Source organism: Zingiber officinale, chromosome 7A, assembly GCF_018446385.1.
Source record: "Zingiber officinale cultivar Zhangliang chromosome 7A, Zo_v1.1, whole genome shotgun sequence".
NCBI classification, from domain to species: Eukaryota; Viridiplantae; Streptophyta; class Magnoliopsida; order Zingiberales; family Zingiberaceae; genus Zingiber; species Zingiber officinale.
The window spans coordinates 58,032,402-58,176,580 of NC_055998.1; the positions used below are offsets into that span (position 1 = coordinate 58,032,402).

The 144,179-nt window shown below is 36.2% G+C and overlaps 4 protein-coding genes and 1 pseudogene across 4 annotated transcripts; 1 reads left to right on the top strand and 4 right to left on the bottom strand.

Annotated features, from left to right (window-relative positions):
* Window positions 1–29,534: 29,534 nt before the first annotated feature.
* On the bottom strand, window positions 29,535–32,907 carry LOC122000133 (annotated as a pseudogene).
* Window positions 32,908–43,715: 10,808 nt separating this feature from the next.
* LOC122001424 (indole-3-glycerol phosphate synthase, chloroplastic-like) lies at window positions 43,716–51,525 on the top strand. The gene is made up of 10 exons (XM_042556150.1): window positions 43,716–44,192; window positions 45,484–45,738; window positions 45,827–46,003; window positions 46,862–46,936; window positions 47,042–47,086; window positions 47,206–47,370; window positions 47,440–47,518; window positions 50,075–50,157; window positions 50,898–50,966; window positions 51,200–51,525. The coding sequence occupies exons 1-10, from the start codon at window positions 43,857–43,859 to the stop codon at window positions 51,284–51,286; spliced, it is 1,371 nt and encodes a 456-aa protein (XP_042412084.1). The 5' UTR covers window positions 43,716–43,856; the 3' UTR covers window positions 51,287–51,525.
* A 3,459-nt stretch (window positions 51,526–54,984) lies between these two features.
* Window positions 54,985–68,963, bottom strand: LOC122001425 (transcription factor GTE1-like). Its single transcript, XM_042556151.1, has 6 exons — window positions 68,656–68,963; window positions 68,245–68,469; window positions 67,971–68,069; window positions 67,719–67,777; window positions 55,657–55,807; window positions 54,985–55,337 (listed from the first exon to the last, which is right to left on the bottom strand). The coding sequence occupies exons 2-6, from the start codon at window positions 68,452–68,454 to the stop codon at window positions 55,179–55,181; spliced, it is 678 nt and encodes a 225-aa protein (XP_042412085.1). The 5' UTR covers window positions 68,455–68,469; window positions 68,656–68,963; the 3' UTR covers window positions 54,985–55,178.
* A 13,348-nt stretch (window positions 68,964–82,311) lies between these two features.
* LOC121999394 (probable serine incorporator) lies at window positions 82,312–82,984 on the bottom strand. The gene is made up of 2 exons (XM_042554081.1): window positions 82,732–82,984; window positions 82,312–82,595 (listed from the first exon to the last, which is right to left on the bottom strand). The coding sequence occupies exons 1-2, from the start codon at window positions 82,913–82,915 to the stop codon at window positions 82,312–82,314; spliced, it is 468 nt and encodes a 155-aa protein (XP_042410015.1). The 5' UTR covers window positions 82,916–82,984.
* A 14,442-nt stretch (window positions 82,985–97,426) lies between these two features.
* LOC121999395 (ubiquitin-conjugating enzyme E2 30-like) lies at window positions 97,427–99,038 on the bottom strand. Its single transcript, XM_042554082.1, has 4 exons — window positions 98,964–99,038; window positions 98,337–98,468; window positions 98,073–98,180; window positions 97,427–97,570 (listed from the first exon to the last, which is right to left on the bottom strand). The coding sequence occupies exons 1-4, from the start codon at window positions 99,036–99,038 to the stop codon at window positions 97,427–97,429; spliced, it is 459 nt and encodes a 152-aa protein (XP_042410016.1).
* Between the last annotated feature and the right edge of the window lie 45,141 nt (window positions 99,039–144,179).

The following is a 144,179-nucleotide window of genomic DNA, read 5'->3' on the forward strand; positions in this document are numbered from 1 at the left end:
CGCAACAAAAAGAAATAAAAATTTACATTTATCGATCCTATATTCCACAAAGGAATTTACATGTAATCTAGATCGAACATAATGTAAAAAAAATACAACAGCCGGTTGTATTTAATTATTACAATCATGCACAACACAAAACAACCTCAACATGCCCAAGGGTTCAAATCATACATAAATACAAAAAACCATAATAGTTGGACCTAGGATGCCTGTAACCACAAAGTTAATCTTTCTTGCACATCCTACTATTATCCTGCCTAAACTTATATATGAGCAGTGCATAATTTAATCGAAAACCAATCACACAGAGCCAGAAAACCTCGCTCTGATACCACTTGAAGGTGTTGGAATTTCGTTCTGTTTCAATTTCCCCTGTACAAAAATTGTACAAGTACAGAACTTTTCCTAGCAACCCGCATGTTCGATCAGACATGTGTTTGATCAATCAAGCAAGTTCTTGACGGATCAAAGCACACATTGATCGAAATACAAGATTGCAGGCCTCTTGTGTTGGTATTTAGGATCGATACAAAGAAAACTAAACTAATTATACAGCGGAATCAAAGAACTAGTTGTACCTTTCTTTTGTAGCCAAAGACCTCTTGATCTTCTGTTGTATTCCTCTCCTCTTCTTGGATGTCGTGTGGGCGACGATCTACCAAGATAACAAACGCCCTTCCCTTCTTTGTTTCCAAACCACCGACCACCAAGAGAAGCTCTAGGATGAGGCACCTTCTCCTCTTCTTCTTCTTCTCCAAGCCTCCATCCACAAAGGATGCTAAGCAAGGGGTGTCGGCCCTAGAAAGGAAGAGGCACCGACCCCTAGCAAGGAGAAGAGGCGTCAGCCCCTAGCAAGGAGAAGAAACGCCGGCCCTAGCAAGGAGAAGAGGCACCGGCCCTAGCAAGGAGAAGAGGCACTAGCCCTAGCTAGGAGAAGAGGTGTCAGCCCCTAGCAAGGAGAAGAGGCGCCGGCCCTATGAAGGAGGAGATTAACCAAAAATAAACGTGGATGGGTGGATGCGAGGCTTTATATAGAGGCTACAACAGGGACCTAGAGGAGGAATTGGTTTAGGCCTCCTGATGGGCTTGGTCTTTCTGTGTTCATCCCGAACACTCAACTCAAGTCCTTCAATAAAAGCCCATAACACTAAAGGGTTATTATTGAACTACCGCACTAATCCTATATTACAATATGAGCTCCTTCTTATTATGAGTGTGTTAATCTCTCTGTGTTTAAGATATCGTATGTCCGCTAATTAAATGAGTTATTAACAACTCAATTAATTAACATCTGATCCCAAGAGTAGTACCACTCAACTTTATTATCATGCTGGACTAGGTCCACCTGCAGGGTTTATATGATAATCCTTATGAGCTCCTCAAGGGGACATCATCAGCCTAAATAATTAGGACACAGAGTCCTTCTATAATCAACAACACACCATATAAATAGTACTATCTCCCAACTCATCAGGCCTATTGATTTAACGAATAAATCTCACCCATTGATAAGTTAAAGAAATAAATACTAAGTATACGTGCTTGTTATTATATAAGGATTAAGAGGACGCAAATCCATAATAATAGAAGTTCTATTCTTTTATGTAGTCAGTACAAATCAAACAACCTCAGATAGCCCTACTTAATACACACATAGTATACTAGTGTAATTTTATAGTTAAGACAGACTAATACCAAATTACACTACAACTGTTACAATGGTTTGTCCCAATCCATCTTGGTTGTGAGCTACTATTTATAATTTATAAGGAACCGATAACATGATCTTCTGTGTGGCACCACACACCAAATTATCTACAATATAAATTAAATAGACAACTGCATTAACATATATATATAAATATAAAATGCAAACATTTGACTAAAGTTATTCTCATTTCAAAATATTTCAAAACAGAAGTTCATACAAAAGCTAGGCTTATAGTATACATCCCAACACCCGATGCAACGGTCAAAGGCCACATCAAAAGTGATAAAACATGGGTTCTGGGCGCCTGGACTGCTCTGGGCACCCGGAATGGTTTCAGGTGCCCTGAAGGGGAAAGTCAACATTTTGTTGACTTTTCTATGAGCCTCCAGCTTTGGCTCTGCTTGCTTCAGTCCGAGTCTTTCGCTCCAGCTCCGCTCGCTTGAGTGATTTCGGTCATTCGGAATAGGGCTCACCCGAACCCAACTTCCAACCTTCTCCTCGAGCAAGCTTTTACTCCGACTTCTCGTCCCTCGAAAACACCACACGCCTCCTTCTCGTCCACACGCATACTCTTCCGCAGCACCTCGTTCCTCAAATGCACCGAGCCCGTCGACTCTCTCCTGTGTCATCCTTCTCACTAGCTGCGTCTTTTGCTCGACATCTTATGCTCCAATGTTCATGCACACCTAGACACAGGACTAAACACAACAGGACCTAACTTGGCTTGTTTGATCACATCAAAACTACCTTGGGGTACCAACATGGTGATTGTTAGGATGTATACTAAAAGCCTAGCTTTTTGTATAAGCATTTATTTTGAAATAAGTATTAGTTTATCTTGACTATAAAATTACACTAGTACACTATGAGTGTATTGAGCAGGACCATTTGAGGTTGTTCTTTTTATACTGACTGCATACAAGAACAGGACCTCGGTTATCATGTAAGTGTGTGCTCTTAATCCCGATATAATAACAAGCACATATACTTAGTATTTATTTCTTTAATCTATCAATGAGTGAGATTTATTCAGTTGGATCAATAGGCCCGATAAGTTGGGAAATAATATTATTTATATGGTATGTTGTTGATTATAGAAGGAAACTGTGTCCTAGTAATCTAGGTTGATGATGTCCCCTTGAGGAGCTCATAAGGATTGTCATGTAAACCCTGTAGGTGGACCTACTCTGGCATGACAATGAAGTTGAGTGATACTACTCTTGGAGCTAGATGTTAGTTAAGTGAGTGTCAGTAACTCATTTAATTAATGGGCATTCAATATCTTAAACACAGGGATATTAATGCACTCATGATAAGAAAAAACCCATAATGTAATTTGGAATTGGTGTGGTAGTTCAATAATAACTCTTTAGTGGTATGAGTTATTATTGATGAACTAGAGTTGGATGTTTGGGGCGAACACAGGAAGCTCAAGCTCATCGAGAGACAAAAATCAATTTCTCCTCTCGGTCCCTATTGTAGCCTCTATAAATCCTTGTATCCACCAAGTCCACTTCTTACCCAAGAATGGGATGGACACATCCTTACTTGAAGCAAGGGGGTCAGCCAAGCATTAGCTTGGAGCCCAATAGGTAGCCGGCCAAGCCATGCTTGGTGTCCAAGCATGGGGTCGGCCACACCACTAGAATAAATGGAGATTTTATTTTATTAAAATCTTTCCTTTTGTAAACATTCATGAAGGGATTTAAAAGAGAAATTTTAATTTTTAAAATTTCCTTTTATAGCCATCCACATAGTTTTAAAAGAGAGTTTTAAAATTTTAAAATCTTTCCTTTTATAGCTATCTACAAAGGACTAAAGAAAGATTTTAATTTTATTAAAATCTTTCCTTATTTGTAGTTATCTATAATGTTTAAAAGAGATATTTTAATTTTGATAAAACTTTCCTTTTTTGTAACCATGATTTAAAAGAGATGTTTCAATTTTTATCTTTCCTTTTTTGTAGATGTCTACATGATTTAAAAGATAGAGATTAATTTTAAAACTTTCTTTTTGTAGCCATGGACAATAGGAAAATTAAAAGAGAGATTTTAATTGTTGTTAAAATTTCCTCTTTTGATCAAGCTATGGCCGACCATATATAAATTAAAAGGAAGTTTTTAATTTTGTTTAAAATACTTTCCTTTTTTGCATTCACCAAGGATTATAAAAGAGAGGTAGAGGGTGCCTCATGAGATAACACAATTCTTAGTTTCTCCTCTCTTTTCCATGGTGTGGTCGGCCCTTGCTTCTTTTCTTTCTTCTTGTTTGCTTTCTCTCAAGGCCGGCGGCACATCAAAGAAGTTCCATCTCCTTGGTGGCCAGCTACTTGGAGGAGAAGAAGAAGAGAAGAAAGTTTCCTATTTTGGCATCCTTTAGTGGCTAGATTTTTCTTGGAGGAGTAGAAGTGGTTCGGGTGGATTTCATCTTCGTATATCATCTCCCACATGACGTCCAAGAGGAGGAGAGGAATACAACAGAAGATCAAGAGGTCTTTAGCTATATAGAAAGGTATAACTAATTAATTATTTCCTCTTTGAATTAATTAGTTAGTTTTCTTTGTATGAATCCTGAAATACCAACACAAGAGACTAATGATTTTATGTTTTGATCTCGTGCTATCGATTTAGTGTTTTAATTTTGAGTTTAGATCTTGTGCTTCTATTAAGGTCTCTGTAGTTAAACCTAGGGTTACTGTAAGAAGTTTAAATATCCAATTTCTTTGAAATGCTTTGTCTAGGAAGTGGTGGATGATCTCATACCCAAGAGGGCCTAGTGCCTCGCCATATTTAACCTGGAAGTCAATCCTTAAAATAGATATTTAATCAACTTCTGTAATATGGTTTAACTTATGAAAAACACATTGGTTAAACTTGGAGTAAAAACGTTAAGTTTCGTTTCCAATCCAAGTTTAACTTCTGAAAGACAACTTGGATTAATGATGTTAAGTTCCATTTGCAATCCAAGTTTAACTTCAGTAGAGCACATGGGTAGGTAGGTAAAGTTCTATGCTTGTATAAATTTTTGTACAGGGGAAACAGAACGGTGTTCCAATAGCAACCAACAATTGGTATCAGAGCTAGTTTTCTGCCTCTGTGTTTAGTTTTCAGTTAAATTGTGCACTGGTCATACATAAATTTAGGCAGGATAATAGTAGGATGTGCAAATAGATTAACTCTGTGGTTGCAGGCATCCTAGTTCCAACTATTATGACCTTATTGTGTTTGTGTGTGATTGGACCCTTGGACATGTCGAGGGCATTTTATGTGTGTGTAAGATTGTAATTATTAAATATAGCAGGAGCTGTTTTAGTTATTAGGATTGTACATTTTATTCGATCTAGATTACATGTGCATTCCTTCGTGGAATATAGGATCGATAAATGTAAAATTTTATTTTTGTCGCGGATTGTATCCTTACGAGGCGTGGTACTATTGGAGGACCAGAGGCGCAGCGGAAAAGGAAGCAAGATTGATCCGACGACGTAAACCCTTCGACGGCGGCAAGGGTTAGCGGCATACGGAGGACAGCTATGGATGAGGCCATAATAGTTGGAAAATTAGTTTTTCATATTTATTGTCTTTTATGTTGTGATGTGTGTGCTGTGTATGTGTGCTTGTGTGCATGTTAAACTTTCTCGTTTCTAAATAACTAAGTGGGAGAGGAATTATTTAAATTCCACGGTCTCCATTACTGGTTTGTAAGTGATGCATTCAAACTTGCGTGTTGGCTCTGAGCTCCTTCCTCCACAACGGATGAGTTTGTTTGCGGATCACTAGATCAAACTTCCTTTATGGATGATTATAGGAAACTATTTAGGTTCGTGTGATCTTCTCCAACTGAAGGGGCACTATCCTATTTAATGGACTTAGTATCAAGTAATAGTATACATTTAGGCGCATATAATAGTATCCTCCCCAACGGAGTCACTGTTATTATTTGTGTGACCGAAGAAAAACCAACTATTAATTTTATTTGTCATAAAGTTAGGTTGACAAGATAATAAAATTAATGGGTAAGAACCACCTCTTACAAATGTTTGATTTTGTATATGTCCACACTAACGTGGCATACAAAATTCACGATGTTTTGAGGTGTTGATGAATTTAAATGATATTATTTAAGGAATCAATATTATTTTAAATTCTAAAGTATTGACCAAATATTTTGTGATTCTTAGGATTTTAAATGCCTTTCGATCCTCTTGTTGTTATATTGAAAGAGAATAAACTTACTGGACCCAATTATATTGATTGGAAGCGAAACTTGGACATTGTCTTAACTACTGAAGGCTACAAATTCGAACTTTTTAAGATTTGTCCAAGCTTGCCTAATAGTGATTCTAGTGAAGAGGAGATAGAGAGAGACATAGGAAATGGGTTAAGGCAGATGAGATGGCGTGGTGTTACATTTTGGCTTCTATATCAAATGTGCTGCAACATCAGCATAAGGCCTTACCCACTGCCTATGACATGATACTCAATCTCAACGAACTCTTCGGATACCAGAATTGGGCTGCAAGGTAGAAGGCTATGAGAAAATTAATGACAACCACCATGACTGAGGGAACACCCTTAAGGGATCATATCCTCAAAATTATGGCTCTTTTGAATGAGATGGAAGTCCTTGGAGCAGAAATCGATGGGGAAACCCAGGTTGATATCATTCTCCAAACGATGCCTAAAAGTTTTGAGGAGTTCCGCCTGAACTATAAGTAGCAGAAGGGCTATTTCGTCAAAGTTCTCAAATTCATATTGCTGAAAATGTTTCTGCTTATAAACCAAAAGGGAGAAAGAAGAAAAAGAAACAAGTTGGTTTAGCAAATCGATCTCTAGGGACTGGGCTGCATGCAGGTGTGAAGAAGCTGAAGGGCAAGTGCTTCACATGCAAGCAGTCCTCCAATAGCACCACGCCTCGCAAAAATACGATCCGCGAAAAATATAGAATTTTACATATATCGATCCAATATTCCATGAAGGAATGAACATATATTCTAGATCGAACAAAAAAGTAAAATTCTAAAAATAATACAACTCCTGATGTATTTAATACATACAATCATGCACACACAAAATAATGCCCTTGACATGTCCAAGGGTCCAATCACACACAATATCTAAATGTCATAATAGTTAGAGTCTGCAACCACAAAGTTAGCACATCCTACTATTATTCTACCTAAATTATGTATGACATGTGCATAATTAATTTGAAAACCAAACACACAGAGGCAAACCCTAGCTCTGATACCAATTGTTGGTTAGTCCTAGGAAGATCGTCCCGATTACACTGTACAAAAATTTTTGTACAAGTGTCGAACCTTTCCTAAATAACCTATTGTGTTCTTTAGAAGTTAAATTAGGAATCACAAACGGAACTTAACATTATTGATTCCAAATTTAACTTATCTATTCTTAATGGTTTAGATTTGGATCGCAAGCAAAACTTAACACTGTTCATCCAAATCCACCTACGTTATAAATTCAATTAAATATTAATTTCCAAAATTGGCTTCCAGGTTAAACATGGCGAGGCACAAGGCCTTCTTGGATATGGGAGCAACCACCACTTCCTAGACAAAGCCTTTTAAGGAAAGCTAATATTTAATTTTCTTATATAACTCTAGGTTTAACCAAAAAGAACAATCGAATCACAAATTTGAAAAACAAAGAAAAACACAAACATGAATTACTAATTCAAAAAACTAGATCTAATGCCTCTTGTGTTTGGAATTCTTACAAAGAAAAATAACTAGTATGATGTGGAAGAAATGTTGGGTTTTTCGGGCCGCGAAAACCACTTTTCCGCGTCGCGGAAACCCCGAACCTCCCATGCCACCGGATCCGTGCAAAGTAAAACTTTCGAAAACATTACGAGTACGAGTTTTATGCTAGTTCTAAACTAGATTTACAAGGAGAAAACCTTTTACCCTTGATGTGTTCTCTTTACGAATCCCGCTCGTCCAAGGAAGTGTCGGATCTCAAGATCGTCAAGCGTACAATCCTCTAGAAGTATCCACACGAACAAATGGGTGGAGAAAAACTGAACAAATTAGTGTGCTAGCACCCTTGATCAGCCACGGCAAGAGGAGGAGAGGGAGAGCTTGAGGAAGAAGAAGATGGAATTGTCTTGAATGAAAATGAATCCCATTCATTCCCCTTAGTGGACGGCCACAACAAAGTGTAACTCCTCTCATTAATGTGGTCGGCCACATTAAAGCAAAGGGAATTTGTAACCTCCATTAGGTGGCACACACATGTGTTAACTATGATGATGTGGCACATCATCATTGGCCACTTAATGCCAAGTCACAAATGATGTGGCATAAAGTCAAGTCAAACTTGACTCTTCCTCTTCCTCTCAAGTCAAGTCAAACTTGACTTAATCTCTCTCATGGTTGATCTAATCCAACCATTTAATTCAAGCCAATTTAATATAATGAATCTAATTCATTTAATTAAATTGATTCAATGAGTCATAATCTAAATTAGACTCATTGAACACATGAATCAACTTGAGTCCAACTCAATTAGCCCAATTAGGATTACTCTTAATCCAATTTGATTCATCACATGAATCTAATCCTCTTGGTTCATCATATGAACCTAATCTCCATCTAATTGTCCTTAGTGTGTGACCCTATAGGTTCTTATAACGTTGGCAATTCCCCTAAACCCATTTAGGAGCATAAGTAATGAGCAGTATCTAGCAACACATCATTACTACACAAGTTACAAGAATGTCGAGATCCGACATCACCTTGTGACTACTAATTGTGACTCCTCACAAAATATGACAAGTGTCCTTCTATCCTAGACATCTAGATTGATCAATATGAGGCATAGACTGTGTCATCCTCTAATCAATCTAAATCTTGAACTCCAAGTAGACTCACTAAATCAAATGAGCTCAATATCCCATATTGACTCATTTGGGCATGGCCATGCACTTCGTGGTCTCACTCTATCAAGAATACCGATGTCTCTCCCGTCATATAGGAGGGATAGATCCCATCTACATCACTCACATCCCACTGCATAATTTGTTATATACCCAGTAATCGCCTTTATAGTCCACCCAGTTACGGGTGACGTTTGATGAAACCAAAGTACATAACTCCTTATGTAGGGATCTATGGTGATTTCAGGTCTAAGGACTAGTAGTCATACTAATAGCCACATGAGAAAGTATATGACACTCATATAACGATCCATGATACTTTCTCATGGCGGGTCATTCAGTATACATTCTCTAATGTATACCCATGTGTCAACTTGATATCTCTATATCCATGACTTGTGAGATCAAGTCATCGAGTTGACCTACATGCTAGTCTTATTGCATTAATATTGTCCCTGAATGTTAATACTCGACTAGGAATGATTAAGAGTAGTGTTCCCTATATCATCTCACTATCGATTCAACCAATCGATTAATATAGGTAAGAGCCTTCTACTCAAGGACGCTATTATACTTAGTTTATTTGGCACCAATTCAAGTAAGTATAATAACCAAAAACAAATGCCTTTATTTAAATAAGAATATGATACATCAAGTCCATAATACAATCATCAAATGATTGGCTCTAGGGCTCTAACTAACAATCTCCCACTAGCACTAGTGCCAATCAGTGTAGGCTCTAAGCCCTAATGACCTAGTGTGACCATCATGCTTCCTCTGTGCCAAAGCCTTGGTCAAGGGATCTGCGATGTTAGCCTCTGTAGGTACTCTGCAAATCTTAACATCTCCTCTCTCGATAATCTCTGGAATGAGATGGAAGCGGCGTAGTATGTGTTTGGTCCGTTGGTGTGAGCGAGGTTCCTTCGCCTGTGCTATAGCTCTATTGTTGTCACAATAGAGCTCAATAGGGTCAGCGATACTGGGAACCACCCCAAGTTCAATGATGAACTTGCGGATCTAAACTGCCTCCTTTGCTGCCTCTGATGTAGCAATGTACTCAGCCTCTGTCGTAGAATTAGCTACTGTGTCCTGCTTCGAACTCTTCCAGCTCACAGCACGCACCACCATTTATGCAAAATACGAACCCTGATCGGTCTGGAAGCTGGCATCACTGTAACCCTTTATAGCGAGCTCATCATTGCCTCCATATATCAAGAAATATTCTTTAGTCCTTCTTAAGTACTTAAGAATATTCTTGACCGCTATCTAGTGACTTTCACCTAGATTTGACTAGTTTCTGCTCATCATGCTCAAAGCATACGAGACATCAGGTTGAGTACATAGCATGGCATACATGATAGATCCTATAGCTGAGGCATAAGGGATCTGATCTATGCGGTCTCTCTCCTCTCTAGAAGAGGGACCTTGAGTCTTCGAAAGATTCACGCCATGTGACATCGGCAAAAATCCCTTCTTGGAGTTCTGCATGGAAAATCGTAGGAGTACCTTGTCAATATATGTACTCTAACTTAGGCCAAGCAATCTCTTAGATCTATCTCTATAGATATGTATCCCTAGAATGCGAGATGCCTCACTTGTTGGTTTTTCGGGTCGCGAAAACCGCTTTTTCGCGTCGCGGAAACCCCGAATCACCCTAGCCAACGGATCTCGTGCGAAGAAAAATTCGAAAATATACGAGTACGAGTTACAAAACTTCTAGATCTACATGATGAAGATCTTTACCCTTGTTGCGTGCCCTTTTGCGTATCCCGCTCGTCCTCGGTACGCCAGATCTCGAAGTTGTCAATGTAGACAACTCTCTACACGTATCCACACGAACACACTAGATGGAGGTGACCAAAAACCAAGGTGTGCTAGCACCTATGTGGTTCGGCCAAGGAAGGAGGAGAGGGAGAGCTTGAGAGGAAGAAGATGTAATAATACCACTTGAATGAAAAATGAATCCATTTCATTCAAAAATGTGGCCGGCCACTTCTCCATGTGTAACCCCAAATTAATTGCATTAATTGCAATTAATGTGAAGCCATTAAAGAGAATGGCTTTGTAACTTCCATGAGGTGGCACCCATGATGATGTGGAGTAACATCATTGGTCCACATCAATGCCAACTCACCAATGAGGTGGCATAAAGTCAAGTCAAACTTGACTTTTAATCTTCCTCTCAAGCCAAGTCAAACTTGACCAAATCTCTTCCATGGTTGATCGAATCCAACCATTTGATTCAAGCCAACTTAATATAATGAATCTAATTCACTTAATTAAATTGATTCAATGAGTCAAAATCTAAATTAGACTCATTGAACACATGAATCAACTTAAGTCGAACTCAAGTTAGCCCAATTAGGATTACTCTTAATCCAATTTGATTCATCAAATGAATCTAATCCTCTTGGTTCATCATATGAACCTAATCTCCATCTAATTGTCCTAAGTGTGTGACCCTATAGGTTCTTGTAACGTTGGCAATGCCCTAAACCCATTTAGGAGCATAAGTAATGAGCGGTATCTAGCAACACATCATTACTACCCAAGTTACAAGAATGTCGAGATCCGACATCACCTTGTGACTACTAATTGTGACTCCTCACAAAATATGACAAGTGTCCTTCTATCCTAGACATCTAGATTGATCAATATGAGGCATAGACCGTGTCATCCTCTAATCAATCTAAATCTTGAACTCCAAGTAGACTCACTAAATCAAATGAGCTCAATATCCCATATTGACTCATTTGGGCATGGCCATGCACTTCGTGGTCTCACTCTATCAAGAATACCGATGTCTCTCCCGTCATATAGGAGGGATAGATCCCATCTACATCACTCACATCCCTCTGCATAATTTGTTATATACCCAGTAATCGCCTTTATAGTCCACCCATTTACGGGTGACGTTTGACGAAACCAAAGTACATAACTTCTTATGTAGGGATCTATGGTGACTTCAGGTCTAAGGACTAGTAGTCATACTAATAGCCACATGAGAAAGTATATGACACTCATATAACGATCCATGATACTTTCTCATGGCGGGTCATTCAGTATACATTCTCTAATGTATACCCATGTGTCAATTTGATATCTCTATATCCATGACTTGTGAGATCAAGTCATCGAGTTGACCTACATGCTAGTCTTATTGCATTAACATTGTCCCTGAATGTTAATACTCGACTAGAAATGATTAAGAGTAGTGTTCCCTATATCATCTCACTATCGGTTCAACTAACCGATTGATATAGATGAGAATCATCTACTCAAGGACATTATTATACTTAGTTTATTTGGCATCAATACAAGTAAGTATAATAACCAAAATCCAAATGCCTTTATTTATATAGAATATGATACAATAAGTCCAAAAATACAATCATCAAATGATTGGCTCTAGGGCTCTAGCTAACATCACCTAAGTCCTTCATTGAGAAGCAACTCCCTAGCCAGGTCTTGACAGACTAAAGCAAAGGGATGTCCTTCCCAGTGAGTAGTATGTCATCCACATACAATATGAGGAAGACAACTATATCCCCTAGAACCTTCTTGTAGACACAAGGCTCATCTTCGTTCTTGATGAAAGCAAACTATTTGATTACATCATCGAATCGAAGATTCCAGTTCCGAGAAGCTTGCTTTAGTCCATAAATGGACTTATGCAGCTTGCATACTCTGCTAGTATGCTGTGGATCTACAAAACCCTCAAGTTGTGTCATGTACATATCCTCGAGCAGGTTTCCATTCAGAAACGCGGTTTTGACATCCATCTGCCATATCTCATAGTCATGGTATGCTGCAATAGCAAGCATGATCTGAATGGACTTAAACATCGCTACTGGAGAAAAGGTTTCATCATAGTCAATACCATGAATCTGCTTGAAACCTTTAGCTACCAATCGACCCTTATAGATAAGTCCATCCATGTCAGTCTTTCTCTTAAAGACCCACTTACACCCAATGGGTTTTACCCCTTCAGGTGGATCAACCAAAGTCCATACTTGGTTGGTGTACATGGATTCCGTCTCAGATCTCATGGCCTCTAGCTATTTCTCAGAATCTGGTCTCATCACAGCTTCCTGATAGGTGGTAGGCTCATCCTCTATGAGCACAACGTCATCATGGTCAGACAAGAGAAATGAGTATCTCTCAGGCTGACGACGTACCCTATCAAACCTGCGAAGAGGTATGTCTACTTGAACTGGTTGTTGTCCCTCAACTCCTTGTGGAACAACATCATCCACAACACTTTGTGGTTCCAGTTCTATTTCCATCGAGGCTTCAGTGCTATGGTCCGCATCTTGAACTTCTTCAAGATCGAACGTACTCCTACTAGTCTTTCTAGAAACAAAGTCCCTTTCTAGAAAGACCCCAGTCTTTGCCACAACTACCTTATGCTGACTGGGAATGTAGAAGTAATATCCCTTAGTTTCCTTGGGATATCCAATAAAGTAGCACTTGTTGGATTTGGGTCCTAATTTGTCTGAGACTTGACGTTGAACGTAAGCCTCACAACCCCAAATCCTCATAAAAGACACCTGGGCATCTCTCCCAGTCCATATCCTATATGGTGTCTTTATCACGGCCTTGGATGGAACTCGGTTGAGTATAAAAGCGGCCGTGTCTAGAGCATAGCCCCAAAGGAATGTCGGAAGATCTGTGTGACTCATCATAGATCGTACCATATCTAATAGGGTACGATTCCTACTTTTGGACACATCATTCCACTGTGGTGTTCCAGGAGGAGTGAGTTGGGATAGAATCCCACACTCAGCTAGATAGTCACGGAACTCATGGCTAAGGTATTCTCCACCTCGATCTGATTGAAGTATCTTAATACTCTTGCCAAGCTGGTTCTGTACTTCATTCTTGAATTCTTTGAACTTTTCAAAGGATTCAGACTTATGTGTCATCAAGTGCACATAACCATATCTACTGAAGTTATCAGTAAATGTGATGAAGTACATATAACCGCCTCTAGCAGTGACATTGAAAGGGCCACATACATCACTATGTATAAGTCCTAACAAATCAGTCGCTCTTTCGCTGTGCCCACTAAAGGGAGTCTTGGTCATCTTGCCTAGTAGGCATGACTCACATGTCTCATAAGATTCAAAATCAAATGAGTCCAGCAAACCATCCTTATGGAGCTGGGATAAGCGCTTGTCATTTATATGACCTAAGCGATAGTGCCAGAGATAGGTTTGATTCAAGTCATTTGACTTGAACCTCTTGGTATTTATATTATAGATAGGGTTTTTCAAAGTCTAGAATGTAGAGTCCGTTCATCAGAGGTGCACTATAATAGAACATATCTTTTAAATAAACAGAACAACATTTGTCCTTTATAATAAAAGAGAAACCTTTCTTGTCCATACAAGAAATTGAAATTATGTTCTTAGTTAAAGCAGGCACATAACAACATTCATCTAATTCTAATACAAGCCCAGAGGGCAGAGATAGATGATAAGTTCCTACAGCAACAACAGCAACCCGTGCTCCATTTCCTACGCGTAGGTCCACCTCGCCCTTCGCCAATGCCCTGCTATTTCTCAGCGCCTGCATATTAGTACAAATGTCAGAAGCACATCCGGTATCTAATACCCATGATGAAGAAATAGATAGATTGACTTCTATAACATATATACCTGAAGTGGAAGTCTCACTTTGCTTCTTCTTAAGATCTTCCAGGTACACCTTGCAGTTCCTCTTCCAGTGCCCGGTCTGACCGCAGTGGAAGCAGGTAGCATACTTGGCGACCCCTCCTTTAGGCTTCAGTGTCTTGCCTTTGCCCTTGGCTTGGGACTTTCCTTTGCCTTTGGGCTTGCCCTTACCCTTGTGTTTCTGAACCATCAGAACAGAGTTGGGCAGTGGCTTGTCAATTTCATTCATATTGTAGTTTAGAACGAATTGACTAAAGTTATCCGGCATGGATTGAAAGATCAGGTCAGTGGCCAGCTCTTGGCCAAGTGGGAATCCCAACCTCTGTAGGTTTTCTATGTACCCAATCATTTTGAGTACATATGGGCCTACGAGAGCCCCATCTGACATCTTGCACTGAAATAGTGCCCTTGAGATCTCAAATCTCTCATGTCGCGCTTGTCCTTGATACAGTTGATGAAGATGTTCAACCATATCGTAAGCACCCATCAACTCGTGTTACTTCTGAAGCTCAGAGTTCATGGTCGCGAGCATTAGACAGGACACATCTAATGCGTCATCTTGATGCTTCTTGTAAGCATCTCGGTCAGCTCGCGTGGCAGTGGCAGGAGGAGCCTCCGGAATGGGTTGCTGGGTGAGGAACTATTCTCAAGTTCCTGTTCCAGTCCAGGAAATTTGCTCCGTTGAGCTTGTCCTTCTCAAGGACAGAACGCAGGGAGAAAGAGTTCGTATTCGACGTCATGGTTATCTATAACAAAAAAATGTAGAAAATAAATATCATATTCTTTTAAATCATTTAATTAAGCCTTTAACTAAATGATGCTCCCACTGAATTCTATAATTCATGTGGGACAAGATCCACATCATACTAACTCTTGAGTTAGTTTTGGCTAATTCGCCCAAGATTTAGTATGATCGGTAGGTAACGATTTACCAATTACATCTCTATGCAACTCTTGTTTATAGGGTCATTATCCACAGTTATATTAAAACTTGAGTTAGCTTTGGCTAATACGCCTAAGAATTAATATAAATGTGATTTATGTCCTATCTTTCCAACCGTTGGAAAAATGCCTACAGTTAAACTCGATTTAACTAGTTGTACTCAATCAAATTGAGTCTCTACTCACCCATGCGTTGATAGGCGGGACCAAGATTGTCCCTCCGATATGTGTTGCTCTGCTTTGGCAGATTCAACAACACATGTGATCGAGGTAGTGATAGGTATCACGGCACAGTAGGCATTAGAGTTGATGCGATTGAGATCTAATCTAATCGAGAGGGTGCATCTTGTACACGATTTAGATCTAATCTAATCGTTAGGCACTAATTAATTACTAATCATGCATCGCATACACACAAGCAATTAATTAAATTTATTTGTGATTAGTCATGGCCCTACTACGATCTTCTCAAGCCAATGAGAAGATCGGATGTTCAACCTAAGGTCAACAGCTTCTCAAGCTCCTTCCTTTGACCACCTTGTGTTGCTCGTGCCCTCCTCGTAACTCCGTCTCTAGTGGACCTTCCACCGCTCCAATTTTGTACATTACAATTTTGAAACTCGAGTTACATTCGAGTCTAAACTAATTTACAACAAGAATAAATGGAGAAAGGCACAATGCGTAGGTCGCGTATCAAATATACAGCACACACAATACAAATGACGGCGCGCAGGCCGTAATATGAATTACAACGCAAATATACCAATCCAATTGGGTCTTTTTGAGCCATGACTATCACAAATTATACATAATTCTAAATTATGTAATTTCCATAATTTTCTATAATTTTAATACCAATTTTTACGAGTAAAAATTCCCGGTGGTCCCGTTTAGCGGTTTTCGGGCGCAATCGTGGAACGAATCCCCTTGTGGGGCCAGGGGCAGCGCCCCTACCCGCGATCTATCCATCGTGAGTGTCCCTAAGTGATCCTACAGCGCCTTAGCCCGCTGTCCCAAAAATTTTTGGGGCGAAACCTTGCCGTTTCGGAAAAATCTTCTCGGTAGTCGAAGCCTACAAGTGTCGAAACACTTGTGTTTCGCTTCTACGAGAAAAATACCCATAAAAACTCTAAAATCATAAAATTACAGAATGTTACCGAATCTATATTTTTCGTAAAAATACAAACTAAACTCGTACAAGTCTTCGCACGTGGCTCTGATACCACTGGAGTTTTTCGGGCCGCGAAAACCGCTTTTCCGCTTTGCGGAAACCCCGAAACTCTCATGCCACCGGATCCGTGCGAAGTAAAACTTTCGAAAACATTACGAGTACGAGTTTTATTCTAGTTCTAAACTAGATTTACAAGGAGAAAACCTTTTACCCTTGATGTGTGCCCTTTACGAATCCCGCTCGTCCAAGGAAGTGCCGGATCTCGAGATCGTCAAGCGTACGATCCTCTAGAAGTATCCACACGAAAAAATGGGTGGAGAAAAACTAAACAAAGGTCTGCTAGCACCCTTGATCAGCCACGACAAGAGGAGGAGAGGGAGAGCTTGAGGAAGAAGAAGATGGAATTGCCTTGAATGAAAATGAATCCCATTCATTCCCCTTAGTGGCCGGCCACAACAAAGTGTAACTCCTCTCATTAATGTGGCCGACCATATTAAAGCAAAGGGAATTTGTAACCTCCGTTAGGTGGCACACACATGTGTTAACTATGATGATGTGGCACTGTTGGGTTTTTCGGGCCGCGAAAATTGCTTTTTCGTGTCGCGGAAAACCCGAAACTCCCTAGCCAACGGATCCGTGCGAAGAAAACCATTCGAAATTACGAGTACGAGTTTCTACCTAGATCTACTCCTAGATCTACATGAAAAAGATTCATAACCCTCGTTGCGTGCCCTTTGCGTTCCCGCTCGTCTCGACGGTGCCGGATCTCGAGAGTGTCAAAGTAGACACTCCTCTAGAAGTATCCACACGAACACGTAGGTGGAGAAAACCACACAAAAGGGTGTGCTAGCACCTTGTGTGATTCGGCCAAGGAGGAGGAGAGGGAGAAAGGAGAAGAGCACTTGAGGAAGAAGATGGAATAATGCCACTTGAATAAAAATGAATCCAATTCATTCAAAATTGTGGCCGGCCACATTTCCAAAATATAACCCCCATTCTCATTAAATGTAGTCAATAAAGAGAATGGCTTTGTAACCCCCATGAGGTGAAACACTTTGATGATGTGGCACATCATCATTAGTCCTCCTAATGCCAAATCACTAATGATGTGGCAAATAGTCAAGTCAAACTTGACTCTTCCTCTTCCTCTCAAGTCAAGTCAAACTTGACCAAATCTCTCCCATGGTTGATCTAATCCAACCATTTGATTCAAGCCAACTTAATATAATGAATCTAATTCATTTAATTAAATTGATTGAATGAGTCATAATCTAAATTAGACTCATTGAACACATGAATCAACTTGAGTCTAACTCAATTAGCCCAATTAGGATTACTCTTAATCCAATTTGATTCATCAAATGAATCTAATCCTCTTGGTTCATCATATGAACCTAATCTCCATCTAATTGTCCTTAGTATGTAACCCTATAGGTTCTTGTAACGTTGGCAATGCCCCTAAACTCATTTAGGAGCATAAGTAATGAGCGGTATCTAGCAACACATCATTATTACCCAAGTTACAAGAATGTTGAGATCCAACATCACCTTGTGACTACTAATTGTGACTCCTCACAATATAAGAAAAGTGTCCTTCTATCCTAAACATCTAGATTGATCAATGTGAGGCATAGACCGTGTCATCCTCTGACCAATCTAAATCTTGAAACTCCAAGTAGACTCACTAAATCAAATGAGCTCAATATCTCATATTGACTCATTTGGGCATGGCCATGCACTTCGTGGTCTCACTCTATCAAGAATATCGATGTCGCTCCCGTCATATAGGAGGGATAGATCCCATCTACATCACTCACATCCCTCTGCATAATTCGTTACATACCCAGTAATCGCCTTTATAGTCCACCCAGTTACGGGTGACGTTTGACGAAACCAAAGTACATAACTCCTTATGTAGGGATCCATGGTGACTTCAGGTCCAAGGACTAGTAGTCATACTAATAGCCACATGAGAAAGTATATGACACTCATATAATGATCCATGATACTTTCTCATGGTGGGTCATTCAGTATACATTCTCCAATTCATACCCATGTGTCAACTTGATATCTCTATATCCATGACTTATGAGATCAAGTCATCGAGTTGACCTACATGCTAGTCTTATTACATTAACGTTGTCCCTGAATGTTAATACTCGACTAGGAGTGATTAAGAGTAGTGTTCCCTATATCATCTCACTATCGATTCTATCAATCGATTGATATAGGTAATAACCTTCTACTCAAGGACGTTATTATACTTAGTTTATTTGGCACCAATACAAGTAAGTATAATAACCAAAAACCAAATGCCTTTATTTATATAGAATATGATACAACAAGTCCAAAATACAATCATCAAATGATTGGCTCTAGGGCTCTAGCTAACAATCTCCCACTAGCACTAGTGCCAATCAGTGTTGGCTCTAAGCCCCAATGACCTATTGTGACCATCATGCTTCCTCTGTGCCAAAGCCTTGGTCAAGGGATCTGCGATGTTAGCCTCTGTAGGTACTCTACAAATCTTCACATCTCTTCTCTCGATGATCTCTCAAATGAGATGGAAGCTCCGTAGTATGTGTTTGGGTCGCTGGTGTGAGCGAGGTTCCTTCGCATGTGCTATAGCTCCATTATTGTCACAATAGAGCTCAATAGGGTCAGCAATGCTAGGAACCACCCCAAGTTCAGTGATGAACTTGCAAATCCAAACTGCCTCCTTTGCTACCTCTGATGCAGCAATATACTCGGCCTCTGTCGTAGAATCAGCTACTGTGTCCTGCTTCGAACTCTTCCAGCTCACAGCACCACCATTAATGCAAAATACAAACCCCGACTGCAACCTATAGTCATCCTGGTCGGTCTGGAAGCTAGCATCACTGTAACCCTTTACAACTAGCTCATCATTGCCTCCATATATCAAGAAATATTCTTTAGTGCTTTTTAAGTACTTAAGAATATTCTTGACCACTATCCAGTGACTTTCACCTGGATCTGACTAGTATCTGCTCGTCATGCTCAAAGCATACGAGACATCAGGTCGAGTATATAGCATGGCGTACATAATAGATCCTATGGCTGAGGCATAAGGGATCTGATCCATACGGTCTCTCTCCTCTCTAGAAGAGGGACCTTGAGTCTTCGAAAGACTCACGCCATGTGACATCGGCAGAAATCCCTTCTTGGAGTTCTGCATGGCAAACCGAAGGAGTACCTAGTCAATATATGTACTCTGACTTAGGCCAAGCAATCTCTTAAATCTATCTCTATAGATCTGTATCCCTAGAATGCGGGATGCCTCACCTAAGTTCTTCATTGAGAAACATGTCCCTAGCCAAGTCTTGACAGACTATAGCAAATGGATGTCTTTCCCAATGAGAAGTATGTCATCCACATATAATATGAGGAAGACAACTATATCCCCTACAACCTTCTTGTAGACACAAGGCTCATCTTCGTTCTTGATGAAACCAAACTATTTGATTGCATCATCGAATCGAAGATTCCAGCTCTGAGAAGCTTTCTTTAGTCCATAAATGGACCTATGCAGCTTGCATACTCTGCTAGTATGTTGTGGATCTACAAAACCATCAGGTTGTGTCATGTACACATCCTCGAGCAGGTTTCCATTCAGAAACGCGGTTTTAACATCCATCTGCCATATCTCATAGTCATGGTATGCTACAATAGCAAGCATGATCCCAATAGACTTAAACATCGCTATTGGAGAAAAGGTTTCATCATAGTCAATACCATGAATCTGCTTAAAACCTTTAGCTACCAAGCGACCCTTATAGATAAGTCCATCCATGTCAGTCTTTCTCTTAAAGACCCACTTACACCCAATGGGTTTTACCCCTTCAGGTGGATCAACCAAAGTCCATACTTGGTTGGTGTACATGGATTCCATTTCGGATATCATGGCCTCTAGCCATTTCTCGGAATCTAGTCTCGTCACAGCTTCCTGATAGGTGGTAGGCTCATCCTCTATGAGCACAACGTCATCATGGTCAAACAAGAGAAATGAGTATCTCTCAAGCTGATGACGTACCCTATCAGACCTGCGAAGAGGTATGTCTACTTGAACTGGTTGTTGTTCCTCAACTCCTTGTGGAACAACATCATCCACAACACTTTGTGGTTCTAGTTTAACTTCCATCGAGGCATCAGTGCTATTGTTCGCATCTTGAACTTCTTCAAGATCGAACGTGCTCCCACTAGTCTTTTTAGAAACAAAGTCCTTTTCTAGAAAGACCCCAGTCTTTGCCACAACTACCTTGTGCTGATTGGGAATGTAGAAGTAATATCCCTTAGTTTCCTTAGGATATCCAATAAAGTAGCACTTGTCGGATTTGGGTCCTAATTTGTCTGAGACTTGACGTCTAACGTAAGCCTCACAAGCCCAAATCCTCATGAAAGACACCTGGGCATCTCTCCCAGTCCATATCCTATATGGTGTCTTTATCACGGCCTTGGATGGAACTCGGTTTTGTTGACCGCACAGGTAATATCCGGACGTGTGCAGTTTGTGAGATACATCAAACTGCCTATTATCCGAGAATATTCCAACTGCGATAAGGTCTCACCATGGTTTTTCACTAAGTGTTGACTTAGATCCACAGGTATTTTTACTATAGAGAGATCGTACACATTGAATCTTTTCAATACTGACTCTACATAATGGGATTGTATCAGAACTATCCCTTCTGATGTCCTAAGAATTTTAATTCCCAATATAACATCTGCTTGACCCATATCTTTCATATCGAAATTTTTTGTCAACATTTTCTTTGTAGTCATGATTATATCATGATTACTGTCCATTATTAGCATGTCGTCTACGTATAGACAGACGATTACATAACCTTTAGGTGTGTCTTTGACATAAATACATTTGTCACATTCATTTATTCTGAATTTGTTTGACAGCATTACTTTGTCAAATTTTTCGTGCCATTGTTTAGGCGCTTGCTTAAGTCCGTATAATGACTTAACAAGTCGACACACCTTTTTCTCATTTCCTGGAGCCACGAACCCCTCGGGTTGCTCCATATAAATTTCTTCTTCCAACTCACCATTTAAGAACGCAGTCTTAACATCCATTTGATGTATTTCAAGGTCATACAGTGCTGCAATGGCTATTAGCACTCGTATGGACGTAATCCTTGTCACCGGTGAGTAGATATCGAAGTAATCAAGGTCTTCCTCTTGCTTGTACCCCTTGGCTACAAGTCTGGCCTTATACTTTTCAATTGATCCATCAGCTTTATACTTGTGTTTTAGTATCCACTTACAACCTAATGGTTTATTACCAGAAGGAAGGTCTACTAATTCCCAAGTATGATTATTCATGATGGATTCGATTTCACTGTTGACAGCTTCTTTCCACATTGGAGCATCAGGACTAGAGAGAGCTTCACTTAATGTTCTTGGGTCCATTTCCGACATGAAAATCATGAAATCTGGCCCGAACGATTTCTCAGCTCTAGCCCGTTTGCTACGACGTGGCCCTTCGCTTTGATCGTCAATAGTCCTTTTATAACAGCTAAGTTCGGTAACGTCATTTTCGTTTAAACTTCCGTTGTTATCATTTTGAACGTTTTCCTTCTTATTTTGGAATTCGTTTTCAAAGAATATCGCATTCCGAGATTCTATAGTTGTTCCCACATGAATATCAGGAATGTCTGATTTGTGAACTAGGAAACGATATGCACTACTATTATGGGCATATCCGACAAATACTGCATCGAACGTTTTAGGTCCGATCTTTACTTGCTTTGGTTTAGATACTTCGACCTTTGCCAAGCACCCCCACACTTTCAGGTATTTGTACGATGGCTTGCGGCCTTTTCATAGTTCGTATGGAGTTTTATCACTTTTCTTATGAGGGATTTTGTTGAGAATGTGATTTGCCGATAATATTGCTTCCCCCCACAAGTTTTGAGGTAAGCCTAAATTTATCAACAAGGCATTCATCATCTCTTTTAGTGTTCGATTTTTACATTCAGCAACACCATTCGATTGAGGTGAGGAAGGCGCCGTTGCGATAATGCTGAATAAAATTCATCAAACGGTGCACCATATTCTCCACCTCTATTACTACAAATTATTTTAATTCGTTTGTCAAGTTGATTTTCAACTTCTATTTTCTCTAAGGCTTCGTCTTTACTTCTTAAAAGAAAGACATAATAGAACATCGTGCAGTCATCGATAAAAGTAATGAAATACTTTTTACCTCCTCTAGTTTGCACAAATTTCAAGTTACATAGATCACTATGTATTAACTCTAGAGGAGTCGTTGACCTTTCCACTGAATGAAAAGGTAGTTTCGTCATTTTAGCATCCACACACACTTCACATTTGTGTGTTTCGTCAACATTGACGTTGGGTAATAAATTTAGTTTGACGAGACGTTTCAGAGTATTATTATGCACATGTCCGAGTCGATCATGCCACAAATTGAAACACTCAACCACATAGCTGGAAGTAATTATTTTATTACCATCAAATTTTCGGAGTACAGTCATTACAACCATTTTGAATTGTAGCGACCCACCTTTCTACACTACTACTACTCTCTAAAGGTGGACCACTACTTGACTACTATATTTTTTTTTTCCTCTTAACTGTAAAGGTCGATATCGCTCTGATACCAACTGTAACGACCCTTCTTACTACTACTACTACACTCTAAGGATGACCGTTACTTGACTACTAACTCTACTTAACCGGTACGCTACTTACCGAAAAATTTCGGCAGAGTCTCCCCTATACCGGTGACCCCAAACTGGGATACAAACACTATATACACAGCCACAGGCGGCTGGAACATATTTTTCACAACCACGCAGAAATAATAACACGACACTAAAAAGAAACTATTCTAGCAATAGAAAACTATATAGCTCCAACAATAGGAAATAACTCAACTAACAATGCGGAATAGACTCAATTAATCAACATAGACAAAGGAAACAACTAATACAATCTCTATCAACTTAATAACTGAAAGAAAACTCAAAAGGAGTCTTGACAGTTTCCTTAGCAAACTCATGATCTCTCCATAGTCCTGGCATCACACACCGTCACAGCATCTCCTTGTCGCCTTCCTTCTTATACTTTAGCTTTCCTTTTCCTTTATCTGCAGTAGGAGGAAAGTAGTATCTATAAGCAAAATGCTTAGTGAGCGCTATCTAACTCACAAAATCACGATATTTGTAACGACCCAATTTTCCCTATTTCAAGTTCTAAAAGTCCATAAAAATATTTGGAAATACCTTTAAAATATTCTAGAGATTTTTAGAAATTTTTAGAGTATTTTTACGTAATTTTTGGAGTTCGTTTGGTATTTTTTACCAAGAGAAAGAAATTTTTAAAAAAAAAAAAGAGAAGAAATATGTTGAAGCCAGGTTTTGAACCCACAACCTCGACCCGAGCCGAACCTCAGCCGAAACCAGCCCAACCAGCTGAGCTACACGATTTTTGTTAACCTTATATGGTGAGAATTAAGTTTATAGCATAGTTAATGATTAGTGAATTAATTGGAAAAAAATGCGCGGCTGAGGGATTGAAGCCGAGACCTCTTGTTTCGGTTAAAAACCGGTTAACCAACTGTGCCGGTGAGTTTTGTTAATTAAGGAAAGAACGGATTATATTTAAGGTATAGTTTTGATTAAACCCGAATATAAGAAAGGGGATTAGGTTTTGGATTTTCAGAAAATCAACAATTTCTCTCAAAATCCTTTCTCTTCCTCACGCTGCGCGGAGCCGACTCCTCTCGGGCGAAACCGAAGAAACCCTAGTTTCTTCCCCCGGCGGCCGGCTGAGGGTGGTCTCGGGTGGTCTCCGAGAGTCCTTCACAACCTTGTGATCTCCTCGACGTGGAGAGCACGTAGACGCAAAGAAGGTGCTGCAATTTTGAGTCTCGCCAGAAAAAAAAAAAACCCTAGAAGCTATTAAGCCTTCTCCTTCGGTTGTAAGTGCAAGAACAAGTGGTGAGTTGCTACTCACCTGCAGTAGGATAGTTCCGGATTTCGTTTTCTTCTTGTTTTTCCAAATTTTGCTGTGACGATTCTTGGTTTTTGCTTGCTGCTGTGAACCCTAAAGAAAGAAGAGAAGGATTAGTTCAGTTTAAGCATGAAGAACAGTAGCAAGATTTAAGGTTCTAAATTCCAGCAAGTTTAAAATTTGATTTCGAAGCATGTTTTGGAGGAAGTTTATAATTAGGTTGCTGCCATGAAACCTAATGAAGAATTGTTAGATTGATCCTTACCTTGGATGAACTATAGTTCAGTTCAAGCACGTGGAATTGTTAGATTCGGAAGTTAACAGATTTTTTTAGCTTTGATTAGCCATGTGTAGCACGTTGGGCTTCTTTTGCTTCCTTGCCGTGGCACCACAGATAGTTGCAACAAGTTTTAATTCCCGTTGCTTTGTGAAAGTATGAGTTTTCAACAAGTTTACATAGATTTTAAGCTTTAGCATGTTTAGTTTTGGTTGGCTATGGATTGGTTCTATTTTCTTATGTAAGGATAGCAAGATATTGATTTGGCTTGAGGTGTACATGTTTGCTTGTGAAGGCTTTGAATTCATTAGTAGCACAGATTTAGGTTTCCCTTATTACCTCAATGGGCACAGGAAATATGCTACGGGAATAAGTAAAGAGTGGATAGCTTATATTTGTAAAAGTTGTAAATTCTGGCAGAACATAGTATACTGATTTTTAGTACAGGATTAAGCTTGATTTCATTGCAGATAAAAGTGCAGAATAGGTTGAAAACATTATCAGATTTTATTGAGATTACAAGTGCAGAATTTTTATAAGTAAAGTATACAGATTTGAGTTTCTTTATTCTAGCATGAGGTTTAGCTATGCTTCCTTGCTACCATTCAGATAAGCATACAGATTTTGAATTATATAGCATTGCAGTTTTGATGGTTTAACATTGGAAGATCCAATTAGACCTCTAGTAGCTTAATTAGACTTACAGATTTTAACTAAGCCTATAGTGCAGATTTTAATTAAGCTTATGCAGATTTTTAATTAAGCCTATAGTGCAGAATTTATTAAGTTTATAAGAGCAGAATTTTATTAAGCTTATAAGTGCAGAAGTTAGTTAGTGTAGTGAGCAGATTTAATTAAGCTTGTATGCAGATTTTTATTAAGCTAGTATGCAGATTTCTGTTAAGCTATTATACAGATTTTTATTAAGCTAGTATGCAGATTTCTGTTAAGCATTAGTGCAAATTTTTGATAAGTATTATATGTGCAGATTTCTTTTATGCACGAATATGTGTTACATAGTTAGTTTCATTCATAAATACATATGAAAGATACCCTAATAGTATTTTTGGGTTTAAGAAAAGTATAAGAAAGATAAAGAAAAGTATAAGAAAGATAAAGAAAAGAAAGAAAAGGCCAAGACCTTAAATAGATCCCAAAGTCAAGACTTTAGGGATTTTTGGCACACAAGGTGCTTATTAAAATGTCAAGGCATTTAAAGAAGAAGTAATTAAGATATAACAAGTATTTTACTTTTAAATGGCATGTACCGGACACAAGGTCCAAGGGATGGGCTCCAAGTTGCCCCTAGGCACAAGGCCTAGAAGTATCTTAGTAGTTTCGGGAATAGCTACCTCGATCCTTACTAAGAATGCGCGCAAAGTGGTACAATGTCGGGCCCAAAAGAAGTTGATTATTATTTTCAAGTATTAAAAGTATAAGTTTATGAACAAGTAAAAATAAGTTTTACATAAGAATAAAAGTACTAAAGAATGAGTTTTAAGCAAGTGAAATAAAAGAATCAGCTTAGAACAAGTAAAACAAGTTTCACTTTGTTTTAAAGATCAGTAAGTTTAGCTTCCTTTTATGCTAGCAACTTTTACATGTTTAGTTTTCTTACATGTTATTGATTTGCTAGTTGATGAGCATGTTTAGCTATACATGTTAGCTTTTCAGTTAGTTGATTCCTTTGCTATTTATGAGCATGAGTATCTTTACATGTTAGCATTCAGTTTTAGCATGTTTTTATTTATATACATGCATATCGTGATTTTGTGAGTTAGATAGCTCTCACTAAGCATTTTGCTTATAGATACTACTTTCCTCCTACTGCAGATAAAGGAAAAGGAAAGCTAAAGTATAAGAAGGAAGGCGACGAGGAGATGCTGTGACGGTGTGTGATGCCAGGACTATGGAGAGATCATGAGTTTGCTAAGGAAACTGTCAAGACTCCTTTGAGTTTTCTTTCAGTTATTAAGTTGATAGAGATTGTATTAGTTGTTTCCTTTGTCTATGTTGATTAATTGAGTCTATTCCGCATTGTTAGTTGAGTTATTTCCTATTGTTGGAGCTATATAGTTTTCTATTGCTAGAATAGTTTCTTTTTAGTGTCGTGTTATTATTTCTGCGTGGTTGTGAAAAATATGTTCCAGCCGCCTGTGGCTGTGTATATAGTGTTTGTATCCCAGTTTGGGGTCACCGGTACAGGGGAGACTCTGTCGAAATTTTTCGGTAGGGATTTCTCGAAGTTAAGTAGCGTACCGGTTAAGTAGAGTTAGTAGTCAAGTAACGGTCATCCTTAGAGTGTAGTAGTAGTAGTAAGAAGGGTCGTTACAGTTGGTATCAGAGCGATATCGACCTTTACAGTTAAGAGGAAAAAAAATATATAGTAGTCAAGTAGTGGTCCACCTTTAGAGAGTAGTAGTAGTGTAGAAAGGTGGGTCGCTACATGAATAGACTTTGTTCTAAGTACCCCTTTCCTACGAAGACACCATTCTTCGTAAGAACAAAGTTGTTGGACTGGAACACTAGTCTAAACCCGGCCTTAACAAGTGCTAATCCAGAAACTAGGTTCTTTCTGATGTCGGGAATATGGAGCACATCAATCAGAGTTAGCTCCTTTCCAGACGTCATCTTCAGAACAACTTTTCTGAGTCCGACAATCGGAGATGTCGTGGAATTGCCCATATAGAGCTTCCTTCCATTTATCGGAGTATACTTGGAGAATATCGCCTTATCTGAACAGATATGACAAGTTGCTCCAGTATCGATCCACCACTGCTTCGGGTTATCCTCCACTGTATTGGATTCAAACACGACCGCAGTGAGATCCAAGTCCTCAAGAGAGGTTGCGACGTGGTTTGCAGCATCTTTTGGCCCCTTGGTTGGCTTCTTCGGGTGTCTGCAGTCCTTTGACATGTGTCCTGACTTTCCACAGTTGTAGCAAGAGCCCTTGAACCTCTTTGCTTGAGCCTTCTTCTTGAACTGCTTCGGCTTTTTGGCGTTTAGCTCGACCAGGTTGGACATTTCGTCAATAGTCCGCTTGGTTCCTCTAGAGTCGGATAATTTTCGATTATCCTCCTCTATTCGTAGCCTCAGTATTAGGTCTTCCAGTCCCATCTCCTTTTGCTTGTGCTTGAGGTAATTCTTGAAGTCCTTCCATGACGGAGGGAGCTTCTCAATTATCGCAGCTACTATGAATGACTCGTTCAGCTTCATGCCTTCGGCGTCCAGATCATGCAGTATTAATTGCATATCTTGGACTTGAGCTGAGACGCTCTTAGAGTCCACCATCTTGAAATCCAGAAATCGGCCGACGATGAATTTCTTCAATCCGGCATTTTCGGTCTTGTATTTCTTCTCAAGTGATTCCCACAAAGATTTCGCCGTCTCCAATGAACAATACACGTTATACAGCGTGTTGTCCAAGGCGTTGAGAATATAGTTGCAGCACAGGAAATCTCCGTATGACCACGCATCGCAAGCAGCCTTACTACCTTCCATAGCGGCTGGCAGGTCTTCCTACAAAAATCGTACAAGGTTTAGCGTCGTTAGATAAAACAACATTTTCTGCTGCCATCTTTTAAAGTCGGCTCCGCTGAATTTCTCTGATTTTTCTCCGTGAGGAATTGATGTTGGCGGAATGGCGGTCGGAACGTCGTTGGAAGTAGCCATATCAGTTTGCACAATATCGTTTACGACTGTTGCGTCCGGTATCTCCTAGAGTGCGTAAACTGATACTGATCGTCGAGGCTAGTGTTCAACACTATCTCCGTAAACGATATTGCTCTGCTACGGTGCTAACAGATAGCAGTAATTCGTTCCCAAGATACAACGACGAACGTCTCGGAATCGTAGCACTCCGAATTCCGAGACCAGCGAACCTTCTCGTAGGCTTTTTGGACTCTTAAATGCACAAGATGAGATGAATGCTCAAGAGAGAGTAGAATAGATGAATTCGATGATTCGATTGATATTTCCAGCATCTGGAGGGTTCTATTTATACCAAATGAAGAGGTTGAATGCCCTTTTTGGGTGAGAGGATGTGTTCTTTGGGATGGATGAGTTATAACCCTTCACATATCTCACTTTAATCTCATCCATCAGATCTGAAAAGTTGTGACCCTCAGATCTGGATCTACTGATCCATTCGATCTGACGCTTCAGATCAAGTCTCATCCCAAGCGGTCAGATCGTGACTCTTCGCGATCCAACGCTCTAGATCGCATCACAAGCGATCCATCACACCTCTTTGATCAACGGTTGTCATCCGTTTGCCCAATCAACAGTTCAGTCATCTCTGGAGCAAGTGCAACGTGCGCCTACAAAGCGCTCATTGCGCACGTGGCGGGCTCACAAGTGTGAGCACCTGCTCGCCCCTGAGAAGAGAGCACCTAGTCTTTTTCTGAGTTAACTCCATTAACACAGCATCATTAATAAGCAAAGAATGCACATCGAAAATTTCCGATGTGGGACTATTCTCCCATGCATTTCCTTATATATATCATTAATGAATAATTAATGTTTATTTGGGCTGACTTTAAACAATTAATTTCTCATTCACCTTTAATCGGTTTTGAGCAAATTAATAGTTTAAATTTATCTACTCGAAACGTAGATTTCAATTTTGAAATCAATTACGACTTTTATCTATTGATGGCATTCCAATTTTTTCACAAAACCATATTGGTCCATTAAGGCTCCAATATCCAACATAATATTTACTTATGTTTTTTTTTATTAATATGATGCATTCATACAAAAGATATATATATATATATATTCAATTTTCATAAAGCTGTAGCATCACACACATATCTTAATTTTTTATGTTTTTCATTAACTTAATTATGTCTAGCAACTTCAAAAGGAGAAGACAACTTACATTAGTACAATAGCAACTTAGAGGTGAACAGCCTTTTTACTATGATTATTGCTAATATAGGTCTTAGAAAATTAACTATTGAGAAATTGTTGAAACCAGGAGGTAGATCTCTTGGGGTATCTCTTTAATCCATTTCTGTAATCCACATATATGATACCAAATCGAACTGTGTAGCCATTCAACCATTCAAAGTTATCTAACAATGACCATGCAAAGTATCCTCTCACATTAGCTCCCTCCCTGCCAAAGTAACACATATATATTAGTAAAAAATAATCAAAAATGATAATCAGCTTTCCATATGTTTTTAAAGATATATCAAACTCTCTTACGAGTCAAAGTAGATAAACTCTAATAATGTTTTAATACCATACCTGATAGCTTCCCCAACAAAGTGTAAATGTTGTTTGTAGTAATCAATCCTCATATCATCTTGAAGGGCTTTGTCCAGTGGCCATGAAGCATTATTCACCTCATCAACTCCTAATGAACAGAATCAGTCACACAAAGAAATAAATTATATTTTTAAGGAACTATCAGATAGATCTCCTACCATTCTCTGTGATGCAGATGAGTGGATTGTTGTATTTGTTCTTGAGATACAAAATTATCTCTCTTATCCCTCTTGGGTAGATAAAGAGCCAACTAGAGGCGGCCTACATGGATCACATACCTTCATTTTATACATGTTTTATAACAAAAATAGTTTGTCTCCTAAAGTTTTTATTTATTCATATTTTCTCAAGCTAACAATACATACCTACGTACCAATTCTAACTCCTCTACGTATACCTGTAATATCGAATACAGTTAGATGAAACCACATGAGTTCAAGCATTAGTAGCTTATTCGATTTGAGTTTACTGAATCATTACCAGTTTGTAGGCTATGAGAGTCTGAATCATAGCTAACATTAACTCTTGACAAGAGTGAAATGGAATCGGCAAAGTATGTGGTATAGTAATTAAGTCCGATGAAATCAAATGATGATTTAACCAATTGAGATTGTTCCGTGCTAAATTTTGGAAGGCGATCCCCGACAATGGCTCTCATTGTGAAAGGATAGTCCCCTTGAGTCAAGGGGTCCATGAACCTACAATAAAATTATTTCACGCATGAATAATTATCATTAGAAAAGAAAAGAGAGATGAATGACAGAGCTCACCATCCAAACATGAAATTTAGAGAACGAGAGACTGCATCTTCATCCTCTTTGGTGTTGGAGTAAGGCACAAACCAGTGGCTTACTAGTGTTATGCCTATCAATCCCTTTTGAGATACCTAAGAATGGATTAAAATAATTCTTAATCCAGTCACTAATCTGAAAGAATTTTGATCGAAGGCTTCGGCCATCAATTATTAGAAACACAAAAGAGGATGGATGTACACTCTTTTATATCATATACTGAACAAAGACAGTCACTATATCAAGGTTATTCTTTCATATTCCTTTTTTTTTTCTGTTGAAGTTTTCTTGGCAAGGCATTAGTAATCCTCAAGGCTTTAGTTCAGCTTTCGCGGTCTAAATGAAGATGTACAAAAACATATGCTTTGGAGGAAAAAGGATACCTGATATTTGTCTCTGTAAATCTTGGCAGCAGCTGCATGAGCCAGTAATTGATGATGAGCACAGAGGTAGGGCTCTATGGATGAATTGCCTTTTCCACACTTAACGAATTCAAAGGGAGAGCATCGGTTAGGAGGGAACAAACCACTCGAGTACCCACTGCTGCAATATGACCATGGCTCATTGAATGTAATCCAGTGCTTCACTCGGTCTCCAAATTCCTTGAAGCACAGCTCGGCGTAATCTCTGAAGTCATCTCTGTCATCACCCAAAGTAGTGATTGTCTCTTCTTCCTTTTCCTTTTTTTTTCTTAATGAAGTTGAAAATTGAATTAATGAATTATCATCTGAACTCACACGACAAGGGGACTAAGGAAGCCCAAGTACTCTTATTCAAGACTCTGAGGAAGGTCCCAGTGGAAGAGGGTCACAAACGGCTGCAAATCTGCACAAACACAGTTCTTGTTTCAGTTTCAGCTTCTTGATTGTAATAGCTAGTGATTACCATTGTCGTAGAAATCTATGCCCTCCCTGTTAATTCCACCACTTAAGCTTCCATCTGAAAGTTTAGAATTCTTAATTTATTCATCTCAAAGTTCTATCCGCCATAGCTTAATTAATTATTTTAATGTAGGTTCCATACTTGGTAGGATTCTAGACCATGAGATAGAGAACCTGAAAGCATCCATCCCCATATATTTTAAGAACTTTATATCTTCCTGTAACAATCCATGCTCAAATAGAGTTAATTAATCAGTAATATAAATCTATAAATAGATAGATTATCTTTAATATGATTACGTAGTACCTTAAAACGATGATAAAAATCAACAGCCACATCACCATTGCTCTTATCTGCTATTTCTTCTGTCAAAACATTAATCTCGAGCGAGTCAGTCAAGTTTTGGATTAAATATTAGACTATTCTGTGGAAATTTTAAATGGCAGAAAAGGATGGTCGACTGGTCGTCGGCGTATATTTCTTTATCAGAAACGAGTTTTCTTGTTTTTGTCCTCTGTTTTTTCTAATTGTAATATTGCTGCTGCACGTAACAAATGATGGATGGACTTAATTTATGCAAAAAATCTAAAAACATTGTAATAATTTAAAAATATTTATAATTTAATATGAAATTTATACATATATATATAAACTAAATTAAAATGGTTAGTTGAACTAAACAAAAACATCCCAACCACATGCAATTTTAACTATATTATTATACACGTTGATGGTTAGTCGTGAACTATGCTGCTAACTTGTAAACAGTGAGTTTATAATTAGATTAAGCCTTCACACTGTCTACTGCATGCGGGATTCATGAAAAATTGAGAGAAAGGAAAGAGACCTGGGTAAGTGTGGGTGAAGGTATCCCAAATACTCGGTCCTCTCCCCTCTTCTGAAACGGCTCCTTCATACTGTAAACGTTAAGCGCTTATATAAAGCTTTAAACTTTATATATATAGCAAGGGAATTGTGCAGCTTCATCGGTATTTGGAAGACACAAGGGGAGTTGAAGGCAAGCTAGGGACCTGGTAAGAAGAGGAGGCTGCGCCGAAGACGAAACTGGTCGGAAAACTGCTTCTTTTAGCGAGTGCAGCAGGGAGAGGGAGAAGAAGAAGAAGAAGCAGCAGCGTGGAGAAGAAAGCGTGAGCCATGAGAGTCGAGGCGATGGCGAGAAATTGGCGAGTAACGTTAAATATAGGAAGGAAGGATATGAGAGTAAGTGTAAAACCATGTGGATCGGAGTGGAACTGCCCCTTTCACTTTCAGCTATTATTTTGTTTCTTCTCTGCTTCTATTTTTGTCAAACTCGTGGGAGGGCCATGGGTGTCAGTTGAATTATTTATCTGGGTTTGAGTATTTTGATTGAAATTCTTGCCTACCATAAATTTGATATTTATGACCTGTTTACTTGAAAGGGTGGATGTCAACAATGAAAGGAAAGTTTCCGTAAGAAAAGTTTCCGCAATTTTAGTTTATAAGGATGGATTAGACTTCCTTTCCTTTGTTTACACATTATAAAAAAAGAACGGATAGATTCGTAAATCTATCCGTGGATCATTTTTTGTGCTAATTTTTATCTGTCTAAATTGGGCAGAACGTCAATCTCTTCTCTTCCTTGCGACATCTCCACCAAATTAGGTGGTCGCCAGGGTGTCTCCAACAACATTCTCTTCTCTTCCTTACTGCATCTCCGCCAAATCGGTCGGTCTCTAGGGTGTCTCCAATGCCTTTCTCTTCTCCTCCTTATCACATCTTTACCAAATTGGGCAGTCGTCTGGGCGTCTCCACCGTCTCTTCTACGGCGGACATAACATGGGTTCTCAGCCACCGGAGACATTCTTTTCTGATGCTCACTGTAGAAATTGATGTCAAAGAAAAGTAACCGTTTTTATTGATGAATCCAAAAAAGAATTATTAGAAAATAAAAAGTACAAAGTCTTATATAGTGAATTATCAAAAAATTTAAACCCTAAATTAAAAAGATAAAAGATTAAATTACCCTCAAAACTATAAATAAATAATTCTAATTATATAATCTAACACTCATCATCATTTTGATGATTTATCCAACAGATGGACGTCTGTGTCAACTGCTATCTTTTCGAAGTTTTGATAGGTTAAAATCTCATCTTGCTTGAATCGATGGTGTAGTATGCGTGTAAGTAGAATTCGACATGAAAAATATGCTTTTGCATGTACGATTGGTGTGCTTTGGCTTGATGTACTACAAGAAGATCCAGATCTTTGAGAAAAATAGCTTCGTGCTCCACGTCACCGTGCTCATTAGGAAAGACAATGAGCGGTAGTTCAAGGCTCAAATAGAGGCTTCCACGCGAGTTTGCCTCACACGGCCACGGTCGGCGGACCCATGCGCTTAAGTTCACCTCACACGGTTGCACTTGGAGGCCCCACAGACTTGAGTTCGCCTCGTGTGGTCGTGGCCAGCGGTTTAGCACGAATCGATGATTTTTTTTCCCCTCTTTTGTTTTTTGTCCCTTTCCTCCGAGATTTTTTTTCTCTTGCATTTCCTATGAATTTTGTTCCACCGTAAATTCCTTTTCTTAACCGCTAGCAAATAAAACGTAAGGCTTGGCCATACCCTTTCATAAAGAATTGAATTGTACCTTTAATTTTTTGTATATCCTTTATAAAATGATGGATCCAACTCAATGCATTTCTCAACATCTCACGGCTTCAGGCAAAGCGCTGCACCCAACTTTGTATAACGAGCCGTCGATTATTAAAACCTCTTATAAGAGCATCCATCTTTCCTAAATAAAAAATTTATCTTAAATTTTATATTTTATATAAAAGAATCTTTACATCAATACTCTATTCCTTCTTTAAATTTAAATTTCATAAATAATATTTTTAAAATTTAAAAAATAAAATTTATTCTCTAAATATTAAAATATTATTTAATTTGGGGCATAGAAAAAAATAAAGAGAATGAATTGAGTAATGAAAAATAGATATTAAAAAAAATAATTAAAAAATAGAAGATCAAAAAGAAAATAATAAAAAAATAAACATAATGAAAATTTTAAGTTAGATGATATAGTGTGGAGTAAAAAAGTAATTATTTAAATTTAATAAAATGAATGATTTATTCTAAATTCATCATTGTCTGATTCAACAAATTTCTGTATCCATCTTTTAAGAAGCAAATTCAATGTCTGGGTAATGATACAATGATTAGACCATTCAAGCCACTAATCAATTATTTAAGGTTTGTATTTGAACTACGATGTATTACAAAAAAAAAAACTTCTAGTCGGATGACAAATTTAAGAAGTTGACCAGATGGACCTTCGTGAAAACTTTTTGATTTATCCTAATAGTCAATAAAAATTTTTATGAGATCGAATTAATAATCTCTGGGATAATTAATTTGAAAAGTTAAATATCTAAATAGAAAAAAAAAACAAATTATACAGTAAAAGTATCCTTGGGTCCTTTGGATTCCTTCTTACCGTTTCAATGTAATGTTTCATAGCCTCCGGCTGCAGCAGTAACAATATCACATACTATAACTCATGCAAATAAAAGTGACTTCAATGCAAAATGATAGTTAAGTCCAGCAAAAATATTCGAATCTAATTAAGTGCTCCCTTAACAAAAAAAAAAAAAAATACAGATCTATCACATCATCCGTCCCTAGAGCCGGCCCAAAGTGACTTCAATGCAAAATGATAGTTAAGTCCTGCAAAAATATTCGAATCAAACACTAATTAAGTGCTCCCTTAACAAAAAAAAAAAAAAAAAATACATATCTATCACATCATCCGTCCCTAGAGCCGGCGCATAGATATAAAGGAAAGTAAATATAGAAATCCAAACCGGTAAGTAAATGGAAGAAGGTCCAACAAAAGATGATAACATTCCCCATCAAAATTTAACCTCTGATTTCTAGTGTCATTACCTATGCATCCACCGGCTGAGCTAACCCGGGAGACAACTCAATGAAAACCATCCTCATTATATGTATACAAATTTTAATCCATGAATATGATGATTGGAACAAGAATCTAATAAAGCATATATAGTATTCTAATCTGTGAATACAAAATAAATTCATCCATTCAACATATAGCTTTATTGAATTTTATAGAGAATAAACATAATAGCAAACGATGTCGAAATAAATTAAACAAAATCTGATTGTAACAAAAGTGTCATTGCAGCATCGTATCCATTGCCTAGACTGATTGTGTTGTATTGAAGGGTGGAGACATGTGATAATCTATTTGGACTTTAATCCGAGAGTTTATTTTAGGATTTAAAGAAGAAGCTCATATGTTTAAAAATTTCGATATACATTTAACTATTTTAGCCTATTGTTCATCTGATCAACTTTAAATCCCCAAACCAAAATTTGCAATTAACTTGATGATATTTTTTATATATATAAGTCCTGTCATTGATCCATTAGTATAGATAAACTATAATTTCTAGCTATGCCATTGACTGTATTATTTTCATCAATGGGGGGCATAAAGATATGTCACAATATCTAATCTTTTGAAGACCACGCTCTATATATAGTGGTGGATTCAATTATGTTATCAGTCTATCATTGATAACAAATCAGTTAACATGTTTTACATATATAAACTCAGATTCAATAACTCAAACTCATAAATAGTTTAATTAGATCACTTACAAGTACATGGAACAAGATAAAATGACAACAAAAGGACCAAATATGCTGCTGAAGTTACTTTGAGTAACATTTGTTAAAAAAAAAAAAAAAATCAATCATCATGTCAAGTCAAGCTCTAACATAATTAGTAGTGCTCAAGATAAGGTGAGAAAGATGATGGATTTTGTGAATGAAGTTATAAGATAACAATGCAACACTCAACATAAAAAAAATTGCACTATCTGCTAACCAAGAAATTCATTAATGGAAAGTTCACAAGAAAATATCACAACCCACCTATCAAGAATAAAAATGATTAGCCCTTCCAAATAGTTAATCAGACATCTAAAATTCGAATCTTAACTGTAACATATTATATGAACTTTCTTCCAATAAGACGATAAATCTAAAAACATTAGCCACTTGGATGGATCTCTGTAAGTATTTTCCGATTTACTCTGATAGTAAATGAAAAATTTTTATGGGATCAAATCAATCACCTTTAGGATTAGTCGGTTTACAAATTTTAATACATCAATTATTAAAAAAAAATAGTACATTTCTCCCATTCCTCATATGCTAATTTAGAAGATATTTACTATCGTTTAGGGCATGTTTTAACTTTTTTAAGAATATTATGGTCTTCTAAAAATTTTTAAGTATGAACTCATAAGAATTTTGGTAAGTTGAGGGATCCATGTGTAAGTTTTTTAGAGGCTATTCAAGACTTAAAAAAGGTAAAAGAATATGAATTTAAAAATTCAAGGGTTATACATGTAAAATTACCAACTAACAGTTAAACGTTAGCAATGATATCAATATTTAGAATTTTATAAATTTAGGGGTCAAATATGTAATATTGCAGTTACGGAAAGAAGTTTAAAAAATGAAGCACATGTAATTTATAAAGGTTGAAGTGAGAAATAGCAATGTGAAGGGTCTACGGTTTATTTTATTAGAGTTAAATTGATAATTAAAAAAAAACATCGTAAGGCAATTTGTATTAAGCTGGAATGTAAATCAGAAAATTTTAAGGGGTTAAATACGTATTATTTGCCAATTAAGAGTATAAGATGTTCTTTGAAGGGAAAAAAAAGGATAAAGAACGTGAATTCAATGGTATTGAGGGGCAGTTCATAAATTCATATCATAACCTCGTAGAGCATGGATTTTTGCATATGTCCTTACAAACTCAAAGACACATATTAAATTATAAAATAAAACTTAATTTAAACATTTTAGGGCAATATTCAAAAAGGTGTCCTTTTTTATTAGAATAATCAAAGAGACTTCTTTTAAATATTTTTTTAATCAAAATGGTGTCATACCTATCAACCCTTTAAAATTACATATTTATCCTTAAGCCCACTATTCGGCTAACTTTAACTTTTTGATAGATTAATTTTTATTTTTTTTATAGGCCAATTTTAAATTTAAACCTTAAACCGTCTAATATTAACATTGTAATAGTTATAATTTTATAAATATTACAACGTATACTTAACTTATTTAAAAATATTCATGTTATATTAGTTATAATTTTGTAGCTACCACAATACAAATTTGATTTGTTCATCAAATATTTATGTTATAGCAAATATGAAATCGTAGCTACTATAACTCAGACTTGTCGTATTATACAACATTTGCGTTATAACAACTACAAACTATAGTTGCTACAACTTGAACTTATCTTGTTTAACAACATTTATATTTTAGTAACTATGAAACTGTAGTTGCTATAATTACAGTAGCAACTATAAAATCGTAACTGTTATAATATTTTATAACGGTTATGATTTGATAGTTACTACAATACAGATTTATCATATTTATATAACTGACTGATTGCTTCAAGATTTAATATATGTGACAAGTAATACATATGACAAGAAATAATAATGCCGTATACATCAAAAGCCAACTACTCTATGCTAAATTGATTAGGTTTTTTTTTATTGATGCAAAGTTTTGTACTAGATCTTGATCAATGTTGAAATTGAATAATGACAAACATATGGCATTCACTATTTCATTGGAAACTACAATTAAATACAATAGTATAAATGTACAATTGTTGAAAATATGTCTTTAAAATCTATGCAATAGTCATACACTAAATTGTGTTAAATTAACTCTCTTGATCGTATCAATTTAACAAGTTTGGATCTAGTTACTCAGGTCATCAACAAATTAATAGCTTGAATTGATGGCACATACGGATGACCATATTGATTATATCTCTTTTAAAAAGTTTAACATTGTCAGTAGATTGTATAATTATCACTAACTAACTGACTTTATCATCGGCGGTTAAGATACCCATTTGAATTTTGTAGACATGGCAACTTTAATACAATTATGACTAATTTAATATTTACAAATATCAAAAAGATATTCCACATGTAACAAATTGTTAAATGGGTGCTCCTTTTATAAAAATCGCTAAATAAGAGTCCTACTGTATTTTTTATCTCTAGAATATCATTACTTTCAATATTAAACAGTAGATATGATTAACTGCTACAACGTATAGCGATTATTTCATAATTGTAACAATATGATAAAATAATATCTTACTTTAATCAAAATTATTATACATAGAACACTATTATATTAAAAAAAAAATTATCACCTTGTTCAAAATTGCTTAAACTCCATCAAAAGTATTTTAAGTTGGTCACAATCATTTCAAAAAATTTGTAGTATTTACTTAATAAATGCTACAATGTTGTATTGACAATTGCAGTAATGGTAGCAGCTACCTATACATGTATAATAGTTATCTATAATATTATAATAGTATTGTATAAGAGCAATCAAGGGTGAAGCCATCCTGGAACTAGGGTAGACTTCAGTCCCACCCATTTTAAAAAAATTAAAATTAAAATTAAAATTTTATTTAGCCCCATCACAAAACCATGAATTTCCCCCTATTCCTTGATATTGCACGATTGTTAGCCAAAGTTTTTAATTAAACCTAAATTGCCCCAGGGTGTAGCACAGACGGTGGGCACATGACATCTTTGACGTAATGGTCAGGGGTCGATTATCAGGAACTGACGACCTGGGGTTTACCCCACCATGCGCCTGACGCCTGTGTATCTGCATGTACCTTCCTCCATATCCGTGGGGCCGGTACTAAAGGGTCGTTAATGTAGCGGATCTACATTATTATTTTTAATTAAACCTAAATTTCCCTCTATTGCATGACCGCTTCACCTCTCCACACGTAATGCACTGCTCCATCTACCGCGCGAGTAGTCACCATTAGCATTGCCTTTCTTGTCCCTCCTCGTAGGAGTCTAGTCATGACTCGACGAGCATAACCGCGACATCCTTTCTCCCTAATAGCACACATGAGTGTCACCACAGTCGCTACCCCAGGCCCATCATCTTTGTCTTCCTCCCCGACCACCACTACGTCGCGCTCACTACTCTACCTGTTGTGAGTTTTATCAACTCTTCTCTCCCTACCAAAAGTGACGTCAACTCCGCCTTGGCATAGCAACTCGGCCGCAACTACCATCACTAGAACACACCAACGCTGGGCACCCATAGCTACCCCAACCCCGTGCCACCATTAGCCATCGGCAACTATCGTCGAATACAAAAAAAAAGAAGTAATCAATATGTTAATTTAATCTATTTTGATTAATTAATTAGTTAGTTAATAATAAGGATTAATCAATAACATGAGACAAGTTTAATTAGATGATTAATATTATTAATCAATATAATTGACTATTAGTAATAATTAGTTTAATTTGTTAATTGATAAAAATGATTTGATGATGGATATGCTAGATTATTAATAGCTCAATAAATTGATTAAATTTGTCAACATGTTTATTAATTAATTTGATTATTTTCCCACTACTGACCATTGGTCTATCACTAGAGGGCTTAACCATGATATCCTATCCTCAGGGGCAAACTAATTAATTTGGTTACTTTTCTTTATTATTGTTTTGATATTAGCTATCATGTTATATTAGATTTGCCACTAAGGGGTATTTCTCTATCATTGAATGATGATAATTTCTACATTTATTCACTTTAATGGGGAAAACTTATAGAAAGAAGAAAAGAAAACTATCAATTTATTTTTAAAAAATAAAAGAGTTGATATCGACAAGTCAAGGATATTCTTCATCCAATATTGATATATTAAATTCCAGTGATCAACAACCTCACAAATCTCCTATAATTGATGTTGATGTCAATTCTTTTGAACTTGATCCACTTGATTCATTATTACATACTCTAATATGGAAATATTCTATTAATCAAATGGATGAAATTAAATGAGCTTACATTAAGATAGAGTCATATCAATCTATTAAGAATAAGTATCCACCGATCAAATTCGGAAGTCAAAATTGACGATTTCAAAGTCATTGGTTTAAGAAATTTACTTGATTAGAGTACTCTCCTTTGAAAGATGATGCATTTTGTTTTCCTTGCTTTTTGTTTGAACATGAGCATCCTCGATTCTACATTTACGAAAGATGAATTCAAATATTGGAAGTGAGTTAATGATAAGGATAAATGAGCATTTTTATGCATATAGGATGCAATACTTTACCATATAATAATGCTGCGGAATTTCTTGATGATTTAATGAATATACCCATCATATTGATAAAGTAATGAATGCACAATCTTTAAAAGAAAACTAGAAGAACATATTGCATCTTATAACAACTATTGAAAGCATTTGATGCTCACTTTGTAAGCATGTGCATTTATAGAGTACGATGAATCTTCATCTTCTAATAATTATGGAAGTTTTAATGAGATGATAACACTTATGGGGGAATGAATGAGAGTATGGGAGACATCGTTTTAGAGAAAGTTCTAAAAAATATAAATTATATTTCACCAAATATTCAGAAAGATATTTTAAATATTCTTGTCAATAAAGTGATAACCAAGATTCATAAAAAATTCGAGGATGGAAAATTCTACATTTAGTTAATAAAGCAAGAGATACATCTAACAAAGAGCAGATGACTATTATATTATGATTTATGGATATTGATGATTTTTTACGAGAGTGGTTCTTTGACATTGTTCATGTGACTATATAACTACTACAACACTTAAGAAAGAAATATCTAATACTCTTGGTCATTATAACTTGCATATCCACAACATGAGGGGTCAACGATATGATGATGTAAGCAATATACGTGACTCTTAGAATGGAATACATATTCTTTTCTTAAAAGATTGTTCATGTGTTTATTATGTACATTGTTTTGTTCATCGACTTCAACTTGCATTAAATGCAGCTACTGAAAAAAGTATCCATTAAATTATTCTTTTTAAAATTTAATTTCATTTGTAAACTTATTAATGATCTCCTAAACAACATGCTTAGTTATATTATGCTCAAAGAGTTGAAGTTGCACATATGGTAGCTACTAGTGATCTTGATACTGATAGAGAATGTAATCAAATTAGAAATTTATTACGACTTGGAAAGACTCGTTATAGCTCTAATTTTTGACTTAATTTATAGCATGATTGATATGTATAACTCTCTAATTACCATGTTAGAAAGCATGGTGGATGATAGATCATCTAACTCTATCTGTGATAAAACTAGTAGTTTGTTGATTACGACGAAGTCCTTTGAATTCATATTTATATTACACAGGATGTAAAAGATAATAAAGATAACAAATCAGCTTTGTCGAGCATTGTAATTGAAATCTCTAGATATTTTAAATGCAATAGACTATATTTCAACTATTAAAATTTTGCTTCATACTTCGCGAGAAGAAGGATTTGTTCTTCAATTTAGTTGTGTGAAAGAAGTTTGTGCCAAGTATGACATTGAGATACCTCATATGGAAGCTCATTATAAATCTATAAGTTGTTCTTGTCGACGAAATGACTCAATCACAGTTGAGCACCGCTATATATTTGATATAGTTATTGCGGCAATAGATCTTCAAGTCGAGGATCTTATAATAGTATATTCAAGGATGAGATAGTTGAACTTCTTAAGCTTAGCCGAACTTCTTAAGCTTAGCCATACTTTGGAACCTAAAGAAATCAACGTGTTGAGGAATTCTATCCTCCTAATTTCGATGCACAAGATTTGCACCATTTGATAATGCAATTAGATCATTATAAGCTTGATGTTACTGGCTATGGAAGTTTTCAAAATTTATCAACTATTTTTTAATTATGTCGAAAATTAATTAAAACAAACAAATCAATACAATTTGATTGATAAGTAATTTGTTTCTCATTTGTTATAATTTTTACATTATAACTATATCATTTATTTTTATATTGAATCTAATACATTTATTCAATTGACAGATTGATTCATTTTATTTTAACTCTTCTCATTTCTACAACAATAATGAAATGAATATTTTCAACTATGAAACTTGTTAAAATAGCTCTTTGTAATAAGATGGAAGAAGAGTTTTTAACAAATTCTATGATCATCTATATTGAACGTGAGTTTGCTGAAAAAATTGATAACAATAAATAATTAATGAGGTTGACTCCAAGAAAAATCAATAATATTTTTGTTATATGCTTTTGAATGTATTGAGTATTAAATACTTTGTTTTATATTTTCAAAAAATTTATATCCACGTACTTTTTTATTCTATATATATTTTTGAATTATTTAATTTATTATATCAATTATACTATCGGTAATTTTGAATCATGGTTACATCCCTAGTTATAGTGTTATTGCAACTGCTATAAATTTTTTTAAGTAATTTTGATCAAGTTAAAATGGTATTAATGAAGTTTAAATAATTTTGACGAATATTTTGATATAATAGTATTCTATAGATAATAATTTTGATTAAAATGAAATATTATATTTTATCACATTATAATAACTTATAGCTGTATAATAATATTAAAAATAACCCCCACAACTTGACATAATTCGTATTTACAGATAATTACTGATTTATAAAAAATTTGATGATTTATTTATATGTTAAACTAAATTTTCAATTTATCTCTCAGGTATTTACGGTTTGATCCTCAACTATGATAAATTTATAAAATTTTTTCCTAAATAGGATATACAATTAAAAGATGCTAGGCTTTTTGACCGGTTGCCATGAGTAATTTTTAATTTATCTTAATAATCAGTAAAAAAAATTTTGCAAGATAAAACTGATAAATTTAAAATTAGCCAATAAAACTAGCTGAATTTATCCTCAAACCCTTTCGATTTTTGCACGGTTAATATACTTTTGGATCGGAAAAAAAAAGGTAATTTGAATGAAGGAGGATATTCTCATCTCAAAGTCATGTGCATAGCACGTGGGAGGAAAAAAAGACGGGAATTTGTGATATGTTTTTTTTTTTTCCTTTCTTGTTTAGGATTATTATTATTATTATTATTATTATTATTATTATTCGGCCCTTATTCAGCCACTCACCTACTCCTGTTTTTCTCGCGTCGAGAAACAGAATCGTCCCAGCGCTGGTACTGCTTATCTGTCTGCTGCTCTCCTCCTCGTCCCAGCACCGATCTCCGTCCGATGGCAAGGTAAACCTACCGCTTCTCTCCGGAAAATGGCGACGCCCGCCGCCGTTGGCTTCTACTTCGCTCCTTTCCAATTCAGGCAAGTTAAATCACTCTCCTCCTCCGATAAACCTTCCATTTCCCTTCATGCCCCTCTCGGGATCTCTCCTCTGTCTCTCTTCTCCATCTCGAAGAATCCGTCCCGCCGAGATGTCTCTTCCCGGTGCTCCGTGGACCCAAATACTTTATTAGAGGAGGAGGACGAGGCGGAGGAGGAGGCAGCTGAGAAGCGCCGGGAACTTAATTCGACGAACTTCCCGTGGGACACGCCCACCCCCCGCGTTGAGGAGCTCTTCGACCAGTGCGGGGCTGAGAAGGATGTCGAGGTACCGTTTCCAGCCCCTTTGGTTACTTGATATATCTTGATTGATTGAGTTGTTCAGACCATTGGCCAGAAGATGAAAGTCGCTTTGGATTGTAATTCATGGTGTTAAAAAGCCCAACTCTGAGTGCATAAGCGCTGCTTAGGGGGATTTTGAGAGCCAGCCGCATATGATCTCATGAACACTCTACTTTGTGCAATTAAAAAACCTCGTTTAGTTCATAACTAATTTGGACTAAATCAAATTGACTAAAACTCTAAGCTATCCTGGTTAGTGAATTATAAATTGTAAATGTTCAGTTAAACAATTAACAGGTATTTTGCGAGTACATATGCCTTCATATTTGTTTCCATGTACCATGTGTGCACTATGTAGTGTGCTAATCACATACCACCTTGTATATGTTTTTGAAACCCTGGTTCAAATTAACTAAACATAATGAGATTGTGAGAAAATATAGGCATTGTTTCTATTGAATACTTTGATCCTATGATTACATCTACTGGATTTGTGTCTTTGGTTTCATTTGAGTCAAAACTATTTTTGTTTCATTAATGGAATCCATGCTAGATTTCTAGCACCAAAGATTAATAAATTATCAATGTATAATTCTCTATATTATGGCCTCCATTTAAAAATGCAATCTTGATGCTTATGCACTTCAAGATTTTAAATTGGTGCTATTGCAAATGTAATTCTAATAGAGGTGAATTTTTCTATTAGGGGAAAATGTCTTAAAAAGTCTACAACTTAATAAAATTTTGGGTTACTAATTTTCCTTTATATTCATCATTATTTTTATCGTGTTTGAGTTTTTTCTTGAATATCCTTTTAGAGCCAAAAATTTTAGTATTAAGAGGAAGATCCATAAGATGCCATGTATTATTGCTCTGAATTGACTTTGTTTCGTCATCTATGGCTTTTTCCCCCACCATTTGGCATTCAAGATTGACATTATTCCTCTAAAAGATTTAGGATATTCACAATGGCTTAATGAAAAATAAAAATATGAAAGTTTAGTTCCTCATTTTTTTTGTCCGTGATAATCTATTCACTTTTTATTTTATGTGCTAAGATGAATTGGTACTGAGAATAATATATACTACATGATACAAAATATAGCTTTATTAACTAATCTTACCATTTCTGTTGTATTTTAAATAATATCCACTTGAATTTGTTCCTTTAATTTGTTGTTTGAAGCCAGTGAATCATTACCATAGCTTCTTGGTTTTATTTGGCTCAGACCATTGTTTAATTAGTTCACACTGTGATTATTTTCAACTTCATAAAGGAGACAACATTAGCAAGTACCTCTGTCACTGCTAAGGAGGAAATTTCTAATTCACTGAAGTTTTGCGAGTGCCAAAATGGGAAACTAGCAGAAGATGTTGCTGCAGTTCAGGGTGTAAAAATCAGGAGGCGGCCACCAACTGGACCTTCTAAGCATTATGTTGGGCCTTTTGAATTCCGCTTGGAAAATGAAGGAAATACCCCAAGGAACATCCTAGAGAAAATAATATGGGACAAGGAATTGGAAGTGACAAAGGCAATTTCTGATTTAACCTATGACTATTTTTTTACTATTCTTTCTTAATTGGTGAATGCTGACAATTCTTATTTGTGCTTCCCTTTAGTTAAAAGAGAGAAGACCTTTAATCACAATAATGAAAGCCCTAGAGAATGCTCCACCTGTTAGAGATTTTATTGGAACATTGAAGGCATCATACGAACATACAGGTATGCCTGCATTGATAGCAGAGGTCAAAAAGGCTTCTCCAAGTAGAGGTGTGTTACGGGAGAATTTTGATCCAGTGAGTGTTTTGTATCCTAGTTTATTTTTTATTTATTCTCCTAGTTTTGTTCATATTTTGTTAAATGATGGGGTTGACACATTTAGTTAAGCTTCACACTTGTCATTAACTATATAATATTTGTTCATATGCTTTCTGATTCCTACTAATCTCAGGCTATTAATAATCTTGCATATTTGATCATTGTTAAACTTATAAAAGTATATATACATATTTCACTTAATGATTTTTTTTTTAATTCCATGCCTATCATATACCATCTCAGTGTTTCTTATGGTATCATTTGAGCCTATGTTTCTGTTCTTTTTCGGGTCCACTCAAGTCAGGCAATGAGTGCAACACAACCATCATGTTCTTGTTGATCGGTCCCCCAGTTTGGCAGTGTAAAGACAATTCTTGAGAACAATTTGTGGATACTTTTTCTTACATTGAATCAGTCATCCATACATTTCTGTTTGACTAGAATTTTTTTTATGTTGTGTCATTCTTAATTCAGTAGAATAAGCTAAAGTGTTTTATATAAAGCTTTCTGAGCTCTGGTTCAAAAGGACAAACATACTACAAATTACAAAATGTATTTCTTACCTCACACTTCGAGTCTATATAGTGTATGTCTTTCAAGCTGCTATTCGGGATGCTTATTAAAAGGTTTATGTTGGTTACAGCCATTTGCAACTGAGATTTTAAAGGCTGAAATGGCATATCTTAATAGAGGATATACCTTTTCTCATATTTATTTGAAAAAAATCTGGTATTTCACAAGTCAATTTCTTGAAAGATACTGCCATAGATAAAACTGTTGATATTGTTTGTGGGTTTGTTTCTACATTTGGCCACTTACAATCACATTTAAAACAGGTTGAAGTTGCCAACTCATACGAGAAAAATGGAGCAGCATGTATAAGCGTCTTGACCGATGAAAAATATTTTCAGGTAGCATTCTCCTGTTTTATACTTCTTTTTTAACAATATCAATAATACTTGAAGCAATCCTATGGATAGAATGTGATTGATTGAGGCTGTCTGTTTTGCTTCTAGGGAAGCTTTGAGAATCTTGAGGCTATTCGCAGAGCTGGAGTTAAGGTCTATAGTCAATTCTTCCAAGTTTTCTTTTATTCTGGATGATTCTTTACAAACTATAGTTCTTTCTTGTCGAGCATATCTCATTTTAGTATGATAATCTAATCTAGTAAAAAGTGCAGTGTCCACTTTTGTGCAAAGAGTTTATAGTTGATGCCTGGCAAATCTATTATGCTCGCTCAAAGGGGGCAGATGCAATCCTCCTGATTGCTGCTGTTTTAGTTGATCTTGATATAAAATATTTGACTAAAATCTGTAGGTTGCTTGGCCTAGCAGCATTGATTGAGGTTAGTTAACTTCCTCTATTTCTTTGAAAACACTTGAATGCAGATATTCATCATTTGGATCTTGCTTAGGTGCATAATGAAAGTGAACTGGACCGAGTATTGGGCATAGAGGGTGTACAACTAATTGGCATCAATAACCGTAATCTTGGTATGAGTATGCATATTCCTTTACTGCAAAACCTTTATAGTTATGATCTATGTTGCTCCTTTTCACCTGTAAAGTCAGGGGTGTAATCGAACCGAGCTTTAGTTCTTAAGCTCGAGCTCGTAATAAAATTAGCTTGAGCTTAGTTAGAAAAAAGCTCATTAAAAATTAAACGAGCTTAGCCATAAGAATTATATATATATAATTAATAATACGTTCGCCTTAAACGAACATGTTTGTGAGTTCACTAATCAAATATTGTTAAGCTCGAGCTCAGCTCGATAATGTTTTCGAGCTTGAAATCGGGCTCAAGCTCAAGCTCGGCTCGTTAACTTAATCGAACGAACTCGAATAAATTTTTTTTTTTTTTTTCAAATTGAGACCTGAATAGCTCGCGAATGGCTTGACTCGTTTACACCTCTATGTAAAGATGATCATCGTGGCTTTGCGATTTTGGTTTAATGTTGCTGAAACAAATTATTGACAGAAATTAAAGAACCTTTTTAATAAATCAGTTACACCTCAAGTTAAAGCTATCTGGTCCATTCTAACATTGAATTCTTCATATTTTTCCAGAATATAAAACATGGGTTATGGCTTATATTATATGATTTGTTTCTATAATTTGCTTTCACCTTCCTCTATAAGCATATCCACTGTGAACTTGATAAGCCTAAGATTTGTTTCCATGTTTTAGAATATAGATAACCAACACCTTAACTGATCAATTATGAAAGCTCAGGATCTTCAACCTAACTGACCGGTCAGAATATAATATTGCATCTATTGCATGTCTGGACAAGTATTCCTCTCTGCCCTAATCCCCAAAAGTAACTTGGAGTAGTGTGGGTATGTATATTTTGTGGTTGGACAAATGAACAAAGATAATTGTGAACTTTATCTTGTGCATTCTGTATTTCCATTGTCATCTAAAAATTGTAAAGAAAGATTTTTGAACTGGACTTGTTCTGTAATCGTAAGCCCAACTACTTCCTATCTCATAAGTTAGTGATATGCCTAGACTATGTGTTATTTTTCAGGAATAAAGAAGGCTAAGGAGTCAACTCTTTGACCCAAAAAATCTAGCCATGTTCGATATTCATTAGGATTACTTGATGTGCCCAAAATCAATATTGGTTACATTTTGAGGCAGATCTTAGCCAAATTCTCGGGGAATGTTGTGCTTTAATGGTTCTTAGTGTATTTGGTTGGTCTTGTAGAAATATTTGAGCAAGAGATTTCAAATAGAATGGTTAGCTGTCAACCTTAGAGATGATTGTTATAGTCAGTTGTCAAAATTGGTTTTAGAGTTGGGATAAGAATCAGGATAAGGTAGTTAAAGAATCCAACAAGCGTTAGTTACATGGAATCAATGGGAAAGTAAAAATAATGAAAAATACATTTTTTTTCATATTACAACAAATCGTGTAAAAAAAAAAGTATATTTATTTTGTTACATATCTTAATAATATCATATTTAGCCGATCCCACCTAGTGAAATAATGCTTGATTGTTGTTGTTTTCTTAATAATGTCATATTTATTAACCAATAATATAAATAAGAATGTCTATTTATTAATATAAATTAATAAATAAAAAGGGTAGCTCGGTGCACCAAGCTTCCATCATGCGGGGTCCCGGAGAAGGATCCATTGTACGCAGCCTTACCCTGCTTTTTGCAAGAGGCTGTTTTCAGGATTTGAACCCGTGAGCTTTTGATCACAAAGTAACAACTTTACCATTGCGCCAAGGCTCTCCTTTTAATATAAATTAATAAATAATAAATATAAATTATAACCCATAATAGAATCATATATTTTTAGTATAATCACTCAATAACACTTTCTTATTAATATTTTTTAATTGGTACTATTACATAATATTCAATGTTACAGCATGTCAAGTTCCTAACTACATTCAAATAATTTTTAAAGGAAGTAGAGTTTTTGGATGCTTGTGGATTGAGAGAGACTATTGCATTCTCTCTTGATCCACAATAACTTTACTTGATTGTAGTGAGTGAGTGAAAGATGGGAAGATGCCGAGTATAATGAGTGATGGACAGGTCGAGTAAGTGATCCTTATCACATCGTAAATTGAGTTGTGACAAGTAGAAGCAATTTAAGAGGGTGCTAAAGACTCTCCTTCTCATGCGAGTTCTCTAAAAATCAAGCTAGGATTAAAGAATACGTCAGGTTGGTCAAGTTATTCAAAGTCATCTCAATTTTACCAAACCTCAATTCATTTCCATCCATTTTTCCTCTCAATTTGACTAAATTTAATGGATTGCATGAATTTTTTCATCTAACTAATTTATAGCTAATTTCTTTGAATCTCTAGTTTTTTCTAGATTAATTTTTCTGAGATGCTGATTTCTTGGCAACTTTTTTTGAATCAACCATTGCCTATAATGATCCAACGCTGGCCAATCTATTTCGAAATTCGTTAATTTTGCCAACTGGGAATATAGTAAAACAAGTACTATTTGTTTTGCATAAAGATATTTAACCATGTGATATAACCCACTGAATTTATATTCTTATATTTACCTTCTTGCAGAAACATTTGAAGTTGACATTTCAAACACAAAAAGTTTGTTGGACGGAGAGCGTGGGGAGCTGATACGCCAAAGGGACATCATTGTGAGGAAACTTATTGCTCCTTATTTTTAGTTCTAGCCAAGCAATTTAAATTGATTATGGAAATAAGATACTTGCTGTTATATATCCTATAAAATGTAAAAGTTTAACAACATTTTTTATTTATCAACCAATAATGAGTTTTGTATAGTCAGATGTTAAGTGCCTTGCTATACCAATATACTATGTTACTCGGATATGAGTATTTAACATGAGTGTGGGTCTGACAGTCATTTCTAAATTTTGTTTACACGTGATCAACAAGGGTATCGAGTACCCATCAAAGTGACAATGTCTTAGTGTCAGGCATGGTGATGAATGAAGAACCAACTATCAAACCTACATGTGCATATATCTAATACCAACTGTACCGCATGCTATTGTTAGAGAGGAAAACAAATGAAACCTTAGTGGACATTAAGGGAATTATGTAGTACTAGTATTGTTGCATGCACTCGAGTCATTTGCATGCTAGCATGGTAGGTCCCATGTTCTGACCAAGTTATGTAAATCACTCTGTGCCATCATATTCCTGTTCTGGCCTATCTAGTACTAGCCATTGCAGGACAGGTGTCGCTGTAGAAGCCTCTGATATCTTAGCTTCTATTGCTTAAGTCTCACTTCAGTATTTTTTTTTTACTTTAACTTCAGAGGTCAAATTTCGATGTACATGTTTGTGTAATATATATAGGAACTACATTATCTCCGACACTAAATTTCTTGAATGCAACCTGCTTCTTCAGGTGGTATCAGAATCTGGTTTATTTACTCCTGAAGATATTTCTTATGTTCAAGATGCTGGTATCAAAGCAGTAAGTTTTTTGTTTACATGTGTTATGGTGTGCATTTGGTGAAGCTTCAACAAGCACGATGAACTGCCCTTCCATAAGTGGTTTTCCCAATGCTTTTGGCTATAATTATAATGATCCTATAGTATAGCAGCAAGCAAATAAAATATTTTCTTGCCATTGAATTCTTTTATATCCATTTAGTTGTCACATGTTCTTCTTTGTTTTTAATCCCTTCCTTGCATTCATAATTCTAGGTCTTGGTTGGAGAATCTCTCATCAAGCAAGATGATCCAGGTGGAGCAATCTCTGGACTGTTTGGTAAAAGCATATCTGTGAGGTAATTTTACAGGAGTTACTTTAACTCCAAGATCGAAGAACAGGTTAGTTCCCTCATTTACAATTTGATTTGTCTTCGTATTTTCTACTCCTTTTGGTGTTCCTATGTGAGTCTTTCCTCGACCATTGAAGTGTATTGTGCATGTTTCAGCTTTTGATTATGGATGTTTCTAATATCTGTCTTTACATTTGGAATCGAAGAGAAAATATTCTCTTAGTGCTCATTGGGTGAGCTCTTCCTAAACATTTTTATCCAGTTCAAGTCAGGTGCATTCATAATCCACCTCTTCAGAAGATCAATGTTAACAAAAATATTCAATTAATTTGTGAAAAAGTGATCATCCATGAGGTTCTCCATGTCTCCTTGATATCTTGTTGTCTTCACTAGCAATAGCCCCCAAAATTGTTGTGGATGATGTTCCTATGCAATCCTTCTCTTCTAGCTATCCCACTAGAAGTTGAACACCTAATCATGGAAACTGATTGTGAGCTGCCACCTTAGAAGACTTTCATTGGTTGCAAATGAATGATTCAGTTCAAAATAAAAGTTAATAAATCCATTGTCATAAAGCCCGTCTCATGGCAAAAGTATGCAACCAAGAATATAGAGATTTCAATGCAATTGATTCTATGTAGCAGCTAGATGTGAAAAATGCATTCCTCAATAGTATATTGGAAGAACTATATATACATGTAACCACCACCTAGAGTATCTCATCTCTATCACCAATTTTGTCATCTCCTCAAAGATTTTTATGACCTCAAACAAACTCCTATGTGATTTGCAAAATTTAACAAGATTATGATCACTGATGGAATTCAACCTATCCTCTTATGGTATCAGTCTATTTTTCCATAAATTTTTTTAAAGAAATGATTCTCCTTCTCGTATATGTTGATGATATAATTATTGGAGGAGATGATTTTGTTGGGAAACAAAGCTCACAAGTAGTCTAGTTTGATTAAATTGTTTTAATATGTTTATCAAAGGGTTTAATTCAGGTGTCACTTGTATTTTTTGATATGCACATAGACTTGCATATTGCATATGAAGCTTGTAGAGTTAGTTGACTCGATGAGGTTGTGTTGGTTTGCGCTTAATGGCTCAGTGGCATAGGACGAATATTAAAACTTAGAGAAGTTTGGAATAGACTATGGTAAGGAGTGTTGGGTGGTTGCAAATGTGATCATAAGATTGTGGGTTCAATGACTCAAAGGCCTGGTACGAGGTGGACTTGAAAGGCTAGGAGGATATAGATGATAGGAAGTAAGTTTAGGGAGTTTGATGCATTTGATGGATCGGAGGCTTGACACGAGTTGGACTCGAGGGTGGCTTGAAATGAGATGGACTCAAAGGCATAGAGGATTAGTTGGTATAGAGCAATCTTGGAAGCTTGGAGCATCCAATGAACAGAGGCCTAGCGAAGTGCACTACCTAGTGGCTTGATTTGAAACTTTAACCAAGGGATTGTTGGTCCCAAATCATAAATCATAGGCTACTACTTATCTCGGTCCTGAGACTTTGCATAGACTTGCAAAGAGATAAGCCGAGTGAAGAAGGGACTACTGACTAAATTTAGTTGATTGGAGGTTGTTTCAGTTGATCAAAAGCATGGCAAACCATCGATGAGTCGACTGAGTGGGAGAGCTTGATAATTAGAAAAATTATATTCAAGCAATAATTTACTGGATATTCCTTTTAATTAGGCTTTAGTAGTCGACTAGAAGAAGATTCCAATTGACTAGAAATATAGCCGTCGAGTATCCAGTATTTGACGAATCAATTAATTTGAGGTAAGTAAAATGTGCAAGTGAAAGATCTTATTGTACAATAAGTTCTTAAGGAATTTTTTTGAGTGGTAAAACTTTCATAAAAATATTTTTAATCAAGTGCTTACATTGGTCAAACTTTGAACAATCTTCTAGTAAAATAATATTTTTATGAGATGTAGTTAGGGCGGTAAATAAGTCAAGCCGAATCAAGCTTTGTGGTGTTCAAGCTTGTTTGATAAAGTAGCCGAGTCGAGTCGAGCCTAAAATGAACCAAGTCATTAAAATGATTGTTCAACCTTTACTTGACTTGATTTTATTATTATTATTATTATTATTATTATTATTATTATTATTATTATGATTAAGCTTTCTTTGAGCTTGACTTAAACTTGGTTCGTTTAAATATTATCAAGCTCTCAATTCAAGTTATTTGAAATTTTACATTTTAAGGTTGTTTCATTAGTTAGTGAGCTTGATAATATAAATTTGTTTGTTGATTTTGAAAGTTTCTTTATTTATTTAGCAAGTTGATAAGAGTTTTATTGATAAACATAGTTTACGAATATTGTTCACGAACATTGATCATGAACGCTAACGAGCTGAACGTATATGTGTTCAAGATGATTCATTTAGCTAAATAAGTTGTTCAAGTTTGTTCATTTAATTGATCGTGTATATTAAATGAATATAAATAAGTTCTTATCAAGTCGAACACTAAATTTATTTACGAATGTCCAATTTATTTAGAGCTCGGGATGTAAAAAGAAAACTAATGCTTTGATTAAATAATATTTTTAATCTTGCTGCTCCTCATTGCCGTGAGTTCACGTAGAGGCCTCAATGGTGGCGAAGAGGTCGGTCATTGCCTTACCTCTCGCGGCAGTTGCAGAGAGGCCAATTGCAGCTTCAACTCTTGTGACGGTCGCAGAGAGGCCAATTGCAACCTTGCCTCTCACGATGGCAGTGGAGAGGTCGATCATGGCCCTTCGCCTCTCGCGACGACCACCATGTGCATGTGGCGAACTTGTGCTGGCTGCTAGTTTTTATGAGAGCAGATCTCCTGGTCCTTTTTTTTTTTTGGATCAGGGGATGAACCACTTATAATTGCGGTTGGATCGTGGTTGCAATCCGGTCGTAATTGGTTGTGATCCCTTCCTGGGTTCACCGTCCCTTCCAGGTTATAGTTTAGTTCGGAGTGGGTAGCCAAAGGCCGCTCGGAGACCACCAATGGTGGACAAGTGGCCAAGTTGCTGGGAGCAGAGGTGGTCTCCGAGCGTCCTCCGGCCGTCCGCTCTGAACCAAACTATAATCTGGAAGGGACGATGAACTCAGAAAGGGATCGCAACCAATTACGACCACGATCCGATCATAATTATGAGTGGTCCATCCCCTGGTTAAAAAAAAAAAAGACCAAGGTGATCTTTCTCCAATTTTTATTCAGGATGATTCTCCATGGCTAGCCAGAGGAAGAACAAAAAGTTTATTCCGTCCAATTTCGAGATGACTAAAAAAGAGAAAAAAAAAAATCTGCAGATGGATTTAACATCCATCCGTCGTTTATTTTATATTTTTTTATATGTAAACAAGAGAGAATGACTCAACTCTCATGGATGCTTCCGAATAAACAGGGCGTAAAGGTTTGGCAGCACCTTCCTCTGTTAAAAGATTGTCTCTCAAAAAACCAACATTAGGATATTAGAAGGTGGACTGAGTTTATTTGGATGAAAAGACAAGAAAGGAAATAAAAAGCATTATAAAGTTATACAAGGAAAATAAATTTTATATACTTACTATTTTCTTTTCCCCTTCTTTCCCTTATATGTACACATTCAACAATACCATAGAGCGAATATACCACGACACAACAATTTGCACTGCCATCAGAGCAAACAATACAAATTATTACACAACCAACACATGACCGCATTGCTAAACTTGATTCGAACTTTTTTCGGTATGCCAGAAGTACCACTAGCAAAAGCTGTTTAAAGGCAAAAACTTCTTTCAAACATCTTGGGCAATAAAAAAGGCAACTTGTTTCAGAAGTTCCTACTAAATTTCTTCAGCAACAAAAGTTAGTTGCATTTACATGTATGACATCGAGCAACATCATAACACCAAAAGCTATTTGTTTCTCTTCTTCGCTGCACTCTTCACCAAAGCTTTGCAAATAATCTCTCTCTTTCTCTTCAAGTTGTCGTTAGCCTTTACCACAGAGTTCTTTGCTTGATTCTCTAATACCCTTTTCATGAAGAATTTGAGTTTCCACAATGTGGTTTCACTCTGCAGCAATACAAAGATAAGCAAATTGAATTCACTGATCAGCGAGAATGAAGCCTCAAAGAAGGCTGCTATCTGAATGACATAATAAGAACATGTTATCAATGCAAACTTGGGATCGGTATCTAAAACGCAAAGAGCAAAGTTAACCACTTTCTGCACATCTGTGAAAGAGGCATATGCACTATTTTACTAGCATAGTGGTTACAAATGGAAAGGTTTTCAATAACATGGTGATCCACTAGCAAGTTACAAATTCAATCCAAAAGCCAGTTTTTCTGGTATAGCAACAAAATATGAAAGAAATAAAAAAGAGAGATACCTGCGCATCCAAATCGAGGTCCACTACTTCGCCAGTGGCTTGGAAACTAGGATTGTCTTCAGTTATAATTTCTAAAGCCCTGTTAAGATCTTCAGGGGATAAAGTGCTCAGGCCAACCCCAAGTTTCCTTTTCTCCTCTGTAGTCATTTTTCTGAAACAAAGAAATTTAAGCATTCGTCACACCATCATATTCGTAGTTCACTTTCACACTGCTGGAAAAACAATACGGGTAGACTAAATGGAAGTAACAATAATCAGTGTACTAAAATAACCTCATGTTGCTAACAAAATAACAGATTAAATTTTCTGAAGTGAAACTGGTATTTTAATGTTCATTAAATAAGTGGAAAGAATTTTGATACAAAAGCAAGGGGAAGAGCAACAAGAAAGAAAGAAGAATTAGAATCAGTGTCGGCGTAAGGCATAGGCCTTTAAGACCTATGCCTAGGGCCCCAATTTTTATTGGGGCCCATTAGTATTAAATTTTCTTAAATATATTTAATAATTAAAATTTAATTTTGTCAATGATAAAACCGTTACTTTTGAAATATAACCCTTTGATTTTTACAAGTCAAAATCAGTTATCAATTCCAATGGAAACTTTAATTAATGATATCTTAATTATAATTATTATATTCATATACAATTCTATTAAAGCTATCAACCTTCCACTGTTCCACATCCGAATTTCATTTTCTTTTCCTCACATAATCACATTCTTCTTATATTCTCATTACCAGTGTCGGCTTAAGGCATAGGCCTTTAAGGCCTATGCCTAGGGCCCCAATTTTTATTGGGGCCCATTAGTATTAAATTTTCTTAAATATATTTAATAATTAAAATTTAATTTTGTCAATGATAAAACCGTTACTTTTGAAATGTAACCCTTCGATTTCTACAAGTCAAAATCAGTTATCAATTCCAATGGAAACTTTAATTAATTCCAATGAAACTTTAATTAATGATATCTTAATTATAATTATTATATTCATATACAATTCTATTAAAGCTATCAACCTTCCACTGTTCCACATCCGAATTTCATTTTCTTTTCTTCACATAATCACATTCTTCTTATATTCTCACTACTGATTCTCTCAAATTTCGTTCTTTGAATTTTTTCTCCCTCGTCACCGCATCAGTGCTCTCAACTCTTAATTTCAGAAGACGTCCTTCTTCCTCGATCATCTGGTAATTCTTTTTCCGATTTTTTCTTCTTTATCGAAATATTCTTTATTATTTTGTATAAATAATAAATTGTAGATAGAATGAATCCAAATATCGTTAGAAAAATAGATCATTAACAATTGACCAATTGTATGAAATTTTTTTCTCCATATTTTATTTTTCGATGCAAGCAAATTACTAGCATTACTATTTACTAACCTGATTTATGCAATTAAAAAATCATAAAATATGAATCATAAATTTTTAATACTTTTTAACTGCAATAATCTTATTTAGTATATACTTGTTAGACTGTTAATTGTTAAGTACAGTTTATTATATACTATTTAAATTGATTCATGCAAATTAAATTTAATATTTTTATTTTCTTATTATATTTGTGCAGGTAATAGTCGAATTTTGAAATATCATTAAATTAAAATTACACTGCAGAAATCAGGTTTTATTTTTAATTTAATTTATGTAATTTTATTTTGATAAAATAGTAGAGACTAATATTTTCTTTGTTATTATTATTTTAATATAAATATGTCTGTAAAAAAATATGATTCTAGATATATGAAACGTATGAAAAAAAAGAAAAATAGAAGAATTTATCCAATCTCAAAAAGGTGCACTTATAGATTTATTATTAATAATCAAAATCAAAATTCAGAAAATAATACAATTGAAAATTTAAATGAAAAATTAATTGAATTTTCACCGGAGGATAATACTTTAGGACAAACAGAAATCTATCAAGAACTTTCTAATGATCATAAATCGAATTCATCAAATATTATTGTAATTCAGGAGAAGAAAAAGATGACTTAATAGACCATGAAGATAATTTTTTAAATAATATTGATGAAACTATTATTCAAAATATATATGATCCAGCACAATGGAAAAATATTAATACCAATTTAATAGATTTATTAGTTGAAAAAGGTCCAATTAGAGAAATCAATATTTCTTTTCCAAATGATGAAAATTCTAGACATTTTTCTATAATTCATTACATTCGAAAATTGCCAAATGGAGAAAAACATGATAGGAAATGGTTAATATATTCAAAAGAATTAGATAAAGTATTTTGTTTTTGTTGTAAATTATTTAGTCAAAAATCAATTACAATTCAATTAGCAAATGAAGGATGTCGAGATTGGAAAAATCTTAGTGCCAAACTTAAAAGTCACGAAACAAGCAGTGAACATATTATAAATATGAATATTTGGTTTGATATTGAAATGAGATTGGTTAAAAATAAAACAATTGATCAAAATTTACAAGAACAAATAAATAAGGAAAAAGAACATTGGAATAATGTATTAATAAGAATTATTGCTATAGTTAAAAATCTTGCAAAAAATAATTTGACATTTCGTGGTATAAATGAGAAAATTTATCAAGATAACAATAGAAATTTTTTAGGTATAATTGAAATGATTGTAGAATTTGATCCTATAATGCAAGAACACCTTAAACGTATTCAAAATGGAAAAATTCATAATCATTATCTGGGGCATAATATACAAAATGAGTTAATATATATATTAGGAAAAGAAATAAACAATATTATAATTAAAAAAATAAAAGAAGCAAAATATTTTTCAGTTATACTTGATTGTACTCCTGATGTAAGTCATCAAGAACAAATGTCTCTTATATTAAGATGTGTAGATATTTCAACAAGTCCAATTAAAATAGAAGAATATTTTATAGAATTTTTAAAAGTAGATGGTACATCAGGAAAAGGTCTTTTTGATACTCTTATTAATATAATAAAGAAAATTGAACTAGATGTAAATGACATAAGAGGACAAGGATATGATAATGGAGCTAATATGAAAGGTAAACAACAAGGCGTACAAAAGAGATTGTTAGATATAAATTCTAGAGCTTTTTATACACCATGTGGTTGTCATAGTCTTAATTTAGTACTATGTGATATGACTAATTCTTGTCCTAGTGCTATAACATTTTTTGGTGTGATACAACGTATTTACTCATTATTTTCTTCTTCTACAAAAAAATGAAAAATTTTACAAGACCATGTTTCTAATTTAACTCTTAAACCATTATCACAAACACGTTGGGAAAGTCATTTTGAAAGTGTTAAAGCAATAAAATATCAAGCTCCACAGATAAGAGAAGCTTTATATAAACTTGCAGAAACTAGTGATGATCCTAAAACAAAAAGTGAAGCAAATTCTTTAGCAACATATGAGTTTGAAAATTTTGAATTTTTATTAGGTATGATTATTTGGTATGATATATTATTTGCAGTTAATACTGTCAGTAAATCTTTACAGTATAAAGATATGAATATTACTATTGCATTAGATCAATTAAAAGGTCTTGTTTCTTTTTTTTAATGATTATAGAGAAAATGGATTCATATCTGCTGTGATTTCTGCTAAAGAGATTGCAAATGAAATGAATATAGAACCAAAATTTCATAAAAAACGTGTAATTAGAAGAAATAAACGATTTGATGAGAATAAAATTAATGAGGTGAAACTTTCACCTGAAGAATCTTTTAAAATTAATTATTTTAATTATATTATTGACCATGCTATTTCTTCACTTCAAAGTAGATTTGAACAATTTAAAATATATGAAGATAATTTTAATTTTTTATATGACATAGAAAGTTAAAATTGCTTGATGATAATTTTTTAAAAATAAAATGTTTAAATATTGAAAAATTTTTAACATATGACATGTTATCTGATATTGATGGTTTAAATTTATTTTTAGAATTAAAAGTTTTAAAAGAAATAATAAATCCAGAATTAAAAACCACACTTGAGGTTTTAAACCTTATAAAAAAATTAAATTCTTTTCCTAATGCATGGATAGCTTATAGAATATTATTAACTATACCGGTTAGTGTAGCTTTGGCAGAAAGAAGTTTTTCAAAATTAAAATTAATAAAATCTTATTTACGTTCAACAATGTCTCAAGAAAGATTAAATAATCTAGTAATTTTATCAATTGAAAAAAATTTATTATCAAAACTTGAATATAAAAATTTAATTAATAATTTTGCGTCACAAAAAGCTAGAAAACTAAATTTTATATAAAAATTTAGTTTTAAATTAATATTTATTTTTAAAAATTTTTTTTTTTAAACCCGCCATTGTCGGTCCCAAGTCCGAATGAAAAAGGGTGAGGGGAAATTTTTTTTTTTTTAAAAAATTATTAAAGACCTAATTTTTTTGGCCTAGGGTCTCATGAAACCTTGAGACGGCCCTGCTCACTACTGATTCTCTCAAATTTCATTCTTTGAATTTTTTCTCCCTCGTCACCGCATCAGTGCTCTCAACTCTTAATTTCAGAAGACGTCCTTCGTCTTCCTCGATCATCTGGTAATTCTTTTTCCCATTTTTTCTTCTTTATCGAAATATTCTTTATTATTTTGTATAAATAATAAATTGTAGATAGAATGAATCCAAATATCGTTAGAAAAATAGATCATTAGCAATTGACCAATTGTATGAAATTTTTTTCTCCATATTTTATTTTTCGATGCAAGCAAATTACTAGCATTACTATTTACTAACCTGATTTATGCAATTAAAAAATCATAAAATATGAATCATAACTTTTTAATACTTTTTAACTGCAATAATCTGATTTTTAATTGTTAAGTACAGTTTATTATATACTATTTAAATTGATTCATGCAAATTAAAATTAATATTTTTATTTTCTTATTATATTTGTGCAGGTAATAGTCGAAGTTTGAAATATCATTAAATTAAAATTACCGGAAATCAGGTTTTATTTTTAATTTAATTTATGTAATTTTATTTTGATAAAATAGTAGAGACTAATATTTTCTTTGTTATTATTATTTTAATATAAATATGTCTATAAAAAAATATGATTCTGGATATACGAAACGTATGAAAAAAAAGAAAAATAGAAGAATTTATCCAATCTCAAAAAGGTGCACTTATAGATTTATTATTAATAATCAAAATCAAAATTCAGAAAATAATACAATTGAAAATTTAAATGAAAAATTAATTGAATTTTCACCGGAGAATAATACTTTAGGACAAACAAAAATCTATCAAGAGCTTTCTAATGATCATAAATCGAATTCATCAAATATTAATATTAATGAAGAAAATAATTGTAATTCAGGAGAAGAAAAAGATCACTTAATAGACCATGAAGATAATTTTTTAAATAATATTAATGAAACTATTATTCAAAATATATATGATCCAGCACAATGGAAAAATATTAATACCAATTTAATAGATTTATTAGTTGAAAAAGGTCCAATTAGATAAATCAATATTTCTTTTCCAAATGATGAAAATTCTAGACATTTTTCTATAATTCATTACATTCGAAAATTGCCAAATGGAGAAAAACATGATAGGAAATGGTTAATATATTCAAAAGAATTAGATAAAGTATTTTGTTTTTGTTGTAAATTATTTAGTCAAAAATCAATTACAATTCAATTAGCAAATGAAGGATGTCGAGATTGGAAAAATCTTAGTGCCAAACTTAAAAGTCACGAAACAAGCAGTGAGCATATTATAAATATGAATTTTTGGTTTGATATTGAAATGAGATTGGTTAAAAATAAAACAATTGATCAAAATTTACAAGAAAAAATAAATAAGGAAAAAGAACATTAGAATAATGTATTAATAAGAATTATTGCTATAGTTAAAAATCTTGCAAAAAATAATTTGGCATTTCGTGGTACAAATGAGAAAATTTATCAAGATAACAATGAAAATTTTTTAGGTTTAATTGAAATGATTGTAGAATTTGATCCTATAATGCAAGAACACCTTAAACGTATTCAAAATGGAAAAATTCATAATCATTATCTGGGGCATAATATACAAAATGAGTTAATAAATATATTAGGAAAAGAAATAAACAATATTATAATTAAAAAAAATAAAAGAAGTAAAATATTTTTCAGTTATACTTGATTGTACTCCTGATGTAAGTCATCAAGAACAAATGTCTCTTATATTAAGATATGTAGATATTTCAACAAGTCCAATTAAAATAGAAGAATATTTTATAGAATTTTTAAAAGTAGATGGTACATCAGGAAAAGGTCTTTTTGATACTCTTATTAATATAATAAAGAAAATTGAACTAGATGTAAATGACATAAGAGGACAAGGATATGATAATGGAGTTAATATGAAAGGTAAACAACAAGGCGTACAAAAGAGATTGTTAGATATAAATTCTAGAGCTTTTTATACACCATGTGGTTGTCATAGTCTTAATTTAGTACTATGTGATATGACTAATTCTTGTCCTAGTGCTATAACATTTTTTGGTGTGATACAACGTATTTACTCATTATTTTCTTCTTCTACAAAAAAATGGAAAATTTTACAAGACCATGTTTCTAATTTAACTCTTAAACCATTATCACAAACACGTTGGGAAAGTCATCTTGAAAGTGTTAAAGCAATAAAATATCAAGCTCCACAGATAAGAGAAGCTTTATATAAACTTGCAGAAACTAGTGATGATCCTAAAACAAAAAGTGAAGCAAATTCTTTAGCAACATATGAGTTTGAAAATTTTGAATTTTTATTAGGTATGATTATTTGGTATGATATATTATTTACAGTTAATACTGTCAGTAAATCTTTACAGTATAAAGATATGAATATTACTATTGCATTAGAACAATTAAAAGGTCTTGTTTCTTTTTTTAATGATTATAGAGAAAATGGATTCATATCTGCTGTGATTTCTGCTAAAGAGATTGCAAATGAAATGAATATAGAACCAAAATTTCATGAAAAACGTGTAATTAGAAGAAATAAACGATTTGATGAGAATAAAATTAATGAGGTGAAACTTTCACCTGAAGAATCTTTTAAAATTAATTATTTTAATTATATTATTGACCATGCTATTTCTTCACTTCAAAGTAGATTTGAACAATTTAAAATATATGAAGATAATTTTAATTTTTTATATGACATAGAAAATTTAAAATTGCTTGATGATAATTTTTTAAAAATAAAATGTTTAAATCTTGAAATTTTTTTAACACATGACATGTTATCTGATATTGATGGTTTAGATTTATTTTTAGAATTAAAAGTTTTAAAAGAAATAATAAATCCAGAATTAAAAACCACACTTGAAATTTTAAACCTTATAAAAAAATTAAATTCTTTTCCTAATGCATGGATAGCTTATAGAATATTATTAACTATACCGGTTAGTGTAGCTTCGGCAGAAAGAAGTTTTTCAAAATTAAAATTAATAAAATCTTATTTACGTTCAACAATGTCTCAAGAAAGATTAAATAATCTAATAATTTTATCAATTGAAAAAAATTTATTATCAAAACTTGAATATAAAAATTTAATTAATAATTTTACATCTCAAAAAGCCAGAAAACTAAATTTTATATAAAAATTTACTTTTAAAGTAATATTTATTTTTTGAAATTTTTTTTTTTAAACCCGCCATTGTCGGTCCCAAGTCCGAATGAAAAAGGGTGAGGGGAAATTTTTTTTTTTTTAAAAAATTATTAAAGACCTAATTTTTTTGGCCTAGGGCCTCATGAAACCTTGAGACGGCCCTGCTCACTACTGATTCTCTCAAATTTCATTCTTTGAATTTTTTCTCCCTCGTCACCGCATCAGTGCTCTCAACACTTAATTTCAGAAGACGTCCTTCGTCTTCCTCGATCATCTGGTAATTCTTTTTCCGATTTTTTCTTCTTTATCGAAATATTCTTTATTGTTTTGTATAAATAATAAATTGTAGATAGAATGAATCCAAATATCGTTAGAAAAATAGATCATTAGCAATTGACCAATTGTATGAAATTTTTTTCTCCATATTTTATTTTTCGATGCAAGCAAATTACTAGCATTACTATTTACTAACTTGATTTATGCAATTAAAAAATCATAAAATATGAATCATAAATTTTTAATACTTTTTAACTGCAATAATCTTATTTAGTATATACTTGTTAGACTGTTAATTGTTAAGTACAATTTATTATATACTATTTAAATTGATTCATACAAATTAAATTTAATATTTTTATTTTCTTATTATATTTGTGCAGGTAATAGTCGAAGTTTGAAATATCATTAAATTAAAATTACACTGCGGAAATCAGGTTTTATTTTTAATTTAATTTATGTAATTTTATTTTGATAAAATAGTAGAGACTAATATTTTCTTTGTTATTATTATTTTAATATAAATATGTCTGTAAAAAAAATATGATTCTAGATATATGAAACGTATGAAAAAAAAAAGAAAAATAGAAGAATTTATCCAATCTCAAAAAGGTGCACTTATAGATTTATTATTAATAATCAAAATCAAAATTCAGAAAATAATACAATTGAAAATTTAAATGAAAAATTAATTGAATTTTCACCGGAGGATAATACTTTAGGACAAACAGAAATCTATCAAGAGCTTTCTAATGATCATAAATCGAATTCATCAAATATTAATATTAATGAAGAAAATAATTGTAATTCAGGAGAAGAAAAAGATGACTTAATAGACCATGAAAATAATTTTTTAAATAATATTGATGAAACTATTATTCAAAATATATATGATCCAGCACAATGGAAAAATATTAATACCAATTTAATAGATTTATTAGTTGAAAAAGGTCCAATTAGAGAAATCAATATTTCTTTTCCAAATGATGAAAATTCTAGACATTTTTCTATAATTCATTACATTCGAAAATTGCCAAATGGAGAAAAACATGATAGGAAATGGTTAATATATTCAAAAGAATTAGATAAAGTATTTTGTTTTTGTTGTAAATTATTTAGTCAAAAATCAATTACAATTCAATTAGCAAATGAAGGATGTCGAGATTGGAAAAATCTTAGTACCAAACTTAAAAGTCACGAAACAAGCAGTGAACATATTATAAATATGAATATTTGGTTTGATATTGAAATGAGATTGGTTAAAAATAAAACAATTGATCAAAATTTACAAGAAAAAATAAATAAGGAAAAAGAACATTGGAATAATGTATTAATAAGAATTATTGCTATAGTTAAAAATCTTGCAAAAAATAATTTGGCATTTCGTGGTACAAATGAGAAAATTTATCAAGATAACAATGGAAATTTTTTAGGTTTAATTGAAATGATTGCAGAATTTGATCCTATAATGCAAGAACACCTTAGACGTATTCAAAATGGAAAAATTCATAATCATTATCTGGGGCATAATATACAAAATGAGTTAATAATTATATTAGGAAAAGAAGTAAACAATATTATAATTAAAAAAATAAAAGAAGCAAAATATTTTTCAGTTATACTTGATTGTACTCCTGATGTAAGTCATCAAGAACAAATGTCTCTTATATTAAGATGTGTAGATATTTCAACAAGTCCAATTAAAATAGAAGAATATTTTATAGAATTTTTAAAAGTAGATGGTACATCAGGAAAAGGTCTTTTTGATACTCTTATTAATATAATAAAGAAAATTAAACTAGATGTAAATGACATAAGAGGACAAGGATATGATAATGGAGCTAATATGAAAGGTAAACAACAAGGCGTACAAAAGAGATTGTTAGATATAAATTCTAGAGCTTTTTATACATCATGTGGTTGTCATAGTCTTAATTTAGTACTATGTGATATGACTAATTCTTGTCCTAGTGCTATAACATTTTTTGGTGTGATACAACGTATTTACTCATTATTTTCTTCTTCTACAAAAAAATGGAAAATTTTACAAGACCATGTTTCTAATTTAACTCTTAAACCATTATCACAAACACGTTGGGAAAGTCATCTTGAAAGTGTTAAAGCAATAAAATATCAAGCTCCACAGATAAGAGAAGCTTTATATAAACTTGCAGAAACTAGTGATGATCCTAAAACAAAAAGTGAAGCAAATTATTTAGCAACATATGAGTTTGAAAATTTTGAATTTTTATTAGGTATGATTATTTGGTATGATATATTATTTGCAGTTAATACTGTCAGTAAATCTTTACAGTATAAAGATATGAATATTACTATTGCATTAGATCAATTAAAAGGTCTTGTTTCTTTTTTTAATGATTATAGAGAAAATGGATTCATATCTGCTGTGATTTCTGCTAAAGAGATTGCAAATGAAATGAATATAGAACCAAAATTTCATGAAAAACGTGTAATTAGAAGAAATAAACGATTTGATGAGAATAAAATTAATGAGGTGAAACTTTCACCTGAAGAATCTTTTAAAATTAATTATTTTAATTATTTTAATTATATTATTGACCATGCTATTTCTTCACTTCAACGTAGATTTGAACAATTTAAAATATATGAAGATAATTTTAATTTTTTATATGACATAGAAAATTTAAAATTGCTTGATGATAATTTTTTAAAAATAAAATGTTTAAATATTGAAAAATTTTTAACACATGACATGTTATCTGATATTGATGGTTTAGATTTATTTTTAGAATTAAAAGTTTTAAAAGAAATAATAAATCCAGAATTAAAAACCACACTTGAGGTTTTAAACCTTATAAAAAAATTAAATTCTTTTCCTAATGCATGGATAGCTTATAGAATATTATTAACTATACCGGTTAGTGTAGCTTCGGCAGAAAGAAGTTTTTCAAAATTAAAATTAATAAAATCTTATTTACGTTCAACAATGTCTCAAGAAAGATTAAATAATCTAGTAATTTTATCAATTGAAAAAAATTTATTATCAAAACTTGAATATAAAAATTTAATTAATAATTTTGCATCTCAAAAAGCTAGAAAACTAAATTTTATATAAAAATTTACTTTTAAATTAATATTTATTTTTAAATTTTTTTTTTTTAAACCCGCCATTGTCGGTCCCAAGTCCGAATGAAAAAGGGTGAGGGGAAATTTTTTTTTTTTAAAAAAATTATTAAAGACCTAATTTTTTTGGCCTAGGGCCTCATGAAACCTTGAGACGGCCCTGATTAGAATGTTCATATATACGTCATTCAATTATATATTAGATTACAAACTTTCAAGTTTGAAATAATCTCTATTTAAGTGGGATGTAATTTACATAATAACATTGTTTTAACTTGGTTTACTATGGAGTTCAAATAACAATTAAAGTTAGTTGTATGGAAGTAAAGAGACCAAGGAAAAAACAATTATTTTAAATAGGATGAATCGTTAATATTGATGGCATAAAGCAAATATATCATGTTATAAAGATCCTTTCAGTTAGCACAAAGGAAGGATATCATTTTGCCAGCCGATTATCGTGCTGAACATGTATATGACATGTATGCTCAACTATTCGACACTTTCATTGTGACACACTCCAGATGGCATGCGAAGATGGATAGGGTTAGGGAGAGAACTCATCAAGACACAAGAAGCCAGATAGGATTCTTCTTCTTGATGTCTTCATACTAATCCGAGCCACCAGCACTGTCAATCAGTGTGCCAACAAGGCATCAACACAATATCATCTCTGCTGGAGTTAAATATCCTAGCTAAGACCAATACTTTGAACCTTGATTAATACTATACTAAAATAATGAATTTTCCCTGGAGTTCCATCTGCCCTAACATTCTACCTGGTCGCTAAATTATGTTACAAATAATATTTTAAGATCTACTGTCTTGCTGATAATCTTTCTCAATGGGATATCTTGCTACTTAATCACTGGTTTGTAGCCAAGAACCACACAAGGGCAGGCTACTTTTTCTAATTCTTGCCCTACATCTGTTGAATGATCAACTTCTAAATGTCAATAGTTGCTCAACAGTTTAGCTAAATTAAAGCATTCAAATAACAAAGCAGAAAAAGGTGCATGTTTGTGTATATCGTACATTCTATAAGGATGATGATGAGGCAAACTTGTTTACCTGCATTTCTCTACTATCCTCGCCCTTAGATCTTCCAATTGTGAATTGAGTTCATCAAGCTGAAAATTGGATTAGAAGTTATGAAAAAAAAACACAATTGTGCTCTAACATGATTAGTTTCTATAACCTGGTGAAGACCAAGATAACATTTACATAGTCATATGACTCCAGCCTCTCCACTAGAGTAAAGAACTACAACCACTACCAGAAATGGAAAGTAACAAGAACACATTTTGAGTATACAAAGATTACCTCATTATATGTCTCTCTAGCTATTTTTGCATAGGCAGCCTTTCGAGAATTACGATTATTTGAAAGAGTTTGAGCTCCCTCATCTTTTTGTCTTGCTTCCTGGGAAGTAAAAAATTCAGGAAAAATCATAAGATAAAACAAAAAGGTATTTACAATGACAGATTTGATGTCATTAACAGAGACTAATAGATCCATGAAGAAAATGGAAAGCAAAATGTTACTGGAAGATAAAAAGAAGATGGGAGAAGAAATAAGAGTAGCTCAACTCAACAACCTCTTCAACAACTTTAGGTAGCAATTGCAACCACTTCTCTTCAAAATTTTCCAGCGATGACTTTGCCATATCATGAATATCACTTTGATCATCATTGTGTTTCATTGCATTAGTGAAAACCAATCTTGCATCAGCATATATTTCACGAACATTCTTATACCAACTGCCATCCTTAGCTTCCATCTGGCTCTTGATTGTACCAGAAACCATGGGTTTTGTAGCGATCTAGAAGCACAGAAGGATAAAGTAAAATATTGGGGGAAAAAGACTTAAAAGTATACCAACTGAATTTTTAAGGGATTGCTTCTAAAACAACATGGAATACTTCTAATCAATTGTTTTGACCAGTGAAGAAGCCGACAGATACATTTCATGGAGCAATGACTTCAGACCCCGAGAGAGATGAAAGACCTGAGTCCGGACGGAGAGTAGGCGAGCACCACAGCGCGTTGGAGGTTCGATCGGAGGGTCCGCTGTCCGATCCAAGCACGGCGTCGTGAAGGGACGGAGGAATCGGAAAAGGAAGGAAGAGAGAGAAAAACGGGGATCTAAGATTTCCAGAGAAAGGGTGTGCTGTCGCCGCTGCCCTCGCCGGCGGCTTGATCACGCTGCTCTCGATTGGGATCAGGGCGCCGATCGGGCGGAGTCGCAAGAGAGACGAAGAGAGGGGAGGGGAGAGGGGACGAAGAGAGTCGTGCTCTCACATGATTAATTTTCTTTTCTTTTATTGTTGTTTTTTTAAAATTTTTTTTCTATTTTCCTTTTTTTTAGTATATTAAAAATATAAATAAAGTTTTATTAAAATTGCTTTAATTATATTTTTTTATTTTTTAAAACATTAATTAAAAGATAAAAAAAGAAGGAAAAATAGATAAAAAAGAAGAAGAAAATAAAACGCAGAAAAGGATTAATTCTATCTATATTTATCTCCTATATTGATGGGACAGGCATCAAGAGACAGTTAAAATTATATATATACAGGCATCAAGAGACAGTTAAAATTATATATATATATATATATATATATATATATATATATATATATACAAGATTGATATGCTGCGTGCCTGCCCAGTGCGCGACTGTGCGCGACTTGTCTTCCTGAACCTCCTGATCGGTCTCTGGACCAATCAGGGAATCTCCTGATCGGTCCAGAGACCGATCAGGGAACCGATCATTTTCTGATCGGTCTACAGACCGATCAGGAGGTTCCCTGATCGATCCAGAGACCAATCAGGAGGTTTCCTGATCGGGCTGGTGACCGATCAGGAAGGCAAGTCGCGCACAGTCGTGCACTTTGCAGGCGCGCAGCATATCAATCCTCTATATATATATATATACGATTTTGTTCGCCTGCGGTTTGGTGCAGTTATGATGAGCTGGATGCGCCACGTAAGCAAAAAAAAAGAAAAAAAGAAAAAATCACTGTTTGCGCCGCGATCTCTCCGCTTCTCCCGGCGTTTGCCGTTGATCGGCGTTTGACGCTGGCGGATCACCCCTCGGCCGGATCACAACCGGATTCCGACCGGATGGCGGCCAGAATCCGGCCGTTTCATGGCCAAATCTGCCGCGACGCTAGCAGACACAATGCTGCCGATTCTGGCCGCGATCCGGCCGGAATCCGGTCGCGATCCCGTCGAAATTCGGTCGCGATCCGGCCGGAATCCGGTCGCGTACGGTTGTGATAGGATTTCGGCCGGATCGCGACCGGATTCCGGCCGAATCGCGGCCAGAATCGGCAGCGTTGCGTCTGCTAGCGTCGCGGCAGATTTGGCCATGAAACGGCCGGATTCCGGCAGCCATCTGGCCGAAATCCGGCCGCAATCCGACTGACGGTGGCCGGGCATCCAGTTGAAGGTCGGCAGTGGCCGTTTGGCGAGGTCGGCGAAGAAGACGAGAAGAGAGATGATGCCGCGTTTTTTTTTTTTTTGACTTTGACGTGGAATGCCAAATCACTTCTACCGTACCAAACCGTAAAAAATGTACCTCAGGAGAACATTTATATATATATATATATTAAGAAATCGAAAACCTAGAAAGATAGAAAAAAATTGCCTTTGATTCTCTGCCCCCATTATATATATTGATTATATATATATATATATATATATATATATATATATATATATATATATATATATATATATATATATATATATTTGTTATCCTGCGCGACGTCACAGTGCACGACTGTGCGCGCCGCGCTGGATAACAACTGTTTTAATTTTTTTATTAATTTTTTAATTTATGAATTAAAAAATAATTGAAAAAAATTAAAAATAAAATATCTTTTTAAGAGTTTATTTCAAGGGTTCAGGCTTCGGTTATAGTGTTAAAGTTATTTTTTTTTTTAGATTTTACCTTTGGGGTTTAGGCTTCCCAATTAAGTTATAGTGTTTGGTTTTTTAAAAAAAAATTAAAATAAAATTAATTTAAGCATTTATTGAGTATTGTAATATGTTAAGGGGATATATTAAGGTATTAAAAATTTATATAAGGAAATGTTAAATTTTTTAATTGATTTTTTAAATTTAAAATATTAAAAAAATCAAAAAAAAAAAAAAAACCGAGCAATCTCTTGCGCGCGCGCACAGTCGCGCACTGTGCGAGCGCGCAGGAGATCACTACTCTATATATATATATATATAGAGAGAGAGAGAAAGAGAGAGAGAATTATTATTCTACAGACTATTTTCTACGGATTGCTATGGACCTTGCCATGTCATTTTCTTTTTAATTTTTTAAATGTAACTTTTTCTCTTTTCCTTCGTTCTCGCTGAAATAATTTGTTCTCACCAAAACTCACCGCACAGCTTCGCCCACCAGCCACTCGCCCCACCGCCCACCTCCTGTCCACCGTCGACGGCCTCTGGCCGCCTGGACCCACCCTAATGCTGTAGCATGGGGGGAAGGTGAACCCTTAGGGGGATCGCGACATGGATTCCAACCGCAATCGCTAATGGATTCCGGCGAGTTAGGCACGGTGGGCGGGCGACAAGGCTGGCATGGTGGGTGGGCGGCACGGTGGGTAGGCGACCGACAGGTGGCGTGCAGCGAGGCTGTCATGGTGGGGGATTGCGGCATGGATTCTGGCCGCAATCGAGCTCGATCGCGTTGGATTCCAGTTGCGATCCGGCTTAATTGCGGCCAGAATCTGATGCGATCATGGCCGGAATCCGATCACTGTCAGACCCTGATCGGTTCACGATCAGATTGCAACCGGAATCTGGTCAAAATCTGGCTCGATCCGACCGCCACACTAGCGACCGCGATCACGGCTGGATTTCAACCGTATTGTCGTCGGGATTCTGGATGCGATCCGACCGGCAGTGGGCGGGTGGGCTGTGGGCGGGTGGCTGACGGCGAGGCTGGCACGATTGCCGCTGGCACGATTGGCACACGAATAGTGGTTTCGGCGAGAGGAAACAAGGGAAAAAAATGCAAATAGAAAATTAAAAAAAAAACTGACATGGCATGTCCACGAAAGCAGTCCGTAGTAAATAATCCGTAGCATAATAATTCTATCTATCTATATATATATATATATATATATATATATATATATATATATATATATATATATATATATATATATATATATATATATATATATATATATATATATATATATATATATATATTTTTTTTCTAATTAGCATATTGAAAAAAAAAACAAAATTGCACCACTCTGATTTTAATTTTTTTAATACATTTTAAATATATTTTTTAATAAAAATCAACGTTTGTGTATTTGATGAAATCCTATATTATTGTGGTCCAACTGTACTTTTAAAAAAAATAATTAATTAGATGACGGATTTATAGCATAAAAGTTTTTCACTAGATATCAACGTCGATTAAGAAACATTTATAATGGGTAATTCAAAAGTCTAATATTCTTTAGTTGCAAATTTTATTTGGAGAAAAAAATCTGTCATAGCTGAGAATTGTGGGTGCCTGGGAGACAACTGAGCGCTCTTACCGTTACACCATAACCATGAGGCCAAAAATGATTAACTGGATTGGATTACGTCAAGCCTGGGATGATCGGCTCGGCTCCCTGAAAGTTTTCCACCGATCATCAGTGTAAATCGGGAAGCAATTACGACTGACGGCTTAGAAGCCAAGTATTCCTTAGTTGCAAGTGTTGGATCAAATTTTACGCTAGAGGGAGGGGGGGGAATAGCGTTTTAAAACCTTTCGAGAAGAGTTAAGCACAGCGGAAAATGAAACAAGGAAAAATAGAGAAGATAGAGACACCAAGCTTTTTACTTTGTTCGGAGCCTGGGTCGACTCCTACTCCAAGGCCCGTGGTCGTTGACCACTTTCGGTGGGCAATCACTATCAATCCGTAAAATGATTACAATTTGAGAGTACAAGTATTAAATGAAGAACAAGTATACCGACAATACAAAGATGAAGAAATTAGATGTCGGATGTCGGAGTAGCAGAGCGCAGTTGAAGACTTCGAAGCAGCGTACAGGAGCACAAGATCTTCTGTTCGAATTATTGTTGAGACTGCTCCCCGAGGCTCCCTTTTATAGGCTCTGCAGCACTGATCCAGAACCTCGAAGTTCGGGATCAACTTTGACCCGAAGCGGATCGATCGACCGATCCTCGTTTCAGTCGACCGATCAGACGATCTTCACCTCATCTGATGCGCTCGCTCCGCTTCGCTCTGGTCAAAGCCTATCCACGGTTCGGTCGACCGATCATCGGTTCGGTCGACCGATCAGCTGCTCTGATCCGGTCCATCCGGCCTGATCCAGCCGACGATTATCCTTGGTTTGGTCGACCGAACCCAAGATCCGGTTGACCGATCCCCTGGCCGAACCCGGTCCGCCTCCTGGAAATCTGATCTGCTGCTTTGGAGGTTCGGTCGACCAATCCAAGTGTTCGGTCGACCGATCCTGGTCAGTTCTAACCTGCACAAAAATGTTAGTCTCCTGCAAAACAGAGTTAAAACAGAATAGATAGAATAGATAAAAAGTAGTAATTGTTGGGACCTTGACGCCCGCTAGAAGGGGGGTGAATAGCGTCTCACCCAAAACTTTACTTCCTATAATGTTAGTGCACAGCGGAATACAAAAACAAACTAACAAATGCGAAAGTTAACCTAAAACAAGAAGGAAGAAGACAACAAACCAAACACAAACCCTAACACAAGGCGTGTACGTGGTTTGGAGATAACTTGCTCCTACTCCACGGCGTGTCCGTAAGGTGGACAATCCCTTAATCCGTCGGTGGATTAGTCCCCGGCAAACTCCGGCTAGCTCAACCTCCTTGTGGGTGGAGAAACCTCACCACAACTTCAACCAAGACCTCTTGGTACACAAAGGTCTCTTGAGCACAAGTAGACTACTAATTAGACTTTAACCAAGTCCAATTTCGTCACCTTGGTCGGCCATCCCAAGCTCCTTCTTATAGAGCTTGGAAGAAATCAGTAAGCTGATTTGCCCATTACCAGTCGACTGGTCCTTGCACCAGTCGACTGGTGCCAGCCCAACGGTTCTCTCAACGGCTCTTTACTAGTCGAGCTACAGTGCACCAGTCGACTGATGAAACCAGCAGTCGACTGCTACAGTAACGCTACAGTAAACCCTACTTCTAGGATTTTACCCCGAGTACATTCGCTCAGCACTCGTTCTCGCCCGACCAACCTAGACCTAGCCTTCTAGCCTCCTCCATTAGCCTTGCGTCCCTCGAATGCCTCCCCATCCTTCACATCTTGCCTTCTGGAGCTTCCATCGGCCTTGTCATTGTTGTTGGGTCTTCCTTTGCCAAGAGGTCGCGCCTCCGGGACTTCATCCATTGCCAAGTTATACTTGGACTTACGTTGCCAAGACCACATGCTTGGACTTACACCGCCAAGACTCATCCTTGGACTTTCCTCCTTTGCCAAGATCACACTTGGACTTACGTTGCCAAGACTACATGCTTGGACTTACACCGCCAAGACTCATCCTTGGACTTTCCTTGTTGTACCTGTATCCTGCACTCACAATGCATATCAAATACAACAATAAACTTAACTTAAACCTTTGCCCAAACATCAAAACCTAGGGTACCTAGATTGCTCCAACAATCTCCCTCTTTTTGATGTTTGGCAACCTGTTTAAGTTAGGGAAACATAAATGCAATACATATGCAAATAAATATGCAAATCAACTCATGTATAAATAATGGAACCTAAATCCCTAAGCTCCCCCTTCACCTAAGCTCTCCCTTGAGCTAGGATTTCCCGCAAAGGTAAGCTTCTCCCCCTTTGCCTAAACAATCGCTCCCCCTTCACCTAAGCTCCCCCTCGAGCTAGGATTTCTTGCAAAGGTGTATCGGTTTCCCACTTAAACCTAAACTTTTCCCCCTTTGCCATACATCAAAAAGAGCTCCAACAATATCCCAATTGTTGAAAACATGTCATCCAAATTAACCTTAAACTTATGTATTTATCCCCCATGGATCTCATATATTTAAACGAGTTGACACGGTCAAGAACAACGTTGAAAAACACTTTTAGGCTGGTATCAGTCGACTGCCCCCTTCGATTTCCACTCACAGAACTTTCTGTGTTCGAAATACACTGTTACCAGTTGACTGGTATCGGCACCAGTCGACTGGTATAAAAAAAAAGCTTACAGAGACATTCTGTGCTCAAAAACATTGTTACCAGTCGATTGGTATTTGTACCAGTCGACTGGCACCATATTTCTGAAAAAATCAGCCTTTTAAGGCCAACTTCATAAATGCACCAGAAATTCCCTAGACCTCCAAAAATTCCCAAATTTTGTGGAGAGATCTATTGTACCTTTGTCTACTTGGGAAAAATACATTACAAAATGTATCTATCACCAATCTCAAGATTGACACAAAATCCAAAATTAGCTAAATGGTTCAATTGAATCTTGACCTAAAGTCCTAGTTTTGACTTCCTCTTAATGTATTTGCCCATACCAACCCACAATGCATCCCTAGCATTGGTTTATATGACATCTATACATCAAAAATTAATTTTCATGCAATATGAACTCAATTCACATTTCAATGCATGAAACACATCCCAATTGTGCCAACTCACTAAGTTAGAGACTTAAGTCCGTCTCCTAACCACTTGGCACATTTGATAACCCATCTACCATGGGTCCCAAAGGCTCTTCCTAACCTTAGGAATCTTAACCTTAGTCGCCTCCCTTTGTGACTCATCCACTATGGCTAGGCCACTTCGGTGCACCTCGGGTGACACTTGGCCTACAAAACTCACCTTCTTAACCTTAGACACATTGTCTTTGGTTAATTTCTTCTTGTCCTTAACCTTGGACATCCCATCCTTGCCATAATTATATGTCACCCTAGCATATTCCTTCTTATTGGCCTTGGATGACTCTCCCTTATCAATGTCATGTGCTACCTTAGCACTTGACCTCCTTTTGGTCTTAGAGGGACCTAATTTGACATTTTTGGGTCTTTGACCATCCAAATACATGTCAAGTCCTTTAGGTCCAATAATGAACCTCTCTAGGACTTTCTCCATTTCCTCAAGCTTTGTCTTCAAGGCTTGATTTTCCAATTCTAGGGTTCTAAACCTAGAATCAACATGTCCATCATGGACATTCCTAGACCTACCCTTTCTAGGCACGTGTCTCCCCTTCTTGGGATTAATGCTTAGGTTTTCACCCACTTTCCTTCACTTAGGCAAAGTGGTTTGGGTCTTATTTGGTCTACCCTTAGTGTATGATTTCTTAGGGTTATCTACCATGTTAACCCTATTTCAATCATTATACCTAAATTCATGATTATGCTTAGGTAAATAATCTACATTATTTCTAACAAGAATATATGAATTGGAGATTGGATTAAACTTCAAAATAGGGATTACATTCCCTTTTACCTTTGAAGCTCCCCCTTGACTTGTGCTCCTATTCTTTTCCCATTTCTTCAAGTGCGCCAATTTCTTGAGCTCTCCTCTCCTTGGGCATTTTGTGTGGTAGTGACTCCACTCACCACATGTAAAGCACCTAATGTGCTTCTTCTCATTCTTCTTCCTACAACTCACATTAGTTTCTAAATTAACTTTAGTGAGTTTAGGGTTTACCTCCTTTACCTTCTTGAGCGAAGGACACCTACTCTTGTAGTGCCCCATCTTACCACACTCAAACCATTTGACGTGATCCTTTGTGCTCTTCTTGGTAGTTGAGGTGGAGGGTTGAGCTTCCAAGATCACCTTTTCTTTGGATTGCTCTTTTTCCTCTTCACTTGAAGATGTGGACGGTTCCACTTCTTCCTCCCTTGAAGATGTGGATGATACCTCCTCATCTTCCTTCTCCTCCTCGGATGTTGAGCTCGTGTCAACATTCGATTGATCCTTCTCTTCTTGGACCAATGAGTCATTCTCCTTGGGTTCCTCCTCTTCTTGGATTTGTGTAGGACTCTCATGAAGCGCAATTACCTTTTTCCAAAGGTCACTTGCATTCCCGTATTCACCTACATTCAATATCGCATTAGGAGGTAATAAATTAATTAAAATTCTAGTTACCTCCTTGTCCGTCTCCGATTGCTCCCTTTGCTCATCGGTCCAATATCGACGTCGGAGACGCTTTCCCTTCTTGTCTGTTGGAGCTTTAAACGGTTCCACTAACGCAATCCATTGGTTCTAATTCATTTGGAACCACATCTCCATGCGCTTCCTCCAATAGTCGAAGTCCTCGCGCTCGTATGGAGGTGGGATTCGGATGTCCCATCCGAGAGGTCCCTCCGACTCCATCTTCTTCCTCTAGCCGCTCTCTTGGCGATTAGTCTAACAAGAGCTCACCTAGCTCTGATACCACTTGTTGGGACCTTGACGCCCGCTAGAGGGGGGGTGAATAACGTCTCACCCAAAACTTTACTTCCTATAATGTTAGTGCACAGCGGAATACAAAAACAAACTAACAAATGTGGAAGTTAACCTAAAACAAGAAGGAAGAAGACAACAAACCAAACACAAACCCTAACATAAGGCGTGTACGTGGTTCGGAGATAACATGCTCCTACTCCACGACGTGTCGGTAAGGTGGACGATCCCTCAATCCGTCGGTGGATTAGTCCCCGGCAAACTCCGGCTAACTCAACCTCCTTGTGGGTGGAGAAACCTCACCACAACTTCAACCAAGACCTCTTGGCACACAAAGATCTCTTGAGCACAAGTAGACTACTAATTAGACTTTAACCAAGTCCAATTTCGTCACCTTGGCCGGCCATCCCAAGCTCCTTCTTATAGAGCTTGGAAGATATCAGTAAGCTGATTTGCCCGTTACCTGTCGACTGGTCCTTGCACCAGTCGACTGGTGCCAACCCAACGACTCTTTACTAGTCGAGCTACAATGCACCAGTCGACTGCTACAGTACGCTACAGTACTGCTACAGTAAACTCTACTTCTAGGATTTTACCCCGAGTACATTCTCTCAGCACTCATTCTCGCCCGACCAACCTAGACCTAGCCTTCTAGCCTCCTCCATCAGCCTTGCGTCCCTCGGATGCCTCCCCATCCTTCACATCTTGCCTTCTGGAGCTTCCATCGGCCTTGTCATTGTTGTCGGGTCTTCCTTTGCCAAGAGGTCGCGCCTCCGGGACTTCATCCATTGCCAAGTTACACTTGGACTTACGTTGCCAAGACCACATGCTTGGACTTACACCGCCAAGACTCATCCTTGGACTTTCCTCCTTTGCCAAGATCACACTTGGACTTACGTTACCAAGACTACATGCTTGGACTTACATCGCCAAGACTCATCCTTGGACTTTCCTTGTTGTACCTGTATCCTGCACACTCACAATGCATATCAAATACAACAATAAACCTAACTTAAACCTTTGCCCAAACATCAAAACCTAGGGTACCTAGATTGCTCCAACAGTAATTAGATTCCGTCTTACCGAGACTAGAATCTAGTCAAGATCTCGACTTAGAGTACCAAAATGGCTCTAAGTCGAATCGGCGCCTAAGTTCCTTTCCTGGGAACGCGTCCTCACAGTCACTCCAGTGACTTACCTCACTTACCTGCCAGACGTCCGGTCAGCCCTTCGACCCGTCTGGACTTCGTGCCAAATGTCCAGTCAGCCAGTCGACCCATTTGGACTTCGTGCCAGCTATCCGGTCAGCCCGTCGACCTAGTTGGGCTTCGTGCCAGACATCCGGTTAGCCCGTCGACCTGTCTAGACTTCTCCTGCACACTCGATCAGAGTGTTAGATCAACAACAAAACTAACTTAACCTAATTTGTCATTCATCAAAACCTTAGTTAGACCGTTAATGCTAATCGCACCAACAATCTCCCCCTTTTTAATGGAATGACAACCTGGTTAAGTTAGTGAAAAACGATATGTAAGTAAAAACAATTAATTTTGGTTTAAGTTAGCTTTTTGAGTTTAAGTTTTTGATGTTCAACTAACTTAACCACCTAACCCTCCCCTTTGACATTCATCAAACATAAACCTTGATCAAATAGTCATAAATACTTTAAAACTAATAAGAAAGATAACTTAGACTCGGGGGAGTTAAATAATTAAAAATTTGCTTTAAATAGTATATGTGATCCTTTTCAAAATAGCTAAGTTATAAGAAGGATAACTTAGAGAGATTAATTTTTTAATAACTTTTTCAAAATAGCTAAGGTTTGAAAAATAACTAAGTTAGAAAAATAAGTTTTACAAAATTAACCTAACTTTAAAAAATAAGTTTGCAAGCTGAAAATACTTTGAAAAGATTCAATTTTTAAATCTAAGTATCAATAAAAACAAAAATAAGTCAAATTAGATTTAAAGGCTAAGTTTTGAAACACAATAGCTAAGTTTTGTGAAAAATAGCTAATTTGGTAAAATAGTCGAGTTTTGAAAAATAGCTAATTTATAAAGATAACATTGGAAAGTATAATTTCTCAACCTTAAGAGTTAATTTCTAAATAGCAGTTTTACAAAATTAACTTAATTTTCCAAAATCCAGTTTGTAGACTGGAAAAAACAGGAAAAATCTAATTCTGAGAAAAATATTTTTTTCAAAGATAACTTAGAGAGGAATTTTCAAAATCATAGCTTGCAAACTTAAAACATTCAGTTTTCTCACTTAAAGAATTTTATTTTTTAACCTCAGAAAAAAAATTTTAAATTTTCAAGACTAAGTAAAAGCTGTTTTCCAAAAACTAAGTATATATATTTTTTTAAAAAAAATAGAGTAGAGTTCAACTTTCAAATTAAATTTTAAAATGCAAGTAAATTCTGATTTTCAAAACCAAGAAAAAGAATGCTATTTGCAAAATTAAGTTTGTAAAATCTAGTTTACATAACTTAGTTTGTAGAATTTAATTTTCGATTTTAATTTTGAAAAAAAAACTAAGTAAACACATTTAAAATTTAAAAAACAACTTAGTTTTTAAAAGAAACATACTTAGAATAAAAAAATGTTTTTCAAATACTTATTTTAAAATAATTAAGTCCTCCACAATTATTTAAAATAAAGATTTTGAAAATATTTTCTAAAAATAAGATTTTTGAAGTAATTTTTTTTTTAAAATAAATTGAGGTAGAATTTTCTAAAAAGATTTTAAAGAGAAATTTGAAAAACACTTAAGGAGATAATATTTTAAGTAAAAAATAAATCTCCCCCTGAATTTTATACTCTTTTAATTTATTAATCTCCCTTAATTTATTACTCTTTCTTATTTTATTACTCTCCCTTAATATAATGCTACGGTTTGAGTGTGTTAAATTTCAAAGCCCTAACACATTTTTCTAATCTAGTAACACTTATATTATTTATATAATTATCTCTGTATCCTTGGTATAATTGTTTATTTGAGTTTGATTAATCAATAATTAATTTTAGATTCAGCCGTTTAAACTTTAGTTTAAGGTTAAATAAGATAAGATTTTATTAATTCGTTAACCATTATTGATTAATTTTTACTTGATTTAATAATTTAATACTTAATAAAATAATCTAAATTTCATATTAATTGTCTTAATATCCATGGATTGAAACTAATAGTTATAATTTATAATTTGTTTTTCATTTACTTAATCTTTAAGTTTTGATTAAGTAACTTAAGTTATACTTAATTAGGATTAGGTAAGTAACTTAAGTTAATTTAAGTTTAAAGTTTAAGTTTTGATTTACTTAAGTGTCTTAGAGTTACAATGACCTTTAAAGTCTTTTAAAATGATTTTTAAAAGAGTTTTTTAAATGTTTTTAAAAGTTATTAAAATAATTTTTAAAAGAATTTTTAAAAAGATTTTTAAAAGAATTTTTAAAATGTTTTTTAAAAGTTTTTAAAATAATTTTTTTTAAAGAATTTTTAAAATGATATTTAAAAGTTTTTTTTAAAATAATTTTTAAAAGAATTTTTTAAAATGATTTTTAAAAGTTTTATAAAATAATTTTTTAAAGAATTTTTAAAATGATTTTTAAACGTTTTTAAAAATAATTTTTTAAAGAATTTTTAAAATGATTTTTAAAAGTTTTTAACATAATTTTTAAAAGAGTTTTAAAAAAGTTTTTAAAATATTTTTTAAAGAGTTTTTAAAATAATTTTTTAAAAGAGTTTTTAAAATAATTTTTAAAAGAGTTTTTTAAAGAATTTTAAAATAATTTTTAAAATGATTTTTAAAGGATTTTTAAAAGAATTTTTAAAATAATTTTAATAATGATTTTTAAAGAAGTTTTAAAATAGTTTTTAAAATGATTTTTTAAAATAATTTTTAAATAATTTTTTAAGAATTTTTAAAATGTTTTTTAAATAATTTTTAAAATGATTTTTAAAATGATTTTTGTATAAATTATTTTTTAAAGAATTTTTTGAAAATGATTTTTAAATAATTTTTAATATGATTTTTAAATAATATTTAAAATAATTTTTAAAGAATTTTTAAAATTATTTTAAAATAATTTTTTAAGATAATTTTTAAAGAATTTTTTAAAATGATTTTAAAATAATTTTTAAAGAATTTTTTAAAATTATTTTTAAATAATTTTTAATGAATTTTAAATTGATTTTTAAATAATTTTTAAAATATTTTTTATAGAATTTTTAAAATGATTTTAAAATGTTTTTTTTAAATAATTTTTTAAAGAATTTTTAAAATATTTTTAAAATAATTTTAAAAATAATTTTTAAAGAATTTTTTAAAATGATTTTTAAATAATTTTTGAAGAATTTTTTTATATGATTTTAAAAATAATTTTTAATGAATTTTTAAATGATTTTTAAAATATTTTTTAATGAATTTTTAAAAATAATTTTTAAATAAATTTTTAAGATATTTTTTAAGTTAAAGTTAATTTTAAAAATATTTTTTACGTTTAAAGTTATTTTTAATTGTAATTAATTTTAATTTTAATTTGAAATTAAATTTTAGTTTTAAATTTAATTTTAAAATTTAATCCTTAGTCATCTCACACAATTTAAATTTTCAATCAGGGAATCCTATAATTTTATGAGATGAATTATGTTTAATTTTAGGGTTTAGTTTAACTTTGTGTTAGATTCAGGTTTAACTTTGGATGTTTGTTGTAACAAACAGACATTCTCTAGATAAACTTCTGGGCTATGGTTAGTCACCTGGATATAATTAGAGTAACCATGCCTTTGAAGTTTTTCAAATAGTCTTATCCACTGAACTTAATACAAAACCTTGGTCTAACTAGTTAGGATCCGTAAGGGGTAGCTTCGGCTAGTTCCACTTAGGCAAATGCACCAGGTCGAAGTCATATCTTCTTAGACATGCATAGACTAAGTTTCCCTAACGTACTATCATCCAAAACTTCACCAGTACCGTAAGTCAAGTTAAACTTTTGTCCCTTTTTATTTTAGTCCTAATTACCCTGCCGGGTAGGTTGGTTTCGGTTACCCTACCGGGTAAATTATTTGGAGGTGCCAGCTATTCTGGAGACTCCCTTGAATTATTGACCTTTAATTTAATTTTTAGTTCTAAGTTTATGTCTATTTCTTTTATAGTATAATTAACTTGGTGATAATCTAATTTTTGATGAATTTTAAAATATTTATATTTTAAATTTTTGGTTTAGGTTTGTATTTTGGTTTACCCAATGACACCATAGCCCACAAAGGTTGAGCCTTTGGGGACGAAGAAGCTGACGACGCCATTGGGGACGAAGAACATAAGAAAGACCACAACACACCAGCAGACAATCTTCGCCATCCAACTACCATGGTGCAGACGATCGCGCGGATCCTTCTGATTCTTTATACCGATCATAAGAACAGCTAGAATCGTGAAAAACAGGAAATTCCCCAAGCTGACATGAAGCACGGCGCTGGTCTCAAACCATTCCCTATTGGGCATCTTCTGGAAGTGATTAATCCCTACAAAACCATCCAAGGGTCAATTAGATCCAATCTGGTAACGATAAAATTTTGAACGATCAACCAAAATTGTAGCTTAATACGTAGAATTCGTCTTGCGAATTGGTAAAAATGAAGAGAAGGTAAAAATTTATACACGGGAGGGACTCCATGAGAGGAGCGGCCACCTCGCGTAGGATCCACGAGATGACGAGGGACAAGGCGAAGAGGCCGCAGTAGGCGATGCGAGCGGAGCGGCGGCTGATGCTGCCGGCAACCGAGCGGCATGCCTCGCAAGCGCAGGACGCACAACAAGAGGCGAGGCACGAAGCTGCCCACATAACTTCGTCGTCGATTTCACCCTCTTCTTCTTCGAATCTACAGGGAAGAAGCCCGAACCGGAAACCCTAGAGCACCGAAACGGTGAGCGGAAGCTTGTCTCTTTCCCTTCCTCTTGTAATCGAGTAATCGATAGGAAGTCCCCAGGGCGTAGCACAGATGGGGAGTGCATGGTTCTGTGGCTGAAAGGTCCAGGGGTCGATCCCCGGGATGTCACTGCCTGGGGTTAACGTCTCCGCTATGCACTTTCCACCTGTGTACCTACATTTACCTCCCTCCATATCCGTGGGACCGGCTCTAGGGGGGCCGCTGATGTGGCGGTTCCACATTTTTGAGTAATCGATAGGAATAACTTTTTCGAATCAGCCCTCCTATGTTTAGTTTTCTAAATTGTCAAATATTAGAGTCGGTCAAGCATTCAAAAGTATAGGACTTTTTGTTATCTAATTAATTTCATTGGTAAACCGTCTTAATTTTACGGGCACGCGCGGAAAGCACACTCTCATTTATTTTTTTAAGTCAAAAGTATATAATTACTCCATTATTCTCTAAGATATATCAATATTATAGATACGATTTTATAATTACTATACATACACTAAAAAAATAGTTTTTTAGGAACGATGATGTGTGACGAATATTTTTTCATCATAAATTTTTTAACAAATTTTCCAAAAAATAATAAATTATTGGAAATTAGTAATGAATTTAGCAACGAAAATTACTCGTCGCAGATTCTCAACAAAAATTAATTGATCACTAATTTTGTTGCAATTTAGCGAAAAAATATTTATTGCAAATTCTGTGACGAATAAAACTTTTGTCACAATCTTTGCGACAAAAATATTTTTCGTTGGGATTTTCCAACGAATCCATAACTTGTCGCAAAATTTACGATGAATATTAAATTTGTTGCACAGAGTCTTTTCACTGATTTTAATTAAATATTTGCAGCGAACTTGAAGATTCGTTGCAAATTTGCAATGAACTTATAAATTCATTGTAAAAGTTATTTTTTAAAAAAAAAAAATTACGCAAAGGTGAGTGACTAAAGGAATTTTTAAACCTGGAATGTATTTTTCGGATACACCGGTGTTTGAAAAATAGCTAAGAAAAATATATTGGATTAAAAAATTATTTGAGGACACTTATATAATCAGGAGAAATAGAGAAACACATAGGAACTAATTTCATCTCATTCTGAGGTCTCTAGATCTATCAATTGAATTTTGAAATATTTGTAAACTTTCCCACGAATATGAAGATTCGTTGGAAATTTGCAACGAATTCTCAAATTCGTTGCAAATGTTTCCAACGAATGAGGATTCGTTGGAAATTTGCAACGAATTTTGAAATTCGTTACAAATGTTTATTTTATATCTGAAGATAATTGATGGACCTAGAGAGTTCGGAATGAGAGGAAACTAGTTCCTATGGTTTTGTCTTGTTCTCCTAATTCTATAATATGGTAAAAAAAATTGACCTAGTATAATATTTTTCACATCTTGGTCAAATAGACAAATTTGAATTGTCAGTTGAAGATGTTAGAGATTTAATGTAAATTTCGGTAGTTGAACTTGTTAGATTTATAAATTAATGTTTTTGGACACATCGGTGTTTGAAAAATCGCTAAGAAAAAATATATTGGGTGAAAAAATTATTTGAGGACACTTATATAATCATGAGAAATAGAGGAGCACATAGGAACTGGTTTCATCTAATTTCAAGCTCTCTAGATCTATCAACCGAGTTTTAAAATATTTGCAAACTTTCCAACAAATCTGAGTCTATTCCCGACTACTATAGACAGACCAACACCAAGGCACGAGTGCATTCAGATCTCCGTTTAAGTATTGAGTAACATTTTGTTTACAGTTAATTATTGTATAAAGAAAAGTGTAGGTGTTGTTACACTTTTTTCTTTGATTTGTGTATTCAATTATGACTTGATAGTGAATTATCTGTCGCTAGGTTCAAAGGCCAGGAGTAGGAGTCGCCAAAGACTCCGAATCAAGTAAAAAATCGTCTGTGTTCTATTCTTTTTACTTAGTTTGTTTTTCCATTGCACACTCGTTTTAAAAAATAGAAAAGAAAGTTTTAAAATATACGTGATTCACCCCCCTCCCTTTCTCCTCTCACGTGCAATCAATCCTATAGTTTATTCACATCTGAATTCTTTTCGAGAATGAGTGATTTTCATAGTGAAGTGTGTATGGATCCTTAGATTAGTCACCCCAAGGAGGTGGATGTTGGTTGCTACTCGGAAAACCTAATGGTTCCACTGTACAAAAATTTTGTACATGATCTGAACCTTTCCTAGCTACCGTGTGTTCTTTTAAATTAAACTTGGATCGCCTGTGGAACTTAATGTAGGATCGAAAAGAATTTAGATATCTCCACAATAGCATGATATTGTCCACTTTGGGCCTAAGCCCTCATGGTTTTGCTCTTAGGCTCTACCGATATCTTTTTCTCTTATAAACCCATGATCTTTCCCATGTGTTTTCAATATGGGACTATGTTTGCAACCTTGCAACCCCAACAATCCCCTCTCAAACAAAGGACCATAGGCTTCCCACGTCCGATCCTCGACCCACCAGGTCTTCCTGCCCCTCGGTTCACCCGACCTACTAGGACTTAATTGCCTAGTTGCGATTGCCTAGTCGCAACTAGGACTTCCTGCCTGGTGTCTGGTCCTCTTGATCCGAACATAGGAGCCCCGGGCCACTTTCTTTGTTCAAGGTCAATATTGTACCCACATGGCTCAATCGGACCATAGCTCTTGTGCACAGTCGGCGGTTAAGCCTTCTAGCATTCCGGGCTCTGATACCAATTGTATGATCGAAAAGAATTTAGATATCTCCACAATAGCATGATATTGTCCACTTTGGGCCTAAGCCCTTATGGTTTTGCTCTTGGGCTCTACCCAAAAGTCTCATACTAATGGAGATATCTTTTTCTCTTATAAACCCATGATCTTTCCCATGTGTTTTCAATATGGGACTATGTTTGCAACCTTGCAACCCCAACACTTAACACGTTTGATTCCAAGTTTAACTTATATGTTCTTAAAGTATAGACTTGGATCTCCTGCGGAACTTAACACGTTCGATCCAAATCACCTAGGTTATAAATTCAATTAAATATTAATTTCTAAAATTGACTTCCAGTACTGCATGGCGAGACACATGACCTTCTTGGATATGGGAGCAACCACTACCGACTAGACAAAGCCTTTTAAGGAAAGCTAATATTTAATTTCCTTATATAACTTTAGGTTAACCAAAAGGAACAATCGAAACACAAGGATCGAAAAAGAAAAAGAACACAACATCGAGAACAAATTCGAAAAACTAGAATCGCATGCCTCTTGTATTTGGTATTTATACAAAGGAAAAATAACTAGCATGATGCGGAAATTAAATACTAGTTATATCTCTTCCTTGTATACTAATAACCTCGAGATCTTCTGTCGTATCCCTCGCCTCGCCTTGGACGTCGTGTGGGCGATGATCCTCCAAGATGAACTCCACCCGAAGAACTTCTCCTCCTTCTCTAAGTTTCGGCCACCACCACAAAAGAACCAAAAGAGAGCAAAGGGAGAAGAGAGGGAGAGGGGCCGACCACCTTGAGGTCTCCAACAACACAATATGAATTGTTATCACATAAGGTCTCCCCTCCCCTTCTTTTATATTACTTGCCCAAAGCAAATAAGGAAAGACTTTCACAAGAAATTAAATCTATTCTTAAGTTTTTCTTTTTCTCTTTTAATTTTTTCTTTTCCTTTCTCTTGATTGATTCAATCATCAATCAACAAATTGTTGCTTGGCTTGATTGAATATTGATTGGTCGGCCCCTTGCTTGGGCACCAAGCAAGGGTGGCCGACCACACTAGAGGAAGGAAATAAAATTTTAAATAAAATTTTATAGAAGAAGAAATTCTCTTATAAAATTTTATAAGCTCTCTTTCCTATTGTGGATGTTAAAAAAGGAAAGTTTTAAAAAATTTAAAACCAAGTTTTAAAATTTAAAACATCTCTAATAAAATTTCCTTTTTAAACATTGCTACATAAAAGAAAGTTTTATAAATTTTGCAACTCTCTTTTAAAACTATAAAAGTTATAAAAGAAAAGTTTTATAAAATTTATAACTTTCTTTTAAAACATATGACCTAATTCAAATAAGAAAAGTTTTGTAAATTTTAAAAACTCTCTTTTACAAATTGTAAATATCTGAGAAGATTTTAAAATTCAAAACAACCCTCCCAATTTAAATATTGTGGCCGACCCCCTTGCACAAAGCAAGGGCCGACCACATTAAGGAGTATTATGGCCGGCCCTTGGCTTGGTCACCAAGCCTTGGGTCGGCCCCTTCTTGGACACTAAGATGGGCTCTTAATGGATGAACTTGAGGCTTTAATGAGGTTACGACAGAGACCTAGAGGAGAAATTGGTTTTTGTCTCCCAACGAGCTTGAGTATCCCGTGTTCACCCCGAACACACAACTCAAGTTCATCAATAATAATTCATTCCACTAAAGAGTTATTATTGCACTACCGCACCAATCCCATATTACATTTTGGGCTCCTTCTTATCATGAGTGTGTTAGTCTCCCTGTGTTTAAGATATCGGATGTCCATTAACTAAATGAGTTACTGACAACTCACTTAATTAATATCTAGTTCCAAGAATAGTACCACTCAACCTTATTGTCATGCCGGACTAAAATCCACCTGCAGGGTTTAACATGACAATCCTTATGAGCTCCTCTTAGGGACATTCTCAACCTAAATAACTAGGACACAGTTTCCTTCTATAATCAACAACACACACTATAAGTAATATCATTTCCCAACTTATCGGGCTTATTGATTTATCGAGCTAAATCTCACCCTTTGATAAGTTAAAGAAATAAATACTAAATATATGTGCTCGTTATTATATTAGGATTAAGAGCACACACTTCCATAATTACTAAGGTCTCATTCTTTTATAGAGTCAGTATAAAAAGAACTTACCTTAATGGTCCTACTCAATACACTCTAAGTGTACTAGTGTAATTATATAGTCAAGATAAACTAAAATCTAATTACACTACAACTGTTCTGATGGTTTGTTCCTTTCCATCTAAGTCATGAGCTACTGTTTATAATTTATAAGGAACTGATAACACTATCTTCTGTGTGTGACACCACACACTATGTTATCTACAATATAAATTAAATGAACAACTGTATTTAACAAATAAACACAGAAATTTGACCAATGTAATTCTTTATTCAAAAATAAATGTTTACAAAAGATAGACTTTTAGTATACACTATAACAGTGGATACTAAGTAAATTCAGACATTAGCATTGCTTCGAGTTATTCCTCTGTAACAAATTAATAAAATAAAGTGATTGGACTTACTCATCCCCAACTCCTAGAATGTACTAACAATCAGCATTAAAGTGGTGATGCTTTGGTCAAAATAATACTAAGGTGGTGATACTTTGATCGAAGATGATGATATTTTGAAAAAATCAACACCAAGATGGTCATGCTTTAAAGAAATCAATAACAACTAACGTGGTGATGTGTTGACGAAATCAACATCGAGATTATGATATTTGGATAAAATCAGTACCATGATATTTTATTAAAATAATTAACAAGGTGATGATGCTTTAATCAAAGCAGCACCAAGATGGTGATGCTTTTCACCAAAATAGTATTAAACTGCTTTTTATTTTTTTTATTTTAGTTTCGTTTTTTTTGTAATTAAATATTTAAAAAAATAATAAATTTAATTTTTTATTTTTATTAATGTTCTTTTAATTTTTATAATTTTTATTAACCTTATTTTATATTTTTTTAAAAAAATATGAATACATTTAACAGATCATTTTTTTTGTTTGGTTCGATTTAAATAAAAAATAATTACTTTCACTTAGAGCTGAAAGGTATATTTAGAAAATAAGTGATTTTTTTTGGTAAAAATCAAAATATGATGTAACTTTTGTGAAATTTGGAAAATTGAGTGTGCCTTTGATAAACAATTATTTTTCATGCTTACTTGTAGTGTGTTCTTGCCCAACAATAGTCTAATTTTAAGGTTGTCGATCGAAGTATGTTGCTGCTGCTTAACTTATATAATATACACATCCAATGACGTGGATCACCAATGGAGAAACAATACATGCCCCTCGTTCGCAAGAAATCTTTCATGATTTGACTTTGGAGCTTATTTCCACGAGAAAAGAGGAGATAATTCACTAGTGTAACCGTAAAGTAATTAAGAGAGAACAAAGTCTAACGGGTTGATGGGCCGCTCGCTACGAACACTTTTTATTTTAATTTTAATTACCGATAGAAAATTTAGTGGAATGTCACTTTTACAATTAATCAGTATAAATTAAACACCTAATGTCAAATAAAAGAAAGACAGAATAAACAGAGCTTATGTTTGAGATGTTTATTATGAGAGGGAGTACTTAATGAGTTTACTATGCGAGAAAAAATATAAAACATATAAAGACATTATTTACCTCTTCCAAAATGGCTTCAAATGGCTAATTCAAGTGAAGATAGCCCTAAACAAGTCCTAACGGTGCTTGAACTTGCTTCTGCGAAGAGACTTTAATTAAAATATAAGTAGAATTATCTCTCTAGTGTCTATTGAAATTGATTGAAAATCAAAGCATTACTCTTGCTCCTTTCGATGTAATGCTGCTAATGACACCCTTCATCTTGTAAGTCTCTTGTGGGTTTTAATGTTTCTAAATCATGTAAGCATGTAGTTTGATGGGTTTGATAAATGGTTAATTGTAGGGGTTGACTTGCTTGACTCAAGTTAAGACGATGGACTCGTTAGATTGACCTCAAAAGATATCACAGAAGCTTAAGAGACTCTAGAGCTTGAATGTAATTGATCTAGGCAACAGATTTAATTACTTAAGAGGGCTCATTGTAAAAATCGTCTCACACTTGCCATTGACGCTGCGTCAAGTTCTAAGTAGTAGGTAGTATGGAAGAACTATCTATGAATGGATTAAGATGATAAGATTCGACTTGACTATCTGTGTATGTTGGTCAACCAAACATTTTATATATGTGAGCAAAATTTTCAAATTTGATGCTTTTAAGGGCATCATTCATTGTTAATTGACTAGCAGCCATCGTTTGGTCAACAAAACTCTTTGATTTCGTGGATAACAACTAGAATTATCATTAGTGATGGTTATCCATTATCCAATGCTACTATTGATTTTTGGTCGGCAACCTCTAAGATTGTTTTTACCAAAAAAAATAAATAATAATAATTGAAATAGAAAAAGGAGTCAAATGCTATTTGTGAATTGTGATGAGCACATGAACAAGATATTAAAATGGACACGCAGACATAGATAGACCTATAAGAAATAAAAACATTAGAAAATAAATTGATAAACAACCTTGAATAATACATTTAAAATGATAGGATAATGCACTAGTTAAATTATATAAAAGTATGATAAATATACACATTACTCAAAAAAAAAAAAAAGAAGGAAACTTAATTAACAATGATAGAATATAATAAAATTTATTTAAATGTAGATAATATAATAAAAAAAGTTTAGTGGCATAAGCGATGCTATATAACCAACCCTACTTAAGGAAATAAAAACATAAGTGATTGGTTTACATCACGCGAATATTTAACCCATGTCATATTTCCGAGTCCATGACCTGGCAGTGGTCTCGTACTTGACTCGATCAGTCTTGTAAACTCGAGCGATCTCAAGAACCAAAGGATCATCAGGGTTGGGATCAGTGAGGAGTGAGCACAACGACAACAACACCTAAAATTTGAATTCAGATTGCCAGTTAGGTTCTCTTTGGTAGCATCAAGGAAATATAGTCCAATAATCTTCTATGAATTTCTGAAGACGCTATTAAAAATTGAAAGTATTTTACCAATAAATTGCATGTCTCTAATGTTTATCAATAAGTTTATACAACTGAACTCCCAGTAGAACTGAAGTGAAACTCAAATGAAAGCCTATAGTCAGAAGAGGAGGTCATTTCTCTAATGTTTCTACAACTTTATTTTTTTTTGGAGGGAAGGTAAATGTATTATATTCCCAAAAAGAACAAGTGCATTAGAGATTTATGACTTTGTATGACACCATTAAACCAACATCACTCAACAAGACCTCACTAGTATCTACAAAGTTCCAAACATGACTTGGACTTTGTATGATACCCGAGCATATCACAAAGCACAACCACACATTACAAAAGAATCACTTGATATCCACAAAGCGCCAAACATGAACTTGGACTTTGTGAAATATCCTCTCAAAGCAAGGAACAACATTCTCAAATCGACTCATGTTACGTGCATTCCGTACGAGATAAATCATGGAAGATAAGGCAAGATGTCTTGCTTTCATTTGCCGCCCTTTACCTTTATAATGTTGTCGAAATGTATCAAGAAAAGAGGCCACATCCATGATGTCAAAAGTGATACCCATCCATGTCTTGATTCTTTCAAGAAGAGGCTTGACAATCTCACAATCAAAGAAAAGATGATTATTGGATTCATCTTGTTGGTGGCATAACGCACATAATTTGTTGGGCTCATACGGGATGGTGTCCGCCGTTCTTAGTCTTCCATGAGCAAGTAACCAAGATGTGAACCGATGCTTGGGCAAAATATATGGCTTCCATATCACCGAAAACCAATCCACTTTAGTCGCTCTTGGACGGAAAAACTCATATGCCAAAGACGACCCTTTATTTTACCCCGCAAACCATTCTATCATTTTCATATTTGCGGCGCCAATGGAGGTAGTTCGCTGTACAAGTTCATCACGAATAAAAAGTAAGCGTTTAATAAGTGGAGAATCCGAAGGCTTACTCCTCCATTGCCAAAAGTCCGTATTTCGAAGATAGTGATGATGAACCCATCGAACCCAAAGAGACTCACGTCGATTTTGAATATTCCATAGATTCCGACATAAGAGAGCCATATTCCATGTTTGCAAATCACGTAAACCATATCCTCCTTCTTATTTGGGTAGACATATAGAAGCCCATGAGATTGGTGGATGTTTTGTTGACCATACAAAGGAACGTGAGATGCCATATATCTTGTCAATAACACCACTTGGTATAGGAAGAATAGACAACCAAAAGCATTCCACTCCTTGAAGTGCCGATCGCACAAGTTCCAACCTTCCAGCATGAGAAAGTGTATGCTTCGGCCAAGAGAGAATCTTCTTCCTTATGGAGTCAAGAAGTGGCCCATAATTTGCAATCCGACATTTCTCCGTTGCTAATGGAATGCCAAGATATCGGAAGGGAAATGTGCCTTGTTGAAAACCGGTTATGTGTAGTAGCTCCTCCGGTAGTTGTTCACTAACCTCGGCCATATATAAGTTGGACTTCAAAAGATTTGCTCGAAGACCCGCTTTATCACCAAAAACCGTTAGGCAATCCATAATAAGAGTAAGAGTAGAAGCATCAGCTCTTGCAAACAACAAGAGGTCATCGACATATGCTATATGTGTGAGTTCCACCTCTTTACATTTTGGATGATAATGAAAAGCACTTAATCTTGAAACAACTTTCATAGAGCGTGAGAAAACTTCTAAGCATAGACCAAATAACAAAGGAGAGAGAGGATCACCTTGCCTCAAGGCTCTTCGTGCACTAAAGAAACCACGTAATCCACCATTTAGACTAATGGAGTAAGAGACCGTTGTAATACATTCCTTTATCCATCCACAAAATTGTTGGGGGAAAACCAAAACCAACAAGTGCGGACATAAGAAAGCACCAATCAACCGTATCGAAAGCCTTATGCAAATCAACTTTGAGCATACACCTTGGAGAAACCCGCTTACGAGCATACTTCCTCAATAATTCTTGGGCTAAATGAATGTTATCACCTATGGACCGGCCTTTGATGAAAGCCACTTGAGCCGGATCCAACAAGATATCCATAACATTTGCCAATCTTGCCGCCAATACTTTGGAGATAACCTTGTAGAAAACCGTACAACAAGAAATGGGCCTAAAATCCGTTACTCTTGATGCATGATCAGATTTAGGGATGAGGGCTATCAAGGTGTGATTCCATTATTTTAGGAGCTGACCATTAGTGAAGAATTCCATTACCGCCTTGATAAAATCAACCCCTATATTGTCCCAAGCCGCCGTGAAGAATTTTGCATTGTAACCATCCGGACCGGGAGCTTTATCGGCACCTATACTAAATAGATCCTTCTTGATTTCTTCCTCCGTGATTGTAGCTTCAAGAGATGATGCTTGAGCTTGAGATAATTTAGTCCCATGCAAAGAAGAAATATCAATTGGAGAGCTTTGACCGGTTTCACCCAAGAGGCTTTGAAAATACTCCACAAATTCCATGGCGACTTCATCCAAACTAGTTGTTTGTTCTCCGGATTGTTTGATAAGTGTAGTAATAGCATTTCTTTTGTTGTTTCTCTTCACCAAGTCATGAAAAAATTTGGTGCATCTATCACTATTCTTGAGGTAAGTACTCTTGGCACGTTGTTGATAGAAAAGTCTTTCCGCCTCCGCTAGCATAATCGCCTTCTTTCTTATTGCGCCATAGTCACTTGGGGGCTCACCACCATCAAGAAGGGCTCTTTGAACAACCTCTAACTCTGATTTTTCTCTTGATGCTTGCTCCTTGATATGTTGAAAGTGAAGCTTATCAAGTTTCCTTAGTTTACCTTTCAACCGTGTAAGTTTTGTCTTGAGAATAAATTGTGCATTGCCATATACGGGTGCCTCCCATGTATTTGCCACCAAATCTTTGAATCCATCATGTAACGTCCACATATTATAAAATTTGAAAGGCCTATTGGAACCTCTCTCTCTTGCAAAAGTTGAAACTATGATTCAAGAGTGATCCGATAGGCACCCTGGGGGCGTATATTCTACGTAGCTTTCATAGTCCGCAACAAGCCATTGTGAATTCACCATAGCACGATCTAGCTTGCAAGAAACCTGTCCATTTGTCCATGTCAAACGAGACCCAATAGAGCGAAGATCAACCAAACCACAAGTATTAACAAAGTACTCCAAATCATGTATCTCATAATTAGAAACCTGTTCGCCACCTTCTTTGTCTTGAATTGTCAATGGTGAATTATAATCTCCCATAATGAGCCAAGGTTCAACAATCGCTTCTCCAAGGAGGGTAAGAGAAGTCCATAAGGGTCTCCTTGTCATGATAGAATGAAAGTCATATATAAATGTCACCAAAGAAGACCGAGCCGTAATAGAACACCGAACACGGCAATGTATATATTGATCCGATGTATCAAGAACATCCAAAGTGACCCTGTGCATATCCCATAGAAGCAAAATACGACCTCTATTAGAATAAATGAAATTATTTGTCATCTCCATACCTGAAAATTTTCTTCGCATGATAACATCTAAGGAGTCCTCATTAAGCTTAGTTTCAATAAGTGCTATGACTTGAATTTCCTTTTGCTTGAGGAGATGAAGTAGCCTCACTTGAGTCAATTTGTTCTTGAGATGCATCAATCTCCTTATCATCAACTTGAGCACCGGTTGAATTTGATGATGAAGCCACACTATTCTTGGATGGAAGGGGTGTTACCACAACCGGTTGTGAAAGAGGATCAAGCACATTTGGAAGGGGTGATGTTTGTATCTCCTTTTGAACCAATTCTTCAACAACCGTTTCAGCCAATATAGGGTCTTGTTCCGGAACACGATCCATTGGTGATGGAGTGCCACCAACGGCTTGTGGAGGCCCTTGAGGAGGAAACGATGACTTTTTTCTATATTGAAATTGTTGTATTCCTCTTGTAGGTTGTGATCGGTTGAGATGACGGTTGCCGGAATTCTTGCAATTCTCCTTACAATGTCCAAGTTGACGACAATTATCGCAAAAATCGGGCATGACTTCATAAATGATCTAAAGGTCAAGTTGAGTACTAGTAGGTAATGAAATTGAACCTCTCTTATTCTTTCATCATGAACCGAGACCTCCACCAAGAGCCTAGCATATGTCAATCTTTCCCTTGTACGGGTTAATTTGTCGGTGTACATCGGTCTTCCTATCTCCGAGCCAATGAGTCCAAGAACTTTGGGAGACCAATAGTCCGGAGGCAATCCATGAATTTGAACCCAAGCGGAGACATACCTTCCATCCTCATCAAATAAAAAGCAACGCGGCATAATCTTTAGGAACAGAGGAATTCCATATGCAAAATACGGTCCCCCAAGTAGAACTTTGTCACGATCTTGCATTGTATCAAAGCGATATACAACCCAACCACTTTTGTGCATGTAGAATTCATAAGGTACTTTCCATCTAGAACCAATGAAAGAGACACCATTCTTTCCCGGATGTCTTCCCATAAAACAACCAACAAGACAAAAACCAATCGAGTCTTCCACAGTTTCAATGTCATCATACTCAAAACTCAAGCGCTGCCTGGTTGGTTGAGATTGTTGTAATTGGGTCGCCATCTTAGTCCGTCGATTATCCTTGAAAGGGTTGGCCCATGAACCATGCTTCTTTTGTCCCCGAGGGATTGTTGCTTGAGTAACCTTCACATCAGTAGATGGAGCTTGATCGGCATCTCTAGCAACAGCTTCATCACCTCCAGCAGTGACGGAGTGAGCTTCTTCGGCAAAGTTAGGAGATGGAGCTGATTGGGGGAGAGAAAGAGGGAGACTAGGAGGATCACATGCCACCTCATTAACCACCTCAGCATCTTGGAGCGCCACCTCATTAACCACCTCAGCATCTTGGGCCGCCACCTCAGCATGATTTGCCAATTGTGATGTATCAACTTCATCCTCTTCAAATGAGGTAGGAAGTGGAGCCTTCGAAAAATTCAAAGGTGAATATTTAATGCCTTTCTTCTTTCTTCCCATTTGAATGCCTCCACGTGGATGAAAGTCAAAGAGTAATCAAAACGGAGAAATGTAGCCACAAAATGTAGGCACCGTATAAGCACAAAAATCACGCCAATTCAAATGCCAACCAATATTTTCCCAATCTGTTCAAGCCAATTCAATTGCCAACCAAGAGTTTCCAAGTCAAAACAAAGCCCAATTACTCCACGCCAAGTGACATCCAATCCTTCCAAATCAAGAGAAATTCAAATAAAGCCACACCAAGTGCCAACCACGCCCATTAATGTTGAAATAAATTTCCCAAAAAAATTCCTTCTATGGAGCAACCGGAATTTGCACAATGCTTGAAAACTCCGATGGATTTTCGGTGAAACTCTGGCGAGCCTCCGGCGATGTGTAAATTAATAAGCCTTTGATATATCACTACCGATCTTCGGACACCGAGTCAAAGGAAGAAAAACCAAAGGAAATCCAAAGAAAACCAATATGGAGGAGGAGGGGATAGGAGCAGGTTTACCGAGAACATGCACGGTAACACAAATGAAAGATAACCTCTATGCCGGAGAATAAACTCCGATATAGCCAGTAGGATATCCTCTCTGCCCCCTCCAATTCCACCCGCGAACCTCCAGAGAAAAGGTGTCAACCACACGTGGATGAGCACCACCAGGGGGGAGAGAAACCCGAGGAGAGTTCTCTCAAGGTTGCTGGAGAAAGAACCTAGAAATCACTCACCTCACCGTGTGGAAGATGACCGGAAATCCTAGAGAGAAGTTGGAGTTTCTCTCTCTAGGAAGCGGACACACATTTAGAATGATTCTAGGGTGACCTCTTTTTGGTACCTAGTGTTTAAACTTGACAAAAAAAAGAGCTAAAATCATTGATCCTCAGCCTACAAATCTGAGTACTTGAATGTCATATAGGTATATTACTTGACATGCATAAATAACATTTAGTTCGACATACCAATATGCATGTTTAGTAGTAATAATGGACAAGGAAATGACTAATTTAAACTATCTGAAGATAAATAGACAAAAAAGAGAGAGAGAGAGACTACCTTGTCACACCCCGGGGGAGTCTCTGTCCGAAGAAATTTCGGCAGCACCTCCCTTCTACGGGTGACAATCTGAAGCATTTCTACAGACATAATATACCTCAGCCACAGGCTGCTGGAATATACACACAACCACGCAGTTTATAATACAGCCTACTCGGCTGATACAATAAAAACACAACCACGCAGTTATATGTAAAACATCCCACTCGGCTGTACAAAAACCAAAAACACAATGGAAAATGACAGAAACCAAATACAAACCAACCCTACTTAATTAACATTACTCAAAAAAAGAAAAGTTCAGTGGCATAAGATAAGGAAAGTACACTTAATTAGAAAAGTTCAGTGGCATAAGATAACATTACTTAATTAATTAACGGAATATACACATTACTCAAAAAAGAAAACTTAATTAACAATGATAGAATATGACAAAATTTATTTAAATGTAGATAATATGATAAGGAAAGTTCAGTGGCATAAGCGATGCTATATAACCAACCCTACTTAATGAAATAAAAACTTAAGCGATTGGTTTACATCACGATAATATTTAACCCATGGCATATTTCTGAGTCCATGACCTGGCAGTGGCCTCGTACTTGACTCGATCAGTCTTGTAAACTTGAGCGATCTCAAGAACCAAAGGATCATCAGGGTTGGGATCAGTGAGGAGTGAGCATATCGACAACAACACCTAAAATTTGAATTCAGATTGTCGGTTAGGTTCTCTTTGGTAGCATCAAGGAAATATAGTTCAATCATCTTCTATGAATTTCTGAAGACACTATTAAAAATTGAAAGTATTTTACCAATAAGTTGCATGTCTCTAATGTTTACCAATAAGTTTATACAACTGAACTCCCAGTAGAACTGAAGTGAAACTCAAATGAAAGCCTATAGTCAGAAGAGGTCATTTCTCTAATGTTTCTACAACTTTAGAATGATTCTATAGTGACCTCTTTCTGTTACCTAGTGTTTAAACTTGACAAAAAAAAAGAGCTAAAATCATTGATCCCCAGCCTACAAATCTGAGTACTTGAATGTCATATAGGTATTACTTGGCATGCATAAATAACATTTGGTTCGACATACCAATATGCATGTGTAGTAGTAATAATGGACAAGGAAATGACTAATTTAAACTATCTGAAGATAAATAAACAAGAGAGAGAGAGAGAGAGAGAGAGAGATACTACTTTAGATATTGTCAAAGCAGGACTCCATTCCTTCTTCAGAATGTTAAGGCAGATGCTACCGTTGTCGCTGTTGATATTTGGGTGATAGACTTTTGTTAGAAAAGGCATCTGCAAGATCAATGTATTATTTAGATATCATGAAAAGGAACCATGAATCCAGTTGAGATGAAATTCCTTAATACTGTGTTGACTTGAAAAAGTAACAAATTATATTTTTCTTCATCACTAACTAACTTCATCACTTAACAATATTAAAAGGCCTACCTTTGGTGGCTTGAAGGGATAATCTGGTGGAAAGTGAATATTCACTAAAAATATACCGCCTGCAAATGGGCTATCAGCGTGCCCCATAATGGTGGCTTGCCAGTGGGACAATTCATGGATGCGAATCAGATTCTATATCCTTCCTTCTATATCTCGATTATAAATATCTATATCCATACTTCTTCCTAAAAGATCGGACATCTTCTATATTATAAATATACACTCCTTCATTCCAAAGAAAACACTGGTTTTTAAAATCGAACCCAACCGGTTGGTTCAATACTTAAAATATTTTTTTATTTATTTAATAAAAAATAATTCATGGATAAACGTAATTATTTTTAATTATTTTTTCATCCATTACACGTCGCTCCCATAGTTTGGTCATGGCCACAATTTGCAACCAGACAGCTCACAGCAAAGACGCGAATCACGACCACGAGTAGGGATGTTAAAAATGAACTCGATCCAACAACCCAATCTGAGTCGACCAAAAAAAAAAAATCAGATTTGAGTTGGCGCTACAGTTACACTGCTTCTTTCTTCGCTTCGTTTTCTTGCCACCGGTGATTGACTTGAGCGTCGGAGAGTCATCACCGGGGAACCCCTTCCCGGCTCGGCACTGACGTCTTGTGGTTGTAGGTCCGCGCCAGTCGGAGGTCCACGCAAAGTCAACAGGGGCGTCACGTCCCCAGTGTCCATCGCCTCGACTTTTGGGAAGGATCAATCATAATTTTAATATTTATTTTTTCACAACATTACAACTTTGGTGCTATTTTTTTTTTCCAAAATATCATCATTTTATGTTGATTTCATCAAAACATCATCACCTTGATGCTAATTTAGACAAAGCATCCAAGAATCACCACCTTAATGATCTAAGGATAAAATATCAAGAAATTTGATGTAATATATTTTTTTTTCTCTCCTAATTCTCACCAAACTCAAATTCTTTAAATTCATGACCTCCATTAGTTAATAAAAATTGTTTAAAAAATTCACATTTTATTTTTTGACACAATATCATATTTGGGCTTAAACACCTCTTATTACTCTATGATAACACTGTGAATTATTCTAAAGCATGAAAGACGAATTAATTAAAGCGGTAAAAACTTACAGCGATCTCCCGCAGATCCGCAATCGGCAATGGCGAAACTCACTGTCGGAAGAGCGATCACATGATCGGAAAGCCCTCCAAGATTCCACGAACTAAATCTCACCGCCTCATATGTCCTCCTCTTTCTCTCGTTGCCTTTGTTATCTTCCACGTTCTTTCGTTGATACGTACCTTCGTTCCCTTGAATGATCCTTAGATGCACCCCTTTATATAGGGAAATAACCTAGAGACATAATGGACTTTTCCATTATGAGTAGTGGGGAACGTGGGCCATGTTCCCACGTTTCCCACTTTCCCATTTCCTACATCTCCCACTCGTCCAAGATAAGTCACTAAGACTAGTTCATTCCGGTAAGTCACAAAGACTAGTTAGTTACAAAAACATAATAAGTCACATAGACTATTTGAGAGTTTGGTCACATAGACCATATGAGAACATCCAATCCATACTTAGAGAAAATGGTTCGTGCGACAGCAAGCATACTGAGCGATAGTTGCTAAGAAGTTTGTTACACCTTTAGTTAGCCGCTCTTTGAGCAATCAATGCTAATAAAGTTGTTACACTTTGCTTAGTTGCTCAAATAAATTAGAGACATACTCTTCATGGCACATAGCCTCTTTTCTAGTGGCACATAGCCTTTATCCAGGATCCATCCAATCTTCAAGTGGCACACATCCATTATCTTGGAGATATCTATGTCTTGCTATTTACCCAGATTAAATAATTTTCATTTACATCGATATGAACATCTCTAATCCCTTATATTGACCATTATGTCAAGAGCATGTTCTATATCCAATATTCACATTCATTTCTATACATAACAGAAATGAGTCGATCAGTGAATAACAACAAAAGATATAAATATATTTAATCTTCCTTTTTAACTAAAATCTATTCATTTTAATTAGTCGCTTTCCTAGTTATGCTCCATAGACCGAATCATCCATAGCCATAGGATACACGCTAAAGTAGCAGGCACTAATTAAAACTTCAAGTAAATAGCTAAATAGTCACTAAGGCAAAAAACTGAGATTAACTTATAATCTCAAAGGTCTCACATAGTAGATAAACAGGGATCCATTCTCATACTACCTTTATTATCGCAATAGCATATGTGGTATGAATCACATATTACGATGTTATTCTCTTTACTAAAAAGAGCGCTTGTTTTTCTCAATTTTAACATCGTACATATTTTGATCTAAACATACCTAATGTCTAATCCTGAATTCAATATATGAATTCTAATCTGGCGTTCAACAGGTTCAGTAAATGGTGAGTTCATTTACTTAGATCATTATTAACACATAAATGATTTCATCTTGACACAATTATCATGGCAACCTCAACTTATGGATGTGCCTCTAATTTCAGCTACGTAAGTTGTTCCATAAATAACGGTCATTCCCCTATTTGTACTTAACAAACAGAGATGATTATCCATGTGAGTGGACCAATCTCAACCTGCCAACATGCTCACCGAGATCTTATATGAATGTAACAAATACAACATATACACTGAATAAATTATGACAAATGACACAATCAAATCATAAAGTCTGATTGTTATTACAAAATTGTTACATTCTATGAAGTTCCAAAGACTTTACATATTCTTTAAATGACTCTTTAGTCATTAGCTTATTAAAAGGATCTGCAAGCATAGTACGTGTAGAGACATACTCAAGAATTACTTTTCTTTTAGCCACAATATCCCTTACAAAATTATATTTAATTTCTATATGCTTGTCTTTGTTATGATATTTGGGATCCTTAGAAAAAGCTATTGCAGCTTGATTGTCACAGTAGAAAGTTACTAGACTCCCACTATCTTCAGCAATTTTCAGATGCTTCAGAAACCTTCTCAACCAGACTGCTTCTTGCACAGTCGCTGAATATGTCACATATTCAGCTTCCATAGTCGACAAAGCTACACAAGCTTGTTTCTTGCTGTTCGAAGAGATGGCGCTACCATTCAGCAAGAATGTATAGTCTGATGTGGATTTTCTATCATCCAGGTCTCCAGCCCAATCTGCATCTGAATAACCTTTCAGACTCATATATGATCCTTGAAAATAGAGACAATAATCTGTTGTCGCCTTCATATATCTGAATATTCTTTTTACCTCCTTCCAGTATCTCGGTCCTGGGTTTGACTGGAAGCGACTGACCAAGCCCATAACATAGCTGATTTCGGGACGTGTACGCAACATAGTATACATCAAACTACCAATAACACTGGCATATGGTTTTTTATTCATCTCAGCTATTTCCTCTGGAGTTTTAGGACACATACTCTTGCTCAAAATAGGACCTTTCACAATAGGTGTATGTTCTATATTGCAATTAGACATGCTGAAATGATGTAACATCTTATTTATATAAGACTCTTGTGATAGACCCAAAAATCTTTTACGACGATCTCTTATGATCTTCACTCCTAAGATGTATTCAGTTTTTCCCATATCTGTTGTATCAAGTTGTGATGACAACCACTTCTTGACTTCATTCACATATACCATGTCATTTCCAGCTATCAGCATATCATCAACATATAATGATAAAATGACATACTTTCATTTTTCTCATTTCAGGAAAACACAATGATCCTCATTGATCATCTCGAAACCATAAGATAAAACGACTTCGTTAAATCTTATGTTCCATTGTCTTGACTTAGCTCATATATAGACTTTCTAATTCTATATACTTTCTGCTCTTGGCCTTCATCAATGAAACCCTTTGGAAGAGGTGGTCTCGAATAGACGACTATTCAAGATACGGATACATTTTCTTGATGGGCCACAAGTCTGAATGCTTTGATACGTCCAAAGAGTACAAAGCTAATGTGGAGAAACATCATGGTAAAAGTATCAAGACACTACGGTCTGATCGTGGTGGCAAGTACCTCTTAGGATAGTATAGAAGTTACTTATCAGAGGTCGGGATTCTATCCTAACTGTCTGCACTTGGTGTAGCAGAATGAAGGAATAGGACTCTTATGGAAGTGGTTAGATCAATGATGAGTTATTCTGAATTACCTAAATCATTTCGGGGATATGCTCTGGTAACAGTAGTATACTTTTTGAATATGATACCTTCTAAGTCAGTAACCTTTACTCCCATTGAATTGTGGAATAGGCGTAAGCCTAGTATGAAGCATATTCGAATTTGGGGTAATTCAGCACATATGCTGAAAGGAGACACTGACAAGTTGGAATCACGTACAAAAGTTTGCCCATTTGGGGGATATCCTAAAGGAGCAAAAGGTGGTTTGTTTTATAGTCCTAAAAAAAATCAGAAGGTCATTGTTGGCATCAATGCCCGATTTTTAGAAAGAGGACTAAGTAATAAAACCACTAGCCCATAAGTAAAATTGTTCTTGAAGAAATAAGAGAAAATACGTCTACCTTAGTACTAACTGTACAAGATGAGATACCATAAGAAGCTGCAACACGTGTCATAATAGATACACAATTAAATGTAATGCATCATCGTAGTGGGAGGGTTATTTTTGGGAAAGTCTTGAGGACTTGATCCCTGGTAAATAAGAACCCGAAACCCTGGACATATGATGAAGCAAGAGATTACAAGTAATGCCTTGTCGTAGTGGGAGGGTTGTTTAGCAACTTAAAAGATTCACGTTTTGGGAAAGTCGTCAGACTTGATCCCTGTCAAATATGAATATGATCCCTGGATATATGACATAGCACTCCGAGATTAAGATGCAGCATCCTTGCGAAGTGCAATGAAGTAACCAGAGGGTTCATTGCAAAGGACAAAGAGCATATTATTTGAAAGCTTAGTCAGTTCATTTATGGACTGAAGCAAGTTTCAAAGATCTTGGAACATCCGGTTTAATGAAATAATCCGGTTTTATGGATTTTTCAATGTTCGGATAGTTCTTGTGTATACAAAGAACATGACGGAAACGTGGTGGTATTTCTTGTACTATATGTAGATAACATTTTAATAGTTGGCAACAATGTCAAAGTATTATCAGACGTAAGGGTACGATTGTCCAAGCAGTTCGATATGAAGGACTTAGGAGAATGCGGACATATTCTTGAGATCAAGGGATCACAAGAAAAGATGTGCTTATCCCAAAGCTTCATATATCGATAAGATCCTAGTTTGTTTTATCATATAACACTCCTAGAAAGGTTTCTTGCTTTTTCGGCATGGAGTACCTTTATCTAAAGAGATGTCTTTGAAGACATCAAAGGAGATAGAGGAAATAAAGGCAGTTCTTTATGCTTCGGCTGATGGAAGCCTAATATATGCAATGTTATGTACAAGACCATATATCTGTTTTACCGTGGGCATGGTTAGCAGATATCAAATTAACCCAGGACTAGGACATTGGATTGCCGTAAAAGCATATAAGGATTAGAGATTATATGCTGATTTACAAAGCAGTTGATTTGCTCCTTGTGGGTTACATAGGATTAGGATTTCCAATCAGATAGGGATAGTAGTAAGTCAGCCTCAGGGTTTTGTGTTTACTTTAGGAGGTAGAGCCATAGTAATGGAGGAGTGTTAAGCATAGGTGCTTTTCAGACTTCACCATAGAAACTAAGTATGTGGTAGCCTATAAGGCAACCAAAGAATCTGTATGGCTCAGAAACTTCAAGATGGACTTAGATGTGAGTCCTGGTTTGCCCAGAATTGTTATAATTTATTGTGACAATAATGGTGCAGTAGCAAACTCGAAGGAACCACGAGACCATAAGACAAGTAAACACATAGAGCGCAAGTACCACCCGATACGAGATATCGTAAAATGAGGTGAGGTTGTTGTCGCCAAGATTGCATCAGTAGATTACCTGGTAGATCTTTTCACTGAGGCCCTTCTAGCGAGAGCTTTTGATAGGCATGTTGAAGAGATAGGAATCAGATGTATGGCAGTATTTATGACAGCATAGTCTTTTAGTATAAGTGGGAGATTGTTGGGATGTATACTAAAAGTTTAGCTTTTGGTATAGATTTTAGTAAGAATCACATTGGTCAAATGTCAACATTTATGATAAATATAGTTTCTCAATTAATTTATATTATAGATAACATGGTGTGTGGTGTCACACACAGAAGATAATGTTATCAATTCTTTATAAATTATAAACAGTAGCTCACGACCAAGATGGAAAGGAACAAACCATTGGAAGGTCGTAGTGTAATTAGGTATTAGTTTATCTTGACTATATAATTACACTAGTACACTTAGAGTGTATTGAGTAGGACCATTTGAGGTAGTTCTTTTTATACTGACTAAATAAAAGAACAAAGCCTCTGTTATTATGGAAGTGTAAACTATTAATCCTAATATATTAACAAGCACATATATTTAATATTTATTTCTTTAATTTATCAAAGGGTGAGATTTAGCTCGATAAATCAAAAGGCCCGATAAGTTGGGAGATGATATTAATTATAGTGTGTGTTGTTGATTATAGAAGGAAATTGTGTCCTAGTGAGTTAGGGTGATGATGTCCCCAAGAGGAGCTCATAAAGTTTGTCATGTTAAACCCTGCAGGTGGACTTAGTCCGACATGACAATAAGGATGAGTGGTACTACTCTTGCAACTAGATACTAATTAAATGAGTTGTCAGTAACTCATTTAATTAGTGAAAATTTAATATCTTAAACACAGGGAGTCTAATGCACTCATAATAAGAAGGAGCCCAAAATATAATTTGGGATTGGTGCGGTAGTTCAATAATAGTTATTTAGTGGAATGAATTATTATTGATGAAATTAAGTTGTGTGTTCGGGGCAAATGCGGGAAGCTTAATTTCATCGGGAGACCAAAACCAATTCCTCCTCTCGGTCCCTATCGCAGTCTCTTAGTTATAGAGTATTATACCCACCTATACCCACCTTCCTACCCACCTAAAGGTGGCCAGCCAAGCCTTGCTTGGAGCCCAAGCAAGGGCCGGCCAAATCAAGTCTAGGTGGGATTAGATGTGGCCGGCCCTAGCTTAGGTTCAAGCTTGGTGTGGCCGGCCCACATTAAAATAAAAAGGTTTTTTATTTTTTAAAATTTTTCTAATGTGGAAGACATGATTTAAAAGAGAGTTTTAAAAATTAAAAATTTCCTTTTATAGCTTTCTACAAAAGATTAAAAGAAGGTTTTAATTTCTTTCCTTATTTGTAGATGAGAGGAAGTTTTAATTTTTAACGAAAAATTTCCTTTTTTAAATCATCCACATGTTGAAATAAAATTTTAAATTATAAAAAATTCCTTTTATAACTTACCATGAAGGGATTTTGAATTGGAAAATTTTATTTAAAAAATTTTCCGGAAGCAAATAAGTTTAATTTTTCAGTGAAAAATTTTCCTTATTTGCTTGGGCTTGGATGTGGCCGGCCATTAAGGTTTTAAAAGAAAAATTAAATTTTCTTAATAACCATTGGCTAGCAAATAAGGAGGTTTTAGTTTTTTGGCGAAAACTTTCCTTATTTGCCAAGACCAAGGATTATAAAAGAGAGGGTAGGGGTGCCTTCATGAGACATAACCTCTATTCTTTTCCTCCCTCTCTTTCTTGGTGCGGCCGGCCCTTCTTCTTCTCTCCTCTCCTTTGTGTGGCCGAAACTTCTTCATTGGTGGAGTTGCTTTGGTGGCCGGATCAAGCTAGGGGAAGAAGGAGAGAAAGGAAGCCTTATTTCTAGCATCCCTTGGAGCATTGGTGGTGGCCGAACCTCTTCATATTTGGAGGAGCTCTTGGTGGCCGAAACCTTAAAGGAAGAAGAAGGTGCTTGGTGGTTCTCATCTTAGAAGATCGTTGCCCACACAACGTCCGAGATTAGAAGAGGAATACGATAGAAGATCAAGAGGTTATTAAAGCATGCAAAGAAAAGGTATAACTAGAAATTATTTTCCGCATCATGCTAGTTATTTTTCTTTGTAAGAATTCCAAACACAAGAGGCATATGATTCCAGGAATCAATTTATATTTCGATTTGTGTTCTTTTGTTTTCTTTTCGAACTTGTGATTCGATTGTTCTTTTTGGTTAAACCTTATGTTATTGTGAGGAGATTAAATAATGAATTTCTCTAAAAGGCTTTGCCTAGGCAGTAGTGGTTGCTCCCATATCCAAGAAAGTCGTGTGCCTCACCACGTTTGTCCTGGAAGCCGATTTTAGAAATAATTATTTAATTGACTATGTAACATTGGTGGACTTGGATCAAAAGTGTAAAGTTTCGCAGGCGATCCAAGTCTAAACCTAAAAGAACATATAAGTTAAACTTAGAATCAAACGTGTAAAGTGTTGGGTTCTTCGAGCCGCGAAAACTGCTTTTTCGCGTCGCGGAAACCCCGAAGGACCCAAAGCCGTAGATCCGTGCAAAGATTCGTATAAAAATTTGAAAAACTATTTCTTGTACGAGTTCAAAAACTGATCTACTACTTAGATCTATGAGGAAAAAGTGTTTACCCTTGATGCGATGCCCTTCGCGTTCCCGCTCGTCCAAATGATGTCGGATCTCAAGACCGTCAAGCGCCGGTCCTCTAGAAGTATCCACACGGACACACTAGATGGAGATGACCAAAAACCAAGGTGTGCTAGCACCTATGTGGTTCGGCCAAGGGAGGAGAGGGAGAGGGAGAGCTTTAGAGGGAGAAGGAGGAAGATGCCCACAAGTGAATGAAAAATGAATTTTTCCACCCAAAAACCAAGTGGTCGGCCACATTTCAAAATTCACATTAATTGCATTAATTGCAATTAATATGAAACCATAAAATCACATTAATTACATTAATTGCAATTAATATGAAACCATTAAGAGAGTGGCTTTGTTACTTCCATGAGGTGACACCCATGATGATGTGGAACATCATTATTGGTCCACCTAATGCCAACTCACCAATGAGGTGGCAAAAAGGTCAAGTCAAAATTGACCTTTGGTCTTCCTTCTCAAGTCAAGTCAAACTTGACTCAATCTCTACCATGGTGGATCTAATCCAACCATTTGATTCGAGCCAACTTAATATAATGAATCTAATTCATTAAATTAAATTGATTCAATGAGTCAAAATCTAAATTAGACTCATTTAACACATGAATCAACTTGAGTCGAACTCAAGTTAGCCCAATTAGAATTACTCTTAATCCAATTTGATTCATCAAATGAATCTAATCCTCTTGGTTCATCATATGAACCTAATCTCCATCTAATTGTCCTAAGTGTGTGACCCTATAGGTTCTTGTAACGTTGGCAATGCCCTAAACCCATTTAGGAGCATAAGTAATGAGCGGTATCTAGCAACACATCATTACTACCCAAGTTACAAGAATGTCGAGATCCGACATCACCTTGTGACTACCAATTGTGACTACTCACAAAATAATGACAAGTGTCCTTCTATCCTAGACATCTAGATTGATCAATGTGAGGCATAGACCGTGTCATCCTCTAATCAATCTAAATCTTGAACTCCAAGTAGACTCACTCGATCAAATGAGCTCAACATCTCATGTTGACTCATTTGGGCATGACCATGCACTTAGTGGTCTCACTCTATCAAGAATACCGATGTCGCTCCCGTCATATGGGAGGGATAGATCCCATCTACATCACTCACATCCCTCTACATAATTCGTTATATACCCAGTAATCGCCTTTATAGTCCACCCAGTTACGGGTGACGTTTGACGAAACCAAAGTACATAACTCCTTATGTAGGGATCCATGGTGACTTCAGGTCTAAGGACTAATAGTCATACTAATAGTCACATGAGAAAGTATATGACACTCATATAACGATCCATGATACTTTCTCATGGCGGGTCATTCAGTATACATTCTCTAATGCATACTCATGTGTCAGCTTGATATCTCTATATCCATAACTTGTGAGATCAAGTCATCGAGCTGACCTACATGCTAGTCTTATTGTATTAACATTGTCCCTGAATGTTAATACTCGACTAGGAATGATTTAGAGTAGTGTTCCCTATATCATCTCACTATCGATTCAACTAATCGATTGATATAGGTATGAACCTTCTACTCAAGGACGCTATTATACTTAGTCTATTTGGCACTAATATAAATAAGTATAATAACCAAACAAATACCTTTATTGATATACAAGAATATGATATACATGAGTCCATACAATCATCAAATGATTGGCTCTAGGGCTCTAACTAACAATCTCCCACTAGCACTAGTGCCAATCAGTATAGGCTCTAAGGCCTAAAGACCTAGTGTGACCATCATGCTTCCTCTGTGCCAAAGCCTTGGTCAAGGGATCTGCGATGTTAGCCTCTGTAGGTACTCTGCAAATCTTCACATCTCCTCTATCGATAATCTCTCGAATGAGATGGAAACGTTGTAGAACTGCTGTGAACTCTGCCTGTTCATAACACTACCATCTAAGCAAAACACGAACCCTGACTGCGATCGGTAATCATCCTGATCGGTCTGGAAGCTGGCATCACTGTAACCCTTTACAGTTAGCTCATCATTGCCTCCATATATCAAGAAATATTCTTTAGTCCTTCTTAAGTACTTAAGAATATTCTTAACCGCTATCCAGTGACTTTCACCTGGATCTGACTGGTATCTGCTCGTCATGCTCAAAGCATACGAGACATCAGGTCGAGTACATAGCATGGCGTGCATAATCGATCCTATGGCTGAGGCATAAGGGATCTGATCCATGCGGTCTCTCTCCTCTCTAGAAGAGGGACCTTGAGTCTTCGAAAGACTCATGCCATGTGACATCGGCAGAAATCCCTTCTTGGAGTTCTGCATGGCAAACCATAGGAGTACCTCGTCAATGTATGTACTCTGACTTAGGCCAAGCAATCTCTTAGATCTATCTCTATAGATCTGTATCCCAAGAATACGAGATGCCTCACCTAAGTCCTTCATTGAGAAGCAACTCCCTAGCCATGTCTTGACAGACTGAAGCATAGGGATGTCCTTCCCAATGAGTAGTATGTCATCCACATACAGTATGAGGAAGACAACTATGTCCCCTACAACCTTCTTGTAGACACAAGGCTCATCTTCATTCTTGATGAAACCAAACTGTTTGATCGCATCATCGAATCGAAGATTCCAGCTCCGAGAAGCTTGCTTTAGTCCATAAATAGACCTATGCTCTACTAGTATGCTGTGGATCTACAAAACCCTCAGGTTGTGTCATGTACACATCCTCGAGTAGGTTTCCATTCAGAAACGCGGTTTTGACATCCATCTGCCATATCTCATAGTCATGGTAGGCTGCAATAGCAAGCATGATCCGAATGGACTTAAACATCGCCACTGGAGAAAAGGTTTCATCATAGTCAATACCATGAATCTGCTTGAAACCTTTAGCTACCAAGCGACCCTTATAGATAAGTCCATCCATGTCAGTCTTTCTCTTAAAGACCCACTTGCACCCAATGGGTTTTACCCCTTCAGGTGGATCAACCAAAGTCCATACTTGGTTGGTGTACATGGATTCTATCTCGGATCTCATGGCTTCTAGCCATTTCTCGGAATCTGGTCTCATCACAGCTTCTTGATAGGTGGTAGGCTCATCCTCTATGAGCACAATGTCATCATGGTCAGACAAGAGAAATGAGTATCTCTCAGGCTGACGACGTACCCTATCAGACCTGCGAAGAGGTATGTCTACTTGAACTGGTTGTTGTTCCTCAACTCCTTGTGGAACAACATCATCCACAACACTTTGTGGTTCCAGTTCAATTTCCATCGAGGCATCAGTGCTATTGTTCGCATCTTGAACTTCTTCAAGATCGAGCGTGCTCCCACTAGTCTTTCTAGAAACAAAATCTCTTTGCCACAACTACCTTGTGCTGACTGGGAATGTAGAAGTAATATCCCTTAGTTTCCTTGGGATATCCGATGAAATAGCACTTGTCGGATTTGGGTCCTAACTTGTCTGAGACTTGACGTCTAACGTAAGCCTCACAACCCCAAATCCTCATGAAAGACACCTGGGCATCTCTCCCAGTCCATATCCTATATGGTGTCTTTATCACGGCCTTTGATGGAACTCGGTTGAGTATGAAAGCTGCCGTGTCTAGAGCATATCCCCATAGATATGTCGGAAGATCTGTGTGACTCATTATAGATCGTACCATATCTAATAAGGTACGATTCCTCCTTTCGGATACACCATTCCACTGTGGTGTTCCAGGAGGAGTGAGTTGAGATAAAATCCCACACTCAGCTAAGTAGTCACGAAACTCATGGCTTAAGTATTCACCACCTCGATCTGATCGAAGTACCTTAATACTCTTGCCAAGCTGGTTCTGTACTTCATTCTTGAATTCTTTGAACTTTTCAAAGGATTCAGACTTATGTGTCATCAAGTACACATAACCGTATCTACTAAAATCATCAGTAAATGTGATGAAGTATCTATAACCGCCTCTAGCAGCAACATTGAAAGGGTCACATACATCACTATGTATGAGTCCTAACAAATCAGTTGCTCTCTCGCTATGCCCACTAAAGGGGGTCTTGGTCATCTTGCCTCGTAGGCATGACTCGCATATCTCATATGATTCTAAATCAAATGAGTCCAGCAAACCATCCTTATGGAGCTGGGATAAGCGCTTGTCATTTATATGACCTAAGCGACAGTGCCAGAGGTATGTTTGGTTCATGTCATTTGACTTGAACCTCTTGGTACTAATGTTATAGATAGGGCTCTCAAGGTCTAGAATATAGAGTCCGTTTATTAGTGGTGCACTACAATAGAACATATCTTTCAAATAAACAGAACAACATTTGTCTTTTATTATAAAGAGTATCCTTTCTTGTCTAAACAAGAAACTGAAACTATGTAAAAGCAGGCACATAACAACAATCATCTAAATCTAGTACAAGCCTAGAGGGCAGAGATAGCTGATAAGTTCCTACGAACAGAAGAACCCGTGCTCCATTGCCTACTCAAGGTCTATCTCACCCTTCGTCAATGCCCTGCTATTCCGCGATTGTACATTAGTACAAATGTGCGAAGCATCCAGTATCTAATACCCACGATGAAGAAATAGAGGTTGACTTCTATAACATTTATACCAGTAGAAATCTTATTTCTCTTCTTCTTAAGATCTTCGGTATTCTTTAGAGTTCCTCTTCCAGTGCCTTGCTTGTCCTTGATATAGGTGACAAAGATGTTCAACCATATCGTAAGCGCTCATCAACTCATGTTGCTTCAAGCTCGTAGTTCATGGTTGCGAGCATAAGACAAGACACATCTAATCGTCATCTTGATGCTTCTTGTAAGCTTCTCGGTCTGCTCGCGTGGCAGTGGAATGGGCTGCTCCAACGTACAGTTTACGTTCTTGGGTGACAACTATTCTCGTGTTCCTGCACCATCCAGAAATTTGCTCCGTTGAGCTTGTCCTTCTTAAGGCGATCACAGAGAGAAAATGTTCGTATTTGACGTCATGGTTATCTACAACAGAAAAATTTGCAGAAATAAATATCATATTCTTTTAAAAATCATTTAATTAGGCCTTTTAATTAAATGATGCTCCCACTGAATTCTATAATTCTTGTGGGATAAGATCCACATCATACTAACCCTTGAGTTAGCTTTGGCTAATACGCCCAAGGCTTAGTATGATCGGTAGGTAACGATTACCAATTACATCTCTATGCAACTCTTGTTTATAGAATCAATATCCGCATTTATATTAAAACTCGAGTTAGCTTTGGCTAATACGCCCGAGAGTTAATATAGATGTGATTTTGACCTATCTTTCCAACTATTGGAAAAATGCCTATAGTTGACTCGATCCAACCGAGTAACTATGAATACTCAATCTAATTGAGTTTTTATTCACCCATGCGTTGATAGACGGGACCAAGATTGTCCCTCCGTACCCTACCAAGATAATATGTATTGCTCTGCTTTGGCAGATTCAACAATACATGTGATCGAGGTAGTGATAGGTATCACGGCACGGTTAGACATTTTAGAGTTGGTTCGATCTAGATCTAATCTAATCGAGAAGAATGCATCTTGTGCACGACTTAGATCTAATCTAATCGCAAGGGTGCATCATGTGCACGACTTAGATCTAATCTAATCGTTAAGGCACTAATTAATTAATTAATTATTAAACATGCATCAAATACATAATAATTAATTAATTAATCTATTTGTGATTTAGTCATGGCCCTACTACGATCTTCTCAAGCCAATGAGAAGATCGATTGGTTAACCTAGGGTCAACAGCTTCTCCAAGCGCCTCCCTTTGACCACCTTGTGTTGCTCGTGCCTGCCTCGGAACTCCGTCTCGTGTGGACCCTCCACCGCTCCAATTTGTACATTACAATTTGAAACTCGAGTTACATTCGAGTCTAAATCTAATTTACAACAAGAATAAAAGACGAGGCACGACACGCAGGTCGCGAATAATAAAATAAATACAACACGCGAAAACACATCACGGCACGCATGCCGTATTATGAATTACAACACAACCAATCATATTGGGCTTTGGGCCATGACTATCACAAATTAATATATATAATTCAAAATTATATATTTTCATAATTTTCTATAATTTTAAAATTAATTTTTACAATTTTACAAGTAAAATTTCCCGGCGGTCCCGTTTAGCGGTTTCGGGCGCAATCGCGGAACGGATCCCCTTGCAGGGCCCAGGGGCAGCGCCCCTACCCGCGATCTAACCATCACGAGGGTTTCTTTGCGATTCTACAGCGCCTAAACCCGCTGTCCCAAAACGATTTGGGCCGAGACATTGCCGTTTTGGAAAAATCTTCCCGGCGGGTTCGTTTTTAGTGATTTCGGGTGCGATCGCGGAGCAAATCCCCTTGCGGGGTTAGGGGAAGCGCCCCTACCCACGATCTAACCATCGTGAGTTGCTCCGTTGCGATCTAAAGGCACCCGAGTCCGCTGTCCCAAAAGATTTTGGGTCGAAACGAAGCCGTTTGGAAAAATTCTTCCCGATAGCCGAAGCCTACAAGTGCCGAGACACTTGTGCTTCGCCTATAAGGAAAAATTACCCATAAAAACATAAAAATTGAATTTTTACAGAAAATCACAGAAGTTTTGTTTTCCAAAAACCAAAAACTAACTCGTACAAGTCTTTGCACGTGGCTCTGATACCACTGTTGGGTTCTTCGAGCCGCGAAAACCGCTTTTTCGCGTTGCGGAAACCCCGAAGGACCCAAAGCCGTAGATCCGTGCAAAGATTCGTATAAAATTTGAAAAAACTATTTCTTGTACGAGTTCAAAACTGATCTACTACTTAGATCTATGAGGAAAAAGTGTTTACCCTTGATGCGATGCCCTTCGCGTTCCCGCTCGTCCAAATGATGCCGGATCTCAAGACCGTCAAGCGCCGGTCCTCTAGAAGTATCCACACGGACACACTAGATGGAGATGACCAAAAACCAAGGTGTGCTAGCACCTATGTGGTTCGTCCAAGGGAGGAGAGGGAGAGGGAGAGCTTGAGAGGGAGAAGGAGGAAGATGCCCACAAGTGAATGAAAAATGAATTTTTCCACCCAAAAACCAAGTGGTCGGCCACATTTCAAAATTCACATTAATTGCATTAATTGCAATTAATATGAAACCATAAAATCACATTAATTACATTAATTGCAATTAATATGAAACCATTAAGAGAGTGGCTTTGTTACTTCCATGAGGTGGCACCCATGATGATGTGGAACATCATTATTGGTCCACCTAATGCCAACTCACCAATGAGGTGGCAAAAAGGTCAAGTCAAAATTGACCTTTGGTCTTCCTTCTCAAGTCAAGTCAAACTTGACTCAATCTCTACCATGGTGGATCTAATCCAACCATTTGATTCGAGCCAACTTAATATAATGAATCTAATTCATTAAATTAAATTGATTCAATGAGTCAAAATCTAAATTAGACTCATTTAACACATGAATCAACTTGAGTCGAACTCAAGTTAGCCCAATTAGAATTACTCTTAATCCAATTTGATTCATCAAATGAATCTAATCCTCTTGGTTCATCATATGAACCTAATCTCCATCTAATTGTCCTAAGTGTGTGACCCTATAGGTTCTTGTAACGTTGGCAATGCCCTAAACCCATTTAGGAGCATAAGTAATGAGCGGTATCTAGCAACACATCATTACTACCCAAGTTACAAGAATGTCGAGATCCGACATCACCTTGTGACTACCAATTGTGACTACTCACAAAATAATGACAAGTGTCCTTCTATCCTTAACATCTAGATTGATCAATGTGAGGCATAGACCGTGTCATCCTCTAATCAATCTAAATCTTGAACTCCAAGTAGACTCACTCGATCAAATGAGCTCAACATCTAATGTTGACTCATTTGGGCATGGCCATGCGCTTAGTGGTCTCACTCTATCAAGAATAGCGATGTCGCTCCCGTCATATGGGAGGGATAGATCCCATCTACATCACTCACATCCCTCTGCATAATTCGTTATATACCCAGTAATCGCCTTTATAGTCCACCCAGTTACGGGTGACGTTTGACGAAACCAAAGTACATAACTCCTTATGTAGGGATCCATGGTGACTTCAGGTCTAAGGACTAATAGTCATACTAATAGTCACATGAGAAAGTATATGACACTCATATAACGATCCATGATACTTTCTCATGGCGGGTCATTCAGTATACATTCTCTAATGCATACCCATGTGTCAGCTTGATATCTCTATATCCATGACTTGTGAGATCAAGTCATCGAGCTGACCTACATGCTAGTCTTATTGTATTAACATTGTCCCTGAATGTTAATACTCGACTAGGAATGATTTAGAGTAGTGTTCCCTATATCATCTCACTATCGATTCAACTAATCGATTGATATAGGTATGAACCTTCTGCTCAAGGACGCTATTATACTTAGTCTATTTGGCACTAATATAAATAAGTATAATAACCAAACAAATACCTTTATTGATATACAAGAATATGATATACATGAGTCCATACAATCATCAAATGATTGGCTCTAGGGCTCTAACTAACATAAAGTTCCGCAGGCGATTCAAGTTTAACTTAAAAGAACACATGGTAGCTAGGAAAGGTTCAGACCTTGTACAAAATTTTTGTACAGTGGAACCATTAGGTTTTCCGAGTAGCAACCAACACATCCGAGGTAAAAACATACTCTTTTGTCCCTGCAAGATAAGTTAGTACACAAAACAATAACATATCCTGTAAAATAAAGTTAGCACATGATAAACATAATAACAGAAATATTTTGACAGTCTCCGGACTGTCCGATTCTGTCTTTGGATTTCCAACCGAAAACTTTAGGTCGAACCGACGCCTACTGTTCCCTCAGCGGGGAATGCGTCCTCACCTACTCCACTCAAGAGAGCATACCTGTTGCTAGTTCGGTCCTCCAGACTGACTGGACTTTCTGCCTAAGGTTACCACCCCCTAGGACCTAGGGTTACCACCCCCTAGGGGTTTTCGCCATCTAGGGTTACCTCCCCCTAGGACCTAAGGTTACCGCCCCTTAGGATTTTCCACTGCCTAGGGTTACCTCCCCCTAGGACCTAAGGTTACTGCCCCTTAGGGTTTTCCACCACCTAGGGTTACCACCCCCTAGGACCTAAGGTTGCCTCCCCTTAGGATTTTCCACCACCTAGCGTTACCACCCCCTAGGACATAGGGTTACCACCTCCTAGGGTTTTCCACCTGCCTAACCGCAGCTAGGACTTTTGCCTAAGAACACTTAGGACTTTCCTGCAAAACTCATTCAAGCACATTAGATAACAAAATAACTTAACTTGAACCCTTTGACATAATCAAAACATAGGTTCAATCGTCGGATGCTTCCTGCACCAACACTTACAAGCTAATCTTGTTTGTGTTATATTATTATCTTTATTTACAATATTAATATTACTCCATTCATTATATCAACCCCAACTATAGTCTATAGATATTTTTTCATTTACGGTCAACAAGATGGTATCTACATTTTCTACTCTTGAGAATCTGCTACACGTTAGAAGAATTTATGTTACTATTCCTATTTATACGCTATTATTTTATTAATTATCTGAGATGTCTTGCACAATGCCTCTCTCTGTGTTGTAGCAGCTACGGATAGATAACTGCTACAACATGAAGTCATATGTTGTTGCTGACCCGTAACTGCTACACAATCAACTTAAGTATAATTACATTTCTTTGACCCCCACCTGTTGCTACATTGGTGTAGCAGTTATAATGTTATAGCTGCTACAACGTGGACCTAATGTTTCTTGATCCTTGTTTGTGAGTATGATATTGAATAATGAATCCATTTTAATTTATCGCATAAACATATCACAACATAGCTAAGAAATAAAATTGGAATAATACATTTATTGCCAATATAACAGATATTCCATAGTAAATGTAAAATTGTCAATTAAAGATTACATTTCCCTCACGTCATTTGCTCGGGGTTGGGAGAAGATCGTCGAGCCCAGAATCTATTTGTTACTCCATGAGAATTCCTCAGTGAATGACCGAGGCTCTTTGTTGCACACACAGAAAATTGTACAGAATTTAGACCACTCCTTGAGCGGCCTAAACCCAGGCACGTACGTTGATCCGGGCTAGACAATGGTGTTCACATTAATGAAATTCCTTTACGAATATGGGAGCATACACTAGACCGTGGAAGGCAATATGGACGCTTTCTCATTCCCGCTTCCAGAGCAAGAAACATTTGAAGATGTAGACTAGATGCCATGAAATAAATGGTGAAGGTGGTGTGGGGAAAATGCCGCCAATCCATTTATAAGCTACTCATTTTATCTTTGGATGCCAAGAAATGAGCCTGGATACCTCTGTTATATAGGAAAACAACGGCGCTTAGTAGTCAATCTTGGAATAGTTGTATTCACGGTGGCAAAAGGCAAATACGCTCAGCCCCAACGCCCACCCCAACAAGGAATAGTTGTATTCACGCATCCACAGCTGGTCGTCTGACAAAGCAGGTTTCTGATTTCTTCACAAGTCATGGTTTATGATAGGTATGACTTGTCATACCTCTCATAAATGATAGATATGAGTGGTCATTCTATGGACGTGATAGATCAATGGAACAGATATCGTAGGTCACCTATAATTAATTGATGAGTATGCATAAATTTATTTTTTTACAATAAATTACTGACCATATAATTTTTAATAGAGAGTGGGGCTTGCTAGTTGCATTAGCAATAACTGCTACATGTTCTGGAGCTCACAACTCTGGAGTAGTTGCTACACGTTGTAGCATGTAATTCGTAGTAATTGCTACACGATGTAACAGCTACGTATCTAGAATTTATCCGTAAATATGTAGCAGCTAATCCGTAGTAACTGCTATACAGTGTAGGAGCTACTATTTAGAAGCTGCTACACGTGGTAGCATCGTCCGACAACTAGATGCTAATGCTACAATGTGCAACAGAAGCTGCTACACGTTGTAGCAGCTAATCCGCAACTACGTGTCTGGAGTTTCCCCGCAAATGTGTAGTAGCTAATCCATAGTAACTGCTACACAGTGTAGCAGCTACTCTTTAGAAGCTGCTACACGTGGTAGCATCTTCGAACAACTAGATGCTAATGCTACAATGTGATGCAGTAGCTGCTACAACATTAGCAGCTTCTGCCTAATTATAGGTTAATTGATAAAACGTATAGAAGCTCAATTATGTGATCTAAATAAAAAACTAAGATTGATAGATTACCATCTTGTTCAGTGTAAACGAAGAAGGCTTGGAGACTATAGTTGGGTTTGATAATAACATAAGACAAACAATATCTTAAGCCAAAAAGTTAATACAAACACTACTACGTAAATCATTTACTTTATAGCATTCTCTAGTGATACATTAAATTGACATAGTTATCGTTGCACTTGGACAAATACAGTTTTATTCTTTTTCTCTCGTAGAAAGACAGCATCACTATGGAGATGTGAGGCTGAGCTTCACAAAGAGTGATATTTTACTGATTCTTTTGATTTGTAGCATCATCTAATGCCCCATTGACTTGGGAGAGTTGTCATCGCAGCTGCACAAGTTCAGTTTGGTTCTTTTTCTCTCAAAAAAGGATAGCTTCTAACTCTTTCTTCTCCTGGTTCCGTTGTTCTGTGAGAATCTTAATATAGTCACAAACTACATGATATTTCATGGCTAGACTGAGATACTTGTTACGAATATTTTAGAAAATTCATGATTCCAAGGAAAGAAAGATATATATAAAATACAAGACGAATGAATAATACAAACCAGGAAGCAGACGAGTGTACTGATACAGATGATCTTTTAAGTGAAGAAGACGTAGAGCTTGAATCCTCTTCGATAAGGGGTTCTTTAACACCACCCGTAGTGGGTTTCGTCTTCCTGCTAAAGAAAGACATGATCATGAAATAGCTATAATGTGGACCAAAGGCAAGGCAACGTGGAAGAGTCAGTTATGTTAATCGCCTATTTATAGTAAAAGAGGCGCTAGCAAACCCTACCGCTTGATAAAGACAAGTCAAACAGACGCGTCTTTTCAAGTCCATGGGTCATCGAAAGACTCACTGCAACCCATTATGACCTGGAAAAAGATAAAGATCATAAGACAAATAGTAAAGACAAGGATTAACCAACCGTCGGGTATTAAATTCTACCGTGCATTTAATGTACAAAAGCTGCTACAACATATCGCAACTTAAAATGTCTCAATCGAAAATTTTACTAGACCTACATTCCGTACAAATTGACTAGCAGTGCCAACGTGAAGCACTAGATGCTGTAAGGACAGATAGAAGCAACAAAAGACTAGTTGCTACAACGTGTAGTAGTTACTGGTGATAAGCTGCTACACGTTGTAGCAGCTACTTAGGATTAGCTGCTACAACGTGTAGCATTTACTCTAGTGTTATACTTTTTGATGTAGTTGCTACAATGTGCAGCAACTAGTGCAATACCTACTACAACGTTGTAGTAGCTACTGCTTATTAAAATAATTTCATATTTTTTATTACCAAGTTAATATACATAACAATATTATTTTTATTATTTTTACTAGCTCTAGATGTACTGCTAAAGGTGGACTCGCCAGCTTCACAATATATGTAGTAACTGCTACACCCTTATAGTAACTGAACCATCATTTCCATATAACACATTAAAGGCAACCGGATGGGGTGGTGAAATATAATTATAATTTATCAAGATACGGTATTAAAGTGATCTCCCAGCCTCTCAAGAGTAGCTGCTACACATTGTAGTAGCTACTACCGATCATAAAAATATACAATTATATTTTGCCACATTTAATATACATAACAATAATATTGTTATGATTGATATGTGCTAGAATTCCTTTAGTTGTTATAAATAGGACTTACCAAGCGACAGCTCATGTTAGCTGCTACAAGGTGGACTAGGCAGCTTCACAGTACATTTACAGGTGATTTATATTAGAATAATCCAGCTTTTATTTGTCCATGATAGCAGCTACTGCTGATGGACTGCAACACGTTGTAGCATCTATTACCGATTAACTGTCACAATGTGTCAGCAGATACTTAATCTTTGGCTGCTATACCCTGTATTAGCTTCGCAAGGCATTGACTGCAGTATTACAAAACATTTACACCACCTAGGCTAATTTTATAGGAATTAGAATACCTTTATAATCAGTTTAACAATACGTTTACACCCCCACCTTATCATTAATCCAGTGTTTGCTATTAAAAATTTTATGACCAACATGAAAACTAAATTCTCTCATTCCAGATTGTCCAAAATTTGTCGGACTTCGGTACATTAAACTCTCGGCGTATCGCATCACAAAAAAATGCACAATCTAACCTGAAAGATAGAGTTGATTTCACAGTACTATTAATATTATAATTGCTAGCGGAAGTATGGAGATGTATAAAAATTATAAATAAACATATATATACTTACGATTTTACTTGTGTTGGACCCGGGATTGTAGATACCTCAAAGTCTCTTGACATTAAGGAATGTAGCCCTGGATACCACATTTCATAGTAAGATGGATCCATATTTTTAAAAAAAATCCACCTGCGCGAGTATGAAGTTTGAAACCAATACACACATACATCCAATACATTATGATTTACTCAACATGGCAGTTACTTACAGAATTTTGAAACTTAGATGTGTATAGTTCTGAGGCTCCAAGGGAGTTATAATGCATATATTGAGCTTCTTGGAGGTCTATTATAAGTAAGTGCCAATGATCATCTGCATTATTTAAGGGACAAAATATATACCTGAGTGGCTTGTCAGTGTCAGTGCTTGCTGATAGCCCAAATGCCTCATAAGACAACATTTCAAACATTTTTTCTGCCAGTAAACAAGTATTGTTAGAGGAATATATAAAGAATAAAAAACTCGGTAGTATGAGTTGCCATTATACTCACAACAAAACCAGCAGGACAAAATATAGATAACCAATAAGATATACCGGAAGATTTGGCTTCCTCTGCAATGATTACAAAATATGTATTTATGCAATCACCATCTCTGCCGACAGTCCAATAAAAAATACACAGGAACGATGACATATCCAATGATATCGTTCTATTAGACCATATTGGCTTTATCGTAGCCCTGCATAAACCAAAAATAAAACATGTCTGTTAATTTGGTTTTACATCAACAGTGTCTATTGCTGCTACAATTAAAGTAGTTACATAAATTATATATGTTATAGCAACTTCTAAATCAGCCATGGTTGATTTTATTCATCAAAATGAAATGTTTTTTTCACTATTAAATAAGAAGTTAATTCCAATGTAATTTAACCTTGTGTTCACAATATAAGTATACACATATAATCCATCATATATTTGCATTACAGTAAGTGTATAACTCAAGAAACTTTCAACTCACTTTAGCTGGCTCAGTTTCAACAATGCCTCTGCCACCACATCATCTTTATTTTTATTAAAATATGAATTTGCTTGCTGAACAAATACATAGAGACAAGTTTTCAGTGTGAGTAATAATATGTGAATTTGGACTAAAAGACAACACATTTAACCAACCAAAACTGTGTTAGGATGTATATTAAAAGCCTAGCTTTTTATATGAACATTTATTTTTAAAATGAGAATCACATTGGTCAAATGTCTGCATTTAGTTAAATGTAGTTGTCCATTTAATTTATATTATAGATAACATGGTGTGTGGTGTCACATAAAAGATCATGTTATTAGTTCCTTATAAATTATAAATAGTAACTCACAACCAAGATGGATAGGGACAAATCATTGGAATGGTTGTAGTGTAATTTGATATTAGTTTATCTTAACTATAAAATTACACTAGTACACTATGTGTGTATTGAGCAGGACCATTTGAGGTTATTCCTTTTATACTAACTGCATAAAAGAACAGAACCTCTATTATTATGAATGTGCGTACTCATAATCCCGATATAATAACAAGCACATATACTTAGTATTTATTTCTTTAATTTATCAATGGGTGAGATTTATTCGTTAAATCAATAGGCCCGATAAGTTGGGAAATAATATTATTTATATGGTGTGTTGTTGATTATAGAAGGAAACTGTGTCCTAGTTATCTAGGTTGATGACGCCCCCTTGAGGAGCTCATAAGGATTGTCATGTAAACCTTACAGGTGGATTTAGTCCGACATGACAATGAAGTTGAGTGGTACTACTCTTGGAGCTAGATATTAATTAAGTGAGTTGTCAGTAACTCATTTAATTAATGGACATTTGATATCTTAAACACAGGAAAATTAATGCACTCATGATAAGAAGGAGCCCATAATGTAATATGGGATTGGTGCGGTAGTTCAATAATAACTCTTTAGTGGTATGAGTTATTATTGATGAACTTGAGTTGGGTGTTTAGGTCGAGCACAGGAAGCTCAAGTCCATCAGGAGGCTAAAACCAATTCCTCCTCTAGGTCCTTGTTGTACCCTCTCTATATATAAGCCTCTCATCCACCCAAGCCCTGCTTCTTACCCAAGAAAGGGGTCAGCCACATCCTTGCTTGATGCCCAAGCAAGGGGCCGACCAAGCCTTGCTTGGTGTCCAAGATAAGGGTCGACCAAGCCTTGCTTGGTGCCCAAGCAAGGGGTCGGCCACTATAGGAATAAAAGGAAGATTTTATTTTTTGTTAAAATCTTTCCTTTTATAGCCATTCACGAAGGGATTTAAAAGAGAAATTTTAATTTTAAAATCTTTCCTTTTATAGCTATCCACAAAAGGATTTAAAAGAGAAATTTAAATTTTAAAATTTTTCCTTTTATAGCCATTCACAAAAGGATTTAAAAGAGAAGTTTTAATTTTAAAAAATTTCCTTTTATAGCCATCCACAAGAGGATTTAAAAGAGAGACTTTAATTTTAAAATTTCCTTTTTTGTTGCCCAAGGAAGGGTCGGCCACATTAGGAATTAAAAAGGAAGATTTTAATTTTTGTTAAAAATCTTTCCTTTTTAGCAATCACCAAGGATTGTAAAAGAGGATAGGTGATGCCCAAATTATGGACATAAGACACAACCTAAACTTCCTCTTCCAATTCCCTTGTGGCCGGCCCCTTCTCATCTTATTCTCCCCTTGATTCCTTTCCCTAGGGCCAGTGGCACATCAAGAGTTTCTAATCTTCTTGTGGCCGGTTGCTTGGAGGAGAAGAAGAAGAGAATGAGGCATCCTATACTAGCATCCCTTGGTGGCCGAAAGTCTTGGAAGCAAAGGAGAGGTTCGGGTGGGGTTGTCTTGGTAGATCATCACCCACACGACGTCCAAGAGGAGGAGAGGAATACAACAGAAAATCAAGAGGTTTTTAAGCTACAAAGAAAGGTATAACTAGTTAATTGTTTCCGCTGCTACGTACTAGTTTAGTTTTTCTTTGTATGAATTCTAAAATACCAACACAAGAGGTCAATGATCTTGTGCTTCGATTGTGGTCTCTGAAGTTAAACCTAAGGTTATTGTAAGGAGTTTAAATATTCAATTTTTTTGAAAGACTTTATCTAGGAAGTGGTGGATAATCCCATACCTAAGAAGGTTGAGTGCCTCGCCATGACCTGGAAGCCAATCCTTGAAATAGATATTTAATCAACTTCTATAAATTGGTTTAATTTCTGAAGAGCACATAAGTTAAACTTGGATTAAAAATATTAAGTTTCGTTTACAATCTAAGTTTAACTACTAAAGAACACATGGGTTGATAGGAAAAGTTCTGTATTTGTATAAATTTTTGTACATGGGAAATAGAATGGAATTCCCAGAAGCGCCAACAATTGGTATCAGAGCAAGTTTTCTGCCTCTGTGTGTTTGGTTTTCGGTTAAATTATGCACTAGTCATATATAATTTAGGCAGGATAATAGTAGGATATGCAAAATAGATTAACTCTGTAGTTGCAGGCATCCTAGTTCCAACTATTATGGCCTATTGTGTTTGTATGTGATTTGGACCCTCGGGCATGTCGAGGGCATTTTATGTGTGTGCATGATTGTAATTATTAAATACAACAGGAGCTGTATTAGTTTTAGGATTTTACATTTTGTTCGATCTAGATTACATGTACATTCTCTTGTGGAATATAGGATCGATAAATGTAAAATTTTATTTTTATCGCGGATCGTATCCTTGCAAGGAGTGGTACTATTTGAAGACTAGAGGCGTGACAGAGAAGGAGGCAAGATAGAAGCGATGACATGATCCATTGGCGGTACACGGAGGACATCTATGGATGAGGTCATAATAGTTGAAAAATTATTTTTCATATTTATTGCCTTTTATGCTATTTATATGTGCTGTGTTTGTGTGCATGTTAAAATTCCTCGTTTTAAATAACTAAGTGGGAGAGGAATTATTTAATTAAATTCCACGGTCTCCATTATTGGTTTGTAAGTGATGCATTCAAACTTGCGCGTTGGCATTAAGTGCCTTCTTCCACATCGGATGAGTTTGTTTGTGGATCACTAGATCAAACTTCCTTTATGGATAATTATAGGAAATTACTTAGGTTTGTGTGATCTTCTCCATCTGAAGGGACACAATCCTATTTAATGGACTAAGTATCAAGTAATAAATACACTTAGGCACATTTAATAGTATCCTCCCCATTGGAGTCACTACTATTATTTGTGAGACCAAAGATAAACCAACTATTAATTTTATTTGTCAAAAAGTTAGGTTGACAAGATAAAATTAACGGGTAAAACCTCCTCTTACAAATGATTTAAATTTGTATACGTCCACACTATCGTGGCATACAAAATTCATAGTATTTTGAGGTGTTGGTGAATTTAAATGATATTATTTCAGGAATCAATATTATTTTAAATCCTAAAGTTTGACCAAATATTTTGTGATTCTTAGGATTTCAAATGGCTTTTAATCTTCTTGCTATTATATTGAAAGAGAACAAACTTACTGGTCATAATTACATTGATTGGAAATGAAACCTGGACATTGTCTTAACTGTTGAAGGCTATAAGTTCATACTTTTTGAGGTTTGTCCTAGCCTGCCTAATAGCGATTCTAGTGAAGAGGAGATTGAGTATCATAAGTGTTAGTTGCTACTCAGAATATCATACCGGTTCCACTGTATAAAATTTTTTGTACAAGTGTCGAACCTTTTCTAACAACCTATTGTGTTTTTTAGAAATTAAATTTGGAATTGCAAACAGAACTTAACATTATTAATTCCAAATTTAACTTATCTGTTCTTATAGGTTTAGACTTGGATCGCAAGCGGGACTTTACACTATTGAACCAAGTCCACCCATGTTACAAAGTTGATTAAATTTCTATTTCTAAGATCGGCTTCCAGGACAAACATGGTGAGGCACACGACCTTCTTGGATATGGGAGCAACCACCACTACCTAGGCAAAGCCTTTCAAAGAAATTCAAAATTTAATCTCCCTACAGTAACCCTAGGTTTAACCATTAAGAACAATCGAATCATAAGATCGAAAAAGAAAAGAAACACAAATCGAAACATAAATTCGAAACCTAGAATCTCTAGCCTCTTGTGTTTAGAACTCTTACAAAGAAAAACTAGCATGATGCGGAAAACAATTACTAGTTATACCTTTCTTTGCAAATTTTAATGACCTCTTGATCTTCTATCGTATTCCTCTTCTTATCCCAGACGTTGTGTAGGCAACGATCTACTGAGATGAGAACCACCAAGCTCCTTCTTCTCCTTGCAAGGTTCGGCCACCACAAGTACTCCAAGAATAGATGAGGTTCGGCCACCACCACCAAGCTCCAAGGGATGTCTCTTTTCTCTCCTTCTTCTCCTTGCTTGATCCAGCCACCAAATAGCCCTAGACTTTGTTGATGCCGCCGGCCACAAAAGAGGAAGAGAAAAGAAGAAGCAAGAGACAAGGGCCGGCCACCATGAAGGAAGAGAGGAGAGGAAAATAGAATAGAGTTGTGTCTCATGAAGGCACCCTACCCCTTCTTTTATATTCCTTGGTCATGTCATATAAGGAAAATTTTTGCCATAAATAAAATCTCCTTATTTTCCTTGCCAATGAATAAAAGGAAAATTTTAATTAAATTTTCCTTTTAATCCCTTAATGGTCGGCCACCTCTTATCATACAAATAAGGAAAATTTTCGCTAAAAAAATTAAAACTTCCTTATTTGTTTCCGGAAAATTTTAAAATAAAATTTCCCAATTCAAAATCCCTTCATGGTAGGTTATAAAAGGAAATTTTTATAATTTAAAATCTTTCTTTTAAACATGTGGATGATTTACAAACAAGGAAAGTTTTCGCTAAAATTAAAATCTCCCTTTCATCTATAAATAAGGAAAGATATCCAATCCTTCTCTTAATCTTTTGTAGAAAGCTATAAAAGGAAAGATTAAAATTTTTAAACTCTCTTTTAAACCATGACTTCCACATCAGAAAAATTTTTAAAAATAAAATCCTTTTATTTTAAGATGGCCGGCCACACCTAGTTTGGACTCCAAGCTAGGGCCGGCTACAACAATGCACCCATGAACCAAGCTTTGGCCGGCCCTAGCTTGGGCTCCAAGCTAGCTTGGCCAGCCCCTTTAGGATGGATAAGAAGGTGGGTATAGGTGGGTATAATACTTTATAACTAAGAGGCTATGATAGGGACTAAGAGGAGGAATTGGTTTTGGTCTCCTGATGAAATTAAGCTTCCCGTGTTCGCCCCGAACACCCAACTTAATTTCATCAATAATAATTCATTCCACTAAAGAATTATTATTGAACTACCGCACTAATCCCAAATTACATTTTGGGCTCCTTCTTATCATGAGTGTGTTAGTCTCCCTGTGTTTAAGATATCGGATGTCCACTAACCAAATAAGTTACTAACAACTCATTTAATTAATATCTAGTTCCAAGAGTAGTACCACTCAACCTTATCATCATGCCAGACTAAGTCCACCTGTAGGATTTACATGACAATCCTTATGAGCTCCTCTTGGGGACATTATCAACCTAGATTACTAGGACACAATTTCCTTCTATAATCAACAACACACACTATATATAATATTATTTCCCAACTTATCGGGCCTATTGATTTATCGAACGAATTCTCACCCATTGATAAATCAAAGAAATAAATATTAAATATATGTGCTTGTTATTATATTAGGATCAAGAGCACATACATCCATAATAACAGAGGTCTTGTGTTGGTGCAATCGACCTAGGTTTTGATGTGTGTGTCAAAGAATTTAAGTTAGGCTTTCATATGTATTTGATATGTGTTTAAGTCGTGGAGGACTTGGTGAAACACATGAGGAACTTGGTGCGGCCAAGTGTGGGAAGCTCATCCAAGGGCTCGGATCCTTGAGTCGGTAAAGGATAGTGTGGAAGACATCCGAGGGACCGCCGGACGAGGAGCAATGGTGTGAAGCAGAGGGAAGCGGACTTCAAGGTAGCGTGAAGGATGGCACAGAGAGGAGCCGCGGGCTCGGGTGCATCTGAGGGACGAAGACCGAGGAAGAGGGCTTCAAAGGCGACTCCGGAAAAGATGAGGGTGTGACAATGTACTGGGACCAGTCGACTAGTCATTGGACCAGTCGACTGATCCAACTTTACAGAATGCACAGAATGCTTCTGTGCTTGTCGACTTTGGGGACCAGTCGACTGGTACATAGCCGTTGGCAGAATTTGGGGTTCTGTAGAGAGCCGTTGGCTGGCTCCAACGGCCCACCAGTCGACTGGTGCTTGGACCAGTTGACTGGTGTCGGGGTTTGAGTTGATTGTTGATCAACTCTCTCCTCTTATTTAAGGGGAGCTTTGAGGCATGAAGGAGGTTACTGATACTAGTTGAATTGCTCATTGCCATTGTCCAAAGCTTCCAAGTTTACTCTTCCTCTCCAATCCTAAGTTTCATCTTGTAAAGAGGAAGAGATCTTTGTGAGAGGTTTGCTCCACCGAGAAGGAGAAAGCTCTAGCCGGAGATTGCCAGGGACTGATCCACCGAAGGATCAAGGGCTCGTCCACCTCAAGGACACGTCGTGGAGTAGGAGCAAGCAATCTCCGAACCACGTTACATCGAGCGTGTTAGCGTTTGTATTCTTGATTGTTTTTCATTGCTTTAGTTTTTGTGTTTCCGCTATACACTAACCTTTTGTAGAGAAGAAATCGATTTGGGGGTGGCCTAGCTATCCAACCCCCCTTCAAGCCGGCCACCGATCCTCCAACAAGTGGTATCAGAGCGAGGACGCCCTTCAACGTACTAATCGCCGAGAAGAGCACTTCATCAAAATGGTCAGCTCTAACATTCATCCTCCCAAATTCAAAGGGGACTTCTCTTGGTGGAAGAAGAGAATGGAGGTATTTTTTGAAACCGATTTTGACATTATGCTAATCATGGAAAATGATTTTGAAGTGCCTAGGGATCAAGACAATAAGATACTTGAGAAAACAAGGTGGAGCAAAAAGCAAGGGGAAGAACATTTAGCGAATTCTAAAGTCATACATCATCTACACAATGTCCTTCCCCAACAAGAAATAACAAGGGTTGGAACTTACTCAAGCGCTAAGGAGTTATGGGAAAAGCTAGTGGAGCTTCATGAAGGGACATCGGAAGCGAAATTGGCAAGAAGAGACCTCCTTCGAACTCAACTCAACAATATCAAGCTTGAGAAAGGAGAAAAGGTATCAATTTTACATTCTAGAATTAAGGAAATTATTAATGGGCTAACAAGTGTAGGTGAGACACTTTCAAATCGAGACATGATGATGAAAGCCCTAAATGCTTTCCCAAGAACCACAACTTGGAGCTCCATTGTAGATTCATACTACATATCAAAGGACCTAGAAAAATCCTCTCTAGATGAACTTTTCTCAACAATGGAGCTTCACGAAACAAGATTTGAAGGTTTAGATGGAGAAGCTCATAGATCGAGAGGAGTAGCCCTTGTGGAAAACAAGGGAAAGGGTAAGAAGAAGAAGTCTTCATCTCCATCATCTTCCGATTCCGAGGAGTCAAGTGCCTCAATGGATAGCGATGAAGAGGCATATATGGTAAGAAAAATGAGAAGAGCTTTTAAGAATTTTTCATCTAACAAATCTCATGCTAGGAAAAGTTCAAGAAACAAAAGTAGAACAAGGAAAATCATTTGCTACAATTGTCAAGGAGAAGGACACATAAGAGATGATTGTCCTCTCTTGAAGAAGAAAGAAAGAAAGAAGAAGGAAGAGAAGAAAACAAAAGAAAAAGGGAAGAAGGTCAAAAATCTAAAGGCGACATGGGATGATCCATCTTCATCGGAGGAAAAAGAGCACCATGTAGTAAATTTTGCTCTAATGGGAATTGATGATGTAACCTCCACCTCATCCGAAAATGAAGAGGGAAAGAGCTCAAGTGAAGATGAAGAAGGGAGCTCAAGTGAAGGGGGAGGTCAAACATCGGATTCGGACTTCTCGGTAAGTGAGGTATATAATCTTCCTCCTCATGTCTTAATTAAAATTATTCAAAGTACAAATGATGATTTGTTTAAGGTCAAATGCAAAAACAAATCTTTGAAAAGTGATATTTGCATGCTTAGGAAGAAATTAGAATCCATGTCCATTAAGGAAAGTGATTTGCATGTTTCTTCCTTTTCTAGTTCAAATGATTCATGTTTAGAAGAGGAAAATAGGAAATTAAGGGAAAAGGTAGAATACCTTACCAATGCCCTTAGAAAATTTGAAATTGGCTCTAAAATCCTAAACATGATTATTGGGAGCCAAAGGGCAAGCTTTAAGAAAAATGGGTTAGAATACAATGAACCCAACAATGAAAAAACCTATCATTGTCTACTTGCAAGGGGGCAATCCAAGATAAAGACCATAGATAGGAAATGGATCCCCAAGGAGTACTTGGTCAACCCAATTAGAAAGAACTTCTATTGGGTGCCAAAATCAATTCTCAAGGGTTAGAGGATTTTAGGTTAGTCAACCATTGAAATCATAATTCAAATTTTTGAAAAACATGGTTGACTTGAGACCTTAAGGGGGAGCACTTAGCCTTGATAGAAATTCATGATCAAAAGGGCTAAGTATAGGTTACCTTTATCTCACAATGATTTGCATTATTTTCTAACCATAAATGTGAGATATTAGGATGATACAAATAATTCACATATGCTTATGACATTTTGATGAGTTATGAAATATATCAATTTTTAGTGATCATAGGCCAACTATGGGGAAAGCAAATGTTTAATTAATGGACATCTTGCCCATAGATCATAGTTGGACATTTTAAATGTTTTGAAAATATTTCTATGTCTTATTTACTATGGTATAGTTATATTGAAACATATGATTGCAAAACTAGAACTTAGTTTGATACAAACTTGCATGGTTTTAAGACTTTTTGAGATTTGGTCAAAATTTCAAAATTATGATGAATTTTTATGAAAACATATTTTTTCTGTGTTAAAGAACATTATAAGAAATATGTGTTCAAAATTTCATGATTTTTTGAATTTTCTGGAATTTTTTTATGAATTTCTGAAGTTAGCTTCAGAAAGCTGAAAATTGAATTCAGAACGTACCAGTCGACTGTATCAGGTACCAGTCAACTGGTACCAGCCTTCCAGCCTTCCAGCCTTCTGTTGGTGTCTAAAATCAATTTTTTGGTCCAAATTTGGTTAGAATTAATACCATAATATGTGTACGTGTTTGGTACAATGTTTTTGATGGTGTCAAAGGGGGAGAAATGGGTAGGTTTAAGTTAGAAATCTACTTGTGCAAAACTTGAAAATTAAGATTGAAAGCATATGTTAAAGGGGAGCTTGGGTTTATGCCTCATGTTTACATATTGCTTGTAATTTTCAAAAGTTATTATTTGTGCCTAACTTAAACATATTGCCACACATCAAAAAGGGGGAGATTGTTGGTGCAATCGACCTAGATTTTGATGTGTGTGTTAAAGAGTTTAAGTTAGGCTTTCATATGTATTTGATATGTATTTAAGTCATGCAGGACTTGGTGAAACACATGAGGAACTTGGTACGACCAAGTGTGGGATGCTCATCCAAAGGCTCGGATCCTTGAGTCGGTGAAGGATGGTGTGGAAGACATCCGAGGGACTGCCGGACGAGGAGCAATGGAGTGAAGCCGAGGGAAGCGGACTTCAAGGCAGCGTGAAGGATGGCACGGAGAGGAGCCATGGGTTCGGGTGCATCTGAGGGACGAAGGCCGAGGAAGAGGTCTTCAAAGGCGACTCCGGAAAGGATGAGGGTGTGACAATGTACTGGGACCAGTCGACTGGTCATTGGACCAGTCGACTGATCCAACTTCACAGAATGCATAGAATGCTTCTGTGCTTGTTGACTTCGGGGACCAGTCGACTGGTACATAGTTGTTGACAGAATTTGGGGTTCTGTAGAGAGCCGTTGGCTAGCTCCAACGGCACACCAGTCGACTGGTGCTTGGACCAGTCGACTGGTGTCGGGGTTTGAGTTGATTGTTGATCAACTCTCTCCTCTTATTTAAAGGGAGATTTGGGGCATGAAGGAGGTTACTGATACTAGTTGAATTGCTCCTTGCCATTGTCCAAAGCTTCCAAGTTTACTCTTCCTCTCCAATCCTAAGTTTCATCTTGTAAAGAGGAAGAGATCTTTGTGAGAGGTTTGCTCCACCGAGAAAGAGAAAGCTCTAGCCGGAGATTGCCGGGGACTGATCCACCGAAGGATCAAGGGCTCGTCCACTTCAAGGGCACGTCGTGGAGTAGGAGCAAGCAATCTCCGAATCACGTTACATCGAGCGTGTTAGCATTTGTATTCTTGATTGTTTTTCATTGCTTTAGTTTTTGTGTTTCTGCTACGCACTAACCTTTTGTAGAGAAGAAATTGATTTGGGGGTGGCCTAGCTATCCAACCCCCCTTCAAGCCGGCCATCGATCCTCCAACATCTTGTTCTTTTATATAGTCAGTACAAAAAGAAACTGCCTCAAATGGTCCTACTCAATACACTCTAAGTGTACTAGTGTAATTATATAGTCAAGATAAACTAATACCTAATTACACTACGACCTTCTAATGGTTTGTTCCTATCCATCTTGGTCATGAGCTCCTGTTTATAATTTATAAGGAACTAATAACATGATCTTCTGTGTGTGACACCACACACCATGTTATCTACAATATAAATTAATTGAACAACTACATTTATCATAAATATAGACATTTGACCAATGTGATTCTTATTTCTAAATAAATGTTCATACCAAAAACTAGACTTTTAGTATACATCCCAACAATAAGAAATGGGTCAGGGCAGATGAGATGGCACGGTGTTACATTTTGGCTTCTATGTCAAATGTACTGCAACATCAACATCAGGTCATGCCTACTGCTTATGACATGGTGTGCAATCTCAATGAACTCTTCGGACACCAGAATCAGGCTGCTAGGCAAGAGGCTATGAGGAACTTGATGACAACCACCATGACTGATGGGACACCCGTGAGGGATCATATCCTCAAGATGATGGCTCATTTAAATGAGAGAGAAATCCTTAGAGCTGAAATCGATGAGGAAACCCAGGTCGATATCATTCTCCAAACACTGCCTAAAAGTTTTGAGCAGTTCCGCCTGAACTACAATATGAATAAGAGGGTTTATTCGTTGGCAGAACTTCTGACATAACTTCAAGCAGCAGAAGGGCTATTTCGTCAAAGTTCTCAAATTCACATTGATGAAAACGTTTCTACTTCTAAGCCGAAAGGCAAGAAGAAAAAGAAGAAACAAGTTGGTTCAGCAAAGAAAGTGAATCGATCTCTAAGGACTGGGCCGAAAGCAGGAGTGAAGAAGCCGAAGGACAAGTGCTTCACATGCAAGCAATCTGGACATTGGAAGGTGGACTGTCCTCATAGAAAAGAGAACAATAAAGGTATATCTTATTCTCTAGTGGTTGAAACATGTTTAGTGGTGTTATCTACCGGTACCTGGTGTGTAGATACGGGAGCCACTGATCATGTCTGTAATTCATTACAGGGGTTCCGGAAAACCCGACGACTACATGAAGGAGAGATCACCGTCTACATGGGCAATGCTACAAAAGTGGCGGCTGTTGCAGTGGGAGATGTTTATTTATCTTTTGATAGGAATAAAACATTGATTTTGAGAAATTATCTTTACGTACCACATTTTAGAAAGAACTTGATTTCAGTTTCTAAACTATTTAAGGATGGATATTCTGTTTCTTTTTATAACAAAGTTGTTGTCAAGAAAAATAGGGTGGTTATTTATTCTGGTACGTTGGTTGGCAATTTGTATACTCTAAATCCAATAACTCTCACGATGCAACAAATGGAAATTAATAACATATCTTCTAATTCTAATAAGAGAAAGTAGCCTTCAGAAATGAACCAAACATATCTTTGACACCTAAGGCTAGGTCATATTAACTTGAGTAGGATTCAAAGGTTAATAGCCAATGGACCTTTGGGTTCATTGGTGGTGGACAATTTTCCAACCTGCGAATCTTGCTTGGAAGGAAAAATTGTAACACCCACTAAGCTTTTAAGAATAAATATGAGAATGATAAATTTTGCCTTAGAAAAATAATAAGAAGTGAGTTGAAGTAAAAAGAAATAAAATGAAATAAAAAGAAGTAATTGTCAAGGATTGAACCTTGAACCTCTTATATTATATTTTATAGAGTTAATGGGTAATAACCAGTTGGGATAGAGAGAAGATATTGATAGCAAAGGAGGGAAACTCATGATAAAGGTGAGAATAAAAGATAGCCAAAAGAAAACAAGTAAAGAACAAGAGAAAGGCAATTTGCCTTCCTCCCTTCCTCTCCCTCTTTCTCTCTTCTCTTGCCGAAAATAAAAGAGACCATTAAGGGGATTCATTCCCCCTTATTTCACCATGAATGATGGGGATAAATAAATAAATAAAAATAAAAATAAAATAGAAAAAAAGGCTAAGGGAGAAGGAAAGCAAAAACTAAGTTTGCTACCTCTTCCCCCTTAACATAAAAGAGAATATGTAAAGGGAAAATTCTATTTTCTCTCATTTTCTCATTCTCTCCTCTCCCTCACCGAAACCTCAGTTCCCCTCTCCTCCATTTTCGGCCCCAAGCCAAGGTTTTCTCCTAAGAAAACCTAAGATACAAGGAGGACTTAGCAAGGGAATCAAGGGAAAGGAACTAGAAGAAGAGGCTACTTCTTCTTCACCATACCTTAGATCCACAAGCGAAAAAGGATGTAAGCTTCCCCTCACCTGTGGTACAAGGCTTTTATGTGTTTTTCGGATTTTATGAAGATTTTAAAACCTAGAAACAAGTTTGAGAAAATTCGGCTAAGAAGAGCTTTCAAAAATCTAGTGATGTTTAACTAGTCTTCACTACATGATAGATTTTCTATGCCATGGAAAAGGGTTCTTCTTCATGTTTTTATACCTATATGATGCTTGATCAGAGAAGTACTTAACCCTAGAATTTTGGCCAAAAATATTTTTAAGAGGCTAGGGAAATTTATTGTTTTACCCAACTAGTACAAGGTTCTTCCTATGAAATATTAAGGATCATGTATTAGTTTTCTTGCTTAGAAGATATTTGAACCAAAAGAAAACCCACTCATATGTTTCAGCCAAGAAAGGGTTTAGGGTTAGGAAGACCCTTAAATTTAAATAAACATGCTCATGTGATAGAATACAAATATCTTAAAAGAGTTGTATGTTTGAATATTGCTAGAACTTCATGAACTCTTTCTTAGGGTTTTCGGCCATGATGAGATGAATAGCTTAGAAAAGCTTAAACAAAACTTTAATATGCTCAATACCTCTGTGATGTTTAGATATGAAATTTGTCTAATGCCCTCATGCTTGATTAGGGTGTAGAAAAAATTGGTTATATGACATATGACATGTATGATCACAAGAGTCCAAGTTTGTTCATGAACCAAATATATATATATGTTTCTTAGTAAATTTTACCATGAAATTTACTTAGGTTTTTCATGCTTTAGGCCACTTAAAAACCTAGCTAAAGAATGGTAGGTTTCGGCCATGAGAAAAAAAAATAAAAGAAAAAGAGAAAAAGAAACCTAGAAAGCCTAAGACACAATTCATATGTATGCTCATTATGTTTGTCTTTACACATGCTGTGAAACTTGTATGACTTCATATGTTTTTATGTTACTTGAAGCAAGTTTAAACACTGATGAGTTTCTGCCAAAAAGGATTTAAATGACCTAGAGGCCCTAGAATTTAAACCAAAGGTGTTAAAATGCTTCTTATGAAAATATGATAACCTATTGATTGTGTCACATGCTTGTATGATTTTTCCATGACCTAAATGGACCATTGTAAGTCTCAGCCATGAAGGTTTAGATGCCCTAGAAACCCTAGGACCTAAATTAAATATGCTCATGTCACTCTACATGAAATATGATAAGTAGAAAGCCAAGGTTCAAATGCTATATGTTGTTTTATGACCTAAAATGATGCTAGGGTTTGTTTCGGCCATAACTATTGGATGATGCCTTGTATGAATTTATACATATGTTAGTTCAAGTTCACATGCTTGTATGCTTGTTTGTAGCCCTAATGAGAACTTGTTAAATTTCGGCCATGACATATGTTAAGGGCTTAAAGAACTTAGGAACTAATTCAAATGTGTCAAATGTGTTACCTTGTTCCTTGGTAAAAAAAAATGTTATAAATATGATTTAAAGTTGTCCATGTTTTTATGTCATATGGAACCTTATTTCACACCTTAAGGTTTCGGCCATATGAAATTAGGGACTTGAGGAACTTAGAAACTAAGTTAATCATGTTTATAATGCTTCCTATGAAAATGTTATGATGATAATTTAGGTGCCATATGCTTGGATGTTGTGTTTAACCTAAATTGAGCTCTAAAGGGTTTCGGCCACAAGGGTTTAGGAAGCTTAAAACCAAGATAAATATGATATCATGTTTCCTATGATAGAATAATCACAAGATACACCCTTATGCTTAATATGTATGCTTGTGATTTATGACTTATGATATGATATGCATGCTTTTATGATATGATATGCTTTGTGCTTAAATTATGCATGCTTATGTTATGATATGTGGTTAAATTATGCATACTTGATGCTATGTTTAGTGCTTAAAATATGCATGCTTTCATGATATGATATGTGGTTAAATCATGCATGCTTGATGATATGCTTTATGCTTAAGATATGCATGTTTTTATGATCTATGCCTAAGTGATGCATATTGATATGACATGATGTATGCCTAAGTGATGCATACCTTTATGATATGATGTATGCCTAAGTGATGCATACCTTTATGATATGATGTATGCCTAAGTGATGCATACTTTTATGACATGATGTATGCCTAAGTGATGCATACTTTTATGATATGATGTGTGCCTAAGTGATGCATGCTTTTATGATACATGATATGTATGACATGTATTTTACTTTATATGTGAGTGGCTTGTACCAAGGGTGGACTCCTAATCAGTCCCTAGGCCTTGCTTTGTGATCTAGGCCAAGCCTTGCTTTGTGATCTGGGCTAATAAGGGATGGGCTCCTTAGTACACCCCTAAGCCTTGCTGTGTGATCTAGGCTAAGCCTTGCTTTGTGATCTGGGCTAATAAGGGATGGACTCTTTAAATACGCCCCTAGGCCATGCTTTGTGATCTTGACCTAGTTCCTAGTATGATTCAAGACTTGCTACCTTGGATATACTTAGGACACGCGCATCTATGTTATGTATGTATGGTACAAGCCGGGGCCCTAAATATGTTGATATTATTTTCAAGTATATATGTAAAAGAAAATGGTTTAAAGGATCATGAGACATACACATGTTTTGCGGATGCATGTTTTCCAAAATCATATTGCATACACCTTATGATTATGCTATGTTTCATGTTATGCTCTTGATTATGATATGCCATGATAAGGTATGATTACGTTATGTTCATGCTATACCTTATAGACATGTTTCGGCCATTGAGTTGTTGATGCTTGATATATAGATTTCGGCCAAGGATATGATGATACCTTGATGTACATGTTTCGGCCATAGTATGATGCTTTGATATACATGTTTCGGCCATGCTTTGATATACCATGATACTTGTTGTTATGCCATGTCTAGCTATGTTTTATGCAATGCACTATGTATATGTTTCGGCCATGGTGATGCTTGATATGCTATGACTAGTTGAGATTATATTATGATGCATGATATGCTTGAATAGAATGCTATGTTATGCCATGATTAGTTTAGATTATGACTTGTTGATGCATTCTTGATCATGTGCTGATTGTTGGTTTTAGTGAGTAGGAAAGGAACTTACTGAGCCATGAGTGCTCATAGCTTACTTTCCTTGTACCACAGATAAAGGAAAAAGCTGGATGAGTTAGAGGAGCAGCAGGAGGGGCAACGAAGATGTGTGTGGCGGTGGCTAGGCAACCAAATAAATAAGAACCTACTTAAAGTTTCTTTAAAGAACTATGCATTGGTATTTTATGACTTGTGATACCTAAACATGTGTGGCTTGACATTATGGTTCCACTGGATTTGATGTTATGATTTTTGATGCCATGTGATAGTATAGTTCAAAAGAAATTTAAAAGAAAAGTTTTATTAAAACTATGAAAATTATTTTAAGTCTTCCGCTGTTTTAAAAAGAAAAATTTATACGTAGAGTATCGTAGCCCCATCCCTTAGGGTAGCAGGGAGGGCGGGCGTTACAAAAATGACCAAGAGACCTTTTAAGGCACAGGGGTATAGAGCCAAAGAAGTGTTGGAATTGGTTTATTCTGATTTGTGTGGACCTATGACTATCCAGGCGAGAGATGGTTTCGAATATTGTCTCTTTTATAGATGACTATTCGAGATACGGGTACATTTACTTGATGTGCCGCAAGTCTGAGTGCTTTGATAAGTTCAAAGAGTACAAGGCTGATGTGGAGAAATGTCATGGTAAAAGTATCAAGACACTATGGTTTGATCATGGTGGCGAGTACCTCTTAGGAGAGTTTAGGAGTTACTTATCAGAGGTCGGGATTCAATCCCAACTGTCTGCACCTGGTACACCCCAATAGAATGGTGTAGCGGAATGAAGGAATAGGACTCTTATGGAAATGGTTAGATCAAAGATGAGTTATTCAGAATTACCAAATTCATTTTGGGGATATGCTCTAGAAACAGCAGTGTACATTCTGAACTTGGTACCTTCTAAATCAGTACCCTCTACTCCCACAGAATTGTGGAATGAGTGTAAGCCTAGTCTGAAACATATTCAAATTTGGAGTAGTCCAGCACATGTGCTGAAGGGAGACGCTGATAAGTTGGAATCACGTACAGAAGTCTGCTTGTTTGTGGGTTATCCTAAAGGAATGAAAGGAGGTTAGTTTATAGTCCTAAAGATTAGAAGGTCATTGTTTGCACCAATGCCTAATTTTTAGAAGAGGACTATGTAATGAACCACAAGCCCATGAGTAAAATTATTCTTGAGGAAATAAGAGAGGACACGTCTAATTTAGTACCAATGGTGTAAGATGAGATGCCATGAGAAACTGCAACACATGTCACAAATAATGCACAATTATAGGTAGTGCCTCGTCGTAGTAGGAGGGTTGTTCGGCAACCTAATAGATTCATGTTTTGGGGAGAGTCTTTGGACTTGATCCCTAGTGAACATGAATCTGATCCCTGGACATATTGTTAGAACCCCAAGGTTGTTTTGGTGTGATCAACAAGTTAAATTAGGTCCTGTGTGTTTCTAACCTTGTGTCTAAGTGTGCAGGAGCTTAGGAGCACAGGTACTCGATCAGAAGACGCAGCTAGCGAGAAGGATAGCACGCGGTGCGTCCAAGGGATGAGGTGTTGCGGAAGAGTACACCGGCTGACGAGAAGGAAGTGTGCGGTGGTTCCGAGGGACGAAAGCCAGAGCGGAAGATTGCTCGGGGAGCAAGAGACGCAGCTAGCAAGAAGGTCGGCACGGGGTGCGACCGAGGGACGAAGACTATGGATGAGTACGCTGGTGGACGAGAAGGAAACACGCGACGATTCCGAGGGACGAGAAGCCGGGGCGAAAGGCTGCTCGAGAAGACCAGAAGTTGGGTTCGGGTGAGCCTTATTCTGGATGTCAGAGATCATCCAAGCAATCGGAGCAGGAGCGGAAGACCCGGACCAAAGGCGAACTGAACCGGAGTAAACAGCCCGAACCAGAAGTCAACCAGAGTTGACTTTGAGGTCTGGGCGCCCGGATCAAGTCCGGGCGCTCGGAGGTAGGTCATGGTCAACCCGCGATCTGAACATTGGGGGATAAAATTTATCCCCCCAGGGCGCTCAGAACCCTTCCAGGCGCCCCGACCAAGGCTATAAATATAGGTTTGGTCCAAAAGCTTTTCAACGAACTCATCAATTCATTCTTTCAACGCTTGTGTGCTTTAGAGTTGTAGTTGAGCTTCTGTTTCTGCGCGTCAACATTATAAGAGGCTTCTCCGCCTGAAGGAGTATTCTAGTGCTTTCAACTTCCTTGGATTAACAACCACATCGGTTGTAACCAAGTAAATACTTGTGCCTCGTTTTTCATTTATGCTTTTAATTTACTGCTTAGCTTTATTTATGCAAGTGTTAGCTTAAAGAGTTCGAGAAGGGGTGTTTTCTTTTTGATTTTGCAAGCTATCCAATAACCCCCTCCTAGCTGGCCTAACGGTCCTACAAGTGGTATCAGAGTCAAGGCGCCTTAAAAGGACTAACCGCCGTCTAAAGCAACAAAACGATGGCCGGAGCTAGCGACTACCCACCAGCATTCGAGGGGGAGTTTTCTTCCTGGAAGCAACAAATGGAGGTATATTTGAATTCAGATTTTGGTATTTCTTTAATATTGAAATGTGGTTATGAGGAACCGAAGAACACGAATGGAGAAGAAATCGATAAATGCCTCTGGACCCACAAGCAACGTAATGAGTCTATGGCAAACGCTCGGGCAGAGTTTCACATTCTAAGCACAATACCAAATGAAGATTTCGACAAAGTCGGAAAATACAAAAGCGCAAAAGAACTTTGGGAAAAGTTCTTGAGACTCTACGAAGAACAAGTCGAGGCTGAATCCTACACCGATCCGCCATCTGAAGAGTCTGAACCCGAGGTAAGTGCCGCAACAGCCCCAACAGCCGAAGTCCATCCCGACGACATAGAAAGCCTTTCTTCAATGAGCATCGATGGAGAGGGAGAATCTTCGGAAGAAAGCAATTCAACAGGGGGAGAACCAACGACCGACGAGATAAGTAAGGTATGACCTCTACCTTCTGAACAATTAGTTAAAACAATTGAAAAACTGCCTGAAAAGTTTTGCGAATTAGAAATTGAATCATCGAAAGAGTTTTTCGGATTAAGAAATCTATTATTAATAGACTCCTGCAAAATATAATTTTTGCTGTTAAAAAATTCTTACAAATTATAAAATATTCTTTCGAACGAATTTTGCACATTGCCGAAAGAATTTTTTATATTGTCGAAAAATTTTATCAAGTCAGAATTTATGTTATTGAAATATTTTTGTGAAGTAGAAATTCAAAAAATAGTAGAAGTTAACATGATACAATTTTTTGCATGTTTAATATTTGTGGCTTTAAATCTGAAAAAGGTTGATTTAAGAAGTTATGATAAATTAAAATGAAATTTTAAAATATTCTGATAAAAAGCATTAGAACTAAAAAATAAATAAATAAATAAATAAATAAATAAATAAATGCATAGAATTTTTTTAAAAAATGTTATCAATTTTGTTTAAATTTTCTTGCATAAAGTTTTGGCCTTAGAAAGTTTTTTCTTGATAAGGAAAACTTAGAAATTTTTCAAAAGTTACTTTTGACTTGGAAATATTTTCCAGAAAATCATTGAAATAGATTTTCAAATTTTTCTAAGTGTCAACCCTTAGATTTTTCTTGCAACCCTAATTTTTATGTGATCAAAGGGGGAGAAGAAAAAGTATAAGTCTAGGGGGAGGTAGAAATTGAAAATTAAATTTTTTTATATTTAATCTTTTCTATCTTTTTACATTTAATTGCAAATTCAGTTATTTCATTTTTTGTCTATTTTACCCTAGCTTAACTTGGGTTGATCACATTAAAAGGGGGAGATTGTCGGAACCCCAAGGTTGTTTTGGTGTGATCAACAAGTTAAGTTAGGTCCTATGTGTTTCTAACCTTGTGTCTAAGTGTGCAGGAGCTTAGGAGCACAGGTACTCGAGCGGAAGACGCAGCTAGCGAGAAGGCGGCACGCGGTGCGTCCGAGGGACGAGGTGCTGCGGAAGAGTACACCGGCGGACGAGAAGGAAGCGTGTGGTGGTTCCAAGGGACAAAAGCTGGAGCGGAAGATTGCTCGGGGAGCAAGAGACGCAGCTAGCGAGAAGGTCGGCACGGGGTGTGACCGAGGGACGAAGACTGCGGTTGAGTACGCTGGTGGACGAGAAGGAAACACGCGGCGATTCCAAGGGACAAGAAACCGAGGCAGAAGGCTGCTCGAGAAGACCGGAAGTTGGGTTCGGGTGAGCCCTATTCCGGATGTCAGAGATCACCCAAGCAAGCGGAGCCGGAGAGGAAGACCCGGACCAAATGTAACGACCCAATTTTCCTCATTAAGAGTTCTAAAAGTTCTTAAAAATATTTAGAAATGTTATAGAAATATTCTAGAGATTTTTAGGAATTTATAGAGTATTTTATGCAATTTTTGGAGCTCGTTTGGTATTTTTACCAAGAGGAAGAAGTTTAAAAAAAAAAAAACCGAATGTGTTTGAAGCTAGGTCTCGAACCCGTGGTCTCGGGTCAGACACGACCCAACCAGACGCGGCTAAACCATCTGGGCTATAGCTGTTTTGTTAATAATATATGAGATAAGATGTATATGATGTAGAAAATGGTAATGGAGAATAATAGCAAGGAAAATAAGTTGAAGAAGCTGGGTTTCGAACCGAGCTCCTAGGCCCAAGCAGAATTCGGCCCGACCAACCGAGCTATGCTCGATTTGTTAACTAGATGTCAGAACAAATTTATATAAGGTATAGTTAGGAACATTGAAAATAAATCGAAACGAAAAGTGCGCGGCTGAGGAATCGAAGCTGCAACCTGGGACTTGGTCAAAACCGCAGCCAACCAACTCTTCCGCGAGTATTTCGCGAAAAGGTAGGGTGCGAGATATATATATATGTTAAAATTGAAACCCTAGTGATAAGAAAAGAGAACTTAAGTTTTCTTTTTCCCCGAACCTTTCTCTCCTTTTCTCCTCTTCCCTTCTGCGACGGCGCAGCGGCGATTCCTTCTCGGGCGGAAACGAAGCCGAGCTTAGGGCTCAACTCCGGTGGTCGGCGAGCACTCCTCTCCGTCGGTTCTTCACAGATTCGAGGTCTCCTCGTTGAGAGAGCTCGTGGGCACGAGGAAGGGTTAGAATTTGAAGTTTCTCCGCGAACCCTAGAGGTTTTCTCCTTCGGTTTGAATTCAAGAATCAGGTAAGTCGCTGCTCACCTGCAGTAGGATAGTTCCGGATTTCTATCTCCTTTGTTTTCGAGTTTTTCTGTGATGATTGTCGGTTTAGGGTTTTTTTTGGCCGTGAGTTGCTTGTTTCAGATTTGATCAGGATGTATAATTAGGCATGAGTTTCCTTGCCTGTTCTATTTTCGGATTCAAGCTAGCTTCATGTTTGGATTTCGAAGCATGTTTAAAGGAGTTTTTGCTTTTGGTGTTAGCTGCCATGAAACCTAAAGAAAGAAGGAGAATTTGTATAGGTTAGGCATGCAATTTAGATCCTTCTGTCTTATGATTTCATTTCAGATTTAGACGTTTTCTTTGCTTCTGATCAGTTTGTATTCGGCTTCCGAATTTTAAGGGCTTTGTTTCCATGCTTCAGATTTAAGAGCAGCAAGTGTATCATTGTTTTCTTTCAGCATTAGGATAGCTTGAAGTTTAAAGGGCAGCAAGTGTTTCATTGTTTTCCTTGGTTCAGATTTCCCTCTGTACATCTTTAGGATGGCTTGAATTTAAGAGTAGTAATTGTTCCTTGTTTTCCTTGCTTTGGAATTCCTGTGCAGCAGTAGTTTCTATTTAGTTTGTTATTGTGGCAAATAACAAGAAGAACAATCATGCTTTGGTTCCTTGTAGGTTCTAGTAAATCGTCATATTCACGTATCAACGTTAGAGAGCAGCAGAATGATTTTAGTAGATGACAATTTTTATCAAACATGTGTGCAGACTTTGTTAAAGCTTATAGTATGCAGCATTTTGATTAGCCTAGTATGCAGATTATTTTTGTTAAGATGGCATGTAGATTTATTTCTATTTAAACTACAGTTTTAGAATTTCTCAAGTACAGCAGTTTCATTCGTTATAGCATCCAATCTTAGTTTGTGTAAGTATTCCCTTTCAGTTTGTTAAGCATACACTCTTAGTATGTTTAAGCGTGGAATTTCAGTTTATCTAAGCATTTCAAAGTTAGAGTTCGCTTAAACATTTTAGTTTCTTTTTAAAAAAGTATTCTTTTAGAAGTATTAACAAGTATAAGAAAGATAAAGAAAAAGAAAGAAAAAGCCAAGGCCTTAAGTAGATCCCAAAGTCAAGATTTTAGGGATTTTGGCACACAAGGTGCTAAAGAAAATGCTGAGGCATTATATAGAAGTATTAAAAGATAACAAGTATTTTACTTTTATCAGTGGCACTGTACTGGACTCTCTGTCCTTGGGTTGGGCTCCCATAGTCGTCCCTAGGTTTAGATAACCTAGTAGTAACGGCTCGGCCGACGGTCGACGGTTGACGACCATAGGGTCGCCAAATGGGCCGCCGAATGGGTCGGGTCGTTACAAAAGAAAAAGCACAGTTGCCGGGCCCAAGAAGAAGTTGATTATTATTTTGAAGTATTATAAGTATAAGTTTTTGAAAGTTTTACATAAGTATAAAGTATTTAAAGAATAAGTCTTTAAACAAGTGAAATAAGATTCAGAAGGTGTTTAGAATTCAGTAAGCTTAGTCCTTTATGCAAGTATGATGTATAGACTTGCCTTACATGTTTAGCCTTTCAGTATGTTTCTTTACTAATAGAAGAGCATGAGTTAGTTTACTGTTCTTTGCTATTTATGAGCATGATTAGCTATACATGTTTAGTATTTCAGTTAGTATGATTCCTTTGCTATGTATGAGCATGAGTAGCTTTACATGTTAGCATTCAGTTTTAGCATGTTTTTATTTATATACATGCATATCGAGATTTTGTGAGTTAGATAGCGC

What these genes read in the sequence shown, in the direction of transcription:
- LOC122001424 (XM_042556150.1), top strand. Translation starts at nt 43,857, where the DNA reads ATGGCGACGCCCGCCGCCGTTGGCTTCTACTTCGCTCCTTTCCAATTC. An exon ending in CATCAATAACCGTAATCTTG is followed by an intron (nt 47,519 to 50,074) that starts GTATGAGTATGC and finishes ACCTTCTTGCAG; the next exon opens with AAACATTTGAAGTTGACATT. An exon ending in TACGCCAAAGGGACATCATT is followed by an intron (nt 50,158 to 50,897) that starts GTGAGGAAACTT and finishes CTGCTTCTTCAG; the next exon opens with GTGGTATCAGAATCTGGTTT.
- LOC122001425 (XM_042556151.1), bottom strand. Translation starts at nt 68,454, where the DNA reads ATGGTTTCTGGTACAATCAAGAGCCAGATGGAAGCTAAGGATGGCAGT. An exon ending in TACCTAAAGTTGTTGAAGAG is followed by an intron (nt 68,070 to 68,244) that starts GTTGTTGAGTTG and finishes TTTACTTCCCAG; the next exon opens with GAAGCAAGACAAAAAGATGA. An exon ending in ACCTCGATTTGGATGCGCAG is followed by an intron (nt 55,338 to 55,656) that starts GTATCTCTCTTT and finishes GTATTGCTGCAG; the next exon opens with AGTGAAACCACATTGTGGAA.
- LOC121999394 (XM_042554081.1), bottom strand. Translation starts at nt 82,915, where the DNA reads ATGTGGGCAGCTTCGTGCCTCGCCTCTTGTTGTGCGTCCTGCGCTTGC. An exon ending in TCTCATGGAGTCCCTCCCGT is followed by an intron (nt 82,596 to 82,731) that starts GTATAAATTTTT and finishes ATGGTTTTGTAG; the next exon opens with GGATTAATCACTTCCAGAAG.
- LOC121999395 (XM_042554082.1), bottom strand. Translation starts at nt 99,038, where the DNA reads ATGGACACTGGGGACGTGACGCCCCTGTTGACTTTGCGTGGACCTCCG. An exon ending in CGGACCTACAACCACAAGAC is followed by an intron (nt 98,469 to 98,963) that starts GTCAGTGCCGAG and finishes GGAAGGATATAG; the next exon opens with AATCTGATTCGCATCCATGA. An exon ending in CTGCTTTGACAATATCTAAA is followed by an intron (nt 97,571 to 98,072) that starts GTAGTATCTCTC and finishes TTCAAATTTTAG; the next exon opens with GTGTTGTTGTCGATATGCTC.